The 130,000-nt window shown below is 41.6% G+C and overlaps 1 protein-coding gene across 1 annotated transcript; it reads left to right on the top strand.

The window, feature by feature from the left end:
• The first annotated feature begins 41,916 nt into the window (after nucleotides 1–41,916).
• LOC145415969 (putative glutamate receptor) lies at nucleotides 41,917–104,276 on the top strand. Its single transcript, XM_080285071.1, has 7 exons — nucleotides 41,917–42,049; nucleotides 43,859–44,118; nucleotides 62,145–62,289; nucleotides 85,542–85,767; nucleotides 87,095–87,218; nucleotides 90,599–90,759; nucleotides 104,036–104,276. The coding sequence occupies exons 1-7, from the start codon at nucleotides 41,917–41,919 to the stop codon at nucleotides 104,274–104,276; spliced, it is 1,290 nt and encodes a 429-aa protein (XP_080141197.1).
• The last annotated feature ends 25,724 nt before the right edge of the window (nucleotides 104,277–130,000 follow it).

Here is a 130,000-nt window from a genome sequence, read left to right on the forward strand (position 1 = left end):
TAAGATATGGGTGACGGGGTTACTACCATCAGTTTGGAAGAATGGTGTAATTGTTAAAGTTCCGAAGAAAGGAGACCTGAGTGAATGTGGTAATTGGAGGGGAATCTCTTTGTCACCGATAGCTTTGAAAGTTTTCAGTAGAGTGTTGTTAAATAGGTTGGAGCCGGTGGTTGAGGGTATTCTGAGGGATGAACAGGCTGGTTTTAGAAAGGGACGTGGTTGCAATGATCAGATCTTTATAGTTAGGCATTTGATGCAGCAAGTTAATGAAATGAGAGTACCGTTAAGTCTTTGTTTTGTTGATTTTGAAAAGGCTTTTGATAGTGTTTCGAGAGAGTCTATGGGGAAGATCATGAGACATTATGGAATACCAGAGGAGTTTGTGAGGGTCATTATGAACATGCATGAGGACACATTTTGTAAAGTGATGGTTGATGGTTGTCTGAGTGATTCGTTTGAAGTCAAGTCCGGAGTAATTCAAGGTGGTGTTCTATCGCCTTTACTATTTATATTGGTCATTGATTACATTATGAAACGTGTTGGAACAGAAACCGGTGCAGGTATACTTTGGGGAGAGAACAGGAAACTTTTGGATTTAGATTATGCAGATGATATAGTTTTGATTTGTGATGGGCCAGAAGAGATGCAGAGAGTGTTGGACTGTTTGGTGAGTGAAGGTCGCAAGGTGGGTTTGGTTATTAATTGTGGAAAAACTGAAATAATCAATATGAATATGGAAAATGCGCAGGAATGTGTAATTGGAGGTATGGTTGTAAAGCAAGTTGATAGGTTTAAATATTTAGGTACTTATTTAGCCAAGGATGGTTCTTTGAACTTTGAATTCGAGGAAAGGTTAAAGAAGGCTAATCAGGCAATGGGAATGCTTAAAAATATTTGGAATAATAACAATTTCTCTGTGCATACAAAAATCAAACTTTATAAGGTAATGGTTAGGAGTATCTTAATTTATGGACACGAGTCTTGGTACAGCACAGTGACTATGGAAAATAAATTCTTGGTGTTTGAAAATAAAGCACTTAGAAGAATATTAGGAGTTAAGTGGTGGGAAAGGATACCAAATAGTAGAATTAGAGAAATAACGGGAGTGCAGCCGATCGATGAATATGTTAGATTCTCACGATGGAAGTGGCTAGGACATGTGTATAGGAGACAGGGAATAGTACGAGGTACACCAGGGTGGGTGGCACCTGGTAGGAGAGGTAGAGGAAGGCCAAAAGAGACGTGGGTGAGGACAATGAGACGGGAAGCTGGAGATGAGTGTTGGGGAGATCTTGAGGAGTTAGCACAAGATAGGATGTGGTGGTGTGAGTTCATCGAGGCCCTATGCATCCCCAAGGGTGCCACAGGAAATGATTGAATAAGTTTATTGTACCAACACTTGAAAGCGTGGACATCTTTCTCTCTGGTTAACTTCACGTATTCAACATATGCCATAGCAACACGTGAGTAATAGTCCATTACGTTTCAAGGCCTGGACACTCTTGACCCAAGCTGAGTCATGACTCAGCAATGTTACTGGAGCTCAGTCTGCACCGTGACTTGAGGTAAATTATATTTCAGTGCACTTGCTTATTAGTAATTGGCAAACTCTTTGGAGTGGTTCCTGTGAATGATGTAATGGGTTTGCTGGCGTATACCTAAGACAGCTTTTTTTTTATGTTTGCTATTCTGAATTCTGAAATGGTGCAGAATATTGGTGCTTAGCAAAGTTTGGATAAGGCAAAAGTATTTTTATTTATTACACTTCTTCTCATAATTTTTTATATGATTATGTGTCAACTCAACTCTGTACTGTAATTGCCATAGCAGTGCTGGTAAAGAGCATAATAAACGACTGAAAAGCCTATAAAATGACAGTACAACTTTTCGTTTTTGTATTTAATTGAAAAGTGTAAACAATATAAGATATTCAGTATATGTAGGGTACTGCTGGTGAGGAGCATTCCCGTGATGACACTGATGTAACAGGATGGCTCTGCAGTCCCTCATACAAACGTTGCTCAACTCCATCTCTATCTTCCGCAAGAGGATGGTTTACTGCTGGAGATGGCATCTTAAGCCTGCAGTTAGATGTGTTCCCATTCAGATGAGCCTGGGGTTGCAACAAGAACAACAGCTACATAGAAGGGAAAAGCTTCCTGTGTCGTTTAATCACTGTGCCAGGTTTCACAGAACAGCTTGATCACAGAGACAACAAACTGAGCCCGCCATTGCTGTGAATGCACCACAGGTATATCTTCCAGTCGCTTACTCTGTAACAACTTATGCATTTGCCCACTAGCCTCCAAAAGGGTCCCATAACCACCCATCTCGCTTCCGCTCACTGCCTCCAACTACAACTCCACATCACAAATGCTTCTGTCTGCACCCAAATCTCAAAATAAACAAGGAGTAAAGAAATCTAAGATATATCATTTATCTACTGCTACAGGTGATGTGGAACAGCAAAATGATGTGGAAATGTGCAGGTACCAGAATTCGTCAGTTAATCTAACAACAACGGCAGCAGTGACTCCTCGTTCAAAACTGACAAAGGAGATACAGCCACAGTAGCTGTAACTATAATTTATTTTGGCAGTCCTTACAAACCCTGACCATTGTAGAGAAACACAATATTTGGAGAAAATAGTCCTGTTCACACATGTTGTCATTCAGAACTCAAATGTTTCTTTTATCTAATCTCACTTATCATCCAACAGACCTGCACTGTGGTCGGTCCAACTCCGCCAGATATTCGAGCCTCTTGCAGCCTGTGGCACTAAACAAGACGGGCAAATTTGGTCTGTCTCTCATCACCCTCTTCCCCTTCAACCCGCCATCACAACAATTTGATGTGCAGGTGAAGTAAATTATTTGAATTCCGTGGTAACAAAGTTCCATCTTGTCTAGTTTTCCTGTGTTGAAAAATATAGTAATTCATATCCTTATAAGTTCGTCTCTTCATTGGGTGGCAGTCAACTGAAGCTTTTACCCTTTGCCAGGCAGGGTTCTCCCGGATATTACAATAATATACGGTATATTCATGATTTGCCCAACAAAAAGTTTAAGTAATCACGATATTAGAAATGTAACGAATTTCAGTTTTAATCTAGCAAAACGGTTCTCTGACATTTTCGTTTTGTGCCCCAGATCCATGTCTAAAAATGATAACATCCATGTGACCCGCCACTTCATACGATATCTGTGCCCCCTACCCTCAGCACTTATAACATCTGTGGCCCGTACCTGGTTACCTCTGAAGAAGCAAACGAAGCAGCATCACTCAAAGGAGCATGTTGGGTAAAAGATTATAACAATTTCAGTGATTAAAAATATTGATGCCCTGCATGCACATATAAACTCAAAAGCCACATTGATATCTTAGTGCTATGCTTGAAACTGCGTTTTTGCTGTCACAGTATGTGCGGTGTTTAAGACAGAAAATGTTCAGAAAAGATAATCTTCCACCTGAAACAGATTATTCTTTTTCACTCGGATGCTAACACGCTTGAAAAACCTACTTTGCAGACAAAACCAGACGAGACTGAAAGAACCACCTAGAAAGCCACTTTGCTAGTAGTGTTGTACACGTACCGATTTGACAGAAAAAAGGGAATTCCTCATTCATATTACCCCCGGAAAATCAGCATAAAATTTTACTAGTGACTTCAGGTACATTACCCCATAACCACCTGAAAATGCATCATGGTCTCCAGTTTCATTGGCAATGATCACGTACAGTACATGTATTGAGATTTATGGATGAGGTAACAAAAAGCAACATATAGAAGGAGAGTAACTTCTGTTTTATCCTGGAGCAGTTGTTGTTTGATACATCTTAAGTGCTTTCACTGTGTTCTACAATGTATATTACCTTGAAACTATAGAATCAGCTGCCAGATGTGCTGTGCTTCGAGTTACAATGTGAAGTGTGTAACTTTTCTTACTCATACAAAAATAACCATTCACTAACTTCATTGGCCCTTAAAACTGAGGAATGTATTCACAGTTGCTACCCAGAACTTAGTCGGGAGCATCGTTGTATATGGATATTAACTCTTCTGTTTTATGTGTAATGGTCCACCCGGAGTTCATTTGTGTAGTTGTGGGGAGGCTGGGAGGTCCGGACCCCCCTCCCCAAATCAGTCCCTTGGCCCTCTCGTTGTTGTTACTGTTCTTGCTCAACTTCGGTCACGCCTGGCTCAGCAAACCCGTAGAACGCAAGCAAGCAATTGCATTTATGGGGTTATCCCATTAGTTCCCTTCTCAGCTGAAGTTGTGTCTTCCCTTAGTACTGCATGTGCTCTGCATTGGTCTAGCATGTGTGTTATGTTTTGTGGACCTATTTTACAAGCAACGACACGTGGCATCTGTAATTCCAGCAAGTACAAATCTGATCTTGTGGCTGAGGCCAGGGTGATGTCCTTATCTAAGGCTAGCTAGATGAACTTGATCATATCAAATCAAGGACACTTACGATGTCAGAAGAGGGGCGCTTGAAATACAGTGTTCCTATCGAAGTGCTCAATTGCCCTGCTCATGAAATGAGTATGGAGGCGTTTCTTCATTGCTAGTGTAGGACTGTCTGGAGGTGTGATGTTGTTGAAGAGGGTCTGGTAACGATTGTGAGGCATTTGTTTTATGTGTTCAGGTGTGTTGTGTGTCTTACATACTCATTAATAGCAGGTGTGTTGTGTATTAGTGCAGGCTGCTGCATATAACTGTATGCATCTCATGTCAAAATAACGGGTATGATTTTGCTCTCAAGTATATGCGAGCTGTATTAATAGTACTGGTGCAGCCAATGACAATCTGTAAAGCATTGTTCTGTATTTTCTGCAGGGCGTTGTAGTGAGTGTTAGATAGGATCTGGGTCCATGCCAGGGACATTGAACATCACTGATCTAAGACATTGTTTCTAGAGTGTTTCTTTATGTTGCCTCAAGTCTGTCCCTGTAATTGACCTAACTACGTTGAATCTGGGGTGCACCGTTTCCTGATGCCTTGTAGGCTACTCTTACGTAGTCCCTCAACGTAAATCCAGTGTGTATGTAACTCTAGTATTCTTAGTGGATGGTGTGTGTGGACGGGGACTTTGTTCAGTGTGTCATTAGGTGTGTCCCTGTGCTCATAATTGCAGCTATTGATGAATGTAGTTGTGGATCTGGTTGAAGCTACCATCAGCCTGTTGTCCTCTTCCCATGTCCCTATTGTGTTGCAGGCAGTCTTTTTGCAGTGTACAGGTTGTGCCTGCGATGTGGTGCGTGGTTGTAATGGTCATGTCATCTCCAGATGAGGCAAAGTTTCTGGAAAGTTGGGGTGTACGAATATCAAGCGTGAATAGGTTGAAGTGTGAACGTAAGAACAGAGCCTCATGAATCTCCGTTAGGGATGTTCCGTGTTCGTGATTACTTGCCCTGGAGTGTAAAATAAGCTTGTTTTCCTGCTTAGTAGCTGGCAGACCAGCATTTGGTGTTATCCCCCATCGTTGTGTTTCAGATTATAATGATTGGTTTGCTTCTGAGGATAGCATCAAAGAGTTAACTTATATTTTTTTTGTAAGGATTGCATATTGTGCGGGTAGTGTGGGATTGATGCCGACAGATACGTGATGTATTTTAGTAAAGTGTTTGTAGAGTCTAGTGCTCAATAACCATGTTGTTACGAGTCATTGTAGACATGAGGTGTGGCTTTCTTAAGTATTATAAGTTCAGTTACCTCTGATGGCGTGCATAGTAGTGTTGAAGGTCCGTACGGAGAAAGGTGGGTTGGTTTTCTGATCGGTTCAATAATAGTGATAATTGTTTCGTATTTCCAAATGCTGGGAATAATATACGTATGAGTAGTTTCTGACGATTAGGAGAGCCTGGACCCGTTTGTTTCTAAATGTTTCAGGTCTAGGTTGCCGATGCCATCCGGCCCTGTGTTTGTAGAATACCTGTTTTATAAAAAATAAAAAAAAATGTGACATATCTTCTCTGGAGTAAATGCCAAGTTGAAAGGACTGTCTATGCAATGAAGGTTCCTTATCAGACTCAGTGCATGTTCGTTTAAGGTTACATAGGTTTACACAGTGATTCACCGACATGTATGCTTGTTCCTTGCAAGTAAAGGCGTGTTGTATTACATTGGAGAAGATGGCGGCTTGGATCTTAGAGGTGCTTGGTTATGATTTAGCAGTATTGTTGTATTTGAAGTTTTTTTCAGCATTAACTTATTACATTTCCTCATTTGTTGTCCCTGTTTGAAGATATGCTTTTTGCTTGCTTTAGGTATTATGTTATATAAGTTGTGGGAGATATGTATATAATCACCTGTAGTTCTTTATGCTGCCAATATATCAATGTATATTATCGTATGCATTATATACCAAAATATGCACTATACAGTAGGTGTATACTCTTTTGTGTCTTCACTGTTTCTTGGAAAATACGGGTACTGCTTCCCGCCCTTTGGTTCAATTTGAGAAATGAGTGACGTAAGGGGTACTCTTAGATGGGTGCTGGTAAGTTACTGTTCGGATACAGAGAGCACCTTTTTCTCGCTATTTCACATGCCATCACTGGGAAGCAACGTTGTGAGTACTATATTCATGATGATTTTTATATACACCTATCATAAATAACATTGTTTTATATCATATTGTGATCTGTTGCAACAGACATTAGTTTATTTTGTGTAGAAGAGTTTTTTAATGAATGTGTTCCTTAAACCCAGATGTGTTGCGGCACTGCCTTGTTATAACTTATATGCTTCGAGTGTTAGTCACTATGTTTTATATGTATGTCACGTATGTAGTGAATGAGTTGAAAAAGAAACCTTTGTTCTCTCGTCTAACCCTCCCCCCCAACTTATTAAATAATAATGAACATGCTGCTTCGATTAGCTGGTAAGCCTTTTCGATGAGCCAAAACTTCAATATGGATCTACTGGAGGGCACTAAAAAGCACCGAGCTGCAGTCAAGTTGCTTTTGCAGCAGAAAATGATGCTAGCTTAATCCAGTCAGCGTATAAAAATCCATATTGATCTCCGTTAACTGGTTTTACCAAAAATAAGCTTTATTTACCCCTCACTGTACTGAAGATCATTTGTTTTGCTAATCTTGAACTCTAGCAGGATTTTTTTTTTTTTACAAAACATTAAGGGAATAATTAATTTCTTCTGGGAACGTAAGAAATTAATCAGTATTGACCTTTTTGTGCAATATCCTCAACGTCCATAAGTCAAAAAAAAAAAAAAATAAATGCGTGCACCCCAGGCCAGCCTGGGGACCATTTTTTTCAGAAAACTATAATTGATTTATTTTTCTTACATATGTAAAGAGAATCATCCGGGGCACCTGGCAATGTGTTTTTAGCTTCCTAAACCCATCCTGTTATTCACTATGATTCGCGGAAGAATTCATAAAAGTATGTAGCATATGCGATTAACATGTAAACATTTGGGTGAATATATCCAAAATTAAGTGACCGCCTGAGTGCTTGGGATGGTAGAGCAAGGTCGTATAAACATAACAGGACCTTCATTCCCTTCCCTTCCCATAACTGTTCGCAGTTTTTTATAGCTCGCATTAATTCGAAGATTCCACACATGCCGCTGGTACTGGTACAGCAAAGTGTCATTTGAATCCGGCGGCCATTGAGGGGTTAATAGAACTAATCATTATGTTAAAAATTATTAATAATGTTGTCAATGAGTAGCTGAAAGCTTGAAACATGCTATATCCTAAGGCCTATAGCCAAAGAAATTAAAACTCTTACTTATGTAATATTTTTTTTTCTTTTAATTCCTTAGTAAATATGAGTAAATGTTCCAGAAGCAGTTAATAAATTATGGGTCAGTTTTATGATACTCAATAGTTGGTCAAGATGAGAGTAACAGGAGCGAGTCTAAACTGAAGTTAAACCTCCTCCCCGTCACAAACTCCTCCGGCCATCCATGCGTCTCATGCAGTTACAGAATGAAAGTACGTTAATGTGATGAGGCTGTTATATATATATTTTTTTTTATGCGAGGAAGAAAGAACCAAAGGCCATGAGCCCGCAATAACGGTTCCCTCCAAGAGAAAAACCAAAAGCAAGAGAAAGCCAAATTCAAGATGCGATCATTTCGAGATTTTTTTTTTTTTTTTATTCGAGGAAGACGGAACCAAAGGCCGCCAGCTCGCAATTGTTGTTCCTTCCAAGAGAAAAACCAAATACAAGACAGAGCCAAATTCAAGATCCTATCATTTCGAGATGCCTGGACACACTGCGTTTGAAAGACTGGAGATCATAGGAAGCAGGAAGTACAGACATAGGGAAACAGTTCCGGAATTGACCTGTTGCATCAATGAAGGAACGGGAGTAACGGTTAACTCTTGCATTAGAGAGTTGGACAGAAAAGGGATGAGAGTTTGCTGCTAGAGATGCCTGGACACACTGCGTTTGAAAGATTGGAGATCATAGGAATCAGGGAATACACACAAAGGGAGGCAGTTCCAGAGTTGACCTGTTGCATGAATGAAGGACTGGGAGTAACAGTTAACTTTTGCATTAGAGACCTGGACAGAAAAGGGATGAGAGTTTGCTGCTAGATGGGTGCTACGCGCCTGTCGTAGAGGTGAAGGAATGCATGCAGACAGTTCAGAGGAGCAGTGACCATTGAAGCAGCGATAGAAAAGAGATAAAGTTGCAATAGTGCGGCGAAGAGACAGAGGTTGAAGGGAGTCAGTAAGAGAAGGAGAGTTAATGAGACGAAAAGACTTTGACTCCACCCTATTGAATCCAGCTGTATGTGGGGAGCCTCCCCACACATGAGAGTTGTACACACAGGGGCGGATAAATCCCCCGTATAGAGTCAACAATTGTGCAGGGGTAAAGAAGGAACGGAGTCAGCTTAGCACGCCTAATCTCTTGGAAGCAGATTTTACAAGAGATGTAATATGATCTTTCCAAGTCAAGTCCCGAGTATTTGAAACCCCAAGCACGTTCAAGGATTAAGCTGAATATTATTTAAACATTAGTGTGCTGTGGAAGATTTTGTCGGGTTGATAGGTGTAAGAACTGTGCCTTAGATGCATTAAAAACAACCAGATTATTTTGACCCCAGTCAGAAATACGAGCCAAGTCAGACATTCCGTGTGCCATAGCCTCGTCCCCTGTTTGTTGAAGTAATTGCAGAGAAGGCCGTTTTGGGGAACTGAATGGAAATATGAAGAGTGGAGTCATCAGCATATGAGTGGATAGGGTTTGATGTACAGCTTAGAATGTCATTGATGAATAAAAGGAAGAGAGTTGGTGATAGGACAGAGCCCCGAGGAATATCACTGTTGATAGATCTAGGGGAAGAACGATGGCCGTCTACAACAGTGGCTATATAACGACCAGAAAGGAAGCTAGCGATGAAGGCACAGATAGAAGGATAGAAACCGTAAGAGGGCAGTTTGGAAATTAAAGATTTATGCCAGACTCGATCGAGAGCCTTTGAGATGTCAAGTGCAATGGCAAAGCTTTCGCCAAAGTCCCGAAAGGAGGATGACCGGGAGTCTGAAAGGTAGGTGAGAAGATCACCAGTGGAGCGTCCCTGATGGAACCCGTACTGACGATCAGAAAGAAGGTTCTGAGAAGAAAGATGCCTTAAAATTTTTCTATTAGGAATTGACTCAAAAACTTTTGAAATACAGGATGTTAAAACAATTGGACAATAGTTCGAAAGGTTGGGAATGGTCGCTGGATGACAGCAAACTTCCAGCAAGAAGGAAAGGTACAAGTTGATAGACAAAGGCGAAAGAGTTTACCTAGGAAGGGTGTAGGCACAGAAGCACAGTTCTTGAGAACAACAGGAGGAACTCCATCAGGTCCATATGCCTTGTTAGTACTGAGGCCAGTGATGGCAGAAAATACATCAGGTGAAGAAATTTTAATGGCAGCCATGAGGAAGTCAGAGGGGGGAAGTGATGGAGGAACAGCACCGCAATCGTCTAAGGTGGAATTAGAGGAGAAATTCTGAGCAAAAAGATCTGCTTTATCAGTAGAAGAAATAGCTACAGAACCATCAGGGTAGAAAAGAGGAGGGAAGGATGATGAGGTAAAGTTGTTAGAAAGGTTTTTGACAAGGTGCCAGAAGGAGAGGGAAGAATTCGAGTTGGAGAGTTGAGAGCATTTAGTATGAATGAAATTATTTTTAGCAGAGCGAAGAACAGACTTGCACGATTCCGGGCAGAAACGTAAAGATAATGTGATTCAGGGGTGGGTTGGCTCTGGTACCTTTTGTAGGCCCTCTCCTTGTTGCGGACAGCATTAGAACAAGCGTGATTAAACCAAGGATTTCTTCTATCTATCTATCTATTGCCAGACGCCTCAATCCCGTTTGGGGTGGCCACAAACAAATCGCCTCCAAGTCGCCCTGTCCCCCGCCATTTCACTGCCCTGCTCCCAACTCACACCCCCCTCTCTCATATGCCTCTCAACCCCATCCCTCCATCTCATCCTCGGCCTCCCCCTCCCTCTTCCCCCCTCCACCTCACTCGCATACACCCTCTTCGTCAGTCTTTCACCCTCCATCCTCTCCACATGGCCAAACCACCTCAGTGTGTTCCTCATAATGCTTCCTATCACATCCACATCCACTCCACAACGCTCCTTTATATCCTCATTCGTCAGCCTGTCTCTCCACGTGACTCCACAGGCTCCTCTTAAATAACTCATTTCCACTGCTCTCACTCTTGACTTGTGTCCTTCCAACAAGGTCCAAGCTTCACTTCCGTACGTTAGAGTTGATATCACAATACTGTCATGTAGTAACTTTTTCACTTCCATGCTCACTTCCCTGTTTCTTATCACTGCTTTCAAGGAACCAGCAACCTTTCATCCCTGCTGTACCCTTTCAAGCACTTCACCCTCCAAACCTCCATCCTTACTCATCACACTACCCAAATACTTAAACATACACACATTTTCCAATTCCTCACCATCTAACCTCGCTGTACATTCACTAACCTCACCTCTCTCAAAGACCATCACTTTACTCTTCCCTACATTCACCTTTAGGTTCCGTTTCTTACACACTCTCTCAAACTCATCCACCAAGCCTTGCAGCTCCCCTTCGTCTTCACTCAACAACACAGTATCATCTGCAAACAACAGTACAGGGAGTTTCCAAACACTATCCTCTCTCACCAGGGCCACTCCAACATCCACTACCCTACCTTGTACCTCTTTTATTACCCCATCCATGTACAGATTGAACAACCATGGAGACATGACACATCCCTGTTTCAAACCAACTTTCAAAGAGAAAAATTCACTTAGTTCACCATCCACACGCACTGCAGCCTTCGCACCATCGTACATACTCTTCACAGCATTCAACAACTTCCCATCTACTCCATATATTCTTAACACTTTCCACAATCCTTGTCTATCCACCCTGTCATATGCTTTCTCCAAATCCATGAAAGCCGCATACAACTTCTTTCCCTTCTCTAGAAACTTTTCCACTAAAGATCTAAGAATGAATATCTGATCTACACAACCTCTTCCCTTCCTAAAGCCTCCCTGTTCTTCTCCAAGTAATTTCTCTGTTCTTTCTCTAACTCTGTCTATAAGTATCCTACCATACACTTTTCCTATTATACTAAGAAGACAAATGCCCCTATGATTACCACACACTTCTTTTTCCCCTTTTCCTTTGTACAAGGGAATAATTATACCTGACTTCCAATCCTCCGGGACTCTACCTTCCTCCCAGGCCAATCTGCACATCTTCCACATTCATTCTAGAACTATCTCTCCCCCATGCTTCAGCATTTCACCACACACTCCATCAATTCCTGGGGCTTTCCCCGATTTAGCTTTCTTCATTGCTTCCACAACTTCTATCCTACTGATTTCTTCCTGTCTTCTCACCTCCCTCCTTCTCCCAGCCATTCCCCAGCCACTTATACTCGCATTACTTCCATCCTCTACGTTCAACAATTCCTTAAAGTGTTCTCTCCATCTGCTCACTTTTTCTCCCTTCTCCACTAGTAATCTACCATTTTTATCTTTCACTCCCCTGCTAACTTCACTTCCACCCTGTCTTACTCTTTTCACTTCTCTCCAGAACATTTTCTTACAGTCCCTCCACTTTACACTCAAATTCCTTCCAAAATCCTCATCCACTCTCTTCTTACTCTCTCTTACTAATCTTTTCACCTCTCTCTTCTTTTCCACATATAACTCTCTCTTCCGCCTCTCAACTTCTTCCACACCCCTATTTCTCACCCATTCATTGTATGCTTTCTTCTTTTGTGCCACAGCCTGTTTCACCTCTTCAGTCCACCACGCTGTTCCTTGCACCCCCCTCCGCCTTCTTTTCCTTCCACACACCACATCGCGTGCTGCACATATTTCTTCTGTAAATATCTTACACACACCTTCCACGTCTCCCATCTGCTCCAATTCATATTTGCCCAATCGTTCCTCCACTTCTCTCTTATACTCTGCCTTTTTCTCATCCTCTTGTAACCTTTCCACTCTCCTTGCAATTACTTCCTCTCGTCTTTCCCTTCTTTTATTCCTCCATCTCACTTGCATCCTAATTCTAGCCACTACCAAGTAGTGGTCAGAAAGTCCACTCCCCCAACCTCTATACACTCTTGCATCCTTTACACATCTTCGCATCCTTTCATCCACACACACATAATCAATCATTGCCTTCCTTTCATTCAGTTCACCACCCACCCTTCTCATCACTCGCCATGTATACCTGTGGATCATTTTATGCCTGAAGAGGGTATTGGCTATCACCAACCCCCTCCCAGCACAAATGTCCACTAACGCACTCCCATTCTCATCTGTCTCGGCAGGCACACCCCACTCACCAACTATTCCATCCACCTTCACATTACCAACTTTACCATTCATATCACCAATCAAAAACACTCTCTCATTCCTTCCTAACTTTTCCATGCACATTTCCACATTTGTCCAGAACTCTTCTCTCACTCTTCTATCACGATCTTGCGTTGGTACATACACACACACAATCGCCCACATTTGTATTCCAACTTTCAACTTTACCCACACAATCCTTGACCCAACTGATCCATACTGTCTTATGCTCTTCTTCCATCTTTTACTCACAACTATACACACTCCTTCCTTTGCCCTCTCATTCTCGTCTACTCCTGCACATATACCCCATCCATACTCCCATTCTCTCACACTTTCTCCTCTCCATATTGTTTCAGTTATTCCACATACATCCACTTTCGCACCCTCAAGCACCTGGACAATCTCTCTCTCTTTCACCTCATCATTCGCTCCTTTTACATTCCATGTACTCATTACCAAGTCCTTTGTCCGGTCCTGGGTCGTCATCGTTTGGTCAGTCCTTGTCCGAGGCTTCTTGTTTGTTTTTTAGTTAGTTGTTTTCCAGGGAGGGGCACTAACCCTCCGCCAACCCTTTTAGTCGCCTTTTACGACAAGCAGGGATACTGGGGGAGTATTCTTGAAAACCCCCCTACCCCCAGGGATTTCTTACATTAGACAAAGGATACGAGAAAGGAATGTATGTTTCCATGCCCGAAAGAATAACCGTAATGCGTAAGGCACACTCAGATGGCTCCCGGCCATGGAAGCAATAATTATTCCAGGAAAATCAAAGAAGTACTGCCTGAGGGCCTCCCAATCCGCAGCTCCAAAGACCCACAGACGACACTTCTTTGGAGGGTCCACAGGCTGTACCTGAGTGATAGGACAGGTTAAAGTGATAAGGTTGTGACTGGAGGAGCCCAACGGAGAAGAAAGATTAACAGTGTAAGCGGAAGGATTAGTTGTAAGGAAGAGGTGAAGTATGTTGGAGCTCTCTCCAAGGCGGTCTGGGATACTGGTAGGGTGCTGTACAAGCTGCTCTATGTCATTAAGGATAGGAAAGATGTAGGCTTGTTCACCAGGTGGATCAGTGAAAGGAGAGGAGAGCCAAAGGTGGTGGTGAACATTGAAATCTCCTATAATGGAGATATCAGAGAAAGAAGAAATGGACAGAATGTCTTCCATCGTAGAATTAAGATAGTTGAAGAATTTTGATTGTAGAATTAGGGGATAAAATAAACAGTACAGATATATTTAGTCAAAGAATGACAGGAAAGCCGAAGCCAAAGTGTAGAGGAATTCAGAATAGAGATCTGGAATACGAAAGCAAGATAAGTCGTTGCGTATATATACACAACATCCACCTTTGGCTTTGAAATGAGTATAGAGAAAGTAGGAGGATACAGAAAAGGGTTTGCTGTCAGTTGCCTCAGACAGTTGAGTCTCAGTTAGAAAGAGGTGAGGTTTAGAGGAGGAGAGGTGGTGCTCAACAGAGCGAAAGTTAAAGGAAAGGCAGCGAATGTTGCGGAAATGAAGAAGAAGCGAGTCAGACAGTGGTTCCAGGCAGCTCAAGTCGTCATCGGGAGAGGGGCGGAAGGTGGGGGCATTTATGATCAGTCCTATATGGCACTCGTTTTGCTCTCTTGTGATTTTCTTCATATCTGAAGAGACTCTTGAACAGAGAGGTTATACAAATCTTTTTATTAACCCGTTCAGTAGTCATAACACAAGGAATGATAGAAAAATAGTTCATCTTTAAGGTCAAACATCATGACATATATCATCTTTTATCTGAAGTTTTATCAACAGTTTGTTCTGCGTCTGCTCTTTACACTCACACTACGGTAATCTTTGGTCTTCTACAAATCACTGACTTTCTTCAGATACACAGTTTTACTAATTGTTCACTTAAACTTTTCTTGTTTATGTGAAAAATCCAAAATAAAAAGCTTAAAGGTCAGTTACACAAATCAGCTGATGATTTAAGTGTTACCCAGGCCCAGCTAGCTGTGTTTACACTCGACGGAAGCAAACTCTCACGTCATTAGACGGAAACAAATGTTATATTTGACGACACCCTTAAATCAAACTTTTAGACTTTAGTCACTCACTGTGCAAATGGCAGATAAGGACAGTTGCAAAATATTATGCCTAAAGTAGAGTCTGGCAGTCAAAGAGTTAATGGGATACCTAGAGGAAATACTCTGTGCTGCCCCCCTTCGCTGGATGCCCTAAGCACGTTATCATTTTTAGTGCAGGATTTATAAAAGGCCTTAATCCTGTTAGGCGTGACCACAAAGAAATCGCCTCCATGTCGCTCTGTCTCCCGCCATTTCATTGCTCTGCTCCAAGCTCACATCCCATCTCTCATATACTTCTCCACTCCATCCCTCCATCTCATCCTTGGCCTCCCCCTCCCTCTCCCCTACTCCGCCTCACTCACATACACTCTTCTCGTTAGTTTCTCTCTCTCCATCCTCTCCACATGACCAAACCATCTAAATGTATTTCTCCTAACGTTTTCTATCACATCCACATTCACTCTACAATGATCCTTCAGTTGTCATTTATCAGTCGTTCTCTCCAAGCAACTCCACATGCTCCTCTCAAATAACTCATCGCCACTGTTCTCACTACTGACTTGTGTCCTTCTAACAAGGTCCAAGCTTGACTTCCATGCGATAAGGTTGGTATCACAATACTGTCATGCAACGATTTTTTTTTTATTTCCATGCTCACTTCCTTGTTTCTTATCACTGCTTTCAAAGAACCAGCAACCTTTTTTCCTTGTTGTACACTTTTCAGCACTTCACCTTCCATAATTCCATCTTTACTCATCACACCACCCAAGTACTTAAGTGTACGCACATTTTCCATTTCCTCATCCTCCAACAACACTGTACATTCAGTGACTTCATTTCTCTCGAAGACCATAACTTTACTCTTCCCTACATCCACCTTTAGATTCCGTTTCTTACATACTCTTCCAAACTCATCCACCAAGCCTTGCAGTTTCCCTTGGTCATTATTAACAATACAGTACAGTATCATCTGCAAACAACAGTATAGGGAGTTTCCAAACGCTGCCCTCTCTCATTAGGGCCGCCCCAACATCCACTGCCCTACCTTGTATCTCTTTTATGACCCCATCTACATACAGATTCAACAGTCATGGAGACATGACACATCTCTCCTTCAATCCAACATGCAAATAGAAAAATTCGCCCTTTTCAAATTCCACATGCACTACAGCCTTATATTAGCACGCTCACGCATCTCTTCACGCCATTCAACAACTTCCCATTTACTCCATATATTCTTAATATTTTCCATATTCCTTGTTTATCCACGAGCCCGGCTTTTGCCATAGGCCATATAGGCGGTCGCACAAGGCGCCACCATCTGGGGGGGTTGGGCGCCCTCAATGGAAAAAAGTATATATATATATATATATGTATATACTGTAAATATTCCCCGGTGGGCGCCCTTCCATATTTTCTGCAATGAGGTGACGTCAGTCTCCCACTACTGAGTTTATATATGCAACACATACATTACATCTATCTGCCTCTCTCTCTATAAAATGGCCCTAATATTTCAAGTAAAACACATTTTTATTCAGCAAATAAAGAGTAATGAATTAATACCGGTAAATGAAGATAGAATAATTAAAATAAACTGAAACTGGCTTGAAATATTTACATTGAGGAGTCTGATTCATTATCTCTCTAATTAAGAGGTATTTATTTCAGTACTCAGGTAGGATAGGCTTAAATTAATACAGGAATGTTACAAGTGTATAGTGAAGTGGATTGTGAATAAGTAATATACTGTACTGCTTGTATTAATATATTGGGTTATCTTGTTCTTGTGTTATATTAGGTACTTTGCACCCGTTCGGCTGTTCCTCACAATCATTAATCCCCCCCCCCCGCATTTCTAATCAGTAGAACGAAAGTGGGGACTGGGGAATAAGTTACCGTTTAATGGCCGATATCACTAACCCCATAGTTGTAAGTGATCGCCTGCTAGTTCAGTTCGGAAGTTGGTCTACCCCTGCTGAGACCAGAAGTCGCATATTTTCTAAAATCTCTCCCGCGATAGTTATTAACACACTGTACTTAAGCTCTTCATGATATTATTCTTCGGTAATTATTCTAATTTCCTAGATATGCTTTAGTGCGATAAATGCAGTAATATAGTTACTATAAACTATAAAAGCACACTGGGGTATGACAGCGTTCATCATTTATATACAAGCCTTTAGCTGCAGCATTGGCTGAATCCCATATTATTTAGTTTTCTATTTAAAAAAAAAAAAAAAAAAAGATTAATCTGTAAAATTCTGAAGAATATCTGCATAGTTTTCCATGTGAAAATTATACATTACTTAAAGCCGAAATCGTCAGAAGACGAGACTGCTTTCGCCCTTCCGAATGCTTCAAAGTAATTTACAAGAGGTCCCGCGGGGCAGACGGCACACGAGAACATATTACGATCATGAGCTTGGTCATGCTAATATTTTGTATTGAGGAATAGTCAGAGGTTTCTTACAGCCCTGATTATTTTAGTTTTGGTGAACAAATACATGAAATGGAGGAAAAATAAAGCTTATCGATATTTATGGAAGGAAAGAATAGTACTATATTTGTCCCTAATACAGAGATGGGTGCCTCACCATCATTGTATGCTTCTATATGACTATAATTTATTACAGCCTCGCCCTATTAGGAGTGAATCAAAATATTGATATAATTTCTCCTTTTCTTACAGTCATACAGAGGGCACATAAAAAGAACGCGGTTTAGTTGACCAAAATTGATGTCGAAAATTAATCTGCTGAAGATAGGCAGTTTTTCCTCGATCGTGACAACGGCCATTGGTGCGGGGCTCCGGCATCATAGACAGGTCCTGTACACGTCTTGTAGCCTGCTAGATTGACTGACTGATGCCATATAGCAAGAAGAGAAAGAAGCTAGATCTTATATTTTACTTTATAATGAAAAGGTCCAAGCTCATAATAAGCAAATAAGACCCCTGCTACACACCAACCCCGTCCCAGGTTCATATGTGGCCAACCGTACAACACCTTTATTTTATAGACTTGGACGATTCTTCATGCTCTCTCTCTCTCTCTCTCTCTCTCTCTCTCTCTCTCTCTCTCATGTATATATATACATATATATATATATATATATATATATATATATATATATATATATATATATATATATATATATATATGCCAGACGCCTCAATCCCGTTTGGGGTGGCCACAAACAAATCGCCTCCAAGTCGCCCTGTCCCCCGCCATTTCACTGTCCTGCTCCCAACTCACACCCGCCTCTCTCATATACCTCTCCACCCCATCCCTCCATCTCATCCTCGGCCTCCCCCTCCCTCTTCCCCCCTCCACCTCACTCACATACACTCTCTTCGTCAGTTTTTCACCCTCCATCCTCTCCACATGGCCAAACCACCTCAGTGTGTTCCTCATAATGCTTCCTATCACATCCACATCAACACCACAACGCTCCTTTATATCCTCATTCGTCACCCTGTCTCTCCATGTGACCCCACAGGCTCCTCTTAAATAACTCATTACCTTTCTTCCCTGCTGTACCCTTTCAAGCACTTCACCCTCCAAACCTCCATCCTTACTCATCACACTACCCAAGTACTTAAACGTACTCACATTTTCCAATTCCTCACCATCCAACCTCGCTGTACATTCACTGACTTCACCTCTCTCAAAGACCATCACTTTACTCTTCCCTACATTCACCTTCAGATTCCGTTTCTTACACACTCTCCCAAACTCATCCACCAAGCCTTGCAGCTCCCCTTCGTCTTCACTCAACAACACAGTATCATCTGGAGACAACAGTACAGGGGAGTTTCCAAACACTATCCTCTCTCACCAGGGCCACTCCAACATCCACTACCCTACCTTGTACCTCTTTTATTACCCCATCCATGTACAGATATATATATATATATATATATATATATATATATATATATATATATATATATATATATATATTGTTACGTCCTCACCCCACACTGCCACAGGCTCCAACAGCAGTAGTACAGTACAGGAAGGACGTTGCCCAGTGAATTGTTCTTCCTATGGTCAGCCTTAGGTGTACAGTACACAAGAACACTGGCTTCTTAAAGTTCACTGTCTTTATTTTCCAAGTAATTCCACTCAATGTTTTCCAGCTTCGCTGTTCTCACAAGCACTGGAGCTATACACACATTACTACTACTATCACACTTAATGCTTAGCAACACTTTACTGTTAGTACACTTAATGCTTGCTAACACTTCACTTATTACACTTAATGCTTGACACGTCACTGTTCTCTCAAGTACCAATGATATACAAACTTCAATAACCCATCACTGTTTGACATTGTTTTCACAAGTACCAAAAATATACGATCTTCACTGACACTGACACTGCACCACACTCAAACCAAAACCGACTGTACTTCACTCAAACTGACTTGACACCCGACTAAACTTGTAATAATCTCTACCCCATCTTATATAAGCTTGTATTACTCTCGAAACTTCTACATTCCACGAGAACAACAGTTGCCACTTCGGAGACAACAAAAAAATAGGCCTACCACAGTTTTTCTTACATTACGTAACACTCTACATCATTTACCATACGAACTTAACTCTCTCGCGCACGTAAAGTTTCAGTTGATAAGTTTCAGTAAGTTTTCCGGCGCATGACACTTTCTGTGAAGCCGCCTGACCCGGCTGCCCGCGCGCGGCAAATAACATGTATTCTCTCCTTATTTTCGCCACCCAAACATCAATATACTGCCATGAAACCTATGTCATCTTATTCGTCGATGTTTGATCTAGCTGATAAGCACCACAAAAAAAAAAAAAAAAAAAAAAAAAACGAATAAAACAACATTAGGTGGCCGTGAATAAACATTTTGCTACATCACGTTCAATGCCCAACATCACCATTCGAATGTTTTCTATCATACAGGAAAATATTATCAGAAGTTTTGATAGAGAATTTCATCAGCTTTCTAAAGAGACAAATCCGGTTGTGATACGATTTGTAGTTTTCGAGAAAATAGCCAAAAACTGTAAGCCATTTTTGAAAAAAATTCAAGGAGCTCTAATTCTGAACTTTTCTTGCACATGTTATGTTTTTATTGCATAATATTATGCAGAATTTCACCAGCTTTCTAATGACCTAAAAATTGTTTCGATACTCCTCATAGTTTTCGAGTATATCGCCAAAAACGACTGGGAACTCATGTCTGTACATCACTCGTGATGTGCGCATAGCATACGCAATATTCCCGCCTACGTAACAACGAATTCTTATCACAGATATTACATTGTTATGTCTTGTACATACGTAGAATTTACTGCTCTTTATCATGGTACATACGTAGAATTTACTGCTCTTTATCATGGTTCTTATAGGAAATCGATACGTCCAATAGTTTTCGAGTAATTGGCCAGCAAAGTGAGATTACTCCTCCAAGCGCTTCCGACTTTACCGCTAGCGAGGAAAAAAACAAAGTCTGTTCCCCAAACTTTTCCAACAGAAAATGCTCCTAAAGGCTTATATTCTGCAAATGAACATACGTAGAATTTACTGCTCTTTATCATGGTTCATACAGGAAATCGATACGTCCAATAGTTTTTGAGTAATTGGCCGACAAAGTGAGATTACTCCTCTGAGCGCTTCCGACTTTACCGCTAGCGAGGAAAAAAACAAAGTCTGTTCCCCCAACTTTTCCAACAGAAAATGCTCCCAAAGGCTTATATTCTGGAAATAAACATACGTCGAATTTACTGCTCTTTATCATGGGTCTTACAGGAAGTCGATACACCCAATAGTTTTCGAGTAATAGGACGACAAACGTAGATGACTCTTCCAGTTGGTACCTACTTTTACCGCAAGCGAAAAAAAAAAAAAAAAAAAAAACTGTGTTCTCCCCCTTTGCCTAAAGAATAAGCTCCCAAGGTTTTTTTTGTTTTTTATGTACAGACTGTAAAATCTTCCAAGGTTGTTTTTTTATGGTTGTAACCTACTACACATGAACACTACTTTTTCCAAGTTACTGCTAATGAAGCTTTACTTTCTGTCATATGTGTAATATATAGGAGAAGACGGTTATTAACCTGATAATTATAGGGGTAATGATAATAGGTCAATATACATATCAACAAAATTTGGAGAACTCATTTCCTCCAAGGGTGTTGATGGAGTTGTAGGACCTTCTGGGACTGGAAGATAAGGAGGTATGTAGTGTGTGTGTGTGTGTATGTGTGTGTGTGTGTGTGTGTGTGTGTGTGTGTGTGTGTGTGTGTGTGTGTGTGTGTGTGTGTGTGTGTGTGTGTGTATGTTAGTGTGTGTGTAAGTGTGGTAGTGTGTGTGTGAGTGTCTTTGTGAGTGTGTGTGTAAGTGTGTTAGTGTGTGTGTGTGTGTGTGTGTGTGTGTGTGTGTGTGTATGTGTGTCTGTGTCTGTGTTAGTGTGTGCGTGTAAGTGTGGTAGTGTGTGTGTGAGTGTCTGTGTTAGTGTGTGTACACTACACTAGGGTACTCTTCGCTCGGCATGGAACCATTTGAAGCAATCACCCACGCACAGTGCCACATCACAAACAGGACACATGTGACTTGTGTCCCTCCTCAATTTCGCCAGGGAACACATGGTGCACCGTAGCCTCCTCCGGTTGGGGATCCTCTCCCGTCGGTGGCCCAGTGTGTTATCCAACCACTCTCTGTCACTGATGAAGCGACGACGCTTGGCTGGATGTCCTCCTGGCGTTCCCCGGTCCTGTTGTCCTGGAGGTGCAGTTGCAGGCCCGGGCATGGCAGTGGCAGCAGGTTCTCCCGATGGACCAGGAACTGGTGAAGGTTCTCTCAGCACCTGTGCTGGTCCTGCAGGCGATGGTGGTGCTGACTCCTGTCCTGGCCCTCCTCCTGGAGGTGGTGGTATTGGTGCAGGAGCCGGTGGTGATGGCACCTGTGCTGGCACTGCAGCAAGTGCCACGGGTGCTGGATGTCCTGCTGGCCGTCGGGTTCGAAGGTCAGGGGCATGGTGGATGATGTGCCCTGATGCGGGCCACTCTGCTTCATCAAAGTAGAGGAGCTTGTCCACTAACTCCACGAATTCGAGCAGACTGACTGACCCACGTGAGCACTTCTTGAACAGGGCAAACATGTTGAAAATGGCCATGTGGATGAAGTAGAAGGTGATCTTCTTGGTCCATTTCACGGTCCGCCACTGGATGGAGTAGTATTGGACCATCTGGTCAAAGTGGTCCACCCCACCCATGTGTTGATTGTAGTCATCCACCACGACAGGCTTGTCCACGGTCTTCTGGACATAGGTTGTCCTCCCGTCAGGAGCCCGGTCTTCCTTCATTCCCGCTTCTGGATGATGCTTGTGCTGTGGAAGGTGGAGACCATGTTGACAATGCACTTGTCCCTCCACAGCAACACCATCACGTTGTCCTTGTGCATCGCTGTCATGCCTCCCACTGGCAGGTTTGTGGTCCTGGCAATGTCCTGCAGCTGCTTTGGCGCTCCTCTTGCCAGGCGTAGGGTCCCACACACATAGATTCCTGCACTGAAACAGAGTTATAATAGTTGTCCATGTAAACTCTGTATCCCTGATCCCTCAGCTGTTCTACGAGGCTCCACACAGTGGTCTCCAGTGCCCTCTTCTGCCCCGTATACACCTCGAAATTCCAGATGGAATACTTTGAGGGCTTCATTGGGTTGTAAACGCTGAAGCTTAGGTGCCCCTTCCACGGCAGTAAGCCCTTGTCCAGGCTTAGGTGCTCCTCGGGTAAGTAGGTGTTCTGGAATCGTTGAAGGAGGTACTCCATCACCGTGCGAACCCTGATGAGCTGGTCTTGATTGTCCTGGGGTATCGCAAGTGAGTTGAAGGCATGGAGGTGTTTCAGGATCGCCCTGAAACGCCTTCCACTCATCACTTGTATAAAGAGGGGGTAGTTGTGGAGGAGGGATCTCATCCAGTAGTGGTGGTTGCTCGGAAGATTCATCACCCCCATGAAAAAGTAAAGCCCCAGGAACTTGGCCATCTCCTCTTCATTGCAGATAAACCATGCATCCAACGCAGTCCCCAGGAATGACGGGTAGCTGTTGGTCTCGTGGGTGAAATACGTCAACAACTCCCTCATGAAGAACAGCTGGAAGAACTGGAGAGGAGTTGTTGGCGGATCCACCTTCATTCTTGGGGATCCTGTGAAGGGCCCATTAGCTGCTGTGAAAGGGCCACTGCTCCACCCCGGATTCGTTGCGGCAACACCTCCCACAGTGGTGGCAGTGGGTCGGCGTACCGGCACCCTTGTTCCTCTTCTAACACCCCTTGGCCACCCCCCATAGCCGGGCCGTGGACCACGCCGGCCTCGTCAAGGTGGTAAGGGTTCTGACAATGAGGAGGACGAGACTGTCTCCTGCTGCTGAAAAACGTCGGGGGGGGGGGGGATGAATGAAGTCAGAGACTGCGCCCTTGTTGACCGGGCAGGGGACAACGACTCAGTCGCCTCCTGCACCAGTTGCGCCGCAGACAATGCGCGCCGTGCAGGTGCCAGTGTCGTGTAACTAGGCCCTGCTACCGGTGACATAGGCCTGGCCAAGGGGGAACTGGAGGCTTGAGGTGGAGAGACCACGATGACTGTAGGAGCAAGATGTCCAAGCCAAGGTGAAGTCTGTCGTCCAAGTGAAGACGATGATTGGGCCGATAGTCCTGACACAGGTGGTGGTGGTGTCTGCTCTCGTCATGATTAAGTGTGGGCAATGCCGCCCGAGGGGAATCCTCTTGGACATCATCCCATTCCTCCTCACTTGAAACATCGGCCAGCTCGTCCTCTACTTTGCTCTTGGTCTCCTCCTCGAAGAGAACTTTTGCCACTTGTCAGAAGACAAACCTTTCTTCTCCATTTTGGCAATCACTGACACAGAAAGTCAAGTATGAGCTTTTTAGGTTCTCTGCTGAAAAAGAAGATATATTATTCACTGTCACACAACACCTTCCATTTAGAGTAGCACTACACAAGTCATGTTAAATCTTTCTGTACAGCAAATCGCTGCAACTTTTACGAACAGTTCACATAAAGGATAACTTTTCAGTGTCTTTTCACGGTCTCATAACTGTCCACTGTCGTCCATGGGTGTGTGCCATATATATATATATATATATATATATATATATATATATATATATATATATATATATATACAATAAAAGGTTCCCCCCAGACATGATATAATCCCTCACATATATATATATATATATATATATATATATATATATATATATATATGATATATATATATATATATATATATATATATATATATATATATATATATATATATATATATATATATGATGTACATATATAATTTTTTTAATTTTATTTTTCGGCCCTCTTTCCCTTAACCCTAGATAGGAAAGGTTGTTTATGATGCGATAGGAAACCTGGGTCCATGTGGAGTCACTACAGCAAAATATTAATAAAAAATAGAAAAAAATACTTTTATTTAGCCACACAGGTACAAAATTAGAAAATAGAGTCCCTTCTGTAAAAAAATAAGGAAGAGTAATGAAATAGAATAATAAAAGAAAACAAAAAATATTAATGAAAAAAAAAATTAGTAAAAATGAGTGCCCCTGGGCATATACCAAAATATGTAGGAAAAAACTGCCGTAGGAAGAAAACACCGCTTGATCAGCATTATTGAAGGGTTACTGGCCACCAGAAACGCCAAAATAACCCCCCACAGCAAAAAAATTCAGGTGCCTGGAACAAATGAAAAAGACCAATTATTGAACCTGCGATTTTTCATCACAAACATGCGGGAATTCCTTTTGTAGCGTAACAGTAACCTTAGGTGAACCGCTAGCATCATCACATTCGATTAGCAGTTCCTACTCAACTTCAGCAATGGGTGAGGGAGGGAATGAAGGCCCATTAGCTCGCTTGGCTTCGACCAAGCCGGACGTGGAGGGAGGAGGGGGGTTGCTGATGGCGGCAGTCTGAGAGGCATGAGTGATAGGGGCGCCAGATGTCGTCTTTTGCTCTCCCTCTTGCTCCCACTCATCATTTTCAGTCACAAATTGACTAAGGTAACCTACTTCAATTGAGTCAAGCACCAAATGGATCTCCTCGTCCGTCAGAGGTTTGTTACTGGCCATTTTCTACACCTAATGTCTTTCCCGGCAGTAAAAAAATACGCAATAAAATATTTTCCTTCTTGTAACATGTTCTAGCAGTGTTTCATTTATGCATCACACCCTACTCAACCAGGTAAGTCTTCAAAAGTCACTAAACTATTGTTTATTTACATAATAAATGATTTAAATGGCGGACATTTAACTTTTATTTACATGTAGCTTCCATAGCATACATTAGCAACATGGGTCCAGGTGGCGTCAGCAGTACTTAAAATTCATCCATAAGCAACAGGAGCAACAATGTGCGACCTCCCCCGGCGAAAGAGAGATGGTCACTGACTCCAAACACCCCCACACTGCTCTAATGCTATTTTCTGGCAATTCAGAGCGGGACATTCGAAGCGCCAGACATCCATGACTCCACGTGGACCCAGTTTTTCCTAACTAGGGTTAAGTTTCACGACACACATGATATACTCCCTCAGATATATATATATATATATATATATATATATATATATATATATATATATATATATATATATATATACGTACATATATAATTTTTTTAATTTTATTTTTCGGCCCTCCTTCCCTTAAGTTTCACGACACACATGATATACTTCGTCACACACACACACACACACACACACATATATATATATATATATATATATATATATATATATATTTTCCCCTCCTTCCCCAAAAGTTCTCCCAACACATGATACGATATTTTCCACAGACACTCGTGGCACATATCACAAACATTTTAGATAAGAATCATAAATTTCAGCGGTTGTTTTAGAAAGGTACAGTACCTGTCCACTGACGTCCATGGTTGCCCGGCGTTGCAAGGTACAGTAGCTGTCCACTGACGTCCCTTGTTCCGTGGCGTCGTTACCTCTCCCAGCACACCTGCTGGGATTGGTAACACACTTAAACGAACACTCACGGCTCAGTTCACGTATATTTTACATAAAGTATAAGTTATCACTAAATGTCAGACGAAGGTACAGTACGTGTTCAATGACGTCCCTCTTTCCTTGGCATCATTACCTTTCACAGCACACCTGCCGCTAAAGTATCGCTCACCTATGCTATGCACCTAAACTAACACTTGCAGTACAATTCGCATATATTTTACAAAAAGTATAATTTATCACTAAATGTCAGACTAAGGTACAGTACCTGTTCAATGACGTCCCTCGTTCTTTGGCATCGTTACCTTTCACAGCACACCTGCTGCTAAAGTACCGCTCACTTATGCTACGAACCTAAACGAACACTTGCGGTACAGTTCGCGTATATTTTACATAAAGTATAATTTATCGCTAAATGTCAGACCAAAGTACAGTACCTGTTCAATGACGTCCCACGTTCCTTGGCATCGTCACCTTTCACAGCACACCTGCAGCTAAAGTATCCCTCACCTACACTACGCACCTAAATGAACACTCGCGGCACAGTTCACGTATCTTTTACATAAAGTATAATTTATCACTAAATGTCAGACCAAGGTACAGTACCTGTTCAATGTCGTACTTTGTTCCTATGGGTCCCTATCTCCTGAGGACCCCTGCCGCTAAGGTATTGTTAACCTGCACTACGCACCATAATTTATGCCATCACGAGGATATGTGGCACATTGCACTTACACTTCACACAACATCATACACAAATACATGACTACCACAATGATTCCACCCTAACCTCCGCAATTATTCCCTTCCTTACTATGATTCAAGGTGACTGTGATGCAGCATCCTTCGCCGGGAGTGTACGATGCAACTCTGTTGTATTGGCACACACCACACTCCTTCACGAACACCCGCAGCATGTTTGACGTATATTTCACTATCAGAATCACAATAATTCCATCCCTAAACACCTCTGATTCTCCCTTTCCGACTATAAAAACTGTACGTGATACCTGCCCCATTCCACGATATGGTTTATGGCGTCCATGACACTAACTAGTTCCATAATTTCACCAAGCCATCCACAACATCTTTCACGCAAAATACAGTTTAGGCATTGACTTCATTATATACATATAGGGCCATAGGGCCTTGGGGAGGGCGACAGGTGAAACCCCGCAACAGTGAACACTCATATCACCTCTAAGCCTAATTAATGATAATGGGCACAATTCCTTTTTGTGACATATACCTATGTTCCATCGACAATATCACATACAATATGCTCACAAATATTGGATTATCACACCGAGTCCATAGGGGCAGGAGGGGGAGAATTAGTAGGAGTTTAAAGGGACAGGACACACGATGCAACCTTACCGCCTGGCTGCTTGGAAGAGACTGAGGTTTATCGCTACGTGCTGGGCCCTGTGAGGCAGATAAGTGTTGTCAATGCCTTACCATGGGAAAGGAGCTGCGTTCGCTACAACGAGTCAAAATTTGACGCAAATCGGCCAGAAACTTAATTTTTTGTTAATTTTTTTTGTGCTTAGGAATGCGATTCGCGTGACTGAACATCTTTAGAACAATCCACAAGGAACGCGAATCGCGTGACTGTGCCTGAGAGGGTATTGTATAATTTAACAAGCAGCCACTTAAATAAAACATTGTAAAGAATAAGAGCTCAAAAATAAATGCATAACTTACGAAATAAATACTCACACAAACAACAGGCAAACTGGCAACTCTGATGACTCGTACTGGAACTTACGGTATGAGAAACATCTCAAAGGTATGAGACTACTTAACTGGCAAATCTCCCTTCATAACAATATATACATATATATATATATATATATATATATATATACATATATATATATATATATATATATATATATATATATGGAGCCTCTGGTACAGTGGTAGAGTGTGCATTTCGCAAACTGATGAGCACGGGTACGCCTTCCGCTAGAGTTGTACAAACTTTGGGAAGCGTTCACCAAGCCATTTGCTACTTTGGCGGATACAAGGGGTGCTGTGGTTGAACCAGTGTTGCATACTAGTATGCTTGCACCCAATCGGCTTAACGCGGGCCAATTACACTTGGTTCACAGACTACACACATCCAAAGCTGCTACAACACTATAATCACACTCACAAGCACTAATCACCCTACATACAGTCTCTACCAGACAGCCTAAGCCACTGGGTAGAGATACTGTACATTAGCTGTATTGTCCCTGTTTCGATAGGGATAGGCCGGTCCTGCAGTGGACCTCAACGGCTGATGATGATGATGATATATATATATATATATATATATATATATATCATATTTAGCTTCAGTGAGGCCAATAGTTTTTCTAAATTCAAGTGAACCAAATACTTACAATATCAATACAAACTACTGAACCGAACACAGTACATACCACCTTTCTTTGTAGTACATGTTATAGAAATGCTATTGCATGGACTATCTCCCTGACCTCGTTAATTGAGTTAAAACTGCACTAAAACTTTTTACATGCAAAATTATATTTTCTTTTTTATTTAATAAAAAAAATAAATGTACCATTGTGCTGTCTGAGGTTTGTTATCCATGCATTACTGTAGAATAAGTGAATCATAAGCATAAGGTGATGAGGCAATAATGGGGGGGCAGTGTGGGACCATGGACCTGTGGTGGTGGTGGTGGCGGGGGGGGGGAGGGGGCGCCAAATCCTAATCTCACCTAGGGCGCCAAAACGGCTAGAGTCGGCCCTGTTTATCCACCATGTCATATGCTTCCTCCAAATCAATAAAGGCCGCATACAACTTTTTTCCCTTCTCTAAAAATTCTTTCACTAATAACCTAAGAATGAATATCTGACCTACACAACCTCTTCCCTTCCTAAAAACACCCTGTTCTTCACTAATTAATTGCGTTGTTATATCCCTAACTCTGTCAATAAGTATCATATATATACTTTTCTTGTTGCGCTAAGAAGACAAATCCTCCTATGATTACCACACACTTCTTTTTCCCCTTTTCCTTTGTCTCTATCTATCTATAGCCCGATGCCCTAATCCCGCAAAGGGTGGTCACAGACAAAACTCCTCCAAGTCGCTCTGTCACCCACCATTTGACTACCCTCTCCCCAACTCACCCCCCCTCCCTCATATACCTCTCAACTCCATCCCTCCCTCTCATCCTCGGTCTACCCCTCCCTCTCCCTCCCTCCACCTCACCTACATACACCCTCTTAGTCAGTCTTTCATTCTCCATTCTCTTCACATGCCCAAACCACCTCAGTATATTTCTCCTAATCTTCTCAACCACATCCACATCCACCCCACAGCGTTCCTTCACTTCTTCATTCGTCAACCTGTCCCTCCACGTCACTCCACATGCTCCTCTCAAATAACTCATTTCCACTGCTCTCACTCTTGACTTGTTCCCCTCGTGCAAGGTCCACGCCTCGCTTCCATACGTCAGGGTAGGGATCACAATACTATCATGCAGTGACTTCTTAACTTCCATACTCACCTCCCTATTTCTCATCACTGCTTTCAGTGTACCAACAACCTTCCTTCCCTGCTGTACCTTTTCTCGCACTTCATCCCCCAAAGTTCCATCCTTACTCATCACACTACCCAAGTACTTGAATGCACTCACATTCTCCATATCCTCACCATCCAACCTCACTCCACACTCTATGACTTCATTCCTCTCAAACACCATAACTTTACTTTTGTTTTCATTAACTTTCAGATTCCTCTTCTTACACACTGTCCCAAATTCATTCACCAGACCTTGCAACTCCCATTCATCTTCACTCAACAATACTGTATCATCAGCAAACAGCAACACCAGAAGCTTCCAAATCTCACCCTCATTCATTAGAGCCACCCCCACATCCACTGCCCTACCCTGCACCTCCTTTACAACCCGATCCATGTATATATTAGACAGCCATGGAGACATCACACAACCCTGTTTTAGTCCCACATTGAGATCAAAGAACTCACTCAGCTCACCATCCACTCGCACCGTAGCCCTAGCTCCTTCGTACATATTCTTCACAGCACTCAACAACTTCCCCTCCATTCCATATATTCTTAATACCTTCCACATACCTTGCCTATCTATTCTGTCATAAGCTTTCTCCAAGTCCATGAAGGCAGCATACACATTCCTTCCCTTCTCTAGATACTTCTCCACTAAACATCTTAGAACAAATATCTGATCTACACACCCTTTTCCCTTCCTAAATCCCCATTGTTCTTTTCCAACTAGCTCCCCTGTCATATGCCTAACCCTATCAATGAGTATTCTACCATATATTTTACCAGTCACACTAAGAAGGCAAATACCCCTATGGTTACCACATACTTTTCTCTCCCCTTTTCCTTTGTATAAAGGAACAATTATACCTGATTTCCAGTCCTCTGGAACCCTTCCCTCTTCCCAAGCCAATCTACACATCTTCCATATCCACTCCACAACAATCTCACCCCCATACCTAAGCATTTCACCACACACCCCATCAATTCCTGGGGCCTTTCCCAACTTAATCTTGTTCATCGCTTCCGCTACTTCTGCCCTACTGATCTCTTCCTCCCTCCTCTCATCTCTTCTTCTCCCAGTCATTCCCCAACCACTTATACTTGCACTGCTGTCACTTTCTACATTCAACAAATCCTCAAAGTGCTCCTTCCATCTCCTCAATTTCTCTCTCTTCTCCACCAACAATCTATTATTCCTATCTTTCACTCTCCTACTATTTCCCCTTTCACACTGCCTTACTTTCTTTACCTCCTTCCAAAACAATTTCTTACTCTCCCTCCATTTCACACTCAGATTCCTCCCAAACTCTTCATCCACTTTCTTCTTACTCTCCTTCATCAGTCTCTTAACCTCCCTTCTCCTGCTCACATATACCTCTCTCTTCTGTCTCTCATCTTCTCCTCTACCTCTACTCGCTAACCATTCACTATATGCCTTCTTCTTTTGTTCCACAGCCCGTTTCACCTCATCATTCCACCATGCTGTCCCTTGCACACCCTTGCATCTCCTCCTCACTCCACAAACCGCCTCACACGCTGCGCCTATCTCTTCCGTGAATATTTTATATACGTCTTCCACCCCTTCCATCTGCTCTAGCTCATGCCTTCCCAATCTTTCTTCCACTATGCTCTTATAGTCACTTGTTGTTACGCAGGGAACATGTGTTGATTGGTTATAAGATTACAACAGAGCGTTCTAAATGATTTCCTGGTTTACAGGAAATCATTTGGCCTACCACTCAGTGTAGCACTACCCTAAAATAGAGTGCCATTACACCAAGTGGGTGGATGATGGGAGCCCCCACCCACCACAATATATATAGATAGATAGATAGATAGATGGATGGATAGATAGATAGAGAAGTGGGGAGCAGAGGAACCGCAAAGACAGCTGATATACTGGATACCTCCTAAAAATTGTACCTAGATTATTAATCACTGCTATATTGACAGCAGTGGCAGTGGCATAATCATGCATTAGGTGATGCCGCTGGCAGTTCAGTGAAGGGATTACATTACTAACCCCCTATAGTTCGAGCAGTTTCTCCGAAAATGAATGTAGCCAGAACAAAAAGTATGGTATGGAGCGAAATGGTTAAGGTGAACAAACCATACTAGAATACGACTCTAAGTTGCTCTTTCTTTCTTCCCCAGATGCTGCCACCTGGTATTCCACTAACACGACAGCAACTACTTACTGACAGATTTACTGATTTTGGAGGGCGCACTCTAGAAATGGCCACGTCGGTAGCTGACTTTCCTATCCTCTATTGGTCTGACTCAACAAGTAAGGTCAATCACATTGATGGTTTAATTACTGCACTCAGAAACCATCGTTTCTCCAGGTGACCATGAAAGTATTTTATAAACATATAGTAATAAACATGCAGGCAGAGCCCTGGTGTCCAGTTGAATCCCACCAAGTAGAAAGCATTTAAAAAGAAATACTTATTGTAGTAAGTCATTGTACTTGTATGTGTACATACATGCTCGTACCCGTTCACCCCTGTTGAAGTATCTCAATGGCGTGTACAATATGACTATAAAATAATAACAATAAACTCAAAAAAATCCATTTGCATTCAGACCCAACTACTTTAATTCCCATTGAAAGCATCTGCAACTTTTATTCTTTGTCAGGTTTAGTTAATTCACGGAAAGTTAGTGATGTGAAAAAACTGCTTAACCCCTAAAGTACTAACAGGATCGATCGATCCTTTTCCAGGATTTCGCTAGATGCCGAGTATAATTGATAAAGCCTTTGTAAAAAAAACTGCAGACACTAGGCATCAGCCCGATTGTGACGTATATCGATGCAAACCAATGAGAACTAAGTCCTGAGTAAGAAGGCAGGAGGATCCCATGGTGGGGGGGGGTGATTCTCCCACCGCCATCTCACCAATTTCCTCTACCCCAATACCTTTGTTCCCTCTCCCCCTCCCTCACCTCTGACTGCCTCCTGCTCCCTCCCTCCCCCTCCCCCACCATCCTCCATCAGGCCACCGTGGTTCCCCCCCTTTTTCTTCCTCCCTGTCTCCCTGGGGAGGGTTATATGCCCCCTACCCACTCTCCACATTCCGGTATTCCCTCTCTGCCTTTCCTCTTTGTCGTTGTTGTGGTGTCTGTCTCCCACCTCTATACCCCCGTACAACCTCTCTAGGCCTCTCCCAACTCCACCCCCACCCCACCCCCTGTAGTATGCCGTCTGCTTACCTCTCCCCCCTCCCACGCCTAGAGTATTATACGTCATTGTTACTATTCATGTCATGTGTTTTCATTCAGTACCAGATTAGTGTTTGTGTAATTGCATACACCGATGCATGAAACATAGAATGTATATTTTTCATGTAAGTTTTTTTTTTTTTGACAGCTACACAGCTATGAGGGAAGGGGACGGAGGGAGGGAAGGTGGGGAGGGGAGAAGTGTTGCGGGGGAAGGGTATTGGGAGTGAGTAAGGAACAAGGATTTAATTTTTTTGCATGCTACTGTTTGAAAAAAAAATGAGCTGGAAAATTCTGAAGGGGGGGTAGGGGTGGAGGGGGGGCAGCTCTAGCTTTTTTTTATCACTCTGAGGGGAGGGGAGGGGGGGAAGGATGAGGGGAGAGGGTGCTGGAGTGTGTAACAGCAAGAAAAAGATTTCGCATGCTTTTGCTCAATTATTTATTTGTACGGCTACACAGCGATGAGGGAAGGGGACGAGGGGAGGGAAGGAGGGGAGGGGAGAACTTAAGGGAGAATGGTTTTGGGAGTAAGTGAGGAATACCAGCATAATTACTGCGCATGCTATTGTTTGAAAAAAAAAAAATGAGCTGGAAAATTCTGAAGGCTGGGAGGGAAGGGAGGAGAGGAGGAAGCAAGAAGAAGTGACAGGAGTTGGTCAGGAAGGTAATGGGAGGGGAGGAATGAGGGAGGAATGCGGTAGGGGTGCATAGAAAATTGGAGTTGCCCCACCTGGAAGGATAACTCTTTTCAACTTTGACAGGCTATAGCTCATGAACCAGTTGGTCTAAAACGCTCTGGTTTGCAGGATGAGGTGTGTAAATTCAAGCTGTAAACCTTGGACATAATTTTTTTTACTTCTGTAAGATTCGAAAAATCGGCTCCGTACACAGGTTTTCAGGGAAGTTGGTCGATCAAAATGCTTATCCTAGGGGCCTTAACCCCTTAACCGCAGGGCATTTCTTTCGTGACACTTGGGAGCAAGGGATCATACCGCGAGGCATCACTTCTGTGATTCTGTGTTATTCTGAATTCGCCCAGGCTTTCATGTGGTGGCTTGTATCATCTATCAGCACTCCCAATGTCCAACACTAGTCAGCACTTCTAATCTCATCTGTACTCCCATCCATTGTTGACAATTTAGTCATTTCTCCCCGTTCTTGACTCCCCTCCCTACCTCCCCTCCATTACCCTCTTCTCTCACCTGCCCGGCCGTGCTACGCTAAGTAAATCTTCCCTGCAATTTTCCACTGATTTCATCCATTGAAATAAGCCCTATGCCCTATTCTTATACCAAATAATATATACAAGAAAGAAATAAAGTAAGTGATAGTGCCATACACCTGGAATTGGCTAATTATCACCTGATAACACCTCACATGCACTCATTCGCTAATTTTTGCTGTTTATTTCCCCTTGAAATATGCCGTACAATCTATTATCGTAATAAAAATATATATAAGAAAGGAAGGGAGAAGCCTAAGTGATATTTACATTTACTACCTAATTTATTATGTATTGTCTAGATTTCCTGCCAATCTTTTCATAGCATATTTATTAGCAGCTGTCACCCCGCTGACATTGGCAGCATTGCACTCCCCCTAGGCAGGCCACCAACTGTATTCAGTTCACTGTCGTCTTTCAAGGTGAAAGCACGTCGGATTCGTGCCTGTCCAGTGCCGCTGCTTTTTAGCCCCATGCAAAGGGCCCTGTGACCTCTACCCCCTACTAAACCTCATGTGGAAAGAGGTAAAGAGCTAAGTGACTGCTGTGGAACGTGAACTGGCTTATTTGTCAATGAAAATGATAGACAGTGACTACGATCTATCTGGTGAGTAAAACAGTGCAAGTGGAAATGTAAATAATGTGTAAACAGCAAGTGAAAGCAATGAATGTAAATATAAGTGAACAGTGGAAAATAGTTTTATAAGATACTGCAAGTGACTGCATAACACAGTGTGAATAAAATAGAAATGTAAATAATGTAAATATAATAGAGAATGTAAATAGAAATGTAAATGAGTAGTAATATACGAATACGAGTATATATACTAGGAGTATGAAAGTGAAAGTTTCACTCTAGCATGTATGATTACTGTGAGTTATGAAGGTGAAAATGAAAGTGACCGATTCACTCTCAACGCTAGTATACAGGACGAGAAAGTGAATGCTACGTATTTTACTGAAAGAGAAATTGAATGCCTACAGTGACAAGACTATAGATATATATAAGTGTTATATAGTACCGGGTAATAGAAATATAAAGTGTGAGTGTTTTTATGAATAATAAATGACAGAACACCAGCGGTGAACGAGTGCAAGTGGGAAGGTCATACGTGCTTGTAATTTTTATTGCATTCAGTGTTTTTTTTTTTTTTCGAGTATGGATTCCAAACTATTTGAGACACATAGAATAGTGTTTCTAGTGATAATATGAGGTTGTGGTAATCATATTATGGGTTGTCGGGAAGTGTAAAGTGGAGACTTCGTTACCCAACTTCAGAGGTCTCCACAAGTCCTACAGTACTCGACGAAGGCTCAACAAACATCCCAGGAGAAAGCTGAGGGTATGTGCCATATGCATATGTAATTATAATGTTCTAGGACTAATAACTGATTCTTGGCAAATATTTTTAGAGAGTCTGTTGGAGCGCGAATATGCGCGTGAGACACGCAAGTCAGGCAAAAACAACCCTGCAGTTTAGGGGTTAAGGAACCGTTTTTGCATCTCTTGTCAGTACTAGAAAGGTTCATGAAAATCATTTGACTCATTCTTATGAATCAAGCTATATTCATCATTTATAATGGCCACATTAGAAATAATGTCCACCCCATTCTCTGTGAGGTGATATCCTTTGAGATACACTTGGTAAAGTTCTTCAAGAACATTAGATTACACAGTTTGTCAAAATCTGCATAAACTGTTCCAAGGTGTATTCAAATCCAGTATTCTAGCCCGTTCCAAATAGGTCTGTTCTTTATCTTCCTAAGTTTTCTCTAACTTTAAGTCTGTTGGCTTCAGTTCAAATCCATATGCCTCCAGAACTACATCTTTCATCAAGTCAAGGTAATGCTGAACTGCAGATAGAGAAATGCAAGCCTTAAGCCTTCATAGTGTTGCCTTTGAGAACTCCTTGCAGCACAAGAGTTCAATACTCTTCAAGCCAAGACAAAATTCTACTTGCTGAAACATCTGGAAATAGTGACAGCCTGCTCACAAATACAAAACAACAGCTTAAACCGTCACGTCCCGAGGTTTTCCGCACCTCCGACATTCCCCAGTCCCGAGCTATTTTGAAAAAAAAAAAAATATTTCTCTAAAACTTCCGCTTTGCTTGAGAAACAAAGGAAAATCACCAAGAAAGGGCTTACCATGATCCATAAGTGGTCGGAACAGGTGAGGTCCTCCGCGCCAGGTATCGTATTCTATCATTGACGTGTGAGGCGCTTACGTTTTCTATGGTAGGAAATATTGGGAGAAACAACAAACAACAGCTCTATATTTATTGAATTTGAACTAATAAACAATAAGAGTAGCAATATAATGGATTTCAGACACATATATATGAAAAATAAGCATTGTACCATTGCACGAGCATAGCGAGTTAGGTCCGAATGGTAACATGCTATATGCTAAGTTTCTTGTATCAATCAACATATTTTTTCTACTTGTATACTTCTGTTTCATTGACATTTTACTTATTTTTACTGTTTGTAAATGTTTTCAGATGTTTTCATTCATTATGATGACATGTAGCATAAGTTTAGGGCACATCAGCTTACTAAGTGCACTCGCTATGACTCGTATTTCAACATACCCAATTGTTTTATCACTTTCCTATTATTTTTTCCTTTACATAGAACCTTTCCTCCATCACTGAAAATGTTTTCAATTATTTACATTCATTACGAGGGCATTTAGCGAAATGCTAGCGCATATTCACGTAACAATCACAATCTCAAACACTCGTGTTTCCTCTTCTACTTTATTTTTTCACTCCAGTTATACTTTCCCACTTACATTACACACGTTTACACCCCTATACTGCACTATACATAGTTACTGGCATTATTTATTCAAGTGAGCGTCAGAATACCGCATGAAAATACCCTCGCAATGAATGTTTCGACCAACATAATACTCAAACACTTACATACAATTTCTTCATATATATTACACACTTTCCCACTTGTTGACTTCTATTTTCATAATTACGGGCCTTATTCATTCAACTGAGCGTCAGGATATCGCATCTCTATACACACGCTAGGAATATTTTTACTTAAAATATATTTCAGCACTTACAATAATTTGAACTTATATTATACCCGTTTGCAATTCCAATAATAATATTTACATATTTTCGGGCCTTATTTATTGCACTGAGCGACAGATTATCGCATCAAAAAACCCTCGCTAGGTATGTTTCCACTTACAGCATATTTATACACTTACATACAATTTTTGCACTTATGTTATACCCGTATGCACTTTATACTAATATTTTCAGATCAACTTGACTGATAATTTCACTGAGCGTCTGTTTGTCGCATTTACTTCATAGTTTCAGCGTCCTATCGCATTCACACCATAATCATTACAGTAGAATTGCATCAAGGTGTGATATTTGCTGAAACATTGGTGAATACAGAGACCCACGTCACACTCGACGCACTCATAGCGGGTGTCCTTCCTCTGTGTCGTGAGTCTCACCCGGGAATTGCTACACGCGTGACACCTGCATTGGGGCCTAGGTCTGTTTGGCTGGGGAGGGATAGGAGGGGGGAAATGGTGGCCGGATATTCTCAGAGGAGTTTGGGCAATAGAGGCAGTGCGGGTGCGATGTTGGGGCCTTTCAACAGCATACCATGCAAACATCTCTCTTGTGAGCTTCCTCACAAACCCTTCAAAGGTTTCCTGAACTCCTGTTGTCATGGCGTGAAGGTGGTGGCAATTTAGAGCAGTGATGTCTAGCAAGTGAAAGAACAGTTTTTTATACCACTTCATCGTGGTCCTGGCACACTCTACCGTCGATATCATGGAGTCTGAGTGGTCCATGACACACTCAGGTTTCCAAATGTGACGCCTGTTCTCGCTCCGGTAATCAACGGAATCAGTACGGTGCATCAAGGGGCGGTGAACAAGAGGCTTACTTCTCTATTATGGTTCCACACAGTTGCAAGGATGCTGTTGGCTTTGAAGAAGACAACCTCATTCCTGTCAAGTTTCCCCCCTACCTTGGCCATGTGACACCGGTTCACCTTCACGGTTCCACAGATTCCCGTTTCATGCATGTGAAGATAACGAGCGAGAAGAGGGCCAGTGTACCAGTTGTCCAGGTAGAGGACGTGACCACGATGAAGGTAGTCTTCTATCATTGTCTTTACCACTGCTCCCGACAGTCCAATACTCCAATCTTCAATTATGTCTGTCTGTGCACCGGTGTACAAGACTATGTCTCGCACGTATCCAGTCCTACAGTCGCACATAACAAAGATCTTGAACCCAAAATGGTGCCTTTTGCTGGGTATATACTACCTAAATGAAATATTACCTCTCCACAACACGAGACTCTCGTCTATGACGAGGTCTCTATAGAGGTAAAATGACGAACGAAAGGTTTGCCTCAGGTGATCAAAGACCAACTTAATTTGCCTCATCTTATCTGTGTCGTTCGCATTTGCAGGATCATGAGCATCATACAAATGGAGGCGACTTGGAATTTGTTGAAACCGATTACGGCTCATGACTTGCCCAAATAATGGTGTAAACATAACAGGGTCCCTTGTCCAGTAAGCCGAAATTCTGTTTTTTCGTATAATACCCATCAAAAGGACCAGGGCCAAAAATAGGAACATTTCTGAAAGGGAGACAGGGTAATCATATATGATAGAATGCCTACTTCTTGTTCCCAATCTTTCATTCTCAAGGCACTGGGTGCTTGCAAAAAGGTTGGTTTGGTAAACAATCTGCTCCACGAATGCCTCACTAAAAAACAGGTGGAAAAAATCCAACCTGGTGGAATTACAGTGAATTCCGGGAGCAATGCAGCCAGCGCGCCCCTGCTCAGTGAAGGGGTTAATGAGGGGACAAAAATCACTCCCATCCTCCCAGTTCTATCTATCTATCTATTGCCAGATGCCTCAATCCCGTTTGGGGTGGCCACAAACAAATCGCCTCCAAGTCGCCCTGTACCCCACCATTTCACTGCCCTGCTCCCAACTCACACCCCCCTCTCTCATATACCTCTCCACCCCATCCCTCCATCTCATCCTCAGCCTCCCCCTCCCTCTTCCCCTCTCCACCTCACTCACATACACTCTCTTCGTCAGTCTTTCACCCTCCATCCTCTCCACATAGCCAAACCACCTCAGTGTGTTCCTCATAACGCTTCCTATCACATCCACATCCACACCACAACGCTTCTTTATACCCTCATTCGTCAGCCTGTCTCTCCACGTGACTCCACAGGCTCCTCTTAAATAACTCATTTCCACTGCTCTCGTCCCCATTACCACCTTCGTCTGGGTAGGGAGGAGATGCTGGTGGTGGAGATTGGGGAGAAGGAGTGCAGAGGGCTTCCCCACTCTCACTCCTCTTCCCTCTGCCTTTACCCTTTCCCCTTCCCTTACCTTTATGGCCTTGAGGAACATTAGGGGGCTGTGGGGATGACGTTGGGGAATATTGGGAAACATAAGACGTGCTGGGGGGTGGTTCCTCCCTACCTTCCCCCTCCATCACAACACCACATGATTTTTCACGCACCCTAACTCGCCCACGTGTTTGGGGATATTGAGGAGCATAAGAAGTGCTTGGGAGTGGTTCCTCCCCACCTTCCCCCTCCATCACAACCCCACGAGATACAGAACGCACCCGCACTCACCCATGTGGCACACCCCGCCTCCTCACACTACCTAGGGAGAGCAATGACTCACTCACGCCACTCTCACTTTCTATACTTCTCCCTGCACTTTCCCTTTCACTCCCCACTCGCTCCACGGCACTTCCTACCTCCCCAAACAAAATACCAGGCCCGTACCTGCTCATCCGATGTGGTGTGCACTCGGGGCCACGATGAGTAATCACCTTACGTCCATACCACGTGGCAGCACGTCCCACAACCCTGTAATCATCCTCGTCCTCGTCCTCGTCATCAAATTTGGGTTCCACATCACGTTGGGGCTGGGCATAGGATGTTGCACGTGGTTTCTTGGCCGGCTGCCTCTCACTAGCAGCACGGTAAGTCACGTACTGCCGCTTCCTGGGGTACGGGACTTCTTCATCACTGCTGGTGGTTTCCTCCTCCTCTGGCTGCACATAATCTTTGTTAACAACCTCGTCGTCCAGTGGGGAATCACTGTCGCCTGTAAAGGCATCCAGGGTGGCTTGAATTTTGACCTCTGAGAGACCTCTCGTAGCCATGTCTGAGCAGGACCGTTGCTAACAGGTGAGTGGACGAGCCGTGGGTTAGCGCAGGTCGTGAGGGGTCGCCGAGTGTCCCCACCTGGTGGCAGGTAGGGAAAGGTTAAGCGAGGATACATACCGAAAATCAAGCACGAAATTTGAAAATTGTGGAAATTATGCACTTTGCAATTGCACGACGTACCGGTACGTTGCTGGGACTGGCAAATGCAAAACGTTGCAACGTACCCATACGTCGACGGGACGGGGTGGGTTAATTTGCTCGGTGGCACCACAGGTGTGCTGCTAGACACATATATATAAAAAAAAAAGTTTTCAAGCTGGTTCAACATAAATTCAAAGTCTAGCCGGACATATTTATATTGAGCTTGTAACCTAGCCTGCTTCAACTGGATTTTTTCGCTAGCTACGGATGAAAAATTATGCTCGACATAAACAGGTTCCACTTCCACCTTCTGCATGTCCTTGCATTAATATTAAATATTGTCCACCTACTAAAGCCAAGCAGTTCATTTGTCTTTATATTGTTAGGTCATAACTCTTAATATTGTTCACGAATTGTAATTCTACCTTAGTATTTTTTTTTTTACCAAAGTTAATGTTGGCAACACTTGCGAAACAAATCATATCCCGATCCTGATCAAAACCATGTTTATGAAACACAGTTCAGATGGATAGCATAATCTCAACATTAACTGTCTGACAGAAACCGTGTATCCTAGATGCGATTTCTAGTTTTGTTACAAACCTTCAATAAACAAAACGGGTAAAAAGTAAAAATTAACACAAGGTAGAAATTATATAAAATAAGAAAAAGAATAATTAAAATACCCACCCCAGTGGGAGACCCCGGTAGAGGTGGCACAATACCCATGGCATGGAGGAGCCACGGACCAGGTGTCGAAATACGCACCCCAGGGGGAGACCACAGGGAAGAGCATAAGGCGCGCATAAGGCCCAGCCAAGACGGGCCTGTATCCCCCATGACCTGGCAGCCCTCTTCCACTCAACAGGACCAAGAGCCGCCCCAGTGGACTACTCTACAGCTGGGCCAGCCCTAGCCAGAATTGGGGTTGGAATTGTATCTATACAGTCCCAGGCAGCACCGCAATGACAGCCACCGTCCATGTTGGGAAGGAAGAAATGGCCACCGTGCACCCTTTGGCTGCTACCCCCTGCAGGACCGCAGAGACGGCCACCATCTACACCAGGAAGGAAGGGACAGCCACTGTATGCCCTTCGCCTGCAGCCACTCCTGGGAGGAGCACCACATTGACGGCCACTGTCCACACTAGGAAGGGGAGAACAGCCACCGTATGTCTCCCAGCTGTGTCCCCAGAGAAGGGCAGAACTGCTGTGACTGCCACCGTCTGCACCGGGAAGGAAGGGACGGCCACCATATACCCTTCGTCTGCCACCTTTTCAGGGAGCAGGACTGCGGTGACAGCCACCATCCGCACCGGGAGGAAGGGACAGCCACTGTATGCCCTTTGCCTGCTGTCTCAGGGGCAAGTGGAAACGCAACAACGGCCACCGTCCACGTCAGGAAGGAGGGAACAGCCACCGTACATCCCTCGTCCACTGCCCTTGTGACTACCCCTACAAAGGAAGTCCCTTGCTCGCCTCACCACCCACCTAGAGGCTGAGCGGGACACCCTTCTCTCTCTCCCCACAGGTGCAGTTCCCCAGAGGGGTTACAGCTGGAGGAGCTCTGGTGAGGTCCTGTCATGAGCCTGAGGGTCAGTGCCCTGCAGCCAGTGCCGGGTGATGCCCCATGCTGTTGGACTCCTGACGGCGACTCGTCCCAAGGGAGACCGTAGCCCCCACATGCCCCGGGGCACCCCAAGGACTCCGAGGCAAGACATCCCCAGCTCCACCAGCAGGCAGTCCTCCTCCAGGAGTAAGCGAAGGCAAGCCCACCAGGTCACCCTGTTTGGCCCCCGACCTGAGGGAACATCTTCCTCATCAAGGCCCCACTAAGGAAGAGCCTCCCTCCACACCACCCACCAGCCCACTCCAGACGCCCCAGCCCTCGGCAGTAGTCCCGTGCATCCTGCGAGAGGGCATACCTGACGACATACCTCCCATACCCGGGCAACACCTGTAAGGAGCCCAAGACCACAGCAGCCCGGGCCAGAGTCTGTTCATCCTATTGTGTCCCCCTGACCTGACCTGTGTATGAGATCAATACTGTAACCTGTTTAATATTATAACTAAGGTAATATACATGTAATGTTGGTTGACACGAGTTATTATGCTCTGTTCCTCTTGTTGTGCATTCTAGACCAGGTCTTCAAAGAGAACCCAAGCTCAGCAGCTCGTGTTCTGAGGACGAGAAGTCGACCCTAGAACATGCAGCATAGCAATAATAATAACAATGATGATGATAATAATAATAATAATAATAATAATAATAATAATAATGTATAAAAAAAAGATAAACACGTAAATTTTGGTAATGTACAAGGTAACTCCGATATATGACAAAAACAATCTTGCTTTTTTTTTTTTTTAACAAACTGAGACAAGGCTACTTACCACACAATGCTTAGAAACCAACAAAAACTGTAAGGTGATGTAATTATAATTACTGTCTCTCTAATTTTTCAGAAGCTTAATAGTAAAGAGTAGTGCAATTCAAAGGAGAAACCACGAAAAAATATACTTATAAAGTAATCGGATATTACAGTAAGAGTCGCCGTAAAGAAGTAAAGCACTGTTTCCAGGGCCTGCTTGTACAGTAACTGTATGGATGTCCACCCAACAGAGCACCAACTAATAGTAATGTAGCTGAAAACCACCGCTGTACTCATGTTCTTACTTAAAGCGGTACACGTGTGTTTATATAGATAGATGAATAGATTCCTAAGCTCCCGGTTATAAGTTTGTATATCTGTATTGTCTTTATTTTGTGGCAGCAGCATCCTAAAACAGTAAAAAGTTTCGAAACTCTCAAAAACAATTGTAGTTGACCACGTACTGCGTTGCACCTGAATAGCTGTATATTTGAAAAAGAGGGAGTAACAAAACATTACAGACATATACTTACATCTATCTACATAATCCTAGGTTCGCATCTGACTGTCTGTCTGCAGTGCCAACTTTGTAAGGAGCATCACACTAAAGCAGTTTGAGTATCAACAAACTCCCAAACCAATGCTGGTAAGGACCCTCTGTAGTGTGCCTTAAGACTCACATACCCAAATCCGGAAATGTCGAAGGCAAACCCATTTCGTGTCAGAATTCCCATAAATGCGACGCATGGGCGCAGGGCAAAACATTGGCTACACGTAAACATCTACATCTGTAATAATAAGTTTGTGTTTGTGAACTGCGTCTATCTCTCTGTAATTGCACCTTTGTGAACAGCATCACGCAAAAATGGCAAGAGGTATCAACAAACTCCTGAACCATTACTTATTGAGGATTCTTTGGGTTTACTTTAGGTAAAAATGGTTTGCCTTTTTGCAGTTAAAAAAAAAAATGGATATTTCTTACAGGCAGAAGATGGTAAATTTCAAAGCCTTTGATAGCAGTGATCCATGGTGAATCGAGAGGTGTGTGTGTGTGTTAATAAATTTATCTATTTATTTATAATCAGTACAGGCATAACAATGATGGACGTCTTAGAAGCATATCAAATTTCACACACAGTCTGCAGCCTGTAATGCCAGGTGGACAGATAACCTACTAAATTTTCGTACTCCAGACGTCACAGCCATCGGAACAGGGATCATAATGATGGACTTAATGGGTTCCCGTCTAAACTTCACGTACACGGTCCAAACCGTAACGCCAGACGGACAGTGGGCAGACTACATCAACGGGACGTGGACAGGACTGCTGGGACAGCTGGTGAGGAGAGAGAAAGACCTCACCTTCAACAACGTCGGCATCTTGCATGATAGGCTGAAGGTCGTGGATTTCTCAATACCATTGAAGACTGATGCGTTCAGCGCTGCTCTCGAAGTAAGTTAACGCCTTGAATCTTATTTCAGCATCGCATGCTGCAAGGTCATCTTATTCTTGAAATAAAGCCTCAATGCACTCAAATCATGAAGCATGCAGCACCCATGTTCACGGCACATGTTCCCATGGCCACTCTCCACCGCACACAACAACTCGTTTTTCCCTCTTATTTCTTTGTCATCCACGCAGATATCTTCAGCTCCCTCTACCGCACTCAGACCACTTAAATTAAAGCATCAATTTTTGGACGGTATACAGTCATGCCCTACCCTAACCACCCAACCTAGCTGCCCCAGCACACACCAATATTTCAACCCATTTCACCCATTTCTTTGCTCATCATGCTGTTTCTTTACATGCTTGTTTAATGAGGGAAAAACAGGGGTCACGGTTGACAAATGAGCGTGCTTATTTTATACCTTTTCCTCTGATGCATTTTTCAACAAAATACTTGATACTTTTAAACAATACTGTTGAACCTGGGACAGACTTTCCGAACTGGAGGAGTTAAGTACTGCCTCCATTATCTTTTTAACTACAAGGCACTCTCCCAGACTGAAGCAAGTCGTTCGGGAGCAGCAAAAGTTAATAAAATATTCATTATCATCAACGATGTCGGTATCCTGCACAATTAACTAATATTCATAGATTTTTCAATTTCATGACTAGTGATTCGTACAGCACCGTGTTCATAGCTAGTTAATCCATTGAATTAGATAATGTATTTCTAATGTTAACTCCTTTAATCCGGCAACGTGTTTTATTGACTTATTCGTGCTGCCTCCATACGATCTATTCCACGTTGTGGAGACATTTTTCAGCGAAGTCGTAAGTGAAGGTTAAACCTATCCTCGCACTGCTGACACTTCTACAGATTTATCTGTAGATCTATATTTTTGTGGGAATTTTCAGACTGTAAGATTTTGTTTGAAAAAGAGGCTTAAACTACATATTTTTATATGGGAAGACAATTTCCCTACAAAATAAGTACTTCACTCTCTTCATTGATAAGAAACTCAACACATATAGATATCACTTCAGCTTTCTGATAATTTTTTATAAAGTTCCCCAATAAGATGATATTTCACATGCACTGTTTGATCTATCGGTTCCATTGTGAATTAGTCAGCAAAGCAAACTCTGCCTTTGTATAGCGGAGGAATGGACACAAAACGATATAATCCCACCTGGAAAAGATTTGTTGGTGTGGCAGGTGGGGGCTTTCACCATCCACTCACTCGATATACGGCTGCTCTCGGGTGACTGCTCTTTCCTCTCTTCCTTCCTTCTTTCCTTCCTTCCTCTTCTGTCTTTCTTTCCTTCATTCTTTCCTCTTCCGTCTGTCTATGGGTGACTGTACAGTAGAGTCTACACTGAGCGACAAGCCAAATGGTGTCCTGTACACCAGGAAACCATTTACTATGCTGGGTGGTAACCATATAACCAAATTATGGCGCCTGGTGGTTTAGTGGGTAATTAAGGCTCATCAATAGGATTGGGCCCGTGCAGGTGTATTTCCAAGGGGTGGTTGGGGTTTATTGCTCACGTAATGCCACTCAGGGATGAGTTAGGATGGTCACTCTCATCTCCAATGTCAGGACCAAATTACCCAGCCCCGGCATCCTACGCTCCTCATGGGGCAACACAGGATTAGATGATGATGATGATGAAAAGTTCTTGTATTTGCATTAAATATGGCTTGGGTCCAGTGCTATTATCGGTTAATATGAGTGACAAGTCGATTACCACAAGTACTTTTAGACTGGAGGGTTGATTTGACTTGTAACCAAGCAGATTCATTTGCTGCTTTATAATTAAGGTTCATAAAATGTCATGCAAACACTGTTTTGTATCAAATTTTCTGAGAGGCCCTGTTCCATCAGATGATAACAAACCGAATATACACAGTTCACTGTTTTTCGAATTTAAAAAAAAAAAATCCCTTCCCTGTCATAGTTCTTTCTTTATCTCTAAATACTGTAGTGATATTATTCTGGCCAAATTCAATTTCAACTTATGCAATGTGACGTCTCTGGTCAATTGCAGAAAAATTCATGGGGATCAAGGGGGGAGGGAGGCTGTGGAAAATATAAGACCTTCGTGTAATCCTCCATTTCCAACCAAAGTTGCAGATTGTGTTATAGTGATTTTCACAGAATGGTCACTTTGGCGAAACTACATTTTCATTTTCTTTTAATCTACATATTTCCTAAATTTCTCGGTGACAACACCGCTGTCCAGTTCGAAATGTCACTCCCGAGAGCTGAATAAAATTGTGTGAAGTTCACATGAATAAGATTGAAAGTCATTCATTAAGTTGTAGAAGCTAAGCCGCGATAGCAAAGCTGGTATTGTTTTCAGTTTGTCTGTCTGCTTCACTACCGCTCAAGATATCATCACAAAATCTTACAGGTGTGTTGTAGGGAAGATATTTGGTCAAAAGTTCGAAATTGGTGAAAGTAGGTCAAGGTCTGTGTGTCTGTTACTACGATAATTTAGCAACCGCTCAAGATATCACAAAATTATACAGGTGTGTAGTAAGGATGAAAATCTGTACGAGTTCGAAACTGGTGAAAGCAGGTCAAGGTTATATACCGAGCCTCGCTATATATTGTTACGTCCCCGTCCTACACTGCCACAGGCTCCAACAGCAGTAGTACAGTAGTACAGTATAGGAAGGACGTTGCCCAGTGAGTTGTTCTTCCTATGGTCAGCCTTTAGGTGTACAGTGCACAGAATCAGCTCATGCATCGTAAATAAACACTGGTTTCTTAAGTTCACTGTCTTTATTTTCCAAATAGTTACACTGAATGCTTTCCAACTTCAGTTCACTATTCTCACGAGCATTGGAGCTTTATAAAATTTACTAACTACTGTACAGTTACACTTAATGCCTGACGACACTTCACAGTTTTAGAAGTTTCGATGATATACAAACTTCAATAACTCTTCACTATTTGCCAGCAACACTTCACTGTTTTCACAAGTACCAGAAATGTACAAACTACACTGACACTGCACCAATACTCAAACTGAACTGAAGACCGAATGAACTTGCTCTAGTCTCCTCCCCATCCTTATATAAGCCTGCATTGTTCTAGAATTATCTACTTCACAGCTCTAGTGTATTCCAGAGTGAAAGCACAGTTACCAACTCGGAGACAACCAAAACATGCCAGTTTTCTTACAGTACATAACACTATAAATTATTTACCATACAAACTTAATTTCAGTTACATAATTTAACCCGCCCCGTCCCGTCGACGTATGGGTACGTTGCAAAGATTTCCATTTGCCAGTCCCGGCGACGTACCGGTACGTCGTGCAATTGCAAGGTCCCTAATTTGCACAATTTTCAATTTTCGCGCTTGATTTTTCGTATTTATACACGGGACTCCTTCCTCTATTCCTCTACAAGATGCCAAGCAGGGACAATGCCTTACACCGCATAACCTCCCCCCTCCCCCCCTCACGCCATTGTCTCGGCAATTCACCTGTTACCAGTGACCAGGCCAATAAAGACATTCAGGGCCAGAGTGATTCCCCAATCGATGACAATGTGGAGGACAAGGTTTACATAGCATTACAGGAAGAAACAGTCAGAAATGATGATCAGGTAATGTGGGAAAAAAAAGTCATGAATGGTGATTAGTTAGTGAGTGAAACAATGCTTATAATGCCTATAATACTGCTTGAAAACCAATATACTCTCATACTACATATAAATTCGTACCAAGTAAATAAATAAATACCGTTTATGAGTGGATAAAATAGTTACCCTCCCATAGAACTCGTTTTCTTTGGTGCCAGCATGTTAGAAAACCCAGTCAGGTAAGGAGGAACTCCTACCTGGATTGAGTTTTTTAAACCTCAGGTGAGCGATTTCTCTATGAATTTTCGATGTTTCTCACCAAAAGCGGAGGTTTTAGTCAAAAAAACAATTTTCGAAAATACCTCGGGACTGGGGGATGTCGGAGGTGCGGAAAACTTCAGGACGTGACGGGTTAACAATCACATAAATAACATCTTATTGAGAAAAAGAGCATAAAAATCAAAGCATAACTTAAGAAACAACTACGCTCACAAATAGTAGGCAAACTTGCAAATCTGACACGTACCGAAACCAACCTACGGTACGAGAAACGTCAAGAAACATCTCGGCTACCTAACTGGAAAATCTCTCTTCTTAACATTATCCCCTCCCTAGGTATTTGTTGTCCCAACAAAACTACACAGTATATACAAACATAAACCTTAATCCTAATAAAACATCTAACTATACACAAAATAACCCTTAAACTTGTCAGGTCTTCTTCTGGGTCGCTTCCGACAATGTCCTTGCTCCTCCAAACAGTCCATTTCTCCTGGAAGGTCTTGGCCTTATTCCTGATTCACAGCTTCTCTTTGGCAACTGTCACCATCCTCTTGCTCTTCAGCTCAGTGGTCCTCAACATCCTCGGTTGCAGGAGAGCACGATTCCTCAGAGACGTCCCAGCTGTACTGTCCTGGCCTAAGGTACTGCCACAGACGGTTCACATATACCACCTCTGGGTAAGACTTCCTGTCTTCCCAAATCCGATGTTACGTCTGAAAGGCGGTTCAACACAGTGCAAGGCCCATCCCATAGGCTCTGCAGCTTTGGTGATTGTCCCTTCATTCGCTGAGGATTGTATAAGTAAACTTGGTCACCATCCTTGAAGCTCACTTCACTTGCCTTGACATCATACTTGCACTTCATCACCTCTCCCGAAAACTTCAGGGCTCCTCTCACTTGATGATGTACCTCAGCCAGCCTTTCCTGAAGGTGCTTCACATAGTTGGAAGTGTCTGTAGGCAGCTCTTCACCAGGTGGTCTTCCCATTAGCAAGTCAACGGGTAAGCGTAACTCATGGCCCAACATCAGTTTTGCAGAAGTGTAGCTGGTAGACTCATGGGATGCAGACCGATATGCCATCAACAATGCAGGTAATTTCTGCTCCCATTCTATTTGTCCCTCTACACAGTACTTTGCCAGTCCTTGTCCCAGGGTCCAGTTAAATTTCTTCACCATCCCATCTGACTGTGGCCTTAGTGAGGTCGTCCTGGTCTTCTTGATCCCCAATAACTTGCAGCATTCATGGAACACAGCAGACTCGAAGTTTCTACCCTGGTCTGAATGTAGCTCTTGTGGCATCCCAAAACAACAGAAAAACTGATCAACAAACACCTGAGCAACCATTGCAGCCTTTTGACCGGGGATAGTATAGGCTTCTGACCACTTTGTGAAGTACCAGTAATCCATGGCGACACATATATACCAGTTCCCTCTTTCAGTGAGTGGCAGAGGTCTATCAATGTCCACCGCGACTCTTTCCATTTGTGCACCCACCTGGTACAGCTGAAGAGGGGTGCAACCACGTTTCTTGGGTCTCTTCTTGGCACAACACACATCACAGGCCCAACATGATTGTTCAACATCCTGGCGCATGCCAATCCAGTAGAACCTGTGTCTCAGGTGGCTTAGAGTTTTCTTCACTCCCAGGTGCCCACTGGTGATCTAGTTATGGGACTCATCCAAGATCTCGAACCTCATCATCTTCGGAGCCACAAGTTGCCAATACTTGCTAAGGCCATTGGCTGTCTCCCACTGACGCTCCAGCAGTCTGTTGTTCAAACGAAGAAGGTCCCACTGACTCCAATAGCTCTTGGTCGCAGGGCTTAACCTGGAAACTTCTTCCCAAGTTGGTTGCACTGTACTCCGCTGCAGCCACTCTAGCACTAGTTGTAAATCTGCATCCTCCATCTGCATCCTCTTCAGGTCTGCTTCATCTGATGTTGGCCATGTCACTTCATTACGGTGGCATTTCTTGTTATGGTCTTCTTTTTTACTACACTGCTTGCCCTCTGTTCTTCCATCTTCTTGCACAGCATTCATCAAGGTTCTCCCGCATTTCCTCAGTGGTGGGTCTTCTTGGAAAGAACTGGCTGGTTGTCACCTCGTCACCAGCCTTCACTAATTTTCCCTCATCCTTCTCATTGGGACACTCGTAACTGAAGTGTCCCAACTCACCACATGTCCAACACCCATTTGTTGCTATCTGAGATTTGCTTGCACTGTTCCGTTCTTGCTCCTTCTTCCATTTTTAACAATTCACCTTCTTGTGTTCCAGCTTCCTGCAGAACAAGCAACTTCCTCCGGTCTTCTTCTGTTCCCTCTTCCACTTGTAGCAGTCCTCTTTTCTGTGTCCTGGTTTTTCAGAGTACCAGCAACTTCCTACAAATTATTCTGTTTCACGTACCTGCCCCTTTCTTGCCTTGAATCCTGCACTAAGACCTGTCTGAAACATGGACGTACTGGACCTGACATAGGACTCAAACTCTAGAGCCCTGGCTAGTGCTACTTGCATGCTTCTTGGTTGTGCCTGCTTCACTTGCACTTTCAACTCTGCACTGTCAAGGGTATTGATGAACTGGTCTCTCAGAAAAATAGCCAACAGGTTAGGTGTAGCTCCAGTGTACGCCTTATATGCCAAACTATCCAGGTCATCAGCAAGCTGTTGTAGGGATTCTCCTCGAGCCTGTGCATGGCTCCAGAATCTTGCTTTGTAAACCTCAGTCTGGTACGTGGTTCCATATCTGTGCTCCAGCACTCTTACTAAGGAATGATAACTGTTCCTCTCCATCACTGACATATGGCCTCGAATTTCCATTGCGGCACCCTTAAGGCTAGTACCAAGCTGCACTGCCCTCTGCCTATCATCCCAACCATTCTGATCCGCAAGTAACTCAAACTGTGTACGGTAAGCTTCCCAAGATACTCTACCATCAAATTCATGAGGTTTCTTTTTAACTGGATCCCCATTATAGCCATGCACTTCACTGGTTTGGGGCCTTAAAACTTGGGCATCGTAATTAAGTCCAGGACTTAAAACTTCTGCATGCTGACTATTCAACCCTGTAATGCTAACTTTAAATGCCTGGGATCCGTCAAGAATCACCATACACTGTCCATTTCTTTCATATGCCCTCTGTACACTAACCTGAGGCTCAGCAGTGCAGTATTTCTCTACAGCCTAAATTTTCTCACTAATTATCTTCACATGGTCAACTACATGCTCCAACTGGTTATCTACATGTTGTCTGCACTCCATCACTATTCCCTCACTAATCTTCAGCTTGTTGTCCACATGCTGTTTGCACTGTCACTATTTCCTCACTAACTGTCTTCAACTGGCCATCTACATGCTGTTTAACTCCATCACATTATTGCTTACCTCATACTTCTGCTGCTCTAGCTTGGCATCTACTTCCTCCTTAAGCTGCTGCTGTTCTTCCTTCATTTCCCTCATGAATGCATCTAGCTGTCCGTGCAGCCACAGTTGTACTTCCCTCTGTTGCTTCTGTAATGCCTCTTGGGGTTGTTCATATCATTCTTTTTGTTCCTCACGTTGTGCCTCTGGTTGTTCTTTGAGTTCTTTCTTTCATTCATTCTATGCCTGTAATCGTTCTTTGAGTTCTTTCTATTCTTCATTCTATGTCTGCAATTGTACACTTTGGGCCTGTAATTGTTCTTGTAGTTGTAGACTTTGTGCTTGTAATTGGACACTTTGTGCTTGTAGTAGTTTCATAACTGCACCCAGTGATGCCTCTTCCTGCATAGCTTGGCATCTTTTCTGGACACCTTCTGCCTCCATGTCAAAGGTTAAATTCAATGCAGCACTTTCTAAAAATCCCACTCCTGACACCATTGTTACGTCTCTGTCCCACACTGCCACAGGCTCCAACAGCAGTAGCACAGTAGTACAGTATAGGAAGGACGTTGACCAATAAGTTGTTCTTCCTATGGTCAGCCTTTAGGTGTAGAGTACACAGGATCAGCTCAGGCATCGTAAATAAACACTGGCTTCTTATGTTCACTGTCTTTATTTTCCAAATAGTTATACTGAATCCTTTCCAACTTTAGTTCACTATTCCTACAAGCACTGGAGCGATACAAAATTTACTAACTGCAATTATATTTGATGGTTGACGACACTTCGCTATTTTTACAAGTTCCGATGACATACAAACTTCAATAACTCTTCACTATTTACCCACAACACTTCACTGTTTTCACAAGTACCAGAAATGTACAAACTATACTGACACTGCCCCGACACTCAAACTGACCTGAAGACCGACTGAACTTGCTCTAGTCTCCTCCCTATCCTTATATAAGCTTGCATTGTTCTAGAATTATCTACTTCTCTACAGTTCTGGTGTATTCCAGGGTGAGAGCACAGTTACCAACTCGGAGACAACCAAAACATGCCAGTTTTCTTACAGTACATAACACTGTAAATTATTTACCATACAAACTTAGTTTCGTTACATAATTTAACAAATAATCACATAAAAAAACCTTATTGAGAAAAAGAGCATAATAATCAATGCATAACTTACGAAACAACTACGCTCACAAACAGCAGGCAAACTTGCAAATCTGACATGTACCGAAACCTACGGTACGAGAAACGTCAAGAAACATCTCGGCGACTTAACTGGCAAATTCGCTTCTTAACAATATGTATCGGCTCGCGGCTGGTGTGATTCCCTCCTCGTGTGGACCTCTAGTTTTTAAGCTGAATTAAATTGTCTGACGACGAAAGTAACAGAATTTTCTGGATTTCTGTTATCATCGGGGTTTGGGAAGACTTGCTTACCCGTAAGGTGACGAGAGGCCAATCCTAAGGTGAATGAACTCGTCTGACCATATAGTACGACAGAGAGTTGTCATGAATATGTTGATAGCCGTGACTACTGAATGATATGACATCATGCTAAATGTAATTCATTCTTCAGTTAGAGCATATATTTAAAATTTAAAGCTATATCCAGGAAAATGTCAATCAACTTTGGATGCCATTTTGTGCTTAAGGGGTTACATATAAACTTTCAAAACTATTCATTGTTAAATAACATACAGAAGTGGGCAAAGTCATTCAGAAGTAGCAGTAATAAAATATACAAATACATTGTAGTGAAATGATTATAAGGAACAGGATCATAACGATGTGATGATGATGATGATGATGATGATGGGCTCCCAGAGCCAAAATTTAAGCAATCGGACAAAAAGATCTTCACTGTTTAAGTGCAAAGTTACTCTCAAAGCCACACTAACCTTCGTAGGAGTCGCGAAATCGTGTCGCCAAAATAGTGATTTGTTCTTTCTTACTTCTTCATCAACCTTAACCCCAAAATTTAAAGACGTACACGGACATCTAACGCGAGAAAAAAAATAAATATATAAAGTAAAATGCTTACAGATGCATTGCAGTATGAGTGTTACAAATTAAGAACTTTCTCTGTCTCCCAGATGACTCAGAAGAGCAAACAAAAATTTTATTACAGAATAACTGTTGAGATATGGGAGATGGAAAAGGTGTAGGAACGAGATGAAAAAGGACAGAAATAAAAGAGCATCAGGAATGGGAGGAGATTCAAAATTCTATAGCCAGTGCTACATGACATCCGCTACAAGTGTTTTGTGAGTACAGTGTGGAATGTAATAATGGCTATAGAACTCCGAATCTCCTACCATCTCAACTGCTCTCTTGTTTCTGTGATGTTTTCATCTCTCGTTTCTATACTTTTTCTATCCCGATATTTTGACAATTACTTTAGAATATATTTTTTTCTAGTTCATGATAAAACGACGTTTAACTAAGGTTATCGCTAACGCGATTATTCATACAGTTATGTAAAATGAAGAAAGAAACCTGTATTAACACAGAAAAAATCAAGTAATATATCGCCAATACTGTACCGGGAAGTGAACCTGGAACTCGCTGATGAGAGCCATGCAGCCAATATAATGCTGAGAATTAGTTACCGGTGTCTTCTTCTCCTTTCGGCTCTCCCCGTAAGGGTCGCCACAGCGGATCACCCGTCTCCATCTTACTCTATCTTCTGCATCTTCTTCTCTTACACCTACCACCCGCATGTCCTTCACTACATCCATAAACCTTTTCTTTGGCCTTCCTCTCTTTCTCCTGCCTGGTAACTCAATTTCCAGCATCCTCCTCCCGACATACTCCTCCTCCCTCCTCCCAACATGTCCAGACCATCTCAGTCTCGCCTCTCTAGCTTTGTCCCCAAACTGACTTACGTGCGCTGTCCCTCTAATATGCTCATTTCTAATTTTGTCCCACATCGTCTCTCCTAGTGAAAAACGGAACATCTTCAATTCTGCTACCTCCAACTGTGCCTCTTGTCTTTTTGTCAGTGGTACTGTCTCCATTCCGTACAACATGGCTGGCCTCACTACAGTCTTATAAACTTCCCCTTTCATTTCTGCAGAGACCCTTCTGTCGCAGATCACTCCTGCGATCTTTCTCCACCCACTCCATCCCGTCTGCACTCTCTTTCTTACCTCTCTACCACATTCTCCGCTACTTTGTACAGTTGACCTCAAGTATTTGAATTCATCTACCCTTGCCACTTCTACACCTTGCAGCCTCACGTTTCCCCTGTCATCTCTCTCATTTTACTTCTGCTTACTTTCATTCCCCTTCTCTCCAGTGCATATCTCCATCTCTCAAGCTCTGCCTCAGCTTCCTCCCGGGTCTCACTACATATCACAATGTCGTCCGCAAACATCATTATCCACGGAGGCTCCTGTCTAATCTCGTCTGTCAATCTGTCCATCACCATTGCAAACAAGAAGGGACTCAAAGTCGATCCTTGATGCAATTCCACCTCCACCTTGAAACCCTCAGTCATTCCTACTGCACATCTCACTGCTGTTACACTATCATCGTACATGTCCTTCACCACCCTTACGTACTTCTCTGCCACTCCTGACTTTCTCATACAGTACCACAGCTCCTCTCTCCAAGTCTATAAACACACAATGCAACTCCTTCTGGCCTTCTCTGTACTTCTCCATCACCATTCTCAAAGCAAATATGGCATCTATAGTACTTCTCCCTGGCATGAAACCAAATTGCTCCTTGCAGATCCTCACTTCTCATCACAGCCTAGCTTCCACCACTCTTTCCCATATCTTCATTGCATGGCTGATCAGCTTTATACCTCTGTAGTTGCTGCAGCACTGCCCACCACCCTTGTTCTTGAAAATCGGACCTAGAATACTTTTTCTCCACTCCTCCGGCATCCTCTCATCCCCCAGGATTTTGTTAAACAATCTGGTAAACCATGTCACAGCTATCTCTCCTAAGCTCCTCCATGCTTCCACTGGTATACCATCTGGGCCCACTGACTTACTAGCCTTCATCGTCTTCATGGCATTCCTCACTTCCTCTCTGCTGATCTCTTGCACTCCCTGGCTCACTACCAGTGTAATGCACAGAATTTCTTAGAGATTATGGAAAATGGGGTAGCGTATTCTTATTTGAGAATTTTAGAGATCAATAGAAATAGGGTTGCGTGATTTTATTTGAGAATTTATGGGAAATGAGGTGGCGTGATCTTTTGGAGTGAAATGAGGTGGCATGATCTTTTGGAGAGTGCGTGAACCGATAGATATTAGTACCCCTTGCGGGCCACTCAATCTCGTCTCTACTACTTAAGAGGATAGCAAAATTTTAACTCAGAATCACTTAACGTAAGATTTACTAAACATTAAGAACCGAGACAGATTACTCTTCAAACCGTGAATGAACCCAAATGAGGATCTACATCACTAGAAATATGAATCTTTACAAGCTAAATTAATGTTGACAGAATACTGATACACTTGGATATATTAATCCCGTGGTCACAGTTGGACTCTTCGGGAAGAAACTAAAATTTACCACCAAAGATTATGCTCTGATACACTTGGATATATTAATCCCGTGGTCACAGTTGGACTCTTCGGGAAGAATTAAAGATTACCACCAAGATATTCTCATAAGATTAAACTTGTACAACTCAAGAATCATGTACAGACCAGATACAGTAATTACATGAACAGTAATCAAATGGACCGTAATCAAAATGGACCAGCCGATAGATTCTTTGATTAGGCTACACGAACTAAGGAAAAGGAGGGGAGGGTGATTTAGTGCGAGACGTTGGACAGTGGCTTGAACGAACGATCTCTGTGAATGATGAAGAGGAGCGACGATCTCATTATTCAGTACAAGAGGGATTAGGGGAAACCATTAATTTAACTCACAAACGTATATGAAGGCTTACATTACACAAGGGAGAAAAAAAGAGGGGGGTGAGAGTTCGGGCACTAACCTGTGAATGATGAAGAGGAGCGACGATCTGAACATTCGGCTTTTTTTTTTTTTTTTTTCTGGCCTATCGACCATTGTGGCCAAAGCCCCTGATCATTAAGGCCGTATATATATATATATATATATATATATATATATATATATATATATATATATATATATATATATATATATATATATATATATCATCATCAGCCGTTTGAGTATCCACTGCAGGACCGGCCTATCCCGAACGAAGTCGGGACGATACAGCCAATGTATCTCTACCAAGTGGCTTAGGCTGTCTGGTAGAGATTGTATGTAGGGTGAGAAGTGCTTGTAAGTGTTCTTGTAGTGTTGGAGTGGTTTTGGATGTGTGTGTAGTCTGTGAACCAAGTGTAATCGGCCCGCGCAAGCCGACTGGGTGCAAGCATACTTTTATAGTAAGCGACACTGGTTCAACCACAGCACCCTCTTGTGTCCGCCAATGCAGTACGTGGCCGGGTGAACACTTCCAAAATTTATTGCCCTGGCGGGGCGCGAACCCTGGTTTACCCGTGTACGAAACGCACACTCTACCACAGAGGCTCCATATATATATATATATATATATATATATATATATATATATATATATATATATATATATATATATATATATATATACACTTCCATGCATATTACAGACACACTTTCATGCACACGTACATATATATAATAATTTTTATTTTATTTTTTTTATTTTTTTTTTTATTTTTTCTTGGTTTTATATTTTTTAGACCTTATCAAGAAATACCTAATCTAGAGTCCCTAAAACTAATCACCTGACAGACAAATCACTAACCTATACTAAATCCTATAGCGACAAACAGCTAGACCTACACTAATGGTAAAAATACCTCGACTAACAGAACACCATCGACTGCAGATATGTAATGCCTTTCTACTGTACATTACATACCTGCACTCATCACCTGCTGACTGTCAGTCGAGGCACAACCTAATATAGGGGAAACATTCGGTGTGGCTCTTCGCCTCTTTATACTCAAGACACTATTCGGAAATCGGCTAAAGCTTTAACTGATTACTTTGTACTATTATCCACTCTAGGATCTTCAAAGAATACGATAGATACATTTGCACTTAGCGTACACAGATAAATTACTTATGATGTTTAAAATTTTTGTAATAAGCGTACAGGAACTTTAATAATAACGAAGCCAAATCAGTTAGGAATTCGAACAGTTTTATTACCCGTATCGGTTTATGCCTATGTGACTGTAAACGCGACTCCAATAACATGAATTTCGCGCTTCACAAATGACTTCAATAATCTTACTTCAGACATTCTCAATTCACCACTGCATAGTTCAAAAAGGGAATATCATTAACACTGGCATATAAATTTCTAGATCAGAATACGAAGAAAGGCATTCACGATTATTAATCTCTACTAAACTTCCGCGGTTATACGTCTTTATTGGAAAACGGCTGGTTCATTATATATAAACATTAATCATATCCACACCGATACTCAACTAGTACTATCAATAACAGAATCATGCTCACATTATGAATATCATCTAAGACTAAACTTAAATTTAGGGTTTAACGGCTAAATGAACTGTACAGATTACATTTATAATATTACCTAAGCTTGAGATTACACTTACAATACTAGCTTATACTAACTTATGCTAATACTTAAAACTGTGGCACCAGGTAAAAGTTGTCTCACCTTGTCACATATTTGTACCCATGGTATCTCCGCCCCCCCATTATGAGCCTCAAAGGAAAGTGACAACCCCTGCGCTGTGACATGTAGCCTACAAACTTAATCATACCCAAAGCACTTCCGATGTCGTATGCACAGAGTGACATGCTGAAAGTTACCGTTCCGCTCAGTGCGCATGAGCCGAGTGGCCGTTTAGCTTCTATTTTGAAAGTACCCGCATGTTATCTCAAATTTTGTGCCATTTATCAACAACATTGTATGAAATACATGTGTCAGGAAGATAGTTGGATGTCTTATCGACCTGTATTGTAGGTAACTATAGGTCGATATATGTTTTTATATAAATGAAGATAAAAATGTATGTTACAGGCAGATTGTGAAATGAGTCATTTCGTGAATTAAAATTAGTTTAATTTAGGTTAGGTTGATCTAGGATAATGTTAGGTTAAGGTTAGGTTTAGTTTGGTTAGGTTAGGTTAATTTAGGCTTAACAGAGAAGGGAACAGTAACTTCCAGCATAAAGTCACTCCGTGCATATGACACCGGCAAGTTAGTATGATGATCTTTTAAATGTTCAATGAAAGGAGAGAATGCGGTTGTAGAACTTACGAACAGCATGCCCAGTAAAATGGATTACACACCCATTCTAGCATCGTTCTAGTTCCCGGAACCCTGACTCCCCCTCATAGGCACTCCTGTTCACACGTAGCTTCATAATTAGCCCATTAGCTGCCAATGTTCCCATTTGGGAACACATTTTAATATGCTATTTTTACAACTGAAAAATGCTTGTTGAGTGAAATCATGTTTCATCATGTATCAGCAGGACTGGTCTGCACCAGTGATCACGCTAAAACTTGTTGGGCTGCCTCAGACTCACATCAGTGGTGATCTGAACTTCACTAAATTCACACGTACTGTACCTTGGTGCTCTGTAATACTTATTGATTTTGGTATGTACTATTACCTGCATTTCAGTAATATGTATCTATAAGTATCGACAGATGTTTCCTCTTTTACAGTATGTGACCAAAAGTAAGCCTTTTTATTTTCACTTAGTGTTATTATTCATTCAATAAGTTTGTTCCCAAATGGGAACAAAGGTGTGATCTGCATACTCATTCATAGTAACCCTGTCAATATGAAAAACAGTAATTACTGTTAATCTGTTGTGTACTGAAATATGCTTATTGTTTATTTATTATTATTATTATTGTTTACTATTGGTCGTTTACATGTTTAGATATATTTATTCAGTCGTTGTACCACTTATACAGTATATGTATTTTTTTCAGGAGTGCCAAAGTTTCTCACTCTTGCTGAAGCTGTTGCCCTAGTATTAGAAAATGATGCAGAAGTGATCAACATTCTTCCCCCACAAGAAGATCAAGCTCTCACTGATGAAAAGGCAATTCATGATAACCTCCTTGAAAACTGTTCTGAAGGCCAAGAAGCTGAGCAACTCCTGCCTCCTGAGGTTTGTGGCAAAATATAAGTCGCTGAGAACAATGATGCAGAATATGATCAACTAAGTTCCTCACACAATGTTGGGTCTGGTTAGTACTTGGATGGGTGACCACCTGGGAACACCAGATGCTGTTGGCATAACGTTCTTCCTACGTGTGTGGGGTTGGTGGAGGATTAGTGCCCCTCCCTGTAAAACAATTAACTCTAAGCCCTTGGGCACCCCGTTTGGGATACATGGAGTCTGGCAATGAATGATGAATGAATGAAGTTCCTCACACACGAGTGACCATTCCACAATGTCTGCAAGTAGGAGGAAACGCTCATCTTCTGAGGGTGGCAGTGCAGAAAATATCCCAAAGAGAAAGAAAACTGCTCCTGCCAAGAAGGTGTCTTGGAAAAAAAGGAAGAGTACCAAGGCATTTCCTACAAAGAAAGTCATAAAACCATTAAATGAAGACCATCCAGAGTTATGCACACTTTCTCCAGGGGAAATTTTTTTGAAGCTGTTCAATGATGACATTCAATACCTGATTGTTCAGGAAACTCTCAGGTATGCCCATGAAAAGTGTAACAATCCAAGATTCAGGTCTGGCATTAGATATTTATTAGATTTCATTGGCATCTTCATACTAAGTGGATACCACAAGCAACCCCGTGAGGACATGTACTGGGAGAAGTCAGTGCCTCTTATGTCGCAACGGATGTCCAGAAAAAAGTTCAGAGAGGTCAGACGATACTTCCATACAGCAGACAACAGCAAGCTAAACACAAGTGATAAAGTATCAAAGTTTAGGCCAATGATAGAAGCAACACACAAGTCATTGCAACAGTTTGGTATATTTGGTGAAAGACTTTCCATTGATGAATGTATGGTTCCATATTTTGGTCATCATAGTTGCAAGATGTTTATACAAGGGAAAAAAATTTGGTTTGCCTATAAACTTTGGTGCCTGTGTTCATCTGCTGGTTATCCATACATGTTTGATGTATATTGTGGGAAGTCAATGGCAGGTAATAATGATGATGCACTTGGTACTAGGGTGGTCGAACAGCTGATGTCTTGCGTTAGTGATACTACTGCTCATGAAGACTCTTTTGACAACTTTTTTCACATCCTATGACCTAATGTTGAGGCTCCAAGAGAAAAATGCAAGAGCAACAGGTACAATAAGAGTCAATAGGCTGCAAAAGTGTCCTCTTCCAGAATCAAATTCCTTCCAAAAGAACAAGCGTGAGCCATATGAGTACTGCTCTGATTCAACATCGTGGCTGTAAAGTGGAATGATAATACGCCGGTTACTGTAGTCACTAACCATGATAAAATTGATCCAGTAGCCTATGTTGAGCGATGGAGTGCTGCTGAGCTAAAGAAAATTCTTATACAGCAACCAAAGGTCATCAACTCATACAATCAATTCATGGGGGGCGTGGATCCCATGGATCGACTTGTGGTTTAGTATAGGCCCTCAGTTAGATCAAAGAAATGGTACTTTCCTATACTTTTTCAGATGTTCAACATGTTGCGCATTGCAGCATGGCTAATACACAGAGAAGTGGCAGATACAAAATTAGATTAGCTAGCATTCACACGCAGTGTTGTAAGGTTTTGTTTTCAGAAGCACCAGCACGCACACCCTCGCTAGCAGGTCCAAGTGGTCACCAAATTCAAATCAAAATTCAGATGCAACATGTTTCTGTATCAAGTACAAAACAAGACCAATGTAGATACTGTAAGAAAAGCACTAGAATGATATGTTCAGGATGTAAGGTGCTCCTTCATACCAGCTGCATGAAAAAGTATCATGAGGTATAGACGTTGTGCCCTAGTAGAGAATTCCAAATACATCTATATATCTCACAATACACTGAACACAGTGATTGTATATGAATCTTTTGTAATGTGTGTATTTCATAACATTGCATAATAATTACTTTTTGAATTGTATGGAACAGTAAATGTTATAAACATACTCGTGGTATTCTTCATGATACGATTGATATCTGGGATCCAGCCAATGTTTCCATTTGGGAACATCATATCTGGCAAGCTGAAATATGTTTGTATTTTCTGGGGGCATATAATACTTCATAAACACCAATTTAATCATATTACAGAAAGAAATGAGAATCAGATAATTTTAAACGTGGTTGGCAGCCAATGGGTTAGCAATCTGAGTACTGTGAAGTCAAAAAGGGGTGCCAAACCATCCTCACGCACTCCTCTATACAAGATGACCTTGACATTTCCCTAGCCTTGTCAGCTTCCATACCTCACTATCTCATACACTCACTCACCCTGTCTATCCAACATTTTCTTGGCCTACCCCGCCTCCTACCACATCAGTTCAGTCACATATATTCTTTTTACCACCTTATTTACATCCATTCTCTCCCCCAAAAAACATACTGTCTAAGCACACTCACTTCACTGATTTCCTTTCACTAACCACACTTTATCTCATCCTTTCCAATTCCAGCACCCCATGCACGTTTCCAAAAATCCCATCTTCTCTTCTCTAACTCTAGGCTGTTCACTTCCATGGTGTATTAGAGTCTTAAATCTAAATGTTAGTCTCTAACACCAATAATGATAATTGTGATTAATATTTTCAGTAAAGTGTATTATGTCCTTTCAGGTGCCTTCACCACCACCTCGCTGGCATGCCGTGTTCTACCCCTTTACCACCATCACCTGGATTGCTCTGGCTGCCACTTGCATCATCACTACCCTCTTTTTTCATCTCCTTATATTCAAGGACAGCTCGGTTGTCTATAATCACAGTGAGTAGCGACTGAGCTGAATCTCTCTCTCTCTCTCTCTCTCTCTCTCTCTGCAGTACCTTCTTGGTCCTTCACTTTTTCTCCAAAGACAGTTCAGTCGTCTGTAGCTGCGGTCATCAGTGACCTGGAGTTTTAATACCCATAAACTGCGACTGACATTTTGAGCCACACCGAGGTAGACTGCAACTGACATCTCAGGCCAATCCAGCTTTTATTCTCCAAAACCTTCACCACGTCCCTTCCTTTCTCAAGCCCATCCCACCAACCTCCCCAAAGCCCCCTCTTACCCTTCCACTTCCCCATCAACTCTCCCACTCCTCATTACCCACCTACCCTTTTCCCTACTCCCAACCCACCTCCCACCCCTCTTCCACTTCATCAACCCCTTTTCTCTCACCCCTTCCCATCCCTACACTAACCCCCAAATTCCAACATACCAGAATTAAAAACTCTGTAGGTGCTAATCTATGGAACATCTAGACCTAAAAACTGTCACTCATATACTTCATCACATTCTCTATCAACTGGACAAAGATAATATTTTGTTCTAAGAAATTTTTAAGTATCTTTCGTGCATTTAGTGCATTTACAATACCGAGTCTCCTGTAGTGTATGGTTTAACATGTATAGGGTGAACAAGAAGGAAGCCCACAGTTTTTCATGTTTTTTTTTTTAATGAAATGTTTGTAATTGTAAGAATGAGATCAGGCTCCATTCAACATTACATTGTAGTCACCAACGATACAAAAATGTCAGACTTGTTATAACTGCTATAGGAAATTATTTTTAAAAAACGAAGGCTTGTTCACACCATTGCACTGTCAGAAAGAAGGATTACGACAGTAGGAGGGTGGCAGATTGAGCCTGCAATTCACTAGGTCGACGTCTTGAAAGCCTGAGGCCTCAACAATAATTAAATCAACAATAACAATAAACCATGATATTTTGTATATCCCTTTCAGTCCCGAAGCCAAAGTAAATGAAGTTTTTCAGTGAATACATCCGTATTCAGTGAATACATCAGGGGGTAACAAAAACATGTTTACCTCTCTTATGGTGCAATTTGAAATTCCTCCAGTGTATTTTATTACATAAAATTGTCCCAATATCTGAGCATCGACACTACATGTAGTGAAAAAACACTGCCATAACCATACAGCCAGCTTATAGGAAGTTGGAAGTAACTTCAAGATCCTTAAATGTGAGTCAGTCCATCTAGTTATTTATCAGTGGGCTCAACATGCAAAACCAGGCACTTGGGCTTTAATAATTCCTGCAGTCACACAAAGGATGTTAATTTGTAGAGACAATAGTAGTAGTAGCAGTAGTAGTAGTTGTTGTTGTTGTAGTAATAGTAATAGTAGATGATCTCACGGGTGCTGGCAAGGTAATCTCACGGGTGCTGGCAAGGTGGAGGATGTGAGGAATTGGTGGGACCTTGTAACATCTCATGGCCCTGAAATAGGTTACTGCTCTAATGCAAGTAAGTCCATCTTGATCGTGAAACCAGCTTACTATCAAGATGCACAGGAAGCCTTTAGAGGCACAAACGTGATAGTGACCAAGGAAGGTCAGAGGCATCTAGGTGCTGTGATTGGAACTAAGGAATTCAAGGACAAGTATGTGAGTGATAAGGTAAAGACTTGGGTAGAAGAAATTCATGTATTATCCAGCCACGCAAAAACAAAACCCCATGCATCATACAGCGCATTTACCTATGGTGTAAAGCACAAGTGGACCTTCGTGATGAGGACCATACCAGACATCGAGTTGCTGCTACAACCACTGGAGGATGCTATTAGGGATTCATTCCTCCCATCTCTAACCAATGGCCACATCCCCACACCAGAAGAGAGGGGCCTTCTAGCACTACCATCCAGGATGGGAGGCCTTGGCATTATAAATCCAGCAGTCGTGGCAAGCTACGAACACAGAAATTCACTCAGGGTCACCGAATCCTTGTCACAGAAGATTTGCGCCCAGGTTGAGACGAGTGAAATTGAGCACTAAAGGCAGAAAGACATTAAATAAGACACAGATAAGCAAGGAGCGAGAAGCAAGACAAAAGGGCCAGCTCAGCACAAAATCGAACATCTAAAACCAGACCAATGCAAAAGAGTTGAAACTGCACAGGAGTTTGGGGCATCAAACTGGCTGATAACCCTGCCTCTCAAGGGAAAAGGCTTCCGCTTCAACAAACAAGAATTTATTGACGCCATAGCCTTAAGATTTGGTTGGCCAATAGAGAACCTACCTCAACAATGTACCTGTGGCACTGCCTTTGATGCAAACCATGCAGTGGTATGCAAGAAGGGAGGCTTCGTTTGCATCCGACACAATGAAGTACACGACCTCACTGCCAAAATTCTGCAGGAAATATGCCATGATGTCACGATTGAGCCAGCTCTGCTACCCCTGAACGGCGAGCACTGCACCCACAGAACAGCAAACACATCAAATGATGCAAGAGTGGATGTCAGTGCTAGAGGTTTCTGGACACGTGGGCAGAGGGCGTTTTTCTTCGACATCAGGATAGTCGATCCCATGGCAGCATGTCATCGTGAACTGTCTCTCAAGCTGCACACAAAAGGAATGAACAAGAAAAGAACAGAAATTATCATGAAAGGATCCAACATATGGAACACGGTCGACTCACTCCCCTTGTGTTCACATCAGGTGGGATGAGTCAGGCGGTGAGATTCTACTCGAGACTGGTAGAGGTTCTTTCAGAGAGGAAACGTCAACTGCAGAGTTCTGTTATGGCTTGGATGAGGTGTCAATTGTCATTCTCCCTCGTGAGGTCTGCACTCCTATGTCTCAGGGACACAAGATCATCAGCCCTCAGGCCTGTCTCTCTGGCGGGTATGGATTAGGAGGCTACTATGGTCGAGAGTCATATAGACCAGCTACTCGATTAGTTTATTGTCTTTATCTTCAATATAATATAAATGAATACAAATTGGAGTAATGATAGTAATAGTATATCGTAGGTAACCACAGCCGTTGGCGTGCTTGGGGCCAACGGATTGTAATATGAGAGTTAGTGTTAACCTTCGCATTACAACTCCAAATGGTGAACTGTATTAGGAAGGTTGGTTTTGATCTTCACAATATAATTTCCCAAATGGATGGAGGTATTTTAAAAAAAAGTAATAGTAGTACTAGTAGTAGTAGTAGTGGTTGTATATTTTGTGTACCTTGGTATTAGGTTAGCTACTTGAAAAGTTAGGTCATGTTCTGAAGAATAACTAAATGATATTCAGTTTTGGCTAGACTATAGTTAATGAAAGAGAATTAGTTCTTTAAATATTATTTAACGTTTGATAATTCCTCTACTGCAGCTATCCTTTAAAATGTGATAGTTTCAATATTGGTTATACCTCATTAATGTTAAATAATCTCTTTCAGAAATTTAAAGTTCTCTCTACTACCTCTGAATATAAAGGGACGGTCCTTTTAATCTGTAGTAGTAGTAGTAGTAGTAGTGATGGTGGTGGTGGTGGTGGTTGTACATTGTGCTCGTTGCTATTAGGTCACCTACTTGAGACGTTAGGTCATTCACGAATAACAATGTTCAATTTTGGCTAGATTAACATTAATGATAGGAAACGAAATCATCTCTTTATATATTATTTAACTTTTGATATTTTTACTCTACTACACCTATGCTGTAAAATATGATAGTTTAAATTTTGTTATACCTCATTAATGTTAAATAATCCTTTTCAGCAATTTAAAGTTCCATCTACTTCCTCTGAATTAATAGTCATTTTAATCTGTTAAAAGGTTGAGTTTATACCATTAATTGGCCTAGCATTTTTCTTTGTGATATCCCCTGAGCCCAATTAATTTTGAGGGTTTGAAATTGGTTAGTTATTTTTTTTATGTAAGTATTGTGTACCTTATAAAAAACAGGAACCAAAAAAAGATATATCCTAAATCCAAAGAAAAGGTGAATGAAACTCAGTCTTTTCACAGATTAAAAGGACTGTCCCTTTAAATTCAGAGATAGTAGAGGAAACCTTAAATTGTTGAAAGGGATTACTTAATATTAATGAGGTTTAACCAAACTTGAAAGTATCACATTTTAAAAGATAGCTGCAGGAGAGGAAATATCAATACTTAAATAATATGTAAAGGGATAATTCTCTTTCTTATCATTAATTATAATCTACCCGAAACTGAACATAATTTAGTTATTCCTATGAGTATGACCTATCTCTTCAAGTAGCTAACCAAATAGCAAAGTACACAAAATACAGAACATCTACAACTACTACTACCCGGTACTACTATTACTACAGATAAAAGGACTCCCTAAAATTCAGAGATGGTAGAGGGAACTTTAAATTGCTGAAAGGGGTTATTTAACATTAATGAGGTTTAACCAAGAATGAAACTCTTATAACATTTTAAGATAGCTGCAGTAGAGGAAATATCAAAACTTAAATAATGTTTAAAGAGATAATTCTCTTTCCAATAATTAATAATCTTGCAAAAACTGAACATAACTAAGTTATTTTTAAGAGTACGACCTAACTTTTCAAGTATGGTAGCGTACCAAAAAGTAAGGTACACAAAATATACAACAATCACTACTATGGTCTGACAAATCTAAACTGGCGGCTAGGGTGTGGCGCGACCCTTTGTACAGTGATGCTATGTTTTCCAAACCCGCAATGCAAAACGGCTTTTATGTATGTAAAAGGCATCACAAATAAGATGAACACATATGAAGACAGTGTTAACGTGCGTATTATATTAAAGAACAATAAACTCATTATACATGAAATATTTATACGGCAATACAGAAACGTGGCATAAATATTTTAGTGTTGCAAAAAAAAAATGTAGTCACTTTTATTGGCTTTTACCGTATTTCTGGGGTGGGTAATAATGTCACAGTTATGATTATAAGATAATGTGCAGGAATATAAGTAAAAATATGCCATTTTCTTAGTAAAAGAAAAAATAATACATTAAACCCTCGTGAGCGGCAACATTCACACGGACCCAGACTAACCCAGCCAGAGCCTCCTCGTGTAACATTCCTTTGTGTCCTTACCTCCTTGATGGTGTGGAAATAAAGTCAAATTTACAATATGTACAATATAATGTAATAGAAAATAACCAAAATGTATCCTAAAACATCATAGATGAGAGAGAGAGAGAGAGAGAGAGAGAGGGGGGAGAAGGTAGGCCAGGGGAGGAGTTGAGGGAGAGATGGAGGAAGGGAGGGAAGGAAGGAGAGAGTGATTGAATGAAAACAAATCATGGCGCTGCACCAGCGAGGTCATCTGGCGACAAATGTAAAACAAAAATAAATATTTTTAAATATAATTAGATATAATAAAAAAATAAAGAAATGAAAGCATAAGTTTATAAGTCACTCATAAAAGAAACAAAATTCCCCAGGGTGATGCACATCTCCCCCAGGAGAGACAGAGAGGGGGGGGGGGATCGCGCATATGGAAAACGTGGCACCACTGTAGAGAGCTTCGTGCCCCACCCTAGCCGCCAGTTTAGATTTGTCCTACCATAGTACTACTATTCCAGATTACAAGGACTGTCCTTTTAAATTCTGAGGTACTAGAGGGAACTTTACAATACTGAAAGGGATTATTTAACATTAATGAGGTTTAACCAAAATTAAAACTGTATCATATTTTGAAGGATAGTTGCACTAGAGGAAATATCAAGTTAAATAATATTCTAAGGGATAATTCTCTTTCCTATCGTTAAATTTAATATTGACAAAACTGAACATACATTAGTTATTCTTAATAGTATGACCTAACTTTTCAAGTACCTAACCTAATAGCAAGGTACACAAAACATACAACCACTACTACTACTACTACCGCTGCTACAACTGTAAGACCCAGAAATTTTAATACTCCCACCAGTGTAATAACGGGGAATTTTAGGATAGTGCTACCAGTGTATTGATGAGAATTTTTTCATGATACACCGCTGCCCACAGTGTATTATAAGAAATTTGAGTACTGCCACAAGTGTAATAACGGGAATACTTTAATGCCACCAATGCTGCCCACCAGTGTAATAGCGATATTTTTTTTAGATCCGCCTGGCACCAATATGAGGCTGAGAATTTTATCCCGTGTAATGATCAGAATTTAGACACCACCACTGTAACGCCGAGAATTTTAGAGATTAAAGAGATATAGAGTAGCGTGGTCTTATTTGAGAAGTTATGGGAAATGTGGTAGCATAATCTTATTAGAGAGGGCGTGAGTAATCAAACATTAGCACACCTTGCGGGCCACTCAACCTAGTCTGTACTAATCCTTAGAGGATTGCAAAATTCAAACTCAGAATGACTTAACCTAAAATTTATTATGTATTAGTAAGAACTGAGATACAGATTACTCTTCAAACTGGGAATAATACCAAACAAAATATAATGAGGATCTATATCAACAGAAATATGAATCTTCTCAAACTGAATGTTCAAAGAATACTGTTACATTTTCAGAATTATGAATCTTCACGAACTAAATAAATATTCAATAATGAGGATTTACAGTATAACTCCAGAAATATGTATCTCTACACACTAGATTAACACTCCAAGAACACTGATACGCATGGAAGTAGTCCCGTGGTCTCTGACGGACTCGTCGGGAAGGAACCTAAAGATTATCACCAAAAGAATATTCTCTAACACTAAATACACGATAAATGAATCTTATATAAATTAGACACAATAATCAAAAGGACCAATAATCACATGGACAGTAATCAAATGGACAAATGGACCAGCCGATATTCACTTTCTTTCCATGAACTAAAGGGGGAGGGGGTGATTTAGTGTGCTATGGTCAGACTCAAATATGAAGTCCATTTGGGTGGGGCCCGCGCGGGGATTTCCCTCTCTACAGCTCTGCCAAACCTCCTCTCTCTCTCTCTCTCTCTCTCTCTCTCTCTCTCTCTCAGTTGATTGAGAAAGTTTTAATATATTTATAAGTTGTGTTTTCTTCTATATTGTTTCGACCTTTTTTCCACACCACCACTGAGGTAAAAGTCTTGGCGCGTTTTTTTTTTTTATAGAGGTTTCCCCAGTAGGCATAAGTCCTCTCTCAGATCTTTCTTCTAAAAAATACTTGTTCACATTGTAAATAAGTTCTTTCTCCCGACTGTGGAGCACACGAGAGCGAGTCGGAGTAGCTGCCATCGTTGGTGGGGATCAGGGAGGAAGTGACCGGTCACCTGTAGTCTGAGGTGGGTGTCCTTGACTTCTGGCAACGTCGGAAAGCGACGTTGTCACGTGGTGTGGAATTTATACAAATCATTGCTATTATCCTTAAAAGCGACACATTCATAGCACTATATAGCCTTATTTAATATATTTAATAAGTACAGAATATTTAATATACAATTTCAAATAGTAAATAGCTGACATATGACAGAGAGAGATAGGTACTGGGGTTGATGCGGCAGAGCTGTAGAGAGGGAAATCCCCTCTCGGGCCCCACCCAAACGGACTTCATATTTGAGTCTGACCATAGCGGTTAGGTGCGGCTAGAACGCTCCAATCCTTGGGATGCTAGCCACAGCCCTCCATAACTCTCGTCTGCAACGATGAAACGGAGCGATGATCTCATTATTCAGCACAAGAATGATCAGGGGAAAAATATCACTGATTTAACTCACGAACGTATATGATGACTTAATACAAGAGGGAGTAAAAGGAGGGGGGGGGGATGAGAGCTTGGGCACTAACCTGCAACGATGAAAAGGAGCGATGATCAGAATTGTTTGGCGTTCATTCGTTCGTTTAAAGATTTCCTGCCCCTATAGTGCAGGCCAGGCCATACATTAGCCCGGTCAGTGGAGTGTGGGCTGACTTAAATAATAGTAAGGGGGAAGACTGGGCCTGGGGATTGCCCAGCACACACGCCCTGTCTTTTGGCTGGCTTTGTGGTGTGTGAATTGTTTGGCGTGGCTTCTCGCCTTTTATAAGCATCAAGACAGTATTCGGGAATCGGCTTAAATTTTATCTGATTACTTTATACTATTATCGATTCTCTAGGATTTTCAAAGAATACAAAAGATACATATACACTAAACATACGTAGAAAAGTGACCTACGATGTTGAAATTTTTGTAATAACCGTATAGGAACTTTAATCATAATGAAGCCAAATTAATTAAGAATTCGGGCAGTTTTATTACCCTTTGTCGGTTACATGCCTACGTGCTGCAAACAGGATGCAATGACAAATTTCGCGCTTCACAAATGACAATCTTCAATATTCTTACTACAGACATTCTCAATTCACGAATCCATAGCTACAAAAGGGGAAATCTATTAACTTCGGCAGGTAAATCTCTTGACCAGAATATAAAAGGAAGATATTCGCAATTTTTGACCTCTGCTAAATTTCGTGGTTACACGTCTTTGTTGGCAAGCAGCTGGTTCATTATTCACATTAATACTTAGTACTGTCAGCATCAGAATCATGTTCACATTATGAATATCGGCTAAGACTAAACTTAAATATAGAACTTAATGGTTAAATCATGAGCTATGCTTACAATACTTAAGCTTAAGATTACACTTACAATACTTAAGCTTAAGATTACACTTACAATACTTGCTTATATTAACTTACACTAATACTTAAAATTATGGCACTACGTGGGTCCTTCCTCCAGAGAAAAAAAAGAACATCGTAAGTCAACTTTCAAATCATTCATTTACATTTCCTAGGGACGTGTGTGCGGACGGGACGGACTTACCAAATGTGGCTTTGAACGTGACTCCAATAAGTGGCACCTGTCTGTCCACAAGAAAAATCATGTACCCCAGGGGGTCGCTTCTCTTTCACGGTAAACACTCGAAATTCAGTAGACAGATGTACCCCAGCCAACCTCCTGCCTGGGTGGCAACATGGTCGTCTCACATGGACAAACCCGTACTCTCGCTGCCAGGATCGTCCTAGAGGCACTTCCCATTCATACGGCCTATTAACCCTTTAACCGCGGGTGTCATTCCAGAATGACATTGACAAAACTGGACCAAACCGCGGGTGTCATTCTGGAATGATCGTGAATATTTTGAACACCGCGCGTTTTCCCGGCGCGCAAAGTGTCTCACGCAAGAGTAGCTGTCGAGTTCTTTCACGCCAGCCATCCCACACCTCCCTCCTCCAACCCCGAGGGGGCTCCCCCCACCCCTGCCCTGACCCGCATCAGTCAGTATCTGTCCAGCTCTGTGCGTGATAATGGCACTCCGTCCCAACTCATCATCGCTCGCTTCCTCCTCTACAATGATTAGTGCTATGTTCCCTCTACCTCTACACCGGTAGAGGAACTGCCGACGGCGAGGCAGAAGGGGTTGAGCACTCCTGAAATTAGAACTGAGCTGGACAAAACTGTAAGTACTACTCTTGATTGTGGCAGTGAAAGTGACACACTCACAGCAAGCAGTGATGATTTGGCAGTGATTGGTGGTGAACCATTTTCCATTGATAGTGGCAGTGATGAAAGTGATCGTGTTGTTTCCCCCCCACCACCCCCAACTTACTCTGGGAAAGGTAAGGCTCCTATGGGCAAATCTGGTATTGCACGTGGGAAGGGAGTGAAGCGCAGGCTCACGTCTCCCACACCAGGCCCTACTAAGCATTTCCCATCAATTTCCCGTTCCCCTAGCCCTATTGCCCTCACATCATCATCATCATCTGCCGTGCCCTCTCCTCAGTCTACATCATCTGAGGCGTACGAATTCCCAAAGCCTGCAAAGCGAGGGAAGGCAGGCCGTGCAGGCAGGGCAGGCAGGCCTAGAACAAAGGGGATGCGTGGCAGTTGGAGGGCAAAGCTGGGCAATAAGCGAGGAGATAAGCGAGGTGATAAGTGGGGTAGAAAGGGTCAAGTTTCACCACGCACCAGGTCAGAAACCCCCCCGCCTGCTCCCCGCTCAGCTCCCTCACCCTCGCCACCCCCCCACTCACCGCCCTCGCACTCACCCCCCTCCCCGTTGCCTCCTGCCTCACCCCCCTCCCGCTCACCTCGTGCCTCACCTCCTGCCTCACCCATTGCCTCCACCTCAGCTCCTTCTCATGGGGAAACGAGTGCAATGCAACCTGCCACTGCCACTGAACCACGCACAGGGAAAGTGGATGCATTTGTTTCGTCTGACGGTGCAGATTTTCAGCCACACAATCCACCGTTTGATATGACAAATGCTGGAATACAGCCTGCCTTCCCATGCAACGCAGGAGATGACTTTGTTGACTACTTCCTGGCCTTCATGGATGATGAAATCGTGCAGCATGTCAGCGATGAGACCAATAGGTATGCAGCTCAGTGTGCAGCAGAAGGGCTGGGACCTATTGGCTCACCAAAGCAAGTGTTGTGGTTGCCTGTCGGAATCAGAGAGCTGTATGTTTTTTTTGCCCTAATGTTTCTGATGCCCCATATAAAGAGACATGAGTTGGAGGAGTACTGGCTCGTGGATGACATTACTACTATCCCAATATTCGGGAAGTATATGTCACGGGATCGGTTCCGACAGCTGCTTGGATACCTGCACTTCGCTGACAATGCAAACCCGTCCCAAACTGACCCTTTGTGGAAAGTGAGGGATTTTCTCAACAGGATTAGGGATCGATTTATGCTATTTTTCCGGCCTATGCAGAAAGTCGTCATAGACGAATCCCTGGTATTGTTCAGAGGACGTCTCAAATTCATGCAGTACATCCCCAGCAAACGCCACCGCTTTGGGATAAAGTTCTTTGTGCTGTGTGACTGTGAGACGGGGTATATCCTGGATTTTGTCATCTACTCTGCTAGCACAATGGATGTGAACAGGAAAGACCCCCTTGGCTTCTCTGGCTCCGTTGTAAAAGTGCTGATGGAGAGGTATTTTGGTGGTAATCATGTGCTGTACACAGACAATTACTACACAGCACCGAAACTCTCCAAATACCTTGCTGAACATGGCATTGGCACTGTTGGCACTGTACGGAGCTATAGGAAAGAGTGGCCAAGTTTCCCCGAAGCATCATCATCATCCAAGGGAGATGTTCACCTGAAGAAGTCAGACAAGCTTCTTGCGATCAGGTGGCATGACAAGAAGGTCGTGAATATGATCAGCACCATCCACAAGGGGGAATTGCAGAGAACTGGGAAGGTCAGCTACAGGACGGGAGAGCCAATCATGAAGCCTGATGCCGTCATTGATTACAATGTCAATATGAGACTTGTTGATAAGTCTGATATGATGATTGGCGAAATCGACTGTCTCAGGAGAAACACCCGATGGTACAGGAAGGCTTGCCTGCACATGCTCGATATGTGCATGCTCAACGCCTTCATTCTCTACGAGACACAAGTCGGGGGCATAAGGCAACCATCACTGAGACAGTTTTCCAAGACTGTCGTGCAGCAGCTACTTGCACGATTTGGTCAGGTGACGGCATTGATCCCGAGGCGACACTCTGACACACAACCTGACCGTCTTGAGTGCCGCAATTATATGAGCCGGCACCAGCTTGTGAAATTGCCTCTTACAGCAGACAGCAGGTTGTCACAGGGCCACTGCAGAGTATGTCATAACACCACACGGAGGCCTAGAACGAGAAAAATTAGCACACACCAGTGCCTGGAATGCCAAGTCGCTCAATGTGTAACTCCATGCTTTGCCGAGTACCACTCTCTGAGTAAATACTGAAAGTGACAGTGATATATAGTGACGCGACAGTGACGTGCTTTGCCAATAATTGTATAATGGATAATGTAGTAATAAGGGATATTTTGCCTAGGAAAAAATGTAAATATTGGCCAGTATAATAAGTGATATTGTAATAAGAGAATCTGTGGCACTTGTGTAATTCTGTGATGTGCCAGTGATGCATTATAGTAATAAGTGCAGTGTAAATATAATGTATATTGCCCAGATTATATGTAAAATAATATCAGAAGTTAGAAAGAATGAAAAGATCGCATGAAACGTCAGTGAGCGGGTGCCGCCGCAGTGAAGTGAGGCGCAGCCGCAGTGAAGAGCGGGCACGCCCGCAGGGAAGTGCCTTTTACCTACCTCAGTGAACACAGAGTGGGTGTTTATCGTATGTACAGTGTTCATATATGTTTATATTACTATTATGAGAGAGTGGTTGGCATTTGGTACTGGTGTGTGGGGCGTAAAATAGTTATTTCACACCCCTCACTTCTAACGGCTCTCCCCGTCCTGTGAAAGTCAACAAAGTCAAGAAACCTACATCAATGGAAAGCTGAAGGTTAGTACTTTCTAATGGTACCTTATTTTTTTTTCTAGCTTTATTCTGTGCAGAGTTATTAAGGTTTAAAGGTTTGTTTACATTTGGCTGAAACCCCCACGGGAGAGGACAGTCAGACCAAAACAATACCCGCGGTTAAAGGGTTAACTAATCGCATTTACGCTCCCATCCATTCGTTCTTACGCTTCCAGCTCTCCACCTAATAACTAAAGAGCGCCTGTCAGGTTCTGAAGTCACTGTTTCACCCGAGACCGTGTTGACTGTAAGTTGAGAGGCACGTGCACACTGCCCCTCGAATTAATGCAATCTAATATTTCCACTGAACTGGGCTGCGCCCATAACCCAAACTCCTATGGACTCGAAGTCAATAGTCAGCCAGTCCGACCCGCACACATTTCCCTATCCATCTCTCAACTTAATACTGCCATAACCAGCTTAACACTCAACACATCTCAACAAGTCTTTGGGGAGGGCATCTCTCATGGGGCGGCAACTATTCATCCACCAGATCAGGCTCAAAGGCCTTCTCCAGGGGTCTCAAGGGCCACTCTTCTCCCCAACAGGGCTTCACCCATCCCACAGCTCCCTGTATTCTCTTTCCCGTGAACACATCCTCTAACACATACACACCTCCGTCCATCAACACTTCCATTACACGATGGCGTGATGTGTGTGGATTGTTTTGTGGCGGAAGAACCTAACGAATCGGCTATAATGGTCCACTGAGCTACACTCTTCTTGACATTTGACCTCTACGTTCCATCAACAACTCATCTTCCACCTTACTATTCCTTCCACTATGCAAAGGAGCGAAATACGTAAGTTGTGTCTCCATCTCGGTATTCATTCTACCCACGGTGAAGTATAACTTTGCTGGTCCTACAGGAGCTTTAAAGATCACCAATTCTAGAAATATCGCGAGATTATGTGGGCCTCCAGTGTACTGTTATTGAGGGATTTTAACTCGATTCGTTAATTAACTGTAACAATACCTAACCCACATTAATATCTTATCCACAACAATATCTTATCCCACAACAAAATCTTATCCCACAGCAACATCTTACCCCGCAACAATATCTGATCCCACAGCAATATCTTATCCAGCAACAAGATCCCACAATAATATCTTATCCCACAACAATATCTTATCTCACCGCTTCAGCCACCAGTGTAATGCTCAGAAATTTTATTACTGCCACCAGTTTAAAAACGGGGAATTTTAGGATACTGCCACCAGTGTATTGATGAGAATTTTTTGATGATACAACGCTGCCCACCAGTGTATTGTAAGAAATTTGAGTACTGCCACAAGTGTAATAACGGGAATACTTTAATGCCACCAATGCTGCCCACCAGTGTAATAACGATAATATTTTTTAGATCCGCCTGGCACCAATATAAGGCTGAGAATTTTATCCCGTGTAATGATCAGAATTTAGACACCACCACTGTAACGCCGAGAATTTTAGAGATTAGAGATATACAGTAGCGTGGTCTTATTTGAGAAGTTATGGGAAATGTGGTAGCGTGATCTTATAAGAGAGGGCGTGAGTAATCAGACATTAGCACACCTTGCGGGCCACGCAACCTTGTCTATACTAATCCTTAGAGGATAGCAAGATTAAAACTCAGAATGACTTAACCTTTAATTTACTAAGTATTAATAAGAACTGAGATACAGATTACTCATCATATTCTGTAACACTAAATATACGATAATTGAATCTTATATAAACTAGACACAATAAACAAAAGGACCAATAATCACATGGACCGTAATCAAATGGACAAATGGACCAGCCGATATTCACTTTCTTTCCATGAACTAAAGGGGGAGGGGGTGATTTAGTGTGGTAGCGGTTAGGCCGCGGCTAGAACGCTCCAATCCTTGGGATGCTAGCCACGGCCCTCCATAACTCTCGTCTGCAACGATGAAAAGGAGCGATGATCTCATTATTCAGCACAAGAATGATCAGGGGAAAATATCACTGATTTAACTCACGAACGTATATGATGACTTATTACAAGAGGGAGATAAAAGGAGGGGGGGGGGATGAGAGCTTGGGCACTAACCTGCAACGATGAAAAGGAGCGATGATCTGAATTGCATGGCGCGCAGGGTTGCAAGATATTTTGATCGAATTCTCGTACTGATGTTTCAAAATTACCGTTATTCCAACCAAATTATCGTAAAAATATATCGGATGACTGTGAAAATTATCGTATATTTTTTCCTACTACTACTACACTACGCTGTACAGTAATATGATGATGATAAATGATGGAGTTCTTACCAACACAACATGTCGTCAATGGTGTTTTAGATTTATATAAACAGCAGTAGTCTTATGTAATAAAAATGAACAAAAATGGAAATTCATAAAAGTTTCGATATATTTAATGGCTAATGTAAATATTGTATACAGCAGGCATCATTTAAGGAAGTTTTATATAACAATATTCAGTTTAGAAAAGTTAAATTCATCAAAATTTATTAAATAAAATGAACAATTCCTCTACACTATTCACAAATCACTGATTACACAAGATACTTTTAGGTACTTCTTTCTTGGTATCAAAATAAATATTCCCTTTATACCGTATGCAAGCACACAAAAATTCTTTAACCATTCCTTTCTCGGTATCAAAATAAATGCCTCCTGAAATGCATTATATACAAACAATTAATCACCCAGTACTTTAACGGGAATATTTTTGTTGTGATTAAATAAATCTCTCTTCGACACTTCACAGAAAAATTTAAGTAACGGTAAACCGTCAATGTTGCTTGAAATGTGCCTGTACATTTCGTACAGTACAAGAAGCCTAGCTATCTCATAGACACAATTACCCTACGTGCACAAAGGAAAATTACGATTTCTCATTTTGCAGATAACGTACTATCTTTGGAAAAGATTTACTCTTGACGAAAAGCCTTTTTTAATTATCATTTTTTTTTAAATTAAAACTCTTATGCCATAAAACACAGAATTATCGTACCGAACGTGCGATAATAAGAAAAGGTACTGTACATCGTACCAGAGGCAGTTTAACGTACATGTAAGATAATTATCGTACGTATGGCAACCCTGTTGCCGAGGCTTCTAGCATTTTATTAGCATCAAGACAGTATTCGGGAATCGGCTAAATTTTTAACTGATTATACTATTATCGATTCTCTAGGATCTTCAAAGAATACAAAAGATACGTTTACACTAAACAGACCTCGAAAAATCACTTATGATGTTGAAATTTTTGCAATAACCGTATAGGAACATTAATCATAATGAAGCCAAATTAATTAAGAATTCAGGCAGTTTTATTACCCTTTGTCGGTTACATGCCTACGTGCTGCAAACAGGGTGCAATGACATAAATTTCGCGCTTCACAAATGACAATCTTCAATATTCTTACTACAGACATTCTCAATTCACCAATCCATAGTACAAAAGGGGAAATCTATTAACTTCGGCAGGTAAATCTCTAGATTAGAATCTAAAAGGAAGATATTCGCAATTTTTGACCTCCGCTAAATTTCGCGGTTACACGTCTTTGTTGGCAAGCAGCTGGTTCATTATTCACATTAATACTTGACTTAGTACTGTCAGCATCAGAATCATGTTCACATTATGAATATCAGCTAAGACTAAACTTAAAAATAGAACTTAACGGTTAAACATCTTGAATCCAACAACTTAATTAGTGATAGACAATACGGTTTTCGCCACGAAAGATCCACCATTGACATACTCAATCTCTTAACTCATACCATCCATCAATCAATTGATCTTTTTGGAAAACTCATGCAGTAGCTCTTGACATCTCTAAAGCTTTCGACAGAGTATGGCACCGTTCCCTGCTGTCCAAACTCCCTTTCTATGGACTAACGTCTCTTGTTCTTATCTTAGTGACAGGAAAATAAGAGTAAAAGTAGATGATGTATATTCGAATTTCCACTCAGTTAACGCCGGCGTGCCGCAGGGATCAGTTCTGGCGCCAACCCTATTTCTGGTTCATATTAATGATCTCTTATCTGTCACTCACAATTCCATTCACTCATATGCAGATGACTCAACACTACATAGTTCATTCACACTCAGACATCCATTTACAAAGTCTAATATCTCTACCTCTCAACTCAGTACAGCCATCTCCATAAATCAAGATCTATCTACAATCAGTGAATGGGGACAAAACAACCTTGTCTCTTTTAATGCTAGTAAAACTAAATATATACAGTTTACTAATATACAGATATTGCCAGATTCGTACATTACCTTCAGTGCTACTAATATTCCCATCTCGAAAAGTATTGAAATTCTTGGTGTCTCACTTAACAGTGCCCTCAGTTGGACCTCTCATGTCAGATCACTTGCTAAAACCGCCTCAAAGAAACTTGGATTATTGTACAGAGTCCGTAACTTCTTCGCCAATGAGCAGTTAGCTATGATTTATAAGAGTCATGTGCGCTCTCAGCTTGAATATTGCTCACCCTTGTGGAATGGTTGTGGAGAGGTTGCATTAAGACAACTAGACAAAATTCAGAATAAAGCTGTTAGAATCATTAACAACCCTGCCATTACATATAAACTACCTCCCCTGCAAGTAAGGAGGAATGTTGCCTCCCTTGCATTATTTTACAGATATTTTTTTGGCAAATGCTCAGACGAAGTTGCGTCCTTGGTGCCACCTCTCTATGCTTTCCCTCGTGCTACACGGGCATCTGGTAGCGCTCATGACTGGAATGTCACTCAACCATATTGCAGAACTTCTGCCTATCAGAATTCTTTCATTCCCCGAACTGCATCTCTCTGGAACTCGCTTCCCCAGAGTTGTTTTCCTCCAAATTTCAACCCACAACTGTTCAAGTCTAACTGTTACAGATATTTTATGAACAGAGGACACCAGTAATCTGGTGTACGGATTATTGTTTTTTTACCCATTTGTTTTTCCTTCCTCCGTTCTGTTATTTAAAAAAAAAAAAAAAAATCATGAGCTATGCGAAGCTTAAGATTACACTTACAATACTAGCTTATACTAACTTACACTAATACTTAAAATTATGGCACTACACAACTACTAATGTCTCTACAAATTAACATCTTTTGTCTGACCATAGGAGTTCCTGATGTCCAAGTCCCTGGACACAGCACATGGCAGTGGCACCTATCACACTCTCATTAGTTTTCCATCAGACTTCCATTAAGAAACACTTCTCAAGACATTTGCCTGAAATGAACACTAATGCATGTCACATTAAATAAACAATTGCCGCAGTAAAAATAATGGAAACTGGGCAATTTTCTATCTATCTATCTATTGCCAGACGCCTTAATCCCATACACGGGGTGGCCACAAACAAATCGCCTCCAAGTCACCCTGACCCCCGCCATTTCACTGCCCTGCTTCCAAATCACACCCGCCTCTCTCATATACCTCTCCATTCCATCCCTCCATCTCATCCTTGGCCTTCCCCTCCCTCTCTCCCTCTCCAATTCACTCACATACACTTTACTCGTCAGTTTCTCACTCTCCATCCTCTTCACATGGCCTAACCACCTCAGTGCGTTTCTCCTGATGCATCCTACCATATCCACATCCACACCACAACGCTCCTTCACCTCCTTATTTGTCAGTCTGTCTCTCCATGTGACTCCACAGACTCCTCTCAAATAACTCATTTTCACTTCCCTCACTCTTGACTTGTGTCCTTCCAACAACGTCAAAGCTTCATTTCCATACGTTAAAGTTGGTATCAAAATAACTTTTTCACTTCCATGCTCACTTCCCTATATCATATCACTGCCTTCAAGGAACCAGCAACCTTTCTTCCTTGTTGTACCCTTTCAAGCACTTCACTCTCCAAACCTCCATCCTTACTCATCACACTACCCAAGTACTTAAACGTACTCACATTTTCCATTTCCTCATCATCCAACCTCACTGTACATTCACTGACTTCACCTCTCTTGAAGACCATAACATTACTCTTCCCTAAATTCATTTTGAAATCCCATTTCTTACACACTTTCCCAATCTCGTCCACCAAGCCTTGCGACTCCCCTTCGTCTTCACTTAACAACACAGTATCATCTGCAAACAACAGTACAGGGAGTTTCCAAACACTGCCCTCTCTCATTAGGGCCACTCCAAGATCCACTGCCCTACCTTGTATCTCTTTTTTAACCTCATCCATATACAGATTGAACAACCATGGAGACATGACACATCCCTGTTTCAACCTAACCTTCAAATAGAAAAACCCACTCAGTTCAGTATTCACACGCACTGCAGCCTTAGCACCCTCATACACACTCTCCACATCTACTCCATATATTCTTAATACTTTCCACAATCCTTGTCTATGCACCCTGTCATATGCTTTCTCCATATCCATGAAGGCCTCATACAACTTTTTTCCCTTCTCTAGACACTTTTCCACTAAAGATCTAAGAATGAATATCGGGTCAGCACAACCTCTTCCCTTCCTAAAGCCTCCCTGTTCTTCTCCAACTATTTCCACTGTTACTTCCGTAACTCTGTCAATAAGTATCCTACCGTATACTTTTCCTATTACACTAAGAAGACAAATCCCCCTATGATTACCACACACTTCTTTTTCCCCTTTCCCTTTGTACAAGGGAATAATTATACCTGACTTCCAATCATCCTGGACTTTACCTTCCCCCCAGACCAATATGCACATCTTCCACATCCATTCTACTACTATCTCTCCTCCATGCTTCAGCATTTCACCACACACTCCATCAGTTCCTGGGGCTTTCTCATTTTGACTTCTTGATTGCTTCACAACTTCCATCCTACTGATTTCTTCCTGTCTTCTCACCTCCCTCCTTCTCCCAGCCATTCCCCAGCCACATATACTTGCATTACTTTCATTCTCTATGTTCAACAATTTATTAAAGTGTTCTCTCCATCTACTCACTTTTTCTCCCTTCTCAACTAGTAATCAACCATTTTTAACTTTCACTCTCGTACTAACTACATTGCCACCCTGTCTGACTCTCTTTACCTCTTTCCAGAACATTTTCTTACATTCCCTCCACTTGACACTCAGATTCCTTCCAAATTCCTCATCCACTGTCTTCTTACTCTCTCTTACTAATCTTTTCACCTCTCTCTTCCTTTCTACATATAACTCTCTCTTCCGTCTCTCAACTTCTTCCACGTCCCTGTTTCTCATCCATTCATTATATGCTTTCTTCTTTTGTGCCACAGCCTGTCTCACCTCTTCATTTCACCATGCTGTTCCTTGCACCCCTGTTCGTCTTCTCTTCCTCCCACACACCACATCACATGCTGCACATATTTCTTCTGTGAATATCACGCACACACGATACACGTCCCCCATCTGCTCCAGTTCATATTTACCCAATCGTTCCTTCACTTCTTTCTTATATTCTGCCTTTTTCTCATCCTCTTGTAACCTTTCCACTCTCCTTACATCTCCTTCCTCCCGTCCTTCCCTTCTTCTATTTCTCCATCCTAATTGGACCTTGATTCTGACCACCACCAAGTGGTGGTCAGAAAGTCCACTCTCCCATGTATATGCTCTTGCATCCATTTACATCTTCGCATCCTTTCATCCACACACACATAATCAGTCATTGCCTTCCTTTCATTCAGTTCACCATCCACCCTTCTTATCACTCGCCATGTATACCTGTGGATCATTTTGTGCCTGAAGAGGGTATTGGCTATCACCAACCCCCTCCCAGTACAAATGTCCACTAAAGCACTGCCATTCTCATCTATCTCAGCAGGCACACCTCACCCGCCAACTACTCCATCCATGTTCACATTCCCTAATTTACCGTTCATATCACCAATCAAAAACACTCTCTCATTCCTTTCAAGCTTTTCCATGCACACTTCCACATTTGTCCAGAACTCTTCTCTCATTCTGCTTGCACGATCTTGCATTGGTGCATACACGCACACAATTGCCCACATTTGTAGTCCACCTTTCAGTTTTACCCACACAATCCTTGAACCAACTGATCCATACTCTCTTATATTCTACTTCCATCTGTTACTCACAACAATACACACTTCTTCATTTGCCCTCTCATTCTCACCTACTCCTGCGCGCATCCCTGATCCTTACTCTCATTCTCTCACACTCTCACTTTGTCATTTAGTTTCAGTTAATCCACATGCATCCACTTTCGCACCCTCAAGCACCTCGACAATCTCTCTCTCTCTTTCACCTCATCATTTGCACCCCTTTGCACCCCTTACACTCCAGGTCACCATCCGTATCATGTTCTTTGTACGGTCCTTAGTCGTCATCTTTTGGTCAATCCTGGTCTGAGACTTTTTAGTTAGTTATTTTCCGATGAGGGGCACCAACCCTCCGCCAACCCACATGCTGTCACGTAGGGAACACGTGTCAGTTGGTTATAAGGTTACCACCCAGCGTTCTAAATGATTTCCTGGTTTACAGGAAATCATTGGGTTTGCCAATCGATGTGTAGCTACCCTAAAAACAGGGTACCACTACACTAAGTGGGTGGATGATGGGCGACCCCACCTACAACAATTTTACCGTTACAAATACAGCATTCGAAATACCTGAACATGTTGTGTGGCAATGACTGTGGAGAGCTTATTTTCCATCCTCTTACAACGATGAAAAAGCTTTGCATGTCAATTATTCTACTCTATACTGATTCATGACTAAGAGTATCAACAATGTTTATGGAAAAATTAATTACTTGCAGAAATTCAGCAAGAATAAAATCCAGGAAATGAAGCCACCTCTTTGATCAACTGCACTCCCACCAGGCTTGGTGAGGTTTGTTTACACACATGGGAACATGCAACGAAACAGTCTGAGAAATTTGAAACCAAAAGCAGATGTGAGGCTTGGAAAGAACGTCCAGATATCAGGACAAGGGACTGAAAGGGATTCCTTCATTTCCTTCAACAGCTTGGTTGTATTTAACCACAGCAAGTGCAGACTAATACACAGCCGTCCACCACGTTCATTCAGTATCTTAATCCAGTCTCCAAGACGTCATGGCATCTGTGCGTCCATCTTTTCATTCCCCTCCTTTCCCCTTCTTTATCCCATTCTGTTAACACTCATCTTGACCAATATTTCTGAAAGGCATTCTAGATCATGCAGTGGAATAAGCACCATATCTCCTGGATATTGGAATGAAATTATAAAGCTTGGACTGACTGAGCAGCATTCTAAAAACTTTAGAAATAAGAAGCGGAGGATAGACTCATGATCAACCCCTTAAAAACACACCTGTGATCACTACTGATACTAGATAGAGGCATATGTGATGTTAGTGATGGTCTGACTGATTCATGAGTAATTTTTACGATGATCCTGATTATGATGGTGGTGGTGGTGGTGACAGACATGATGTTGCTAATGGTGATGGTTATACAATACCACAGTCATCAACGAGGTCTCGACACTGATGTGAATCATCATTATACTACTAGATCAGTCAGTCCCATGTATCTTGTCGTCACCCGACATTCAACCCTTCCCCCCCTGGTATGCTGGTGGGTGCTTGATGATGATTTTAATAGTGATGATGATGATGATGATGGTGATGATGATAATGAATATATAAATTACTTGCCACTGGACAGAGACTGATGTATTAACCCGCCCAGTCCTCACGACGTACGATGCACGTCGCAACTTTTTTTTAAGCTCAGTCCCTACAATGTACAATGTACGTTTTGCTATTGCAAGGTCCGTCGTTTGCACATTTTTCAAAATTCGTGCGTGATTTTTGGTACGTATACACGGGACTCCTTCCTCTATCACACCTTAGAACATTTTCATACATTACTGATACTGTGTGTGCCTGAGATAATACCTGGTTCATTATAATAGTAAGGCCTGTAAATATGCGATAATGTGACACTCATCATAATAGTAAGGCCTGTGGTGGAAACTGATATAATGTTAGTGGAAAAGTATAATGTAAGTTGAAAAATAGAATGTAAGTTGAAACAACAGTCATAGTGAGTCAATTGAGCAAGAATTCGGCAATTTTCATGTGTTCATGAATGAAAAACCGCTTATATCGCCTATATTTTTTGTGAAAACCAGTATATTCTTGTACTACATGTAAATTTGTACCAGATTATTAAATATCTACGTATTTTGAGTTGTTTCCAATAGTTACTCTACCACAGAAAATGCGACAGTAGCAGCACAGCTTCAGAAAACACACTAGATCAGGTGTTCAGAGAGTCACCTGTCTAGACCATTCTTAACCTCAGGTGAGCACTTTCTTGGTGATTTTCCATTGTTTCTCGCAAAAGCAGAGGTTTGTGCAAAAAAAAAAAAAAAAAAAGTAAAAATTTTTTTGGGTTTTAGGGGTGGGTTTTGTAATAAATCAGTCAGTACGGGGCGGGTTATAGATGATGTGGTTATCTATGTACTGTTAATAATGAGTGACTGAGAGATGCCTTTTCCAATAACTGTTGTTGCTGTTAATGACCCACAATGCACAGAAATTCATCAGTCTTGTTTTTATATTCGCTTCTATAATGTAAGAAGACTTCTTTGAGATTTTGTTTTGTGTGTGTGTGTGTATATTACAACAGTGTCTACCGTTTTTAATCCAAGTGGACCAGATTTTCGTCCTTTTCGTCCTTTTATAGCCTGTTTCTCGTAGATTAATGGCAAAAAAAAAAAAAAAAAAAGACAATGCTAAGGCTCTACATCCTTTCCATAACACTTCTTTGTGACTAGCTTCGTATTCTAGTGTTAATTCTAATGTTACAGCTCATCATTCAAAATGGAGAGATGGCAATTTAGGCCAAGTTAGTGTAAAATTCGCGTAATACATGGGGATAGTTGTGCTCTCTTTGACATTTTTTAAATTACTGAAATTCTTGGGCAAACTGACTGATGTGTGGGTCAATGAACTCTAAATGAGGCCAATATATTTGCGGACAAACTGATCATAAACTATGTTAACTCCCAGAGGCAGACGTGGTATCAACGCTGGTGTGGATGGTCTGTGCACTGCTACGCCAGTCGGTGACGCGTATACCGTCCTCTCCCGGCACTCATCCCTTCCTGGTGTGCTGGTGGTTGGTGTCGCTGGTGCTGGCAGCATCATTCGTCTCAAACATCATTGCATACATCACTGTTCCAGCTGCACCTAAGAAAATAAAAACAATGAAAGAGCTGGCAGATTCTAAACATCGGTAAGTCTATTTCTGTTGCAAGTATTTAGTAAATTGCATCTTAAAGTTCACCTCTCTGTTTTGGAAATATGTTAGGTGTGGTTCGTCACATCTAGGTATAAATCATGGTAGTTTAAAATAGATATACATCACCTCTTTCGAAAATAACTGATATCCAAATAATATTGGCAAACGCAACACAGAGAATAATAAAATGAAATTCCTTGCCTTCCATGAATGCTGCGTTTGCGTTGACAGGGCAAAGGAAAATCACTGTTATCTGTGGCAGTGAAGAGCTTGCAACCAGCATGGATCGTTGCGTTGTTGGATGGTGGGGTGTTTCCTGTGCACTGGCTGATGATGCATAATAACACGCTGGTAGCAGTCGTGTATAATCAGTTTTATTTTCCTCAGATAAACGCCCTAATGAGAGTGGTCCTAATGAGGGAGGTCAGTGTTTGGAAACTCCCTGTACTATTGTTTGCAGATGATACTGTGTTGTTAAGTGAAGACGAAGGGGAGCTGCAAGGCTTGGTGGATGAGTTTGGGACAGTGTGTAAGAAACGGAATCTAAAGGTGAATGTAGGGAAGAGTAAAGTTATGGTCTTTAAGGGAGGTGAAGTCAGTGAATGTACAGTGAAGTTGGATGATGAAGGAATGAAAAATGTGAGTGCATTTCTGTACTTGGGTAGTGTGATGAGTAAGGATGGAAGTTTAGAGGGTGAAGTGTTTGAAAGGGTACAACAAGGAAGAAAGGTTACGGGTTCCTTGAAAGCTGTGATAAGAAACAGGGAAGTGAGCATGGAAGTGAAAAAGTTACTACATGACAGTATTGTGATACCAACTCTAAAGTACGGAAGTGAAGCTTGGATCTTGTTGGAGGGACATAAGTGAAGAGTGAGAGCAGTGGAAATGAGCTATTTGAGAGGAGCATGTGGAGTCACATGGAGAGACAGACTGACAATTGAGGATATAAAGGAGCTTTGTGGTGTGGATGTAGATGTGATATGAAGCGTTAGGAGAAACACAATGAGGTGATTTGGCCATTTGGAGAGGATGGAGAGTGAGAGACTGACGAGGAGAGTGTATGTGAGTGAGGTGGAGAGGGGGAGAGTGAGGGGGAAGCCAAGGATGAGATGGAGGGATGGAATGGAGAGGTATATGAGAGAGGGAGGTGTGAGCTGGGAGCAGGGCAGTGAAATGGCGGGGGACAGGGTGACATGGAGAAGATTTGTTTGTGGCCACCCCTTACGGGATTAAGGCGTTTGGCAATAGATAGATAGATTGACAATTATGTTGCTGTTTAGAAACCCATCTCTTACCTACATTACTTTGGTTCTTCCTTCAGGCTGTATATGGGCGACTACGGATCCTTTGTACCTGAGTACATGGCCACATCACCAGACCCAGTATACCGCCGACTTTCACAAAAGCTGAATCTCATCGAGAATTATAATGAGCTGGGACTGTATGTATGTAGTTATTGTTTTTTGTTTTTGTTTTGTTTTTTTTTACCTTCCACCTGACAAAGTCAGAGGAGGGCATTGTTATAACTGGTGTCCGTCTAAAGAGCTGTGCGGTTGGCTGGACATAGAGGTTTCATTTCAAGAGCAAATCTCAGAAAGTACTGAGTCTTGAAAATCCACATAGTTATGTGCCTTATGGCGAACTGGTGCCTTTTGATAGGTAGAATGCTGTTTCTGAAGTACTTTATTTGAAAATAATGTTAAAGTAAAAAGACATTGAGATTTCATTTCCAGAGCAAACTTCAAATAGTATTAACTATAATCATGAAATTTTCACATAGTCATGTGTCTTATAGTGTACTGGTGCCTTTGATTGGTAGAATGCTGTGTCTTAAATAGTTTTTTTTTTTTAATACTAAAAAACTAAAAAATATATGTATATTATGCATAGATTTCAATGCGCCTTGTGCAAGGAAACTGAAGGGACCAGGTTGTGTTTACCATGGATTAACTATTGAAATTTTTAAAGTTTTATGTCTGTGTTATACAGAACACTTTAAGGAATTGTTGAACAGAGAGAATGAAAGTAATGCAAGTATAATGGCTGAGAGAAGAAGGGAGGTGAGAAGACAGGAAGAAATCAGTAGGATGGAAATTGTGGAAGCGATGAAGAAAGTCAAGTTAAAATGGGGAAAGCCCAAGGAATTGATGGAGTGTGTTGTGAAATACTGAAGCATGGGGGAGAGATAGTATAGAATGGATGTGGAAGATGTGCAGATTGGCCTGGGAGGAAGGTAGAGTCCCGGAGGAATTGGAAGACAGGTATAATTATTTCCCCGTACTAAAGAAAAGAGAGTAGACAAGTACGTGGTAATCATAGGGGAATTTGTCTTCTTAGTGTAATACGAAGAGTATATGGTAGGGTATTATTGACAGAGTTAGGGAGATAGCAGAGGAATTAGCTGGAGAACAACAGGGAGGTTTTAGGAAGCGAAGAGGTTGTGTAGATCAGGTATTCATTCTTATGTCTTCAGTGGAAAAATTTCTAGACAGGGGAAAGAAGTTGTATGCAGCCTTCATGGATTTGGAGAACGCGTATGACAGGGTGAATAGACAAGGATTGTGGAAAGTATTAAGAATATATGGAGTAGATGGGAAGTTGGTGAATGCCGTGAAGAGTATGTATAAGGCTGCTAAGGCTGCAGTGTGTATGTATAGTGAACTGAGTGAGTTTTCTGTTTGAAGGTTGGATTCAAACAGGGATGTGTCATATCTCCACCGTTATTGATTCTGTATATGGATGGGGTTATAAAATAAATACAAGGTAGGGCAGTGGATGCTGGAGAGGCTCTAGTGAAGGAGGGCAGTGTTTGAAAACTCCCTGCACTGTTATTTGCAGATTATAATGTGTTGTTAAGACGAAGGGGAGCTGCAAGGTCTGGTGGAAGAGTTTGGGAGAATGTATAAGAAATGGAACCTAAAGGTGAATGTAAGGAAGAGTAAAGTTATGGTCTTCGAGAAAAGTGAAGTCAGTAAATGTACAGTGAGGTTGAACGAGAAGGAAATGGAAAATGTCAGTGCGTTTAAGTACTTGGGTAATGCGATGAGTAAGGATGAAAGTTTAGAGGGTGAAGTGCTTGGAAGGGTACAGCAAGGAAGAAAGGTTGCTGGTTCCTTGAAAGCAGTGATAAGAAACAGGGAAGTGAATATGGTACTGAAAAAGTTACTACATGACAGTATTATGATACCAAGTCTAACGTATGGAAGTGAAGCTTGGATCTTGTTGGAGGGACATAAGTGAAGAGTGAGAGCAGTGGAAATGAGTTATCTGAGAGGAGCATGTGGAATCACATGAAGAGAGACACTGACAAAAGAGGAGAAGGAGCGGCTTGGCGTGGATATGGATGTGACAGGAAGCGTTGGGAGAAACACACTGAGGTGGTTTGGCCATTTGGAGAGGATGCAGTGTGAGAGACTGATGAGAAGAGTGTATGTGAGTGAGATGGAAGGAGGTAGAGAGAGGAGGAGGCCAAGGATGAGATGGAGGGATGGAGTGGAGAGGTATATGAGAGAGGGGTGTGTGAGCTAGGAGCAGGGCAGTGAACTGGCGGGGGACAGGGCGACATGGAGGCGATTTGCTACTGACCACCCCTTATGGAATTAAAGTATCTGGCAGTATATTTAGTTAACATCCATGAGTTGAGTAATAATCTTAGCATCTATCTATCTATCTATCTATCTATCTATATCTATCTATCTATCTATCTATCTATCTATATATATGTATATATATATATATATATATATCTATATATATATATATATATATATATATATATATATATATATATATGCTAAAATTATTACTCAACTCATGAATGTTAACCAGGTATAAAATTCACGAAAAAATATGAGTGATTTATAAACCAAGCTGTCAGTACACAGACGCAGTAAAGAAAGCTGACCAAATAATGGATTCATAAGCAGAGCATTCCAACGCAGATAAGAGAATATTGTCCTTACCTTATCAAATTACTTAGCACGTCTGCATCTGGAGTATTGTGTACCTTTTTAACACCATATTACAAGAAAGATAAGAAACTAGGGAAAACCCAATGAAGGGTAACAATATATCAAGGAACAAATCATATGAAGAAAACCTAAAGTTATTTTACTTACCAAAGCACAGACCACGAGATTTGAAGCAATTATACAAATTTTTAAAAGACCATGACAGTATGGTAGTCAGTAAATACTTCGCAATAGGTTGCACGAATTACGCTCGAGGTAATGGATATAAAATTATGGGGAAGTTTCTAGGCAAAAAAAAAAAAACAACAACAACAACAACAACAACAAAATTTCAGCGTGGTTGTAATAGTATGGACCAAGTTGCCCAGGAATCTGGTTCACTGCAATATTTTATTAACTTTTAAAAATGGCTTCGATCAGTACCTGCTGTATCTCAGAATCCCCAGCTAATCATGAATGAGTAATACGAAAAAAAATAGATAACTGTTTTCCTCTCTTTCAGATCGTGTAGAATACGGAAAAACACCAATATGATTAAATTAATGCTACTCCCCTCCCCCTTGCAGATTAAGATAGTTTAGAATATAACTCCCTCTTTTCTGTCATGTATATGAAATTTCCTTGGCAGTTTTTCTGTGCTGCATGGTGATCGTTCTTACTTTTTTCCTGCCGGCCTTGGTTGGACGGTGGTGGGAGGATGTAAGCCTCTTTCTTTTTACCATCTTTATCTTAGGCTAATAGATTTAGATACCATTAGCCATAGTCATCTCTTACAAACAACTTAGAAATGATCATTAGGTCTGTTGATGTTTGCTTTTCTCTGTACTCCTTATTAATTATCCTGGCTGACTCAGGTACTCGGCAACGATGGAGCATTCATAGAGTCAACTGAGTACATAGAGTATGCTTTAGGACAGTGGCACACTGATATGTACTACGTGGAGGAAAATATGTACCCACACCAAATAGCGTGGGTATACCAGAAAGGAACACCATGGATCGCCACTTTCAACTGGTAAGAACATTACTTTAAAGGCTAAAGGGTTTTGTATGAGCCAGGGAACCAGAAATTACAAGAGAGAGTAACCATAAAACCTGAAAGTGAAGGTTAACATGCTCCAACCTGCTTTGATCATTAAGAGTTTAGATTATTTAGGTGACTGGAGTATATTCCTCACATACCGCTACGCAGAGTTGAGCTACAGATCCCTTACCTTAAATGTCTGAAACTATACTAGCCTCCAGGCAACTTTTCTTTAAGTCCCGCGCCTCCTCACTCACCGCCCAGAGATTGGGTGGGGAGGGGCGGAGCTTTACAGACACGTTACTTGACAATGGGTATAGTAGCCTAGCCCTGGACACCTACGCATCTGATGAGGCAATAAAGCTTGAAAGGAAAGGAAAATTTCTATTAATTTTAAATCACTGTATGAATACAGTCTGATTCAATAACATACAAGAGGATATTGGTGTGCAACAGGCTCAGGAAGATATGCTATGGGATCTCCTTTGCCAACAAGAATGTGACAGTATGTGAAACATGCATCACCCCCTGTCCTGCAGGTATGGTATTTATATCACATGCGCCAGAAAGGACAGATTTGTGGCATATATACCATACAACCTTTTTTGTTATGCTTTGTTAGCAAGTGAAGGGAAAAGACTGCCAGATCCCAAAATTTCAATGATTCCCAGGTTGTCATTCATCTTCAGGCGTCTGTCTCTGTTGTGTTACATTACTCTCGAGCACAGTCGGTGTAGCGAAGGACAGTGAAATGCGAAATAGATTAGATGAGCAAAAGTATATATGGAACTCTAATAAAATTGTATTGAATGCCATTTTCAAGGCTGCATATATATATATATATATATATATATATATATATATATATATATATATATATATATATATATATATATATAAAGAAAGAGAGAGAGAGAGAGAGAGCAATAGGAGTAGAAAAAAATGAAACCATCATGTAATGCTTACGTAATACATAACGGTATATTTGCATGTTTAATACGAGTTAGTAAATTTGAAAATATTTAGTGCAGTTATTGGTGGTGTTCAAATGATTATTACGCAGTTATTACGAACTCAGTCTCTTATATAAGAAAAGTAGTGCAATAAGTTTGAACTGCTAAATTAGCAGGAATGGGAGAAATTCCGTGAACGTTAGGTAGACACCTATACAGTTTATCTGTGTACCGTACATGTTCATGATCAGTGTAATGTATACTGCCACTAATGAGCCTAAAAACTATTTATGAAAGAGTAAGGACGAAAAAGAAAAAAAAAACAGTCATGGAGGTACACAGGTGATGCAATACTGCCGGGATGGAGGAGTTAATTTCTTGATTCCTCTGGTCATTTGCGAGGTTATTCCTTCTGGTTTCAGACAATTACATTCAAATTAGGAAAGGTCTCTTGTACTGGAGGGGTTGTGGAGGCTGTATCTAACCAGCCAATACGAAGGTCTAACCTTAAGCTGAATAATATCGTCCTGAGATGGCAAAAATAAGGTGGAATGTGACGTCGAACTGAAAGGGTTATATAGGAACTGTTTCATTTTACATACTGATCCGGTGGTAGGTGGTGGTGACTATTATCCTCTCACCTGATGAAGTGCATCCTATTTCCTCCTTCACTTTTTTTTTCTGTCTTCTCTCCTCCTGTTTCTCCCATCCTTCCTTCCGCCTTTTCTTACTATTCTTTTCAGTTTAGGTGGCCCTACACTGAGTGACAAACCTAATAGTTTCCTGCAGCCCAAGAAAATATTTACAACGCTGGGTGGTGACGGTCACTGTGTAACGGGGCGTTTTGGAGCCTATCGTGGTGGGTAAAGAGATGCAAATGCGGAATCCATCTGGGAATCAAACCCTCACAATTTTCCCAGTGCCTCACTGAAGTGAGGCGCCTTCTGCATGAGAACATCGGGTCATTGCTGGGACGGGCCTGAAGGGGCTGTTACTCCCTTGCGGTTGATGGGTCTGCTTGATCAGACAGACCTGGTTTAATCAACATCTCATTGATCTTTAGATGGTGGGAAGCCGTTGTAATGGAAAATATAACAAACCTTCAGTATATCATACTAATTGGTGTGATAGGCCGACATTACTACCGATAATTCGATATTGCTGGGACTCATCACAAGGAACTATAACGACTCCGGGTTCCATTTATACTGGATGTTATATACGTGTTCTCACTTCTTATTTTATTTACGTGTGGGTTTACACTGTACACCTTGATTCAGTATATGTAAATATTAAATACTTTCAGTTTATAATAAACATTAGGCCACGAAAAATACTTTATTAACCCATCTTTCGATCTGGCGGCCGTGTCACATCAGTAAATCGACTTTTGGTTCCTTCTTCCCTGCATAAAAAAAATAAAAAATAAAAACTCACAAAGGTTGAAATAGCTGATGTTCGGGTGAACGAGGCTCCATACAGTGAGGATGTACTGAAGCATCATTGGCGTTGGCGAGAATAAAAATAACTGAATCTTTTCTAACAGGTGTATCAGCAATGCAAATATACTGTAAACAAAATAAAACAAAAAGGAGTCTATGTACAGTCAGGGACAGTTCCGCATTACCCACCTCTCGAAGCAATTGTGTGAGACGGGTGAATGTAAAGTGGCAGCTAGACCTCATGTGTCTGGTAACTGTGAGTGAAGGAGGGGGAGGCTGGGGACTGGGGGCAGAGGAGGGTTTGGTAATACGTTGGGAATCAAGTGTAAGTCTGCAATGTATGACTTGGACGGTGTGTTGGAGTCAATTTAGTAAGGATAGATGTCAATATGATGCTAGTGGGGTTGGTGGAGGATTAGTGCCCCTCCCTGTAAAACAATTAACTCTAAGCCCTTGGCCACCCTGTTTGGGATACATGGCGTCTGGCAATGAATGAATGAATGAATTTTATTTAAAAGAATTACGTAGATGTTTGTAGAGTTAATGTTGTCAAGAAAGTTATGGAAGTTTGCTGGGTTAGGACAGAGGTTTGAATGCTATCATTCCCTCTCGACTTTAACAAGAGACGTTTTCCCAGAAGATATTCGTAACGATATAACATATTTTTATATTTTGTGTTGACTCAAAATCGAAGACACTATATTCTCTCTCTCTCTCTCCGTGTATATATATATATATATATATATATATATATATATATATATATATATATATACACCTCTCCCAGAGACGACTCTCTGGGCGGCCTGAATCCACTGTTTGACTCACTTCTTTCTGCAACATACGCGGCCTTTCCTCTAACTTCCTGTCTGTGGAACACCACCTCTCCTGTAAACCTCACCTTCTCTTCCTTACTGAGACTCAGCTGTCTCAGGCAACTTACAGCAAACCCTTTTCTGTTTCCTCCTACTTTCTCTATACTCATTTCAAAGCCAAAGGTGGATGTTGCGTATATGTACGCGAGGACCTATCTTGCTCTCATGTTCCTGAACTTGAGTCGTCTGAATTCTCTAGTCTCTGGCTTTGTCTCTCCTGTCATTCTCTGACTAAATATATCTGCGCTGTTTACTTATCTCCAAATTCTACTGACTATCAAAATTTCTTCGACTATCTTACTTCTATGATGGAACACATTCTATCCATTTTTCCTTTCTCTGAAATGTCCAGTCTAGGAGATTTCATTATTCACGACCACTTTTGGCTCTCCTCTCCTTTCACTGATCCACATAGTGAACAAGCCTTCATCTTTTCTATCCTTTGTAACCTAGAGCAGCTTGTACAGTACCCTACACGTATCCCTGACCGCCTTGGAGAGAGTTCCAACATACTTGACCTCTTCCTTACAACTAATCCATCTGCTTACACTGTTAATCTTTTCTCTCCGTTGGGTTACTCCGATCACAACCTCATTACCTTAACCTGTCCTATCGCTCTGGTGTTGTATGCGGACCCTCCAAAGAAACGTCGTCTGTGGCACTTTGGAGCTGCAGATTGGGAGGCCCTCAGGCAGTACTTCTTTGATTTTCCATGGAATGATTATTGCTTCCATGGCCGGGAGCCATCTGAGTGTGCTTTGCACATTACGGAGGTTATTCTCTCTGGCATGGAAACATACATTCCATTCTCATTTCCTTTGTGTAATTCAAAAAAGCTTTGGTTTAATCACGCTTGTTCTAATACTGTCTGAAAGAAGGAGAGGGCCTATAAAAGGTATCGGAGCCAACCCACCCCTGAATCACATCTTTTTTATATTTCTGCCTGGAATCGTGCTAAGTCTGTTCTTCGCTCTGCTGAAAATTATTTCATCCATACTAAATGCTCTCAACTCTCCAACTCGAATTCTTCCCGCTCCTTCTGGCACTTCGCCAAAAACCTATCTAACAACTTTACCCATCATACTTCCCTCCTCTTTTCTACTCCGATGGCTCTGTAGCTATTTCATCTACTGATTAAGCACATCTTTTTGCTCAGACTTTCTCCTCCAGTTCCACCTTAAATAATTCCAGTGCTGTTCCTCCCTTACTTCCCCCCTCTGACTTCCTCATGGCTGACATTAAAATTTCTTCAGCTGATGTATTTTCTGCCATCACTGGCCTCAGTACTAACAAGGCATATGGGCCTGATGGAGTCCCTCCTGTTGTCCTCAAGAACTGTGCTTCTGTGCTTATACCCTGCCTAGATAAACTCTTTCACCTTTGCATTTCAACTTGTACATCTCCCTCTTGCTGGAAGTTTGCTCTCATTCAGCCAGTCCTAAAGAAAGGTGACCATTCCCAACCCACTAACAGTCGTCCAGTTGCTTTAACATCCTGTGTCTCTAAAGTTTTCGAGTCTCTTCTTAAAAGAAAAATTTTAAAGCATCTTTCCTATAACAACCTTCTTTCCGATCGTCACTATGGGTTCCTTCAGGGACGCTCCACTGGCGATCTTCTTACCTACCTTTCATACTCCTGGTCATCCTCCTTTCGGGATTTTGGTGAAAGCTTTGCCATTGCACTTGACATCTCAAAAGCTTTCGATCGAGTCTGGCATAAATCTTTAATTTCCAAACGGCCCTCTTACGGTTTCTATCCTTCTATCTGTGCCTTCATCTATAGCTTTCTTTCTTGTCGTTCTATAGCTGCTGTTGTAGACGGTCATCGTTCTTCTCCTAGATCTATCAACAGTGGTGTTCCTCAGGGCTCTGTCCTATCATCAACTCTCTTCCTTTTATTCATCAATGATCTTCTAAGCTGTACGTCTAACCCTATCCACTCGTACATTAATGATTCCACCCTTCACCTTTCCATTCGGTTCCCAGAACGTCCATCTCAGAGTTACTAAAACAAACAAGGGATGAGGCTTTGGCACACCTAATGTCTGACTTGGGTCGTATCTCTGACTGGAGTAAAAATAATCTTGTTGTTTTTAATTCATCAAAGACTCGGTTTTTACACCTACAAACCCTACAGAATCTTCCACAGGAGTACCTACTGATGCTTAACAATATCCAGCTCAATCCTGCACCATCCTTGAACATGCTTGTGGTTTCATTAGCACGGGATTTATCTCGGAAAGTTCATATTGCATCTTTTGTAAAATCTGCTTCAGAGAGATTAGGTGTGCTAAGCAGACTCTGTGCCTTCTTTACCTCTGCACAGTTGTTGACTTTATACACTGTATTTATTTGCCCCGGTTTAAAGTACAACTCTCATGTGTGGGGAGGCTCCCCACATACAGCTCTTCTCAACAGGGTGGATTCAAAGGCTATTCATCTCATCAGGTCTCCTCCTCTTACTGGCTGCCTTCAACCTTGTCTCTTGTGGCACTGTTGCATCTTTATCTCTATTCTATCGCTGCTTCAATGGTCACTGCTCCTCTTAATTACCTTCTTGCATTCCTCCACCTCCACAGCAGGTGCGTAGCACCCATCTAGCAGCAAACTCTCATCCCTTTGCTGTCCAACTTTCTAATGCAAGAGTTAACCGTTACTCCAAGTCCTTCATTTATGCAACAGGTCAACTCTGGAACTGTCTCCTTCTGTCTGTACTTCCTACTTCCTATGATCTCCAGTCTTTCAAACGCAGTGTATCCAGGCATTGCGAAATGAATGGATCTTGAATTTGGCTGTCTTTTGTATTGCTTTTGTTTTTTTTCCTGGAAGAAACGTTCATGCGGGCTCCAGTATCCCTGCTTGTCGTAAAAGGTGACTAAAAGGGTTGGCAGAGGGTTAGTGCCCCTCCCCGGAAAACAACTAACTAAAAAGACAAACAAGAAGCCTCGGACAAGGACTGACCAAACGATGACGACCCAGGTCCGGACAAAGGACTTGGTAATGGGAACATGGAATGTAAGAGGTGCTAATGATGAGGTGAAAGAGAGAGAGATTGTCCAGGTGCTTGAGGATGCGAAAGTGGATGTATGTGGAATAACTGAAACAAAATGGAGAGGAGAAAGTGTGAGAGAATGGGAGTATGGATGGGGTATATGTGCAGGAGTAGGTGAGAATGAGAGGACGAAAGAAGGAGTATGTATAGTTGTGAGAAAAAGATGGAAGAAGAGCATAAGACAGTATGGATCACTTGGGTCAAGGATTGTGTGGGTAAGGTTGAAAGTTGGACTACAAATGTGGGTGATTGTGTGTTTGTATGCGCCAACGCAAGATCGTGCTAGCAGAGTGAGAGAAGAGTTTTGGACAAATGTGGAAGTGTTCATGGAAAAGTTTGGAAGGAATGAGAAAGTGTTTTTCATCGGTGATATGAATGGTAAAGTAGGGAATGTGAAGCTGGATGGAATAGTTCATGAGTGGGGTGTGCCTGCTGAGATACATGAGAATGGCAGTGCGTCAGTGGACATTTGTGCTGGGAGGGGGTTGGTGATGGCCAATACCGTCTTCAGGCACAAAATGATCCACAGGTATACATGGTGAGTGATGAGAAGGGTGGGTGGTGAACGGAATGAAAGGAAGGCAATGATTGATTATGTGTGTGTGGATGAAAGGATGCGAAGATGTGTTATGGATGCAAGAGCTTATAGAGGCTGGGGGAGTGGACTTTCTGACCAGTACTTGGAGGTGGCCAGAATTAGGATCCAAGTAAGATGGAGAAATAGAAGAAGGGAAAGACGAGAGGAAGGAGTAGTTGCAAGGAGAGTGGAAAGGTTACAAGAGGATGAGAAAAAGGCATAGTATAAGAGAGAAGTGGTGGAACGATTGTGCAAATATGAATTAGAGCAGATGGGGGACGTGGAAGGTGTGTGTAGGATATTTACAGAAGAAACATGTGCAGCATATGATGTGGTGTGTGGGAGGAAGAGAAGACGGAGGGGGGTGCAAGGAACAGCGTGGTGGACTGAAGAGGTGAGAAAGGCTGTGGCACAAAGGAAGAAAGCATACAATGAATGGATGAGAAATAGGGGCGTGGAAGAAGTTGAGAGGCGGAAGAGAGAGTTATATGTAGAAAGAAAGAGAGAGGTGAAAAGATTAGTAAGAGAGAGTAAGAAGACAGTGGATGAGGATTTTGGAAGGAATTTGAGTGTAAAGTGGAGGGACTGTAAAAAAAAATGTTCTGGAAAGACGTGAATAGAGTAAGACAGGATGGAAGTGAGGTTAGCAGGGGAGTGAAAGATCAAAATGGTAGATTACTAGTGGAGAAGGGTGAAAAAGTGAGCAGATGGAGAGAACATTTTAAGGAATTGTTGAACCTACAGGATGGAAGTAATGCGAGTATAAGTGGCTGGGGAATGGCTGGGAGAAAGAGGGAGGTGAGAAGACAGGAAGAAATCAGTAGGATAGAAGTTGTGGAAGCAATGAAGAAAGTTAAATTGGGGAAAGCTCCAGGAATTGATGGAGTGTGTGGTGAAATGCTGAAGCATGGGGGAGAGATAATAGTAGAATGGATGTGGAAGATGTGCAGATTGGCCTGGGAGGAACGTAGCATCCCGGAGGATTGGAAGTCAGGTATAATTATTCCCTTGTACAAAGGGAAAGGGGAAAAAGAAGTGTGTGGAAATCATAGGGGCATTTGTCTTCTTAGTATACTAGGAAAAGTGTATGGTAGGATACTTATTGACAGAGTTGGAGAAAGAACAGAGGAATTAGTTGGAGAAGAACAGGGAGGCTTTAGGAAGGGAAGAGGTTGTGTAGATCAGATTTTCATTCTTAGATCTTTAGTGGAAAAGTTTCTAGAGAAGGGAAAGAAGTTGTTTGCGGCTTTCATGGCTATGGAGAAAGCATATGACAGGGTGAATAAACAAGGATTGTGGAAAGTATTAAGAATATATGGAGTAGATGGGAAGTTGTTGAATGCTGTGAAGAGTATGTATGATGGTGCTAAGGCTGCAGTGCATGTGGATGATGAACTAAGTGAATTTTTCTCTTTGAAGGTTGGGTTGAAACAGGGATGTGTCATGTCTCCATGGTGGTTCAATCTGTACATGGATAGGGTAATAAAAGAGGTACAAGGTAGAGCAGTGGATGTTGGAGTGGCCCTGGTGAGAGAGGATAGTGTTTGGAAACTCCCTGTACTGTTGTTTGCAGATGATACTGTGTTGTTGAGTGAAGACAAAGGGGAGCTGCAAGGCTTGGTGGATGAGTTTGGGAGTGTGTGTAAGAAACGGAATCTAAAGGTGAATGTAGGGAAGAGTAAAGTGATGGTCTTTGAGAGAGGTGAAGTCAGTGAATATATAGCGAGGTTGGATGGTGAGGAATTGGAAAATGTAAGTACGTTTAAGTACTTGGGTAGTGTGATGAGTAAGGATAAAGGTTTCGAGGGTGAAGTGCTTGAAAGAGTACAGCAGGGAAGAAAGGTTGCTGGTTCCTTGAAAGCAGTGATAAGAAACAGGGAAGTGAGCATGGAAGTGAAAAAGTTACTACATGACAGTATTGTGATACCACCTGTAACGTATGGAAGTGAAGCTTGGATGTTGTTGGAAGGACATAAGTCAAGAGTGAGAGCAGTGGAAATGAGTTATTTAAGAGGAGCCTGTGGAGTCACATGGGGAGACAGGCTGACGAATGAGGATATAAAGGAGCGTTGTGGTGTGGATGTGGATGTAATAGGAAACGTTATGAGGAACACACTGAGGTGGTTTGGCCATGTGGAGAGGATGGAGGGTGAAAAACTGATGAAGAGAGTGTATGTGAGTGAGGTGGAGGGGGGAAGAGGGATGGGGAGGCCGAGGATGAGATGGAGGGATGGAATGGAGAGGTATATGAGAGAGGTGGGTATGAGTTGGGAACAGGGCAGTGAAATGCCGGGGGACAGGACGATGTGGAGGCGATTTGTTTGTGGCCGCCCCAGTCGGTATTGAGGCATCTGGCAATATATATATATATATATATATATGTGTGTCTATATATAAAAATTCTTCGACTATCTTACTTCTACGATGGAGCACATTCTATCCATTTCTCCTTTCTATGAAATCTCTATTCTAGGAGATCTGAATGTTCACCAAAAACCTTTGACTCTCCTCTCCATTCACTGATCCACCTGGTGAACAAGCCTATATCTTTTCTATCCTTAATGAACCTAGAGCAGCTTGTACAGCACCCTACCCGTATCCCAGACCGCCTCGGAGAGAGCTCCAACATACTTGACCTCTTCCTTTCAACCTATCCTTCTGCTTACACTGTTAATGTTTTCTCTCCATTGGGCTCCTCCAATGACAACCTTATGACCTTAACCTGTCCTATCACTCCGGTACGGCCTGTGGACCCTCCAGGGAAACGTCGTCTGTGACATTTTGGAGCCACGGATTGGGAGGCCCTCAGGCAGTACTTCTTTGATTTTCCCTGGAATGATTATTGCTTCCATGGCCGGGAGCTATCTGAGCGTGCCTTGTGCATTACGGAGGTTATTCTCTCGGGCATGGAAGCATACATTCCTTTCTCATATCCTTTGACTAACGCAAGAAAGCCTTGGTTTAATCATGCTTGTTCTAATGCTGTCCACAACAAGGAGAGGGCCTACAAACGGTACCAGAGCCAACCCACCCCTGAATCACATCATCTTTATGTTTCTGCCCGGAATCATGCTAAGTTTCTTCTTCGCTCTGCTAAAGATAATTTCATCCATACTAAATGCTCTCAACTCTCCAACTCGAATTCTTCCCACTCCTTCTGGCACCTTGTCAAAAACCTTTCTAACAACTTTACCTTATCATCCTTCCATCCTCTTTTTTACTCTGATGGTTCTGTAGCTCTTTCTTCTACTGATAAAGCAGATCTCTTCGCACAGACCTTCTCCTTCAATTCCACCTTAGACGATTCCGGTGCTGTTCCTCCATCACTTCCTGCCTCTGACTTTCTCATGGCCGACATTATAATTTCTTCAGCTGATGTATTTTCTGCCATCACTGGCCTCAATACTAACAAGGCATATGGGCCAGGTGGAGTCCCTCCTGTTGTTCTCAAGATCTGTGGTTCTGTGCTTACACCCTGCCTGGGCAAACTCTTTCACCTTCATCTGTACGTTTTCTTCTTGCTGGAAGTTTGCTCTCATTCAGCCAGTCCCAAAGAAGGGTGACCACTCCCAATCCTCAAACTATCGTCCAATTGCTTTAACGTCCTGTGTTTCAAAAGTTTTCGATTCAATTCTCAATAGAAAAATTTTAAAGCATCTTTCCTATCACAATCTTCTTTCTGATCGTTAGTACGGGTTCCGTCAGGGACGCCTCACTGGCGATCTTCTCACCTACACTTCAGACTCCTGGTCATCCTCCTTTCGGAACTTTGGCAAAAGCTTTGCTATTGCATTTGCCATCTCAAAGGCTTTCGATCGAGTCTGGCATAAATCTTTAAGTTCCAAACTGCCCTATTACGGTTTCTATCCTTCTATCTGTGCCTTCATCGCTAGCTTCCTTTTTGGTCGTTCTTTAGCCGCTGTTGTAGACTGCCATCGTTCTTCTCCTAGATCTATCAACAGTGGTGTTCCTCAGGGCTCTGTCCTATGACCAACTGTCTTCCTTTTATTCATCAATGACCTTTTAACTGTACATCTAACCCTATCCACTCATACACTGATGACTCCACCCATCACCTTTCCATTCGGTTCCTGCAATGCCCATCTCAGCAGTTACTTCAACAAACAAGGGATGAGGTTATGGCACACTTAATGTCTGACTTGGCTCGTATCTCTGACTAAAAATAATCTTGTTGTTTTTAATGCATCTAATACTCAGTTCTTACACCCATCAACCCGTCAAAATCTTCCACAGGTATACCCACTAATGACTGATAATATTCAGCTTAATCCTGCATCATCCTTGAACATGCTTGGGGTTTATTTACTCGGGACTTATCTTGGAAAAATCATATTACATCTCTTGTAAATTCTGCTTCCAAGAGACTGGGTGTGCTAAGCCGACTCCGTTTTTTCTTTACCCCTGCACAATTGTTGACTCTATACAGGGGATTTATCCACCCCTGTTTGGAGTACAACTCTCATGTGTGGAGAGGCTCCCCACATACAGCTCTTCCCAATAGGGTGGAGTCAAAGGCTTTTCGTCTCATTAACTCTCCTCCTCTTAGTGACTCCCTTCAACCTTGTCTCTTGTGGCACTGTTGCATCTTTATCTCTTTTCTATCGCTGCTTCAATGGTTACTGTTCCTCTTAATTATCTTCTTGGATCCCTCCACCTCTACGGCGGGTGCGTAGCACCCGTCTAGTAGCAAACTCTCATCCCTTTGCTGTCCAACTTTCTAATGCAAGAGTTAACCGTTACTCCCAGTCCTTTATTTGTGCAACAGGGTCAATTCTGACACTGTCTCCCTCTGTCTGTATTTCCTGCTGCCTATGATCTCCAATCTTTCAAACGCAGTGTGTCCAGGCATCTCGAAATGAATGGATCTTGAATTTGGCTCTCTCATGTATTTTGTTTTTCTCTTGGAGGGAACTGTTATTCCGGGCTCATGGCCTTTGATTCCTTCTTCCACGAATAATTTATATATATATATATATATATATATATATATATATATATATATATATATATATATATATATATGTAGGTGTGTGTGTGTGTGTGTGTGTGTGTGTGTGTGTGTGTGTGTGTAGATTCTTATAAATCTGTTTAATTGTTTAACCTCTTTCATCCCATTATAAACATCCGCATGCAATCATTTCCAGAGTTATTCTAGCAATTATTCTTCTCGAACTTAGAGTCTAAGGTAGTGTGCAGTAGTAATAAAAAAGAACAATATATAATGAGCGATTAACAGACACTTCGTTTTCCTTTAGACATAATGACATGGGAAGTCCTAATTATAAGATCAGTCTCTGTAACTATCATTCTTATCGAACATTACAAAACGAAGGCAAAGAAACATACCTTTGACAGTAAACATGTATTACATATGCAGTAATGCAGACTCAGAGAACAGTATGATACCATACAAACAACATACCGCTTTTGCACTTTGCGAATACGTCGGACTCATTATCATTGGCTTTTGATACTGTGACGTGAGCAACTCTCCAAACCCTCCCATCCCAGCCGCCATCCCTTCCACCTACAGTTACGAGTCATGTGGGGTCTGGCTGCTGTCGCGTGACTATTCGTCGACCACAGATGCTCCGAACAGTGGGTAATGCGGAACTTTCCCTGACGGTACCAGTGAGGTGGAATCAGGGTTCAAGTGCCTGAATAATGTGTGAATGATTGCGTGCCCCATGATGTTTACAGTTGTTCCTCTTTCGTTCTTTCTGTTTCCTGGTATCTTGAACCTTCCTTCACACGATCCATACTCGAGAAAAAAGATCAGCTTGATGATGATGATGATGATGATGAATTTTTATGTCCTAAATGTTAGTGGAGGCTGATTTTGTCTCTTAGGACACGCGAAGTCAGTGAAACGTCTTAGGGATGAATTATATCATCAGATCTTAGTTATAAGGGGGTGGCGGTGGCGTGATCAGAATCATGCTTGATCCGCATTCGAGAGGTCACAAGTTCTATTCTCGGGTCGATTATGAGACCTTTCGGTTGGAATCGTTCACCCCAGTTTCTACTTTTGATTCTTGGTGTACAGACTGTTCCCACATACAGCTGAAATAGAGACCTGGGCTTAAGTTGTATATAAATTCCTCGTTTTTTCCTTTACCTTCACCTTGCACGTCAAAATCAAATTAGATTACTGTAGTTATTAGAAATAGGTACAACACAACAAAATATTCATAATAACAACTGTTATCTTGGGAAATTTGTTTATCGATGAATATAGTTAATATCCTTGATAAATGTGGACTCTGGCATTATAATGTTGCGAGCTATAGTCTGTGGGAATGTTGCTGAGTGGTTTCATTGTAATTTACACATGTATTATGATAACAGGTACTTGGAAAGCATGATTGAGAGTGGCCTGGCGGGCAGATGGAGAGCCGAGGAAATAACGAAGTACCGTAAGGCCCAGGGCCGTTTGGTCACCAGGGGCACCTCCACAGGCGACAGTCGGAGGCCACTTAGTTTAGAAGACCTGCAGAGTGCTTTCTACATTCTGGGGCTTGGTGTGATGTTATCAACTGTCACTCTTGGCACAGAGTTTGCTGCTAAAAAACGTCTCCTCATATGTTAAAGTAAAAGGAACCATACATATTGTCACTGTACCAGTCCAGATTGTCAGCTGTGTGAGAGATATATGTCAACAAATGTTTTGTGCTGTGCTAATAAACTTCGTCACTTGTAACTTGCCACACTGATCTACAAGAATAATTTTCTTCTATACTGATGGTTTTATCCTTTGTTGTCAGTGTATCTAAATCTCTTTGTTGTTGGTTTCATCAGAGGTACCTTTTTTTCTAATACATTTAGTCAGTAGGCTCCTGGGAGTCTAGTGGTCAGAACACCACAGTGGGAGTGTCGGCGTTACCACAGGCCTGAGTTTGGTATCCAAGAGGCAATTGTCAGCCACGAAGATGAATAGTCTATCAACTCTCCAACATACTAGACTAAAGTAGCCGCCCCGGACTCCTAATGTCACCGCTTAATACTTCAGTGTAATGGCTTTCAGCTGCATTGCCCAAGTGTACTTGAATTTTAATATTGGTGTGTTAAATTCCAGAAGTACATACTATAGTCTGTATTAATATTGATGGAAATTTACCACTACACATTTTTATGTCTCCAAACCATAGTGTGGGCACCAGATCTATTCTCTCAGTTTCCTTCTTTTTCTTTTTTTTCTTCCAAACGCTTCAGTTTGGTACCCTTCTTTTCTTCTTTTCTTCACCAATTCACTTCAGAATTGGAACAATTATTTCCTTGGGTCATCACCCCCAGACACCCTTTTCATTATTTAGGTCTCTCAAACTAAATAAACATACAAAGTGGAGATCCTATGTTCTTGTATCATAAGTAATTCTCGTGGCAATTTGCAGAGAAGTATATCAGTGTACTGTAACTGTGTGGAGACCATCCTGCATCATCATGAGAATGTTCATTCATTCATTCATTACCAGACGCCATGTATCCCAAAAGCGGGGTGGCCAAGGCTTAAAGTTAATTGTTTTACAGAGAGGGGCACTAATCCTCCACCAACCCCACTTAATACGTAGAGAATGTTGCCATCTCAATTTACATTAGTTGGCTATGCAGTCAAACTGCCAAATATACCTTGTGGAATAAAACATGTAATATGATTATCACTTGTATTCGTAACCTCAAATGACACAGGCATGGATTATATAGTCTTCATGAACATATCATTTTATACCATGGATTTGTTCATACTTCCTTGAATTTATAGTCTGTATAAGAGTATATATGACATTATCTTCAAAATCATAGCTGCCAAATAATATAATCACGCGAGCATAATACTTTCTAATACTATATAACATATATAGATATATATATATACTGTATATATATATATATATATATATATATATATATATATATATATATATATATATATATATATATATATATATATATATATATATATGTATGTATGGTGAGGACAGTTTTGGAGTGGAGGTGGGGCTGCATCAGGGCTCTGTGCTGAGCCCCTTCCTTTTCAACATCGTATTCGACGTGTTGACAGAGGATGTAAGAATGAGGACACCGTGGGACATGATGTATGCGAATAATGTGGTTTTGGTGAGTGAGTTAAAAGAATGGGTAGAGCGTAGACTGGATGAGTGGAGATTAGCACTGGAGAGTAGAGGAGTGAAAATAAGTAGAACAAAGATAGAATATATGATGTGTACAGAGCAGGTGCACGATAGACGTGAAAGTATTAGGCTGGATTGCGTGGAGCTGAAGCGGGTGGATGCATTTAAATACCTGGGATCCACCCCACCAGCAGACGGTAATGAAGATAAGGAAATACTCGGAAGAATCCAAGCAGGATGGAGGAGTTGGAGAGACGTATCTGGAGTATTGTGCGACAGAAGAATGCCAGTGAAATTGAAGGGGAAGGTCTACAAAACTATGGTAAGACCAGCAATGACATACTGGGCGGAGGCACTACCTGTGAAGAAAGTAAACTAGAGGATGATGGACGTATCGGAAATGAAGATGTTGCGATGGATGTGTGGCGTGACAAGGGAGGACAGAATCAGCAGTGCAAGGATCAGAGGAACAGTGAAGGTGGTGGAGGTTTCGAAGAAGACACAAGAGGCAAGAATTAGATGGTACGGGCATGTCATGAGGAGCGATGGAGAAAGTGACGAGAGGAGAGCACTGGATATGGGAGTACAGGGAAGGAGGAGAAGAGGAAGACCCAAGATAAAGTGGAAAGATTGCATAGTGGCGGATATGAGAGAGAAGGGTCTGGATACCAACATGGCAGGCGATTGAGGCACGTGAAAGAGGCTTATCAAGAACAGCAACCCCATAAAAAGATGGGTAAATAAAGCTGACGAAGAAGAAGAAGAAGAATATATATGGTGAGGAACCTGCCTGTGGCAATGGATAGCGGAGACCTAGTGCTATTCACCAAGCTAGTGGACTGTATTGTATGAAGATGTTCGTGTCTTCTCGTGAACTAGGATATGATGCTGTGACCCTGGCAAAACTGAAAAGGGTTAACATGTTTCTGGTCTTGTTGTACACCTACAAATGGATGATTACCACATCTGCTGTAGATGCTTCATTAAATTACCTTGAATTAACACACGATCTGCTCAAGTGCAAACTAGTCGATCAGGAGGTAGCCAATGCTGTACTGGATGAGCTGAAAAACCACAGGTGGGTGCAGCTTTTACTCGTTTTAGTTAAAATGCGAAAGTGATCAATGATCTGAAAGAAAAAATGGCAGCTAAATTCTGCAGCACTGATCTACCAGAAAGTTTCAAATGTGGACAACCAGTCTTTTCATTAATATCTAAACCAACAACATTTGTTGACCTCACAGGCCAAGATTCACACTTTGCCTTCCATGCTCTAAATGTAGGATCAGAATGGTTGTGCAAACCTTCTGAAGAATGGTCACAAGATGAGGCGTTAATACAGTTAAGCAGCTTGTCAGTTCTGTAAAAGTGGTAAATGATATTGTCAAGAGAGGCATCAAGATGATGACTGATTTTTGGTAATGTTATCACCACAGATCCATCACAGTGTGCCTACCTTCACCAGGCTGTGGAAATGCATCAAAAGCATTTTGAAATTTGCGAAAAGGAAACTCTTACTAAATAGTTTTGAATGACACCTGCCTCTTGTTACATTTTGGAGAGAAACTGTCAAATTTACATATATTCCTGTTATTATTTGATAATAATAGTAATAATATTCACATTTATGTATGAATTTTTGCACTATCTGAAAGAAACTGGGGGGGGGGGCTTTACAGTTGTTCCATTCATAATGTCTTAGGTTGAATATTATGGGAGATATATCCAAAACTACAAGGTCATCTGTTACAAAAAATGCGTGTTTTTTAATTTACGGGCACTAAACCTTCATAGCATTTGAGGCAGGTTTTGCCTTCATCTGAGATGAAAATGTTCGTGATCTTTGGCTTTTTCCGGTCAAAGAATATGAGAATCTGTGACGTAGGCTAAAATTTCACTAAAAGAATAATTGTATTCCAAACAGGTCTAATCTTTCTGTGTGACTCAACAAAATAGTTCATATTTTTTATCTGATTTTAACCAAATTTCGTGAAATGTTTCAGGATTAACTACGGAGTAAATCTATATTTTTTCAGAACAATAGCTCGAAGGTCATGATAACTTGGCAAGTTCACCTTCATTAGCTTTTATATAATGTAGAACATACAGGTATATACTTGAGAAATTGGCAGGAATGACAGCATTTGATTTGGAGCACACTGAGTCAAAGATCAAGGACACAAGGCCAGGACAAACTTAGACCCGTGTGTCTTTATGTAAAATAATACCTAAAACAACTTTCATCTTTTCTTTTTTAACAAAACTTGGTGGACTTGAGGATTACCCAAAAGGTTCAGCTAGTGACTTTTAGTACAAGGGGTCAAAGGTGAAAGTCACATGAAATAGTAAATTTAAACAGCTTTTCTCCAGTGTACACTAAGCTATGGAAGTCAAAGGCCATGGTCACGGTAAAGTGTCACTAGGTAAAGCAGTTCAAACAGATTTGATCTGTTTTGTACCAAAAGTTGGAGGATGAGTTAAGTTCGAGGGAAAATGAAGTAATCTGATTTTGATCATAATCTGTCGGAAGTCAAGATCAGAAGGCAAAGTCAAATATTCGGTCCTTAGACAAAATAATGGTCTCAGACGCTGCACTCTCTGGGTACTCCTTCTTGTTTTCCCTGTTTCTGGTTTATGTAGCCCTTCCCATGGCTTAGAAGAAAACTGTTCATCAGCCCAATATCTTTATATAAATACCTCATCAATCATTCTTTAGCACTGTTAGTCACCAATATTATATTACGTTTTCGGTAACCTTAATTGGTTACATTGATGGCGCGAGACTGTTGTTTGGGGAGAGCTCATCGTCTGATCACCTCACTTCATGGTGTCAAGTTTGATCTCAAAACTGATGAAAATTTGCCAGATGCAAGCAAGAATAGGAGAGGAAGAGGGCCTCCATCAAAGGGCATTGGTCGACAGATCACATCAGATACGATGACTAGATCCATATTTGTGGTCCCTCAACTCGAGGGCATGCAAGCTGAGCTAAAAGAATAATCAGTATCTAAAAGTAATGTCTGACTCCACGCTGAAAGGTGCAAGCAAAGGAGGTTACCACTAAAAAGGAAAACTGAGTTGGTTTCGTATAGTCAAACTTAGGGGGACAGGCAAGAGAATATGTAATGCAGACCAAATAACATTAATAAACTGTCATTTTCATATGAAAAGTATCCTTGAAATAATCCTTATTAACTGACCCTCTAACTAATTATTACATGGCACAGAGATACCTGTATGAAACAATACCAGATCGTTACTTATCATATAATCTTACTACAGTGTGGAAAAAATGGATATTAGACATTGGACAAAATAACTGCTAGGGAAGAAACAGAAATACCTGTGTATTAATTTATTCATCCAAGAAAAATTCTTTGAACTGGGAGAGTTACATTTTTGTCCTAGTTCAAATCCAGGTTGATAAGTTTTCTGCTTTTGTGTTATACTCTTTGTGAAGTCATGACTTCCCCAGTCCAAGCTGCTGGGCATGTCCCGACCTGTTCCATATCTGACCCTTGATCGTACTACCCTCGAATCAAGAGTCATTTAAAAGCAGCAATGGATATAGTAAATCGTTAGGTAGTTAGAATCATAGGTGGAGAGTTTGTTTGTTCACTGTTGTCATCAATTATAGTAGTTCCAGACCCAAATGTTCTTATCTGTGTATTTTATCAGATATGATGGAAATGTGAACATCACAGTCAGTATTTTTCCCAAGGACTCCTTCATTCATTTGACTTAACCTGTTCCAAAAGGAAAAAAATATATATAATTTTTTCTGTAATAACTAACTGTGGATGTACACCATTACTGAAACTTGATTGTATTTATTTGAAGGGAAGACACTGAGCCAGAAATGGGGTTTACAAAAGATGTTACCGTACATCCCTGAACTAAGAAACAGTATCAATCCTGTGCAGCAGAATGGTATTGTTTTCGGCAACACGACCTGTACCTGTACCGTTGCAGGAGATTCAGCCTCTGTGTGTGTGTGTGTGTGTTTGTGTGTGTGTGTGTGTGTGTGTGTGTGTGTGTGTGCGTTACCTTGACTACTTCTAGGCTGTTTGATGGATAAGAATGAAACTTCCTAAGTGAGTTTCTTTGGTTGTTCCAAAGGTCTCCTACTATATGGTTTTTCAACCATGGTTTTTAGGGGGTTGAGCCCCCCCTCATCAAACCGTAAGTTATCAAAAATTGTTAAAGGAGGGCAGATACCTCAGTACACTCTGTACAATGGACTGTCATCCGTAATGCAATATTTGGGGAGCATGACCCCCCAACGATTCTTAAAGCGGTACAACCCCCTCTAAAAAAAACAAATGATCAGAAACAGGGGAAAATGAGCAGGTGGATTTCAATGAAACTTCTCAAGGTCAGTTTGTCTGGTTCCTTGATAATGTCTTCCACTGAATGAAATTTCCGACCAGTATTATTATTATTATTTATTTCTTTATTTTCTTCTTTTGCGGGGAAGCTCCCCTACAAAGCTTATACAGGATACAAAACAAGAGGGCAGATCTTGCTTTGATATAATAGTACATGTGGAATGAGTTCCCATCCGCTAAGTACTACTATTACTACTACTGCCACTACTACTACTATTACCACTACTATCCGGACGTGTTCATTATCGGATGCAGGGTCTTGGCTTTATTAAACCGTTATCCGAATTTACATGCCATTATCTGGACGTAAAAGTCCACAAGAACTTTGGCCTGCCAGCCAACATGTACAAACATTCGATATCATGGCCACTGTGCTCGAGCCATGAGCAGGAAGTAGTCTGTAACCCACAAGCAGAGCTAAAATGTCCATCTGGTCCTGTACTGAATGGTCAAAGTTGCACACTCGTCCTGTCACTGTAACCAGCAAGCCATGTCAAAACGTTCATGCACATTCTCCACTGAATTTCTAATATCACGCAGCCACGGGGGCTAAGTCTTTCCCAACTGCCATCATCATTGAACACAGACCACAAGCCATGAGTACATATTTGGCGACAGCGGCCATCCACCTCTCTACCGAAGGTCGAAAGTCTCCCCTTCACGGTGAGTTGCGTTTCCGCGTGGCCACTCGGCTTCTAACAGACTACAAGCCACGAGTAAATGTACAGTAAAAGCGCCCGTCTGCCTGTTGAAATAATGGCGAGAATGCTACCCACAGCCTCGCTTCTCCCCCCTCCCTCCCGTTCCTCCTCCATACCCTACCGGCTCCCCCCTCACTTCCTCAGTCCTTCCCCTCCTCCGTGGTGATAACACTGACTCATGAGTTTTCAAATTTTTTTGCAATTTTTTCGACTACTATTGGTCATACCGAAATTCTGCAGTAACCACGAGAAAGCTCATGAAGTTCTGCATCTAGACATATGCTTAATTCTTGGAAGGTGCTGGCAAAATTTTGCACTGGGAAGGTGAGAAGTTATATGAAGGGAAGTTTTACTCTTGAACACTATTCTTGCTGAATTTATTGTACTTTTACTTGTCAGTTTTATGTGTTTTTATTAGTTTATAGTATAAACACTAGCAAAGATGATTGTATACTCTTATGCCAATATAACCAATTTCCAGTAGCATATTTGGCCATGGAATTTTTTTAGGGGGTCCCGAGAGCAATCACTCGTCACAGACAACAGATTTTCAAACCGTCGTCAGTAGTTTGTGTGTGGATTTTTGTGGTGTATGCATTGTTTTCACGATGTTTAGCATTAATATGGATAATGCTATGTGTGTTTTGATGTTTCAATATAACAGAATGACTGAAAAACTGCCCAAAACAGTAGGGGTACTGTATATTCCGTCGTGTAGCCTATAGGTTGGGTGTTTTTCTTTCAGTGTTTTTTAATGGTTTTCTTGGTGTTTAGCATTACTTTAAATATTTCTATGTGTGTTTTCATGTCTGAATATGGCAGATTGACCTGAAAACAGTGCCCAAATTTGGAGGGGTACTGTACTGTACATACAGTCGTCTGTAAGTCGGGTGTTTTTTGGTTTTCAGTGTTTTTTCATGGTTTTCTTGGTGTTCAGCAATACTTTGGATATTCCTATGTGGTCAGGATGTCTAAATATGGCAGGCTGACCTGAAAACTGCCAAAATTAGGAGGGGTACTATACATACTGTACAGTCGTGCATAGGTCGGGTGTTTTTTATCATGGTTTTCTTGCTGTTTAGCATTAAGTTGGATATTTCTATGTGCGTTTGGATATCTAAATATGGCAGATTGACGTGAAAACAGTGTCAAAATTTGGAGGGATGCTGTACATACAGTCGTGCATATGTTAGGTGATTTTTGGTTTTCATTTTTTTGCTTGGTTTTCTTGGTGTTTATCATTACTTTGGATATTCCTATGTGCGTTTCGATGTCTAAATATGGCAGATTGACCTGAAAACAGTGCCAAAATTAGGAGGGATACTGTACATATATTGGTACATAGGTAGGGTGTTTTAGGTTTTCATTTTTTTTGCATTGTTTTCCTGGTGTTAAAAAATATTTTGGTTACTACTATATATGTTTTGATGTCAAAATATGGCAGAATGACCGGAAAACACTGCCATAATAAGGAGGGGTACTGTACATACAGCATTGTTTAGGTAGGGTGTTTCTTGGATTTCATTGGTTATTCTGCATGGTTTCCCTCGTATTTAGTATTACTTTGGATATTCCTATGTGTGTTTTGATGTCTAAATATGTCTGAATGACCGGAACACACTGCCAAATTAATCATAGGTACTGTATAAATAGGTCAGGTATAGGTTGGAGGTGGGTATAGGTAGGGTCTTGATATGGTAGGGGAATAGTGTTCATTATCCTGATGTTGTCACTACCCAGACATCCCTTTGGCTCTTATTTCCAGATAAATTAGTGATTACTGTATATAGATAGATAGATAGATAGATAGAGATAAATAGATAGACATCCATGAATATATATATATATATATATATATATATATATATATATATATATATATATATATATATATATATATATATATATATATATATATATAATTGTAAGGAGGGTGTTTGTAGTCACTCATATCTTTTTATCACTGAGTTGTCATATCTCAGCTCGGTGCTTGTTGTTGTTAATGCAACCAAAGTTTAATACAGACATGACTTTAATGGATCTGAAAATCAACCATCTTTCTCCTATCGGAAGGTTGGGAGATCTGAGGTTCGTCTGAACGCCCAGGTAATCCTCTGTCTGGACCAAATGATTTTTCTTCATCTTTGCCGGTTCCCTACCTGGTCACGTAGTCGAAACAAAGGAACACTTTCAGGACGGCAAGAGTGTTTAAAGATACTCTAACGCCAGGCAACTAAACACTTTCTGGCACTAGAATAACGCGTAATATACATCAAAGAACATGATTTTCGAAAAAAAAAAGAAAATCACCCACTCTCTAAGTCCTTTCTTTCTTTATAGCACTTTCACCCTTAACAAATACACATTTATAAAACTACATAGACTGATTTTTCGTCAGACTCTTGCATGTATTTCAGGTCAAATTCATAAATGATACAAGTACAGAACACAAGACAAAGTCAGTTCAGTTTTTAATTGATTTAGACAAAACACGGTGAAAGCGATATGGGTCATGCGCAAAAAAGAAAAGAAAAAAAAGACAAAAGAAGAAGAAGAAGAAAAGAGTAACATCAGTCGTAGATCAGTCAAGAGGCAAGGTCAAATGCTTGACTTTAGATATTTGGTAGGTGGGGGAGGGGGTCTGAAGGTTCCTTCTCGTTTCAGTCTTTTATTGTCAGTAATATCAGTGCGAAGGCATCGCGGAAATTAGATGCCTTGAAAACACGCACACAGGCACTACTTCTGGACAACTGGAAAGAATCCATGAAAACTCGCTACAAACATTTCGTTAGGACAGTACAAAACTATGCTAGCCAAAGCTGTGCCCCAGCCTTAACCAACACAAATATGGAATACGAATGAAAAAAAAAAAAAAAATAAAGATAATCAGAGAATGCACCAAAACCACAAATGAAGATCATTTACATCAAAAAACTAAAATACTTCCAGTCAAAGATCGGTTGAGTATGGTAGGCACCAAGTTAGCTGATTCAGCTCAAGATCCATCTCGCCCTTGTGACTTAATGTTACATCAGCCTAATCTAAAAAGAAGCAAGAAACTATCCAATGCCCAGTACTATACAGAGTAACTCACAAACATCACCCCCTCCACCACCATCACCATTAAACCCTACAATTGACAATTACATACATAAACAATTTGGAACTTCAACAATCCATAACCATCAGCCCAACAGCATCCATCAAGAACCACCACTGGGCATACAACTCCTCAGAAACTACCCTACTCATACAAGACACGTGCACGCCTAGCCAGACTGAGATGGGGCCGCCACCTTTGCCTGCAACAATACCAACCGAAAATACAACTCGTAAATAATCCACTTTGCCACATGGCAATGCAGCACTCTTTCCCCCGACATCACACCACAGCACATTTATTCACCACATGCACCACACCGTCACAGCACAGAAAGTCCTTCAAATTAACTTCAACAAAAACCTCTCCAGGCGACCAGTCGAAGTCACCGGTTTCCTGCAGCCTAATAACATGCGTACGGGGCTGCAACGACCACAACGTCATTAGGTTAGATAAACGTGTGAATATTAACTCATTCTTAATTGCCCTGCATTTCACAGAAACAGTAAATGATACGATTCGAATACTCAGCAGAGTGTGAACATTACATGTCTCCTTATATATTTTATTCATTTATTTATTTATTTATTTTAAAGTAGGCAGTTCCTCACTGATTACTACATACATCTGTTTGCTAAATAATAATGGAGTTGTCCTTTACAAACACAAAGACGAACACTCGAGAACACAAAGCCCGTGCACACCAACTAGTCTAATAAATTAATGACTGTGACCTTGACCGTCAACTGACTGTGCCCAAAACAGAACGCTTTTAATCTTGCTTTGTCCTTAACGCTGCCACAAATACTGAGATATATCGGATAAAATTGTTTAAGTTTACCTTGCATTGTGATCTTGATGTATGACAATTAAAAAAAAAAAAAAAAAGTTTTCTTATGGGATGTTTCTCCACACCTCGACCATGGTTGGCTAAAACTGAATACTGAATTAGTTATTTTTTCGACACACACACACACACACACACACACACACACACACACACACACACACACACACACACACACACACACACTCGTAAGGCGCTGAGCAGAGTGGACCACTCCGTACCTGGCCTAACCTGGCCAGTGGTTATACCTAAATTAGTATCTTTATATGAGTCAAGCTCAGTACCAGGTTAGACTAAATGGTGTCTTAATATAAAAAGAAGTTATAAGTAAAACTGTTGTTCTGATAGTAAAGAAAACAAAGCAGCGCAAACATGTGCAAGATCTGTTGATCAGTTGTTTAGTCTGCGACTCTGCACCAGGGAATGTACTGTAAGTAGAATCTGTGCTCTTAGTACTGCATGATGGCCTATTTTAGTAAAACAAATTTGGAAAAGGAAAGGGATAAAGGTAGAAAGCAGGATGATGAAGTCTACCAAGAACTGGTTGAAATGGAAACTTATAATAAACTGGTAGAACAAATAAGCAGATTAGAGATGGCTTTTCAGAATGAAATTGATGAAACTAAGAAACAGTTGCACTGGCAGAAGGAAGAAACAGATAAATCAGGAAAAGAAGTCAACAAGAAAGACACAACAATAGATGAGTTGACAGTAGAGGTGGGTTCACTTAGGAGGAAAATTAGTGAAATGGCAGGTACAGTAGTCAATCACGAGAGTATTATGGAAGAGTTCAGAAATGATACAGAGACTATTAGGCAAGCATGCAATCTGATAGATCAGAGCAGTGATACTGAGGAAAAGAAAACACAGGTGAATGAAGCGGTGCAAAGCTACAAAAATGATGTGGAAACCATCATTTCTGTAGCTTTGCACCGCAACTTCTGATCCATCAAACTATAGACCAATTGCAATAAATTCCATTCTCGGTAAAGTTTTTGAGACACTAATTATAATTAACAAACACATAATCAAGCATCTAGAAATCAATAAATTGATCAATGACCGGCAGTATGGATTTAGACAGGAACGTTCAACTGTAGATATTCTTTGCCTTCTTACCCATCAGATTAACAAAACAATAGACCAAAATGGTGAAACACACACAGAAGCACTTGACATTTCAAAAGCATTTGACAGAGTATGGCACCAGGCCTTATTGTCTAAGATGTCACACTATGGCCTTGCATCACTGGTTCCTCTAATTTCTACTTACCTTCATAGCAGAAAAATACGGGTCATGGTTGATGGAAATTATTCTCAATTTCATTCCATAAATGCTGGCGTACCTCAGGGATCAGTTTTGGTGCCAACCCTCTTTCTCATTCATATAAATGACCTCCTATCTGTCACACACAACCCAATACACTCTTATGCTGATGACTCGACCCTTCGTAGTTCTTTCACATTTAGTACCTCCTCTACACAATTTAATATATTAAAATCCTAAATAAACACAGCAATTTCTCTGAACCAGGACCTTTCTAAAATTAATCAATGGGGACATGAGAATCTGGTCTCATTTAATGCTCAGAAAACTAAATACATTAATTTCTCCAGTAGAAAGAATCCCTCAGACTCTCACATAATTTTAAATGATGCCAGTATTCCCATATCCGCTACAATTGATATCCTAGGTGGTATTCTAAACCCCAACCTAGGCTGGACAGCTTATGTTAAAGCCCTTGCTAAAAATGCTTCTAAAAAACTGGGACTTATGTACAGACTTCGTGAGTTCTTCACTGACGAGCAGATGGCCACAATATACAAAAGTCATATGCGTTCTCAGATCGAATATTGTTCACCACTGTGGAGTGGTTGCATTGAGGCAGTTGGACAAAATTCAAAATAAAGCCATTAATCAATAATCCTGCCATTACGCAGGACCTTCCTCCGTTATCAGTACGTAGAGATGTTGCTTCTTTAGCACTATTTTATCGATACTTTTACCGTAAGTGCTCTAACGAACTTGCTTCAATTGTGCCTCCCCTTCACATTTTCTCCCGAAATACTCGGGCAGCTGGGAGCACCCATGAACTCACACTCTCTCCCCCACAATGCAGAACCTCTGCTTATCAAAATTCATTTATCCCCAGAACTACTACTCTCTGGAATTCACTCCCTGGGAGTTGCTTTCCACATACATTTAATCCTCTCGATTTTAAATCCAACTGTTATAAGTATTTTATGAATGGAGGATGCCTTTAAGCACATGGACTTATTTTTTTTCCTTTGTTTTTCCTTCATTCATTTATTATCCAAAAAAAAAAAATGCTGAAATGGTGAAAGTAAAGAAAGACATAGAAACATGGGTGGAGGAAAAAAAAAACACTAAAAAGGAAATGAAAAGAATAATCCAAAACAACCCTAAATTGGTCAGAGATTCAGTAGATATCAACAAATCTATAGTAATCACTGGTATAGAAGAGGAAGAAATAAGAAACAAGCTCTCGAGAGACAAAAAGGAGATGGCAAATGTAATGTGCATATTGAAGGAAGTATCAGAGGAAATCTGTAATAAAGCCATGGAGGAACATAAAAGGTTAGGGAAATACGAGAGAAATAAGTCAAGGCCGCTAAAGGTAACCTTCCAGAGTGTAAACACTCTGGAGGAGATACTGAAAAATGAAAACTCATGGAAAATGAGGATTTCAAAAATGTATGGATAATAAAATGTCTAACTCAAGAAGAGCTGGAATTATTAAAAGAGAAGAGGGAGGACGCAAAGACAAAGAACGAGGGAAGATCAGAGGAGGAGAAGAATACATTTTTTTTTTATAAAGTAATAGGATTGTAGGTTCGAAAGTGGTCCATAAACAGGAGGGAATAAAAAGGAGGAATGTAGTAAAATCAAGTCATGACAAGTATGTAAATAAGATGATTAAGTTCATGTACTCAGATGTGGATGGAATCATATCTAATTTAATAGAGATGAATGATTATATCAGAGAAAATGAACCACATATAATATGCCTAACTGAAACAAAATTAACACCAAGGATATCAAATGACATCCTAAACTTAGAGGAATACAATATATGGAGAAGAGATAGGAACTTTAAAAAAAGGAGGAGGAATTATAATAATAACAAAGAAAAATCTAAAAGTCAAAGAAATAGAACTAGATATACCCTCACAACTAGAACTGATTGCAGTAGAGATCAATACATCTGAAGGCAAAGTAATTGTAGCCAACTTGTACATGCCACCCAGATCAAACACACGGGAAAGAGGCGAATATGAGGATCTGGCAGAGAGTACAGATCAGAGTTTAAGAGCATTACTACATACAGTAGAATGGAGGAGAAATCGTAAACAATTATACTAACTGGAGATTTTAATACAAATATAAATTGGAATACTCTTGATAATTATAATAAGCCAAGAAAGCTGTTGGGACCAAAAGCTCCTGGATCTCGTGCAGGAGTGTTTCCTAACGCAATATGCAAGGGAAAGCACCAGAAAAAGATAACTCAATGCACCCTCAGTGCTAGATCTTATATTTACTAGGCAAGAAAACGATATTGACAATTTAACCCCTAGGGTACGCAATTCCCCAGCCTCGACTGCCCCCCAGGACGCAAAAACAGGCCAATTTTTCGACTTCCTCAAAGATTAAAAGTTTTATGAGCGATTTATAGAGCTTGAATTTACACATCTGAAAACGCAACCCCACCCTTCTAGACCCAATAGTTACTGAGCCCGTCAAAGTTTATAATAGTTACCCGTTGCGGCCCCGGCGAGAAAGAAAATACGCCGCTCGCACCTGTTTTCTTCGCAACAATACGTACAAAAATCACCAAAATCAATTTTTTTTGGTGTGTATAGATGTTATAAACCATTGTAATATGCTTAGAAAAAAATAAAATAGTGACAAACCCCCCAAATAAATGATAAATAAAAATTATCGTTCCCTCCTCTCCTCTCCTCATACCTCCAATCCCCTCCCTCCCCTTCCCTTCCCTTCCATTCCCTTCCCCTCGCCTAACCTCCCCTCCCCTTTCCCCTCCCCCCTTCCCTCCCCGCCGAGCTGTCAAATCTAGCAATGGAATTTGGTCATGAACCCCCCATTAAAAATATGATTAATAGTAAATATTACCCTCCCCTTCTCTCCCCTCTTCAATCCTCCAATCCCCTCCCTCCCCTTCCCTTCCCTCCCCTCCCCTCCTCTCTCCTCTCCTTCCCTCCCCTCCCCTCGCCAAACCTCCCCTCCACCCTCCCCTCCCCTCCCCTCCCCTCCGAGCTGTCAAATCTAGTTTTCGTTTCGTTTTGTTTCGTTTTGAAGGCTCCAACATGCTTCCATGCGTCAGCATAAAATAAAATGTCTTTTTAAAGTGGGTTTCGACTAAAGACAGCTAAAATAATTGTGGTGTTCATATCTGTATGCAGACACCAATAAATTACAGGTAATGATTCAAAAACACGTGCCATAAAGCGTAAAAAATACGCAAAATATTCGAGGCCGGGGAGGTGCTAGGGGGTGCGGGTGGGGGTGAGGGGTGCGGGGAGCTGGTAAGGCCAGGAGGGGGTGGTTGGGGATGGAGGGATGAGAGGAGATCAAATGACACAAAGGTAGGACCAAAGTGGAGTACAGGGACATGGAGGGAGGGTAGGGGGAAAAACCCTCCCTCCAGTTGACTGGGGGGCGGGACGTTGGGGGGGATCCACATGGGAGGGGGGGATGTATGGGGAAAGGGACCAGGGGTTGTTGTGGTGGTAAGAATGGTGGGAGGTAGGGTAGTAACAAGGTAGTGGAGTAGAGGGACGTGGCGATAGGGAGGTGGGGGTACACCCCCCACCGCCTTGTTAAGGGTCTGGTTCCCCCCTCCGGTGTGTCCAACACCTAGTTCTGATTGGTTAGAAGCCATCTACGTCACAGCTGGGGTGGAGCCAGCTGTTGCCAGTTTTTTGTGGATGTTGTACGATCATCGGTGTTGCTCGTCCTCTTAAGAAATTGCGCAAAAAGCCCGATCGATGAGATTAGCACTTAAGGGGTTGTATCACCCTCCATTTGGCAAAATGGACCATGCATTACTAAATTGCAACTTCAGGATTGAATATGACAGAGTTAACAATGGAAGTTACAAAAAGAGCCTAAATTATAAAAAGGGAAACTATCATGACCTAAAGAAGTACTTCTTAGAAATTCATTGGGAAAAGGAGCTTAGAGGATAAGATTTAAATGCTATATATAAAAAAAATTGTGAACTTTATGAAATAGGAGTCCAGAAGTACATTCCACAGCACAAAGAAGCAGAAAAGAAAATAAATAAATGATTCAATACAGAATGTAAAAAATCAAAAGAAATAGAGATTTGTTGTGGAATAGATACAGAAGACACAATAGTGAGAGGGCATATAACAACTATAAACAGGCAAGAAACGAGTATACAAGAATAAGGAGGGAAGCCCAAAAACAGTTTGAGGAGGATATCATAAATAAAAGTAATGATCAACGGAAGCTATTTTACAGCTACATCAGACGCAAAACCAAAGTAAAAGATAAAATACAATCCATTACGGATGAGGGGATCACCTATACACAAGAGAAAGATATTTGTGAAGCACTAAACAAGAATTTCCAGTCAGTTTTTACAGAAGAAAAAAAATTGAGAGGGATGATATGGAACATGCATGCCCACACGTATTACAAGATATACAAATATCAAAAAAAGAAATACAGGAGGAGCTAAGTAAATTAGACAAAGGAAAAGCAAATGGTCCTGATGAAATTTCATGCTGGGTGCTACATGAAGTTGCAAAGGAGTTAAGTAAACCATTATTTTTAATTTTCAAGGAATCTTTGGGACAAGGTAAACTACCTGATATTTGGAAGAAAGCAACCATTGTTCCCTTATTCAAGAAAGGAAATAGACAAAGCCACTCAACTACCGACCAGTATCACTAACCAGTGTTGTAAGCAAGGTATTAGAAAAGCTGATAAGAAAAGCTTGGGTAAATCATCTAGAAGAACAATATGATAACAGAAAGACAGTTTGATTTCAGAAAAGGAAAATCTTGTGTTAATAATCTGTTGAGCTACTATGATAGAGTAACAGAAACATTACAAAAAAGAGAGGGATGGGTGGACAGCATCTATTTAGACTTTAAGAAAGCATTTGACAGAGTACTACACCAAAGGCGTTTATGGAAACTGTACCATCAAGGAGGAATTCGAGGCAAACTGTATTGTTGGAGGCAAGATTTTCTCAAAAAAAGAGAAATGAGAACAGTACTAAGGGGAAATTACTCATCATGGAGAGAAGTGACTAGTGGAGTTCCACAGGGCTCAGTGCTGGCACCAATCATGTTTTTAGTGTATATAAATGATATAGATAGCAACATTGGAAATGAAAGCTATCTAAATATGTTTGCCGATTATGCAATAATACAAAGGTCAATTACTAACGCAGACTCTTGTAAAGAGCTACAAGAAGAATTAAGCAAACTTCATGAATGGAGCAACAGATGGCAAATGGAATTCAATGTGGCCAAGTGTCATGTGATCAAGTTTGGTGAAAGTGGAAAAAGACCTGATTGGGATTATAAGTTAGGAAATAAAACCCTACACACATCAGAAAGAGAGAAGGACCTAGGTTTGATTATTAACCCGTCACGTCCTGAGGTTTTCCGCCCCTCTGACATCCCCCAGTCCCAAGCCTTTTTGGAAAAATTTTTTTTTGGCTCAAACTTCCGCTTAGGTTGAGAAACGAAGGAAAATTACCAAAAAAGGGCTTACCGTGGTCTATAAGTGGTCAGAACAGGTGAGGTCCCCCAAGCCAGGTATCGTATTCTGTAATGGATGTGCCAGGCGCTCACGTTTTCTATGGTAAGGAATACTGGGAGAAACAACACACAACACCTCTATATTTATTGAATTTGAACTAATAAACAATAACAGTAACAATATAATGGATTTCAGACACATATATATGAAAAATAAGCATTGTACCATTGCGCGAGCATAGCGAGTTAGGTCCGAGTCGTAACATGCTATATGCTAAGTTTCTTGTATCAGTCAACATATCATTTTTTCTACTTATATGCTTCTGTTTCAATGACAATTTACCAATTACAACTGTTTGTAAGTATTTTCAGATGTTTTCATTCATTATGATGACATGCAGCATAAGTTTAGCGCACATCAGCTTAGTAAGCGCACTCGCTATGACTCGTATTTCAACATACCCAATTGTTTTATCACTTTCCTATTATTTTTCCCTTTACATAGAACCTTTCCTCCACCACCGTAAATGTTTTCAATTATTTTCATTCATTACGAGGGCATTTAGCGATATGCTAGCGCATATTCACGTAGCAACCACGATCTCAAACACTCGTGTTTCATCTTCTACTTTATTTATTCACTCCAGTTATAATTTCCCACTTACATTACACAAGTTTACACCCCTATACTGCACTGTACAGTCGACAGCATAAGTTCGTCCCTCTCAGCGTGCGTGATACGAGCCTGTTGATTTGGGAATACTGTCTGAGATAGAGTTGTCAGGTATGCTTTAAATGGCTAACATTAAAGAAATGTGTTCGGAGATAAGTTAAGAACACATTCCCTAATGATAACATTGAACTGCAGCAGGTGGGATAATAACGTTATTGTGAAATGTATGACACTGGTGAATGAAGATTCTTCGTTAAGGACACAGACGCACAGGATTATTTGGACTGGACTGATGTTGCCAGCAAGTATTATATGAAATATTATAGAACGTTTGCAGTCCTAAAGGTGAGGTTGCAAGAAAACATTGATTACGTCAGTTACACACTAAACAAACACAGAAACTGGCAGGCGTGTTTCGCGAGTATACAGTTTTGTTTTACAAGTTAAAGTACTTCCCTTGCTGACATCTCTCCCCACCCGTTTCTCCTCTTCCCAGTCACGCTCTGCCATCATCCACATCTTGTCGCTAATGCTGAAAATCGAATGCCTGTAGGTAGAGTGTGGAAATATAAAAGTGTTAAATGAGCTTCTTCAACCTCATCGCTATGAAGTGCTATCCATGACTTAAATATAAATGTTAATAATATGAATAAATCGTCACTGTGGTGGTTAGGAGACATTACTCGTCATCATTTATATAACACATATAATCATCGTTAATACAGTGCTCCAACTACAGTACACTCCCTCTCCACCCCCTCGCAGTCTCCTCTCCACCCCCTCGCAGTCTCCATCACTCCTCCCACCTCTCTTCCCCCCCCTCTACCAGTACCCCTTGTTTCTCTCCCTCAACACCCCCAACCCCTCCACACGGTGTTGCTTAATATACCCTGCTTCGTTTTGCCTCTCTAAGTACATCGGTTATTCATAGTTTGAATACAGTTATCATATACAGGCATTTAAGTCGTAATTGTAGTGACATTATAAACACAATACTCGTCCCCGTTATATAGCCAACTGTATTACACACAAGTAACCAGATTACTTATATTACAAGATGTCCATCGTAACTCTTAGTGTTCAATACCAAGGACTAAATAATTAAAGTATGTGTAAGCAAGAGATTAATGGTACGGAGGAGGGGTAATAAAATGATGGCAGAATTGAAGCATTGAATACCGTTCTTTGAAGAGTTAATGCCTCTTGACCGCCACTGTCAATCTAATAATAATACACACTGTTACAGAATACAATCCAAAAACATAACCCAAACGTCGTTATATTGTTCGGTTCCTGAAATAAAAATGAAGAAGGGAGAGAAAACAGAGATTTGAAATAACTAGTAAATGAAGTCCGGCAGGGTCAGTACAATAAAACCGTGGGAAGGGGTTCGGAGTGTTGCAGCTAGAAACAAAGGGTACTGGTAGAGTGGGGGAAGGGAGGTGGGAGGAGTGATGGAGACAGTGGATGGAGGAGAGGAGACTGCGATGGGGTGGAGAGGAGACTGCGAGGGGGTGGAGAGGGAGTGTACTGTAGTTGGAGCACTGTATTAACGATCATTATATGTGTTATATAAATGATGAGTAATGTTTCCTAACCACCACAGTAACGATTTATTCATATTATTAACATTTATATTCAAGTCATGGATAGCACTTCATAGCGATGAGGTTGAAGAAGATCATTTAACACTTTTATATTTCCACACTCTACCTACAGGCATTCGATTTTCAGCATTAGCGACAAGATGTGGATGATGGCAGAGCGTGACTGGGAAGAGGAGAAACGAGTGGGGAGAGAGGTCACGAAGGGAAGTAATTTAACTTGTAAAACAAAACCGTATACTCGCGAAACACGCCTGCCAGTTTCTGTGTTTGCTTAGTGTGTAACTGACGTAATCAATGTTTTCTTGCAACCTCACCTTTAGGACTGCAAACGTTCTATAATGTTTCATATAATACTTGCTGGCAACATCAGTCCAGTCCAAATAATCCTGTGCGTGTGTCCTTAACGAAGAATCTTCATTCACCAGTGTCATACATTTCACTAAAACGTTATTATCCCACCTGCTGCAGTTCAATGTTATCATTAGGGAATGTGTTCTTAACTTATCTCCGAACACATTTCTTTAATGTTAGCCATTTAAAGCATACCTGACAACTCTATCTCAGACAGTGTTCCCAGATCAACAGGCTCGTATCACACACGCTGAGAGGGACGAACTTTTGCTGTCTACAGTACATACTTACTGGCATTATTTATTCAAGTGAGCGTGAGAATATCGCATGAAAATACCCTCGCAATGAATGTTTCGACCAACATAATACTCACACACTTATATACTAATTCTTCACATATATTACACACTTTACCACTTGTTGACTTCTATTTTCACTATTACGTGCCTTATTCATTCAACTGAGCGTCAGGATATCGCATCTCTATACACACGCTATGAATATTTGACTTAGAATATATTTCAGAACTTACAATAATTTGAACTTATACCCGTAAGCATTTCCAATAATAATAATTATATAATTACGGGCCGTATTTATTGCACTGAGCGACAGAATATCGCATCATAAAACCCTCGCTATGTATGTTTCCACTTACAGCATATTTATACACTTACATACAATTTTTGGTCTTATGTTATATCCGTATGCACTTTATATTAATATTTGGAGATCAACATGACTGATAATTTCACTGAGCGTCTGTCTGTCGCATTTACTTCATAGTTTCAGCGTCCTGTTGCATTCACACCATATCAGAATTGCATCAACGTGTGATATTCGCTGAAACATGGGTGAATACAGACACCCACGTCACACTCCACGCACTCATGTCGGGTGTCCTTCCTCTGTGTCGTGAGTCTCACCCGGGAATTGCTACACACGTGACACCTGCGTTGCGGCCTAGGTCTGTTTGGCTGGGGAGGGATAGGAATGGGGAAATGGCGGCCGGATATTCTCAGGGGAGTTTGTGCAATAGGGGCAGTGCGGGTGCGATGTTGGGGCCTTTCTACAGCATATCGTGCAAACATCTCTCTTGTGAGCTCCCTCACAAACCCTTCAAAGGTTTCCTGAACTCCTGTTGTCATGGCGTGAAGGTGGTGGCAATTCAGAGCAGTGATGTCTAGCAAGAGAAAGAAAAGTTTTTTATACCACTTCATCGTGGTCCTGGCACACTCTACCGTCGATATCATGGAGTCTGACTGGTCCACGAGGCACATGTTTATGTTATAGTTCATGACACACTCAGGTTTCCAAATATGACGCCTGTTCTCACTACGGTAATCAACTGAATCAGTACGGTGCATCAAGGAGTGGTGAACCGTTGACAGTAGGCTTACTTCTCTATTGTGGTTCCATGCACCTGCAAGCATGTTGTTGGCTTTAAAGAAGACAACCTCATTCCTGTCAAGTTTCCGCCCTACCTTGGCCATGTGACGCCGGTTCACCTTCACGGTTCCACAGACCCCAGTTTCATGTGTGTGAAGATAACGAGCGAGAAGAAGGCTAGTGTACCAATTGTCCAGGTAGAGGACGTAACCACGATGAAGGTAGTCTTCTATCATCGTCTTTACCACTGCTCCTGACAGTCCAATACTTCAATCTTCTGTTATGTCTGTCTGTGCACCGGTGTACAAGACTATGTCTTGCACGTATCCAGTCCTACAGTTGCACATAACAAAGATCTTGAATCCAAAACGGTGCCTTTTGCTGGGTATATATTGCCTAAATGAAATATTGCCTCTCCACAACACGAGACTCTCGTCTATGACGAGGTCTCTATAGGGATAGAATGAGGAACGAAAGGTTTGCCTCAGGTGATCAAAGACCAACCTAATTCGCCTCATTTTATCAGTGTCATTCGCATTTGCAGGATCATGAGCATCATAGAAATGGAGGCGACTTAGAATTTGTTGAAACCGATTACGGCTCATCACTTGCCCAAATATTGGGGTAAACATAACAGGGTCCCTAGTCCAGTAAGCAGGAATTCTGTTCTTTCGTATAATACCCATCAAAAGGACCAGGACAAAAAATAGGAACATTTCTGAAAGGGAGGCAGGGTAATCATATATGATAGAATGCCTACTCCTTGTTCCCAATCTTTCACTCTCAAGGCGCTGGGTGCTTGCAAACAGGTTGGTTTGGTATACAATCTGCTCCACAAATGCCTCACTAAAAAACAGGTGGAAAAAATTCAACCTGGTGGAATTACAGTGAATTCCTGGAGCAATGCAGCCAGAGCGCCCCTGCTCAGTGAAGGGGTGAATGAGGGGAGAAAAATCACTCCCATCCTCCCAATTCCACCCCACAAATCCCTCGTCCTCATCATCCCCATCACCGCCTTCGTGTGTGTGGGGAGGTGGGGGAGAGGGAGTGCGGAGGGCTTCCCCACTGTCCCTTTTCTTCCCTCTGCCTTTACCCTTCCCCTTTCCCTTACCCTTACGGCCTTGAGGAACATTAGGGGGCTGTGGGGATGAAGTAGTGGAATATTGGGGAGCAGAAGACGTGCTGGGGAGGGTTCCTCTCCACTTTCCCCCTCCATGACAACACCACGTGCTTTCTCACGCACCCTAGCTCGACCACGTGTTAGGGAATATTGGGGAGGATCAGACGTGCTTGGGAGTGGTTCCTCCCCACCTTCCCCCTCCCTCACAACCCCACGTGATACTGAACGCACCCACACTCGCCCACGTGATACACTACACCGCCTCACACTACCTAGGGAGAGCAATGACTCACTCACATCACTCTCACTTTCCCTAATCCTCCCTGTACTTTCCCTTTCACTCCCCACTCCCTCCACGGCACTTCCTAACTCCCCAAACAAAATGCTAGGCCCATACCTGCTCGTCTGACGTGGTGTGAACTCTGGGCCACGATGAGTGATTACCTCACGTCCATACCACGTGGCAGCATGTCCCACAACTCCGTCATCGTCATCGTCCTCGTCCTCGTCATCAAAATCTGGTTCCAAATCACGTTGGGGATAGGCATAGGATGTTGCACGTGGCTTCTTGGCCTGCTGCCCCTCTCTAGCAGCACGGTAAGTCACGTACTGCCGCTTCCTGGGAGACGCAACTTCCTCGTCACTGCTGGTGGTTTCTTCCTCCTCTGGCTGCACATAATCTTTATCCACAACCTTGTTATCCAGTGGGGAATCACTGTCGCCTGTAAAGGCGTCCAGGGCGGCTTGAATTTCGCCATCTGAGAGACCTCTCTTAGCCATGTCTGAGCAGGACCATTGCTACCAGGTGAGTGGACGAGTGGCGGGTTAGAGCGGGTCGCGCTGGGTTGCCGAGTGTCCCTGCCTGGTGGCAGGTAGGGGACGGTCATGCGAGGATACGTACTGCAAATCAAGCGCGAAATTTGAAAATTGTCGAAATTATGCACTCTGCAATTGCACGACGTACCGGTATGTCGCCGGGACTGGCAAATGCAAATCGTTGCAATGTACCCATACGTCGACGGGATGGGGCGGGTTAATAATAGACTATCTCCGGCTGACCACATCAATGAGAAGGTACGGAACATGTATACACTGCTTGCAAATATGAGAATAGCATTCACATACATACTGTAAATGAAGACATGTTAAGAAAGTTAATAACATAATTCATCAGACCAACCCTGGAGTATGCATCAGTAGTCTGGAGTCCTCATCTCAAAAAACAAATAGATAAGATTGAAAAAGTTCAAAGGGCTGCTACAAGATGGGTACAAAGCTTAACCCCTAAACCGCGGGGTTGTTTTGGCTCGACTTGCGTGTCCCGCTAGGATATTTGTGCTCCGACAGACTTTCTAAAAATATTTGCCAAAAATCAGTTATTAGCCCTAGAATATTATATTTAATTTTGCTTATGTTGAGCCTTCGTCGAGTACCTTAGGACTTGTGCAGATTTCTGAAGTTGGGTAACGAAGTCTCCACTTTACACTTCCCGATACTCCGTAATATGGTTACCACTGCCTGATATTATAACTGCAAATACTATTCTATGAATTTCAAGTAGTTTGGAATCCATTTTCCAAAAAAAAAAAAAAAACTGTGAAAGCAATGTAAATTACGAGCGCATATGAGCTTTCCTCCAGTGCTGGTTCCCCGATGGTATTCTGAGGTGGAGCTGTCATTTATGATTTATAAACACACTCACACTTTATATTACTAGTACTTTATTACACTTATTTATATATACAATATTTATCTATAAGTTTCTTTCAGTACTAGTAGTTTATTTTCACTCCAGGCATTCACTTTCTCATCCTGTATACTAGCATTGGGAGCAAATCTGTCACTTTCACCTTCACTTTCATAACTCATAGTACTCATACATGCTACAGCGAAACTTTCACTTTCATTACTCCTAGTATATATACTCGTATTCTTATATTACTACTCATTTACATTTCTATTTACATTCTCTATTTTATTTACATTATTTATATTTATATTTTATTTACACTACGTTATGCACTGTCACTTGCAGTAACTTATAAAACTATTTTCCACTGTTCACTTATATTTACATTCATTGTTTTCACTTGCTCTTTACACATTATTTACATTTCCATTTGCACTGTTTTAGAGTCACCAGAAAGATCGTAGTCACTGTCCATCATTTTCATTGATATATTAGCCAGTTCACGTTCCACAGCAGTCACTTAGCCCTTTACCCCTTTCCACACGAGGTTTAGTAGGGGTAGAGGTCACAGGGCCCTTTGCATGGGGCTAAAAAGCGGCAGAATTGGACAGGCGCGAATCCAACGTGGTTTCACCTTGAAAGACGACAGTAAACTGAATGTTGTTGCCTAGGGGCAGTGAAGGGCTGCCAATGTCAGCATGGTGACAGCTGCTAATATATGCGCTATGAAATGATTGGCAGGAAATCTAGGCAATACATAATAAATTAGGTAGTTCCAGGTGAATGTAAATATCACTTAGGCTTCTCCCTTCCTTTCTTATATGTATTTTTATTATGAGAACAGGTCATACGGCATATTTCAAGGGGAAATAAACAGGGAAAATTAACGAACGAGTGCATGTGAGGTGTTGCCAGGTGATAATTAGCCCATTCCAGATGTATGGCAGTATCAATTACCTTTTCTCTTTCTTTTATATATTATTTTGTATAAGAATAGGGCAAAGGGCACATTTCATTGGATAAAATGAGTGGAGAAATCCATCCACCATTTGTGTAGCACAGCGCAGCTGGTCAGGTGGGAGGAGAGGGTAATGGAGGGGAGGTAAGGAGGGGGGGAGTCAAGGACAGGAGAAAAATGGCTAAATTGTCAACAGTGGATAGGAGTACAGGTGACATTAGCTGAACTAAGTATAGCTGGACACTGGTAGTACTGATAAATGATACAAGCCACCACTTGAAAGCCCAGGCGAATTCAAAATAACACAGAATCACAAAAGTGACGCCCTGTGGTTGAGGGGTTAAGGGATCTAAGCTATGAAGAAAGACTAGAAAAACTGAATCTCCCTACACTACAGGAGAGAAGGAAAAGAGGGGACATGATTGTGATATATAAATGCATATCAGGGAAGGAGAAAATAGACATAAATGATTACATAACCTATGGGGATACATCAGCAAGAGGACACTACAAAAGACTGCATAAAAAGAGAGGCGATAAAGTAGTAAGGTAATTTAGTCTCCCAAAAAGAGCAATT

This window comes from Coenobita brevimanus, chromosome 104 (genome assembly GCF_032717465.1).
Source record: "Coenobita brevimanus isolate Jiangsu-jjx chromosome 104, ASM3271746v2, whole genome shotgun sequence".
Classification (NCBI taxonomy): Eukaryota; Metazoa; Arthropoda; class Malacostraca; order Decapoda; family Coenobitidae; genus Coenobita; species Coenobita brevimanus.

Excerpts from the sequence above, each read along its gene's own strand:
- LOC145415969 (XM_080285071.1), top strand. The coding sequence starts at position 41,917 with ATGCCCCATGCTGTTGGACTCCTGACGGCGACTCGTCCCAAGGGAGAC. Across the intron at positions 44,119-62,144 it reads CGTTCAGCGCTGCTCTCGAA|GTGCCTTCACCACCACCTCG; the intron begins GTAAGTTAACGC and ends ATGTCCTTTCAG. Across the intron at positions 85,768-87,094 it reads CTGGCAGATTCTAAACATCG|GCTGTATATGGGCGACTACG; the intron begins GTAAGTCTATTT and ends TTCTTCCTTCAG.